The sequence below is a fragment of the Paramisgurnus dabryanus genome, chromosome 16 (assembly GCF_030506205.2).
Source record: "Paramisgurnus dabryanus chromosome 16, PD_genome_1.1, whole genome shotgun sequence".
NCBI lineage: Eukaryota > Metazoa > Chordata > Actinopteri > Cypriniformes > Cobitidae > Paramisgurnus > Paramisgurnus dabryanus.
Genome location: NC_133352.1, coordinates 19,486,216 through 19,608,111, shown reverse-complemented (window position 1 = coordinate 19,608,111; position 121,896 = coordinate 19,486,216). Strand labels below are relative to the sequence as shown.

The 121,896-nt window shown below is 37.0% G+C and overlaps 8 protein-coding genes across 22 annotated transcripts in view; 2 read left to right on the top strand and 6 right to left on the bottom strand.

Annotated features, from left to right (window-relative positions):
* Positions 1-2,184: 2,184 nt before the first annotated feature.
* Positions 2,185-9,174, bottom strand: tmtops3a (teleost multiple tissue opsin 3a). The gene is made up of 4 exons (XM_065270097.2): positions 8,805-9,174; positions 6,365-6,693; positions 3,032-3,265; positions 2,185-2,656 (listed from the first exon to the last, which is right to left on the bottom strand). The coding sequence occupies exons 1-4, from the start codon at positions 9,172-9,174 to the stop codon at positions 2,468-2,470; spliced, it is 1,122 nt and encodes a 373-aa protein (XP_065126169.2). The 3' UTR covers positions 2,185-2,467.
* Positions 9,175-10,836: 1,662 nt separating this feature from the next.
* On the bottom strand, positions 10,837-18,069 carry LOC135756109 (uncharacterized). Of its 2 annotated transcripts, XM_073812198.1 has the most exons (6): positions 17,577-18,069; positions 16,902-17,003; positions 15,814-16,782; positions 13,284-13,487; positions 12,801-13,193; positions 10,837-12,708 (listed from the first exon to the last, which is right to left on the bottom strand). In XM_073812198.1, the coding sequence occupies exons 4-6, from the start codon at positions 13,471-13,473 to the stop codon at positions 12,668-12,670; spliced, it is 624 nt and encodes a 207-aa protein (XP_073668299.1). In that variant the 5' UTR covers positions 13,474-13,487; positions 15,814-16,782; positions 16,902-17,003; positions 17,577-18,069; the 3' UTR covers positions 10,837-12,667. The 2 variants fall into 2 exon arrangements, with proteins under 2 accessions (XP_073668299.1, XP_073668300.1); XM_073812199.1 differs by lacking the exons at positions 15,814-16,782; positions 16,902-17,003; positions 17,577-18,069 and adding an exon at positions 15,203-15,802.
* Positions 16,625-29,301, bottom strand: adgrg4a (adhesion G protein-coupled receptor G4a). Its single transcript, XM_065271866.2, has 27 exons — positions 29,188-29,301; positions 28,935-29,014; positions 28,167-28,790; positions 27,904-28,001; positions 27,594-27,652; positions 27,285-27,333; positions 27,173-27,201; positions 26,925-27,073; positions 26,767-26,853; positions 26,578-26,652; positions 25,126-25,211; positions 24,978-25,042; positions 24,727-24,875; positions 24,494-24,620; positions 23,069-23,178; positions 22,752-22,956; positions 22,394-22,559; positions 21,007-21,156; positions 20,571-20,690; positions 19,927-19,972; positions 19,748-19,851; positions 19,183-19,304; positions 18,715-18,983; positions 18,499-18,595; positions 17,577-17,857; positions 16,902-17,003; positions 16,625-16,782 (listed from the first exon to the last, which is right to left on the bottom strand). The coding sequence occupies exons 2-27, from the start codon at positions 29,005-29,007 to the stop codon at positions 16,625-16,627; spliced, it is 3,600 nt and encodes a 1,199-aa protein (XP_065127938.2). The 5' UTR covers positions 29,008-29,014; positions 29,188-29,301.
* A 5,737-nt stretch (positions 29,302-35,038) lies between these two features.
* map7d3 (MAP7 domain containing 3) lies at positions 35,039-72,464 on the top strand. Of its 13 annotated transcripts, none has more exons than XM_065271849.2 (21): positions 35,039-35,103; positions 50,894-50,992; positions 51,589-51,669; positions 51,787-51,950; positions 52,617-52,725; positions 53,081-53,176; positions 53,887-53,988; positions 54,846-54,941; positions 55,247-55,342; positions 58,259-58,384; positions 60,225-60,340; positions 64,203-64,330; positions 64,498-64,748; positions 65,021-65,156; positions 65,437-65,617; positions 65,699-65,803; positions 65,914-65,967; positions 66,051-66,120; positions 66,233-66,365; positions 68,663-68,904; positions 69,216-72,464. In XM_065271849.2, the coding sequence occupies exons 1-21, from the start codon at positions 35,058-35,060 to the stop codon at positions 69,221-69,223; spliced, it is 2,439 nt and encodes an 812-aa protein (XP_065127921.2). In that variant the 5' UTR covers positions 35,039-35,057; the 3' UTR covers positions 69,224-72,464. The 13 variants fall into 13 exon arrangements, with proteins under 13 accessions (XP_065127921.2, XP_065127920.2, XP_065127922.2 ...); XM_065271848.2 differs by having other exon boundaries at positions 60,201-60,340; XM_065271850.2 differs by lacking the exon at positions 53,081-53,176 and having other exon boundaries at positions 60,201-60,340.
* A 256-nt stretch (positions 72,465-72,720) lies between these two features.
* Positions 72,721-77,626, bottom strand: fhl1a (four and a half LIM domains 1a). The gene is made up of 6 exons (XM_065271865.2): positions 77,439-77,626; positions 75,035-75,216; positions 74,779-74,956; positions 73,718-73,887; positions 73,446-73,632; positions 72,721-72,923 (listed from the first exon to the last, which is right to left on the bottom strand). The coding sequence occupies exons 1-6, from the start codon at positions 77,458-77,460 to the stop codon at positions 72,769-72,771; spliced, it is 894 nt and encodes a 297-aa protein (XP_065127937.1). The 5' UTR covers positions 77,461-77,626; the 3' UTR covers positions 72,721-72,768.
* Positions 77,627-84,160: 6,534 nt separating this feature from the next.
* On the bottom strand, positions 84,161-96,358 carry slc9a6a (solute carrier family 9 member A6a). The gene is made up of 16 exons (XM_065271847.2): positions 95,956-96,358; positions 95,048-95,247; positions 94,773-94,850; positions 94,518-94,594; positions 94,321-94,433; positions 94,108-94,213; positions 92,797-92,938; positions 91,308-91,413; positions 91,121-91,209; positions 90,862-90,975; positions 90,459-90,570; positions 90,103-90,256; positions 89,932-89,962; positions 89,755-89,837; positions 89,253-89,358; positions 84,161-88,099 (listed from the first exon to the last, which is right to left on the bottom strand). Exons 1-16 carry the CDS (start codon positions 96,230-96,232, stop codon positions 87,806-87,808), a joined length of 2,082 nt encoding a protein of 693 aa, XP_065127919.2. The 5' UTR covers positions 96,233-96,358; the 3' UTR covers positions 84,161-87,805.
* Positions 96,359-97,013: 655 nt separating this feature from the next.
* On the top strand, positions 97,014-99,956 carry mmgt1 (membrane magnesium transporter 1). The gene is made up of 4 exons (XM_065271846.2): positions 97,014-97,158; positions 98,645-98,697; positions 98,804-98,907; positions 99,060-99,956. Exons 1-4 carry the CDS (start codon positions 97,080-97,082, stop codon positions 99,214-99,216), a joined length of 393 nt encoding a protein of 130 aa, XP_065127918.1. The 5' UTR covers positions 97,014-97,079; the 3' UTR covers positions 99,217-99,956.
* Positions 99,957-102,017: 2,061 nt separating this feature from the next.
* ints6l (integrator complex subunit 6 like) overlaps positions 102,018-121,896 on the bottom strand; it is a 22,904-nt gene continuing 3,025 nt past the window's right edge. Inside the window, exons 3-18 of one of the 2 annotated variants that reach the window (XM_065271843.2) lie at positions 114,178-114,327; positions 112,951-113,040; positions 112,674-112,857; positions 112,312-112,440; positions 112,019-112,182; positions 110,987-111,139; positions 107,807-107,939; positions 107,596-107,690; positions 107,143-107,253; positions 106,653-106,868; positions 104,983-105,109; positions 104,623-104,765; positions 104,281-104,509; positions 103,738-104,103; positions 103,560-103,653; positions 102,018-103,474 (exon numbers count right to left, since the gene is read on the bottom strand). In XM_065271843.2, coding sequence (XP_065127915.2) covers positions 103,372-103,474; positions 103,560-103,653; positions 103,738-104,103; positions 104,281-104,509; positions 104,623-104,765; positions 104,983-105,109; positions 106,653-106,868; positions 107,143-107,253; positions 107,596-107,690; positions 107,807-107,939; positions 110,987-111,139; positions 112,019-112,182; positions 112,312-112,440; positions 112,674-112,857; positions 112,951-113,040; positions 114,178-114,327 — 2,487 coding nt within the window. In that variant the 3' untranslated portion in view covers positions 102,018-103,371. Of the gene's footprint in view, positions 103,475-103,559; positions 103,654-103,737; positions 104,104-104,280; positions 104,510-104,622; positions 104,766-104,982; positions 105,110-106,652; positions 106,869-107,142; positions 107,254-107,595; positions 107,691-107,806; positions 107,940-110,986; positions 111,140-112,018; positions 112,183-112,311; positions 112,441-112,673; positions 112,858-112,950; positions 113,041-113,276; positions 113,362-114,177; positions 114,328-121,896 lie in introns of those variants that run through there. The other variant, XM_065271845.2, reaches the window with a different exon arrangement.

Sequence of the window (121,896 nt, the reverse complement as noted above, 5' to 3'; positions counted from 1 at the left end):
ACTGCTTGTGACTCACAGAGGCTGAAGCTTGTGGTATATTTCTGTGTACTCTTTATGTGCGTGTGTGTGTGTGCGTGTGTGGAATCAGCTAAATGAGAATGGCAAATGTTACAGTTCACACCTTTTGGAAAATTATGCAGGATTGTAGTCAGGGGATTGTTCTTGGAACAATGATGTGAAATTTGTAAAACATACTAAAAGAAAAAAAAATGCATTAATTGATATGTTATAACAACACTAAACATAACAATATTAAAACAAAAAACTCTTATAGTCTTCTAACAAGTGAAAAACATTACAAAAAAATCCAAATATACAAATTCCCACTTCTTTCAAGAGACTTACAATATAAAATACAAATACAAACTCCAGCCTGAAATCTAAAATTGGAAGCAGCATAATTCACAACACATCATTACTCACACAGGAAATAAAATAACACAGAATGAACAAAGATTAAGAGTATATTTTTGTAAGTAAAGAAAAATGGAAACAATAACATCTTACAAGCAGTATGTGGAAAAACTTTCCAAAGTTCTGATGATGGCACTGGCATCATTGTTAAAGTCGCAATGAAATTGAAATGAAAAATTATATATATTTTTTTAATATTGTGGTATTATTAACAAATGACTTATCTGTGAGCTTCATTATTTTTTAAAAATTCGTGTGTGCTCATAATCTTTAATAAAAAATGCAAATCTCCTCCCCTCCTCAAAACGATCTCTCTTCACTTCCGGTCAAAAGTATGGCAGGTGGGCGGGGTCCGGGAGAAGATCGCAGCGATTAGCAATTAGCAACACGACCCAACTTCAAACGATCCAATCAGATCTCGATGGACAAATTCAAATCCAGCCCTGCCTTATTTCATCTCAAAAGCCGTTTCATTCGGATATACGTCACCACGGGGAAAATAAGGCAATCGCTACTTCCGTTTCATGGCGACTTTAAGTCACTGCTAATACTACTGTATGACATGTGCAGTGGCTCCTACTCTTGGCAACAAATGTTATTACAATATGGGTCTGTGTCTATTCAGCAGCTACATTACATTTGTGATGGCAAAATGAGTGGAAATGAGCAAATTTTCACAAATGAGTTATTTATATTTTGGCATTCTCAATTAAAACAAAATTTTAAAACGATGTATGAGACGGACACTGTAAAAAATTGTGTTTCATGTTCATTTAACTTTGAACAAACTGTTGCCAGTAAATAACATACATTTAAAATCTACAGTAAGTTACTGGCAGCTAGTTGCCAGTAATACCCAATAATACTGTCATTTCTACAGACATTTTTTTACAGTGGAGCTACACCTGTTTAAATTTGATAGAGTAAGCAAATTCGATTTTGAGAAAAATCTAGTTAAAGATTTTTGAGGGTTCAAAAGCAAAATCACTGCATTCTACTTTAAAATTACTGGTAAAACTAATAGATTTGGCACACACAAAGTAAAAAACAACATCTATTGGAAAAATATGTTTTTTCTCTTTTTCTTTTCTTTATTGTTTGATTTAAGATCTACTGTAATGCAAGGATCTAATATGGATATAGATATTTTTAAAACTGTAATTCTGTGTATATGTGTATTTGCGCATCTGTGTACATGCTATAGATCTGTCAGATCAGCGCCAGGAAGATCATTTTAAAGTCATCAATAAATCTTTTAACATCAATCAGGTCCCGATCTTTATTTCTCTTAATAACTTTTATTAACATCAAGTCTTGCACTCTATTTTTTTAAAATGTCAGAGGCGCATGTTTGGGCACGCATCTTTGTAAGCATTTAGGACGGTACACCTTTCAGAAAATGTAAAAATAAAGATCATTTTAGATATTTAGAGCATTGGGATCGCTAGATGAGGGCTTAATGTACTTATTTTTATGAAAAACTCAATTTCGACCAATAGGCTTTATGCCCAGCTGCACTACTTCCTGAACTTCAGCCATCTCCTTGTTCCCTGTCTGCCATTATTGGAAAAACTGATTAATCCAGGTGTGTCTGATTATTGTTGTTGTGACTACTGAGGTCAGGCACACCTGGATTAATCAGTTTGTCCAATAATGGCAGACAGGAAACAAGGAGCTGGCTGAAGTTCAGAAAGTAGTGCAGCTGGGCATAAAGCCTATTGACATTTATACTTTCTTTTGGCTGTAGCTCAAAATTATACTGTGCGCATTCCGACTCATTTTGCCAGCAAGGGTCACATATCTTCATTTTAAAATTTTCTCAACATACAATAGGCAGTTTTGTGCAACAAGTGTACTGTAAAATAGTAATTATATTTGTCTGTACAATTTTACAGATGTAAATGTTCAAAAAATGTAAACATACTACAAAAAATATTAAATTAATAAACAAGTAAATGTAATTCTGATTAATAATTGACTTTGATTTCTGCATGGAAATTTTTTTTTTGTTAATACATTGCATATTTGACAGTATGACCATTTTTAATAGAGGTCATGGAGTGTAGTGTACTACTAAGGACAAAGTGTGCTGCTCCTTCATCTGGATTCCCCTGAAGCTGTGTTTCCACAAGTGCCCATCACAGGGCTGAGGTGCATTGGGATCATCTTTACTGCTCTGATGGTGGTTTTGAATAGACGCTGCTTCTTCACACTTCAAAAATGCTACGAAACACCTGTAGAACTGTTAAAAAAATCAGCAAAAAATCATCCTACGTAATGTAAAGAACAAAAGAACATTCTGTGAAAAATATAACTTATATTGTGTAAGGCAAGGTCAAAAATTGACATAAATGTAAAATCAATCATTGTAATCAAACTCCTTATCTCATATTAGATTGAGACTTAAGCCTGGATTTCACAGACAGGGTCACATTTCAATATGATTCTTTACTAAATAAATCATTAAATCTGAAAATGTGGTCACAGTGATATTAATAGTTTTTATTATGCATGCTGAAGAGTTTCATCTCTGCTCATGTCACTGCTCCATTAAACATGTCTGCACTGAAGGTAATCAATATGTTTTTACACCCAATCCCTCTGTGTGATTCCTCACCTGATTGTTGAAAAGCACATAGATGACAGGGTTAATAACAGTGCTGCTCTTGGCCAGGACTGAGGGCACCACACTTGCTATGGGAGTGATCAGTCCCCTCCTGCCAAAGGTGGCTATCAGTGCCACTACCCCATAAGGCATCCAGCAAAACAGGTAGCAGGATACCATGGTGACTACCATAAGAAAGATGTGATTCTCACGCCGCTGTGCGGTCAAAAGGTTGATTTTAGTTACCTGTGGAAGTAAAGAACAAAACATCTGTCATATCTACTCCTCCACACTAAAAAATTATATCAGATCAACATATATATGTTACTTCAAAGGGGACATTCCAGAAGACCTCTTTAAGATATTGAATAAATCTTTGATGTCCCCAGAGTACATATGTGAAGTTTTAGCTCAAAATACCATATAGGTAATTTATTGTGGCATGTTAAAATAGCCACTTTATGGGTCTGAGCAAAAATGCACCGTTTTTGTGTGTATCCCTTTAAATCCAAATGAGCTGCTCGGGTGGGCGGAGTTTCAAGCGCTCGCGCTGTAGACAAGGCATTGCATTCTCTCACGAAAGAAGTTATTAAGATTTCTATTTTTCATGTTTTCTGGGTTGGTAGAAGCACTGGGGACCCGATTATAGCACTTAAACATGGAAAAAGTCTGATTTTCATGGAATGTCCCCTTTAACTTAACAAATTGAGTTATACAATTTTAACCTGTTTTTCTAAGTTATGTCAACTTATCGAAAGTAACTGGTTGAATTGACATGCATAATTAAGGGCCAGATTTACTAACAGCTTGCGCCAGCACAAACATCATAAAGATGCCTAGTGGATAGTTAGTGCTGTGCCTGACATTATTGCATATGCATTTCTAGGAGTTTCACTTTCAGATGCAAAATTTATGGGAGGAGAATATTTAAATGATTTATGCAATGCGATTTACTAATGTTTGCGCTTGTGACATTACTGGTATTTGCGCCATTTTGTTCTTAAAATGGCTGAATTTGTAGCTGATAGAAAAGGCATCAGAGAGCATGTGGTACAAGGCAGAGGATTTTTTTAACATGTATAAGTTTATTTGGAATGCCAGCGGAACATATTATTCAACATTTTTTGATTTGCTAGATCACCCGCACATCATCAGCTCTGCTTATTTGCGACCCTGAACTAATTGGCGCTGCCCTTAGTAGATTGCGTTGGTCATTATGGAAATCAGCTGTTGTTATTTAATTTAATGCCTTTTTAGTAAATAACCTGCAATTATTACCACTCCCATCTGCACTTTTGAAATTGTGCTCTTACGCTATTTTGCCGCGTTTAGTAAATCTGGTTTTTAAACGTCATTCAACACTTTTTTTATAGTGCATGCATAGAAGGACCCTGCTGAAAAAACCAGCATCAAACCAGCATGGGAATTATGCTGGTCTATGCTGGTTTGATGCTCACCAGCATAACAGCACCAAAACACAACATATGCTGGTCTTGCTAGTATGACCAGCTTGGGATGCTGGTGCTAATGCTGGTTTGGTGCTGGTTTAGCTGGTGCTAATGCTGGTTTGGTGCTGGTTTAGCTGGTGCTAATGCTGGTTTAGGTGGTGTTCAGCACCAAAACACAACATATGCTGGTCTTGCTGGTATGCTGGTTTTTTCAGCAGGGGAAATAGTCATTTTGATTGGCTGCAGATATTTATTATTCAACCATGTGAATAAAGAATTAACTTTAATGCTGTTTATATTGTATGTTTATACCATGACCTATAATGGTCAATGTTGGTTTATTCTAGATACTAGTTTGGTCTAGCCATGATGTTAACCAGCAACAGTTAGAATTGTCATCAGGGGTAAGGTCTATCTATCTAAAGTTTGTAACATAAAGGGGATTAGAATAAATTAACTTGCTATTTGTGCAAGCTGTCTGTGAAATCTCCATTTCGTGATTCTATTGTCTGCTATCTGTTAATATTCAAAATGTTCTTTCCATTATAAAGTATTCTGCACATCAGACACGGAGTGTGAACTTCCAATCAGCAGTGATGGCAGATGAGAGAGGATCTGACCAGACACAACATCATTTTAACGTCTTTAAAACGTGTCTCTTTCTTTCTTTCTTTCTTACTTTTTCTTTTCTTTCTTTCCTTCTTTGGAATTCAAAAGAAGATATTTTGAGAAAGGCTGAGTGGTTTTGTGTCCATACAATGGAAGTCAAATGTTGTTTGGTTAACACTGTCATACAGGTTTGAAATGAGGAAATTTTTTTGGGTGAAATACTCCTTAAAAAGCCAAATAAATAAAAACAACAAGAAATAAACATTTTATTGCTGCCAAATTATTTTACTTTCTACTATTTTCATTTTATAGTACAAGATACTGCAAATAATTTACATAAAATTATCACACAAAGTGACACATTCAAATTTGAGTGTATCTAGCAGCTAAACAAATGAATGAAAATATTTTTTACACTTAATCCCTGGTATAAAGGATTTGGTTAATTCCATATCATCCATATTCAGCTTTTATTCTTTATAATTCACCTTTAGATTTGTGACATAATGGGTTCAATTTCATGTTTCTAAAAAAATCCTGTCAGCTCCATTCGGTTATGACAGGCCCACTCAGACGTGTAATGGCAGCGGCTCTTTTCATTTGTCAGATACACAAAGCTGCTTGTAGACCGAATCTTGGAGGAAATACATTTGTTACCTAACAGCTTGTCACCAATAGTAACAGGCCCCACATTCTAAAAATACCACCAATGGTGATTCATTCACAGAAACGCTTCAGGCAGCAGCTAGTGGCTCACATCTTACAACCCACTGGAAAACTGATTACATATTCATTTACAGCGATATGTTAATGAAATTCACTTTATGCATGGATGAGTATATAAGGGACTTACTTTGATTTTGAACACTGTTTAACCGAATGCACCAAAATTTTTGTTTTTCGTTCAGCTGGACAAATCGATATCAAATACACAAAAACAGAAAGTAAACTAGAGCAGGATCTGCTGCTGTAGATAGCCATAAAAACATGGGGTGGAAATGTTAATTGGAAACTGGCTGACACATCACTGGAGATATGGAAATAAACTCTCTGGGGTTAGAGAAGGGTACTTTAATTTTAAACAACCATTCATGTTCTGTAAAGGTATTTATTAAATGTTTCATTAGCAATTCCTTTGAAGTCTGGTAAGTTGTCTGTGGTTTTCCTGTTTTGTAAAATCACGAAGAAATGAATCAGATTAACTGGTTTTAAGTAAATCACATATCCACTGTAACCTAGAACCAACCAGTAATGTATGAAAGATTTTGCAAGCTAAACTGAATCTCACCCCTTTGATAATGAGCAGGATTTTGCCATAGCAGAAGATCATGAGCATCAGAGGCAGAAGCAGACAGAAGATGAACAGGCACACCACATATGACATGCTGCTGGTTGAGCGAAGCTGCCACTGTACCGAGCATGAACTTCCGGCTCCTTCCGGACCGTAGCTGCTCCATCCGAGGAACGGTGGAACGGTCCATACCAGTGAATAGAGCCATGATCCTGCCACACAAATCCAGGCCCTGCGGAAATCAGACGAGTCTGCCTTGGAAGGACGCAGTAGGGCAGCATAGCGCTCGTATGACAGGATAGACAGAGACATCAGAGACACAATTCCTGTTTGGGATAAAAATAATAAGTATGGGAAAAGTTAGTAATAAAGGCATACTGTTGTTTACCAAAAGCTTGTCCTACTGTCCACTATTCACAGGCATGCAATTTCTTAGGCCCCTTAAGATTTCTGTGACATCTGTCAGGTGGTATGTATGTAAAAAATGCTTATGTGTCAAGCTATTCTGTCAACAGGTGCTATTCCTCTTTCACGCAGGTGAAAAATAACAATAAACCCAAATATAGGACTTTGACAATGGAGCTTAGAGTACCCAGTATAAACTGTACTGTACATGTGTTACTGTACATGAAATTCCCAAACTGTTATAGTGCTGAATGTTTCTGTCAACAACTTTTCTATTTCTGTGCCCGTCAACCTGAAACTCCTGTAAAACATCAGTGAACATTTCAGACACCCAAAATGCATAGCAGAGAAGCAGCCGTGTGTAAATGGTTGTGTTCACACTTCACAGACTCACAGGGTTCACTATAGGGCAGTTTTAAAGGGGACATTTCACAAGACTTTTTTAAGATGTCAAATAAATATGGTGTCCACGGAGTACGTATATGAAGTTTTAACTCAAAATACCATGTAGATCATTTATTATAACATGTTAAAATTGCCACTTTGTAGGTGTGAGCAAAAATGTGCTCATGTGTTTTTGGGTGTGTCCTTATAAATGCAAATGAGCTGATCTCTGCACTAAATGGTAGTGTTGTGGTTGAATAGTGCAGATTAAGTGGCTTTATTATCCCCTTCTGACATCACAAGGGAAGCCAACTTTCAATGACTTATTTTTTCCATGCTTGCAGAGAATGGTTTACCTAAACTAAATTACTGGGTGGTTCTTTTTCACATTTTCTAGGTTGATAAAAGCACGGGGGACCCAATTATAGCACTTAAACATGGAAAAAGGTGGAAGTAAAACATGACATTATACCCGTATATGTACAAGTCATTTACATCATCATCATAGCACATAGTTGATAAAAGGACACATTGTTTAGAATATTAAGAGATGTTTTAGTGATCACAGACAAAAAAAGTGCTGCACTCATGAATAGATTTAATGGTAAATATTATGTTGATAGGTTTGTGGTTTTATAACACTCCCACTAGAGTAATAAATAGTATTAAATTAGCTCTTCATTCAAATGTCAGATCACTGGGAAAAGACTGTCATTATGTTGACTTCTTAGGTAACTCCTAAATTAGCTGAAAGTAGGCTAGGTGTGAAGTTGGCTTGTGTCTATTTTGAGCATATGAAAAAGACTTCTATCTGTTCATTTAGCATGCATGTTTCGGAAATATTTTTAAGAAATGCAAATGACAACACTGCTGATGATCATTTGATTGTGGTTTGGAAAACCACAACCTCAATAATGGAAATCCATGTTGATCAAAGCTTTATTTTATAATAACTGACAAGGTCAGCCAAAAAATACTGGTTCACCACCCAACACATTGTACCAAACATGAGCTTAAAATTGTAATATGTTGTATATGTGCCAAACTTTTGTGATTTACATAACACTCAAAAAAACTGAATTTCAAGCTATTGATTTTGAATGAATATGTGGGTGTCACATGGAATAACAATATAAACACCAACATAAAAATCAATCAGTTATTTAGCATTGATACTGTAAAATAATGTTTGTTAATATTATTTTTTTTAAACAATCTCGCATGAGACAAATAACTACAAACAAGGAGTTACAGGTAGGCTAAGCAGAAAGAAAACAGAGATTATATTAAGAATAGATCAGCAAAGTGGGACTTTAGGTTATAAGCTAGCCTAAGCCTACGCATTAAGTATGAAGTTTTATTTCTTTTTCTAGGTGATATTTGAAAGCCCTGCTAGGAAACATTTTTTCTTTATCACATATATATATGCACTCTACACTAAATGAGTAACTTAGACATTTGCAGCCAAATATTTTTTTATTTTAAATAATTTTCCCATTATATATAGGCTACAACTAAATCAACTGTAGACACCAAAGTTAGTGTACGCTTGTTAGTGTACATTACAAAGAAAGTTCAGCTAATACGTGTTGTGATGAGCGTTTGAAACCTGTTACGCGCGCATCTTTACCAACTGATGCAAACTCACCAAAAAGCGAATTGGCAAATCCGTACCACTCGCATCCGTGCTGTCCTAATAGCCATTTCCCATACAGACTGGAGGCGAAACTGAAGGGAGTCCCCAGTAAACACACCAGTACATCACTCACGCTGATGTTTAGCAGTATCAGATTGATAGGCGTCCACAGTGAGCGAAATCTCGCGAAGATGAGTAAAACACAGAGATTGTTTAAGCATCCAAAGACCAGAATGAATCCCAGGCAAACGGCAATCACCGTGTGTGCGGTCCTGCTCAGGACAGGAGCTGTATCGTGGGGTGTTAACGGGTCTCCTGAACTGTCATAAGCACTTTGAGGGTCCCTGCTGCTAATGTTCAGACTCGAAATGTAGACGACCATAGCAGCGTGGTCTCAGTGCACTTGTAGGTGTAAACAATGACTTTACTGAGGTCTGGAGAGCTCTCGTCTCTCTCTCTCTCTCCCTCACTGACGCGCAGAATCCCGCCATAAAATCCTCAGCGGCCACTGACCTACGTGTGTCTGCGTGAAAGGATAACCATCTTCATCACATTTCATCTCATTGATTCACGGACTTTTAGAAAGTTATTATTAAGTAGCCTATTGCTTAAAACAGATATATACTGACTGTAATTATTTAAATCTCACATCACTCTTTAAAGGGTTGTTTCAGCCCATCCGTAACGTAAAAGTCTAGATTTAAATACAGTAAATAGCCTATAAAGTGAATACTCCCTGCTGGAAAAAGACCAACATTGTGTGGACCAGCATGCTGGTCTATGCTGTTTTTTTTTTTTTGCTGTCCCTTCTTAAAAGCTAGACCAGCTAAAACCTAAGCTGGTTGGTTGGTTAAGCTGGCGTACCTGGATTTAGATGGGTTTTGAACACTTTTTAGCTGATGGAAGACCTGCCCTACCAGCTTAAACTAGCTTGACCAGGCTGGAAGCTTGGCCACCTTGCTAAATTAGTTGGCTTACCTGCTAAAAAAAAACAATAGACACCATCACAGAAATTCTATTGGTTTTATCGAGAATTGTATTGGTTCTAATGGAATATGGCCCAAAACACACTACAGTGTATTGGTTTTGTTGGTCTCTAATGTTATGTAATGGTTCTATTGGTTCTATGTATTGGTTCTATGGAAAATGGCCCAAAACACACTACAGTGGGGTTTTAATGGTAAAAGTTAATGGTTCCTATATGTAATTTAATGGAAACAATTAGAATTTTCTGTAATGGTTTTATTGTTTTTTTCAGCAGGGTGGTCTCTCAGTGGTAGAGTATTGCATTGCCAGTGCAAAAGGTTGTGGGTTCAAACCCAGGAAACACACGTTTATAAAATATACCTTGTAATGCACTATAAGTCATTTTGGATGAAAGCGTTTGACAAATGCATAAATGTAAATGTAATGGTCAGCTGGTTTTAGCTGGTAGTGGCCAAAACCCATCTAAAACTGGCATGTAAGCAGCCAAACCAGGCTTGGAAACCAAGTTTTAACTGGTCTTTTCATTAGGGGTAGTAAGAATTAAAGCACTACAGTATCAAGGAAACGTTTACTATAGTAAACACCAGTATACTTCTGTGTTGTATCATGTGATATGGTTGAGTAAAATATGGACAAAAGTTTGGTTTAAGTTAAACTAGAAAGTGACCAAAGTTGACCCAACCATTAAAACAGCCTTGCATTTTAGAGTATGAAATATCAGCTGTTCACCATTTACAACCGTTACAAAAATCCTTTATGTAGTGTTTTTTTATTAGTATTCATAGACAGTAGTATTCCACCATATTTTATGGTGTTCATTGGCTCCCTTCCGGCAGAACCCAATACATTATCATATTGGTTTCCATTCAAATCTATAAAAAAAATGCATTAGAATATCTGTGATGGTTTCTTTTGTTTTTCCATCAGGAAATTATATGGGAATTAAAGCATTTGAGTCATAAAGGTTTCCTCTCACTTTTGTAATGTTTATAATATATACTGTGTATACTTATTAATACAGCACAAGTCCATGGGCAAAACAAATACATAACTCATGCACTTTAGTAACAGTTTATTTTTTATGTAGAAATAGATACATGGACAGTAATAATCCATACAAGTCTTCATTAATACAGAAGCTGGTCAGTGTTATCAGTTATAGCTCACAGTTGTTACTAAAAAGTGTAAAGTCTGCTGTCAGACTGTATTGTTTTAGAAATTACACATTATCCTGAGAAATGGCAACACAGAGGTGAGATAATGATGCATAATGTCAAAAATGAAATATGTCCAATTAAATATGACTCATTCGTAGGTCATCCCACTAATTGAGTTGTGCTCTGTGCATTCTCTGAGGTGTCACTGCAGACTATGAGAAGTACATATAATGTGGAAAGAGGAGAGGGAAGGTTTCACTAAAATTAGCTCTGACACAAAAGGCAAACTGAAATGCCAGAGGATTGATAAAATCTCTCTGTTGTGCACATTAACAGCGCTCGTCTTTTGATAGTGTGCTAAATTAAATGTAGTACAGGTATGGTATGCATGACTTCTGTGATCTAGAGTCAAACAGAGACACATGATACAATATGAGACACACATTTCTTTCAACAAATGGCATAAGAAGAGTTGAAATATGGTAATTAAAAAAAAAAGATCAGCCATATCAATTTATGTAGGTTGCAAACGGATTTATTTTAAATTATAATTTAGCATTATTCCTATTATTAAGCATTTTAGGCGTAACAAAACCCAAATGTTGTTTTCATCTCATTCATGACTCATTATTTCCATTGAATCATGAAGGTATTGACTACTTGAATGCTGCTCACCAGAGGCGAGTCTGTATTTGGGATTACCTTTGGCTTTGGTCATTTTAATTTGGAAATGGCCGTGTGTGGCACCAGATGGGTAATTGCTAAATGTACTGCAAGGGCATCAATAATTCACATGCAGGGGTGTGGAAATGGCTGTTCGTCCATCTGTGTTTATAAATTGAATTCATGGTGGGGAATAGAGTTTGGTAGCTAAATCATAATGTGAGATGAACACTTCCTCCAAGATACAGACTTGCTTGTGATCTTAATTTAATTTTATATAGGCTGATGATATGCAGTGCAATGTACATGTTAGCCACTAGGGCGCAGTGTTTACATTTTCAATGACTGCTATACAAAATAAGCATATACTGTATATTAAACCATCACCAGTGCTGTTAAAATTCAGTTTTAAAATTTGTTTAATAGCAGTGAATATATGATAGTACATTGGATCTATTATAATATAGCATTTTATTGGTATGTACTGTTTTCAAAGCTTGCAGTCATCTTTGGCTCCACTTTATAGATTTTAATGCTGCTCATTTCAGTCCAAGTGGATCTACACTCTCCACCATGCTGGATTGTTTCACCCCATGGCCAAATGGACAAACACAGCCACTGGGTTAAAATTAAACAAAAATAAAATATAATCATGAATACAGTCAACATATATTGCAAGTTACTTAATGTTCCAACCAGGTTGTCTGACAGGTTAAATCATGTGCCTGTGAGATATCTGTCATAAAAACTTCAAAGAACAAGAAATGCATCCAGTTGTACCAGATAAATTCTGCCTTAAAATGTTTAAATTTCATTTTCATCCCATGCAGGAAATATGTTTGCATGCATGTTCTTGTGTGCGTGTGAAACTTCTTTAACCAAAGAGCCTAAGGCAAATCTCTTGTACAATCTCCTGTTTCTGTGATACATGCAGAGCTTGTTTTTGAACAGGTTGTCCACGGACGCCTCCAGGTTAAGCATTGCATGGTCTTTCAGTCACTTTCGTTCAGTTAAACGAAAGAGAGCTACACACTTCCTCGTTCTTGGTATACAATCTTCAACATTCGATCAATACCAATAAAAATTCTTCTTTTCTATCACCTGTACACCTAAAAGGGAATGACATAATTATAGCAACAATTATGGAACAAATGTACATAAAAATCTTCAAAAAGAAGTTAAATATATACAGAGCATGTACCAGAATCAAGGCTGACGTCAGAACTCATCTGGTTAGCAAATCCAGGATATTTAGTCCATCCAGAAATCAAGTCTTGTTTGGAGGAGCCCACCACTACTGAGCCAAGTTCAGGTCGATCATTGTGAACCAAGTTTAATAGAGAATTAGTATACTGGTGTTCTGACATCATTAAACCATTGGTGGATACAGCTGAGGGGTAAACCATGGGCGGCAGAGCCAGACTCATGTCCTGTCTAGAACCTCCTGACCATAGGAGAGCGCTGTTTGGAGGGCGATTCAATGACATGTGAGGGTTTGATTGAGGATTGCTGCTTGTTCCAGGATGAAGTCGTTCTGAAAAAAGCATGGACTGGAATCCTGTTTGTGACTGTGCTCCCCATTGGCCTGAGTCATCTAAAAAAGCAAAAATTGATCAGTTTGACTGAGTGAGTGACTGTATTGTTGTTTATCAACAAGTAAAAGATTATGGGTAAAAGGAGTTACTTGTTGGAGCAGATTTTTGGTTTCGTTTGTTTTTGGAGCGTTCTTCCTTTGGTTTTGTTGCTTTGCTCAGTGCACGGGTAAAATGTTCATCCACCATGCTGCTAATGTCTCCTTGGAAGTATGTGAGAAGGAGGCTACCCGACTGCTCTTCAGTCTTCTTGGCCACATGGCTCCCAAGATCCTCTGCCATCACTGATGTAGGTACTGAGGTAATAATGTGGCATGTTTTATTTTAGCTAGCATTTATCATTTCATCCATCTTACAGCTTTTACGGATTAGTGAGTATATAGCTTTGTGTAAAATCTTTATTATAATGTGAACAAGCAATACTATGCCATCACTTTATAACCTTTTCTTATCTTTGTATATTACTGATAAGTAAACCACACTTTAAAAATTGCATGTACAAGTTAATTTAACTTATTAGCTTGTGGGGTAATTGCAATTATTTATAAAAGCAAGTTAAAATTGTTTGACTTATTATAAAACCTTATTACTATAAACTTAATAAGGGTTTCTCAGTTGGCAGATCATTGTGTCAGCAGCAGAAAAGTCACATGTTCGATACAGAGGGAACACACATGGTTGGCTCAAAAAAAGAATCTGCCAAATGTATTAATTAAAATAAATGTAAAATAATTTGATAAGTTAAAGTAACCTAAAAACATATGACTTCATTTTTACAGTGATATTATAGCCATTTGATAGTGAATGGCTTTGGTAGTGGGGAATGCAGATCTACATGTGCAAACTGGATCACTTATACTGAATTAATCCATTATTTATTAATTAAAAAACAGCTATAAAATAGTTAAATATTATAATGAATTAAAGATAATGTAATTGGAAAGTGTTGAGTATACAAATAGACAAAAAGTTACAGACTATTAATAAACTTTAAAAAATACTGGGTACACTTGCTGGGTTATTTTCAAGCAAGTGTTGGGTTAAAACAGCCCAGCATTTTGGGTTGAAACAACCCAGCTAAATTACAACACATCAGGATGGGTTCGTCCTTTTTGACTCAACGCAAGGTTGAAAATAACCTAGCATTTTTTTATTGTGCCCATAATTAAATTTCATCAGTTCTATCAAATTGATGTTTTATTAAATAGAAAATATCAAATAACAAATGTTTTGTCAGGCAAACTAATACAGTCCCCTATACAAAAGTATGTGAGCAGTAGCCACGAACATAGGTTTGTATGTTAAAGGGATAGTTCACCCAAAAATGAAAATTCAATCCTCTTTTACTCACTCTCATGTTGTTACAAACCCGTATAAATTTTGTTGTTTTGATGAACATGAAGGAAGATATTTTGAGAAATGTTTGTAATCAAACCATTTGTGGACCCCTTTTACTTCCATAGTATTTATTTTTTTCTACCATGGAAGTGAATGGGGTCCACAAACCGTTTGAGACATTCCTCAAAATATCTTCCTTCGTGTTTATCAAAACAAAGAAATTTATGTGAGTTTGTAACAACATGAGAGTGAGTAAATGATGACAGAATTTTCATTTTTGGTTGAACTATCCCTTTAATTTAACATATCAATTTAAGTTAAACAATTTCAGCTTGTTTTTATAAGTTATAGAAGCCACACTGGAAAATCATTAACACACTTTAAAACATTTGCAGCATTTTTTTTTCAAATCAACATATAATTTTATGTTACTTGACAAATTAAGTTAAACAATTTCAACTTGTTTTTATACTTTATGGCAACTTGTCACAAGTCAAAAAGTAGGTTAAATTGCTGTGTTGATAAGGCAAAGGCAGCATTTGGAGATAACACGCTACAAATTCTCTTTCCGTGGGGCTTCTTTTAAGGCAGAAATACAGTATTATTTATTTTATTTAATAAACAGTATTAAACAGTATACAGTATTATTTTATCTGCATTAATTTACACTAACAAAAGCAAATGCTTCCGATTAGAAAGAGATCTTAAGTAAAGCAATGACTTCATTTAAACACTTTACAGTGTGTATAGATCTGCATTATTGACATCTAGTGAATAAGAGTGCGAGACACACACACACAGAGAGAGAGAGAGAGAGAGAGAGAGAGAGAGAGAGAGAGAGAGAGAGAGAGAGAGAGAGAACTGTGACGCAGTGATTATTTGTTTACAGTACAGGTTATACACTCACCCAAAGCTGCACATTTTCTTTCTAATAATACTGTCGCTGGGCAAAAGTGTCTAAGTTTTAATCCAAAAATAGCATTCTGATTTAGAATAGACATAGAATAGACATTATATGCACCTGCAGCCTTAGCTAAACATTTAACTACTTCAGCAATATAATATACACAAGTACAAAATAATTAAATAGAAAATAGCTTGCATCAAATAAAAATGTAAATATAAAAAGCTTGAAGTACAAAACGTCTTATAGTGACAGCAAATTAATTCATTTATTATACATTAAGCTGCACACAGACTTCCTGATAATTATACAGGCCCTTGATAGACTCCAGTTGGTTTTAAAATTACTGCAGTAATGACCATAAACAGATTTTTACTCACAGTGCGAAAAGTTGATAAATCCACAGTACAATCAATTGATAAGGTAAAGGCAATAGCAATAGGATTCCATAGGAGATAACACACTACAACGCTATCTTTTTCTGAGGTTTCTCTTTGAAAAGAAGTTTGACTAAAAGAAACTAGTTTGCTCTTATATGTTGGGGCGTAATCTCTGCACTTTAACCAGTATGAGTAGAATGTGCCTAAACAAGTCAGACCATTCAACTGTCAACTCTTTGTCTGGATAAACCACACAGAACTAATGTTTCTTCAGGGCATATGTTGTTAAATTCATTTTTGTAGAGATTTATGGTCAGATGATTTATCAATCTTATCGATCTAATGTAATGGTCACAATTTTAATTATTAATATCAGAAAATTAATATTACATTTAAAATGTATAACCTACAATAACGCAAGCATATAAAAATTTGATCAAAACCAATTTGCAGTTTATTATTATACTATCATGAAATAAAATGATTTTCTGGTATAGAACTGGCAAGTTTCTAAAATTTCAAAAAAAAAAACAACAGTGCTATTATTAGAGCTGAAAAAAACACAGTTATAATAGTGTAAACACATCATTATCTTCCTTCTGATCTCTACAGCAAACAAATATTTCATTTATATACCTATTTTTTGTATTCTATCAAATAAGTTTTTTTGCCAAATGACCCAAAATTCACACATGTGCACAATTTATAAAAGTATAGATTTAAAATTCTTTTATTTATTGTGAGTATCTGCTGTACAGTAAATTACCGTAAACATCTTGAAAGATCAAAGAAAAATAATCTGGATTCCTGTTTAGTTTCTGTCCTGCGTCAGGCAAACGTGATCATGGTTGGACCCTGAGTGGGAGGAGTCCGAGATCTTCCTGTCACTGGATGTCTCTGACTTTGTAGATGTTGAGACTTGTAGACCTCCTTTAACTTTGGCCCCCACTGTCACAGAGCGGCTCCAATCTAGTAAAAAAGTAAAGTTGTGTTTTTTTCACTGTTTTCAACTATGTTGGAGTTGGTACACAGTTTATATGCAGTTTACTTTAAAAAACATTTGAAACTAGAACAGACTTGAGACAAACCTGAGTATTCAGTGAGTCTGAAACTTCCACAACAGAGGTGTATCCTCCACTGTTTCCTTACATTGTCTTTCATCAAACAATAAAACAGGAAGATAAAGAATCCTGAAACACATTAAATAAGTACTAAGCATTTGTCTAGAGGTCATGTATACAGTATATAATAATGATTGCAATCGAAAAGCAATATGAACATCTCAAATGCAAAACCCACAAAAAAAGTTATCTCTAAGTGCATTAAAAAAACTACACTTGTAAAATATGTCTCCAGTCACTTTTCATGTCCTTTCTGAAGAAAGGTAAAAATATTCAGTAAACCTCCTTTAACTGGGTAAAAACTCTTGCGTCTTTGTGCAGTTATAGAGGACTTTGTTAAAATCGATGTGACGTTTAATGGATTCTGCCAACAAATTGGTATTTCTGAATATTAAGCAGATTTGAAGTGAAAGTACTGTATTTGATGAACGTATTATACATGCTGAGAGGATTCGGTCAATATCATTATCTCATTTTTGACGAAGGTGGCATTTAGCAGCTTTTGCATTTGAGCTTTTCATATTATCTTTGAAAAAAATACATGTTCACATGCTTATCAGCTCAAACTAATGCTATCAGGAGTACAGTTATGTCTTTTAAACATACAGCATTAGAAAACCTTCTCTCATCACTCACTGTTACCTTGAAGACTGTTCAGGATGGAGAACAGGTAAAGAAGAGGTGTTTTGGCTGGACCCCAGGCTAAGAAAGCTGGTAACCAAGTTAGTCCCAGCAGGAACGTGAGGCTTGCCACCACCCGCAGGTCATGCAGCAGTCCTTTTCTGCTGCTTAAGGGCTTATTAACCCGCATTCTCTTGATCTGGACAAGCACCACGATGAACACAGCAATATTGCAGACCAGAATCAGTATCACGAACGAAATCACCGTCACGTAAAAAGTTATGTCCTTGTTTACCCAGCAACTGGGAGAGGATGAAAAAGTTACATGCAACAGTTAACATTCAAGATCAATTGTACTGTATATGGTGGCCTGCAGTGTTGGGGAAAGTTACTTTTAAAAGTAATGCATTACAATATTAAGTTACTCCCAAAAAAAAGTAACTTATTGCGTTACTTAGTTACTTTTCATGGAAAGTAATGCTTACGTTACTTTTTAGTTACTTTTGCGTCACTTTTTATTGGCTGAGGCTTGATCTCTTTCAGGACTTGCAGGTGTTTTCATAGCTGAAAAGTTCTGCATTCAGAAATAGCATATTTTATCACAAAAATGTCGAGCTCTGACCTGCCATCTCAGTTTCTGACTCAAACTTTTCCCAAACAGGCATGTACGCATAGAGTGCATAATGTGATTATGTTTAGTTTAATTCAGTACATAATTTATTTTAAATAGAATTAATTACACAAAAAAGTAACTTGCATCAATTTTTTTAAAAAGGTACTCAAATATTAATGTGTACATTTAAAAAGTAATGCATTAGTAATTAGTAATATTATTACGTAATGCATTAGCAATTAGTAATATTATTACGTAATGCCCGTTACTTGTAATGCGTTACCCCCAACACTGGTGGCCTGTAATAGCGTGTGTTCCTATGGGACCTACAATGGAGTGGATGTCTCAAGAGATATTTTGGAGAAACTGTTGCCATATGAATCTGCATCAATAGCAAGTACTAAACTCACAACCACCAGAGGTAAACCTGCAACCAAGTCAGAAATTAACCAGGAGCAACATTTTTACATACTAGTCTTAATTGTTATTTAATATCATACAAATATAGGTGTCACTAAATTAAAAGAATCTGCTGAGATGTCTCACCCCATCCAAGAGCACAGAATTTAAGGATGTATGATGGCACATATGAATTAAAGACCTTGACCAAGGCCAGATACATGTTGATGGCCTCGAGACCCATCCAGGTAAAGGCAGCCAGGAAAAAGTAATGTAAAACGGCAGCTACAGCAATACAGAGCCCATCGTTGTTAAAAGAGGCAAACCAGGAGTTCACCAGGAATAACATGTTTAATCCCAGCAAGGCCACGGAGAGGTTGATGAGGATCTTTGAAGGATTGTCCCGCCTCAGTTTCCTATGTTAGAAAATCACATATGGAAAGAGCAACAGTGGATGAGGAATCAAAGGCAAACTACTTCAGTTCAGCAACTATGAGTTATCCCAATTTTGTTTTTACAACATTTACAGTTAATCAGTTAGTAGTTAGCATTAGCAGTTAACATTTTTGTATTGTTGTAGGCCTATTGCAGCAGAAAGCTGTACTTTGAACTCACTCAAAGGCCACATAGGTCAGCAGGGTGACTCCAAGAAAGATGCAGGATACACCACTTCCCAGATATGAGATGACTGTTAAAATCTTTTCATCTTCTGGTTTTATTGGAGTTTTAGATATGTCCTGAAAGGCAGGGGAAGGCAGATTAAAAGAAACAATAGGCATGCATTACGCATTATATCTCTGAAAAAAAATTTCATTCAATTTACTCAATTTTTTAAGGTAAGTGGTTGCAATCAATTTATTTAAGCTACAATTAAACAAAAGTTTTTTATTTTATTTTATTTTTCTGATTTTTTGTTTGTTTGTTTGTTTAAATGTAGCTTAAATTGATTGCAACCACTTACCTTAAAAAATGTAATCAATTGAATGAATAATATTTTTTAGTGTACTTATTTAAATTGTACAATGCTGGAAACATGAAGGGTTAATTTACAGATGATATTCAAATAGTGTGTTTTCCATCATTGACTTGTACTGATACAACTAAACACTGAATGTGAGATGCTGATGTTCATGCCAGTAGATCTGGGCTATCTTTTCTTGGGTAAACAGTGCGAACTCACCAGGAGAACTCCAAAATGTGTGAGGTGATCACAGTAACAAAGTGTATGAGTGGCGTTTGACGTCTTCACTTCACATCCTGTATCATTCCATCCGCCTCTGCCGCCTATCAGACACATAAACTTTTACTGCCCAGCACATATGAACATAAAAATATGTTGTATGTGCTTGTATTACTCACTGTTCTTATTGAAATCCCAGAAGACACATTTGACAATGTTTTGATCCTGTAGCAGTAAAAGAGTAGTGTTTGTGTTGAAGCAGATTTTAATGCTATGTACTTAAAACAATTTGTTCACCCAAAAATGAAAATGCTGTCATTATTTACTCTCCCTCATGTTGCTCTAAACCAGCATGCATCAGCAAGAAGGTCCCCGGTTCGAGCCCCGGCTAGGGCCTTTACGTGTGGAGTTTGCATGTTCTCCCTGTGTCAGCGTGGGTTTAATCCGGGTACTCCGGTTTCCTCCCACAGGCCAAAAAAACATGCAAGTTAGGTGTATTGTAGATACAAAATTGCACCCCCCCAACATGTGTACGGATCAACTTGTGTGGATCAACTTGTGTATGTATTTACTGGTTCTCGCAATGAATATACCCATAGATGCTGGAAGAGCGTAAAAACTAATTAAAAAAAGAAGAAAGTAGTCTACAGGTTTAGGGAGAGTAAATGATGACAGCATTTACATTTTGGGTGAACTATCCTCTTAAATTTAAGAAGAATTTTTGGGGTTGTCATTTACAGCATCTCATTACACAAGAACTGTAGTGAAAGTTTATTTGCTTTGGTACGCTGGCATACTGTATACGACACGTGTTTCCACAGACCTCTTTCTGTTGAAGATTTTGGAAAGTGACCACCACTGGAATCTCAAGATCGCTCACTTTGGCGTTGGTGATACTTGCGGACACCACGTAAGAGTTCAGGATCACGCCGCTTTGAGTGTCCTAGATGTTTTCAGTCAGGGGTAAGTGCTTATTAAATCCACACACTCTCAGAAAAAATTTACATGAAGATAAAAAAGTTGTCGCTGGGGTGGTACCTTTTCAAAATGTACACTTTTGGACCTAAAAGCTAAATATTGGTAACTCCTACCTTAGAGGTGTATACTGGTACCTCAAAGGTACATATCTGTACCTAAATGGTAAATATTAGGACCTTTTTAGAAGGTACCGACAACTTTTGTACTTTTATTGTGTAGAGTAGCAATTAAATGCATGCAAAAGCTAAAGTTTTACTGTGGTTAATATAAATTTAATTTACCTGAAAGAGATTTTCTTTGCCATAGAAATGAAACTGGACCCGAGGTATGGCTTCATTGTTTGGGAAAAAGTTCTCAACAGTAGAAGGTAAAGATATGGATGCCACATGTATTGTGTCTGGTTCCTCTGAAAACACCTTGTTAAAAAATATCTGCAAAAAAATTGGCAGAAAATGTTACTGCAGCCGACAGAAAAAAGGGAAAACCTGACAAATTATGATTATAGGCACAGTTATGTTGAATTGTTTTTTTAAAGACCCACTAAAGTGCCTTGAAATTTATGGGAAGTTTTGGAAAGTTAAAGCAACACCAAAGAGTTTTTTTACCTAAAAATAACGTTTCCAAAAAAGTTTCAGTGGTTAATCCACTCAAAACAGGGTGAATGGCACTTTCACATTCGCTTTGCAGCCCTCTATCGGCCAAAACCGCACTAAAGAAGTTTCCAACCGTTGGGTAGTGGTCCTGTAGTTCGAGTGAAAACTACAAAAACTTGCTTTACGGCAGACCTACAATCCAATCAGAGCCAGCTATGCTGCAGTATTTACGACAGTGGCAATGAACAATTACGCGTCTAACTTGTAGGGGGAGCAAAGAGCAATAACTCTTTAGTGTTGCTTTAAATAGCCAGTCGGGTTTAGTTTACCTCCCAACCTGATGAGAACTGCGAATGATGTCATAAAATCATTGATTCTTATTGGTGGAAGTGAGAGACAGTTTATTTTGATTTACATTACATATACTTGAAATGCTTTTATTTTCTAAATGCACACATTTGTGAAGGTTTGAAGCACACTGGTTTATGGATATCCTTTAGACTAAAATATTCACACTTAAAGCCAAATCTTTTCATTTTTATTTCCTGGGGACTTCACCATTTATAAAAAAAATTAAGTTTAATAGCCATACAACACTGTAAAAAACTTGATTTTATTGTTTATTTTAACTTTTTTGAGTTGTAAGGCATTGTTATAAATTATTAAAATGTAATTTAATTAGCTTAAGTTATTTCAACTTAATTTGTATAACTTACTGTATCTCCGAATGCAGTCCATTTACTGTATAGCACCCCTCAATAGTCAAGAACGTTAACTTAAAATGTAGGTGCAACAAGGAATTTTTACAGTGCAGAGGACTAAATACATTTACATCTCAAATAGTTGTCTGGAAAGAGTATCACACCTGAGATGCGAAAAGTGCTAAAATAACCCTTGAATAACGCACACAAGGACACAGAAACCTTGTGGTGATAATAGTGTGGAAAAACACTTGGATAGGTACTGTGACATTTTAATAGCACACCTCTATTTAAAAAAAAAATCTAAGCCATTCAAAATGATTGTGGTCTCATGCCATTTTACATACTGTATACACTCTGTCTTTGTCTCTCACCTCAGGGTTGAAACCAGTCTGAAAGGAGGACACCCCAAATGTGAGGCCGGAGAACTGAGAGGTGTCTGGGTTAATCAACTGCAGAGCTAACGAAGGTGCTGTTATGTTATGATCAGCTCCGTCAAACTCCGTTCTGTCTCCCATAAGATCTGTGATATAAAGAATTCTGCCAACACAATGGACAGGACAGAGAGATAGGAAGCAGTGTGGTGAAGACACAACTGAAATCAGTGATATATAGTGGAATACAAAACTCTAAGACCACATAAATAAATAAAAAACATAATCCAGCATGTCTACCAAATCCATATTTATAATTGGATCTAGTTTGTAATGTGCAGTATTGAGGTATACTTACTCATTGGTGACTTGGGCGAGGTTAGTTGTGTATTCGCAGATATCTGAAAGTATATTAACAATGCTGCTGGACAGCTCTGTGGTCAAGGTGGCAACCTTAGTAACTGCAGACAATTTATTAAGCACAATGTTCAGCTGCTTATCACTCAGACTGTTCTGTTTATTTAGCAGATCAGCAATCAGATTCACAATATTTGCCGAATTGTCTGGGGAGAGAGGTATCAACAGAGACGAGAGAGATAAATATATTTGCTTTTGGCTGTGAAATGTAGGCTACCATATGCATTTATATGAATAAAAGTCAATATTTATACTTACTAACTGTAACTTCAATATTCTCTAAATCATCAAAACCTGATACAGTCGTCATACACATGCTCATGTCTGGTGGATCCCAAACTGCTCTATCAGTTGCCCCGTTTAATTTACTGAAAGGAATTTGGTAAATGTGAAACAGATTCTGATTCCACACTTTCAGAATAAAATGTACAAAAGGTGTCACTGAGGCGGTACGGTTTCATAAAGTACACCTTTGTACCTACAGTGTAAAAAAAATGCAGCATGAAGTTGAAACAACTTAATTATGAAAGTCAATTCAACCTACTTTTAAAGTTTCGACTTGTAGTAAGTTGAAATAACTTAGAAAAACAAGTTTAAATTGTTTAACTTAATTTGTTAAGTTAAAGTAACAAAAATAAATGTTGATATGAAATCATTTTACAGTGTAAAGAGAACATATTAGTAACTCAACGATACACTGTAAAAAAGTAAGTTGGATTAACTTTAAAAAATACTTAAATTGGTTACACCTAAAAAAATAAGTTGTTTTAACTTATATGTTTAAGTGAAAAACACTTTAGGTGAAAAATGTAAGTTGAAATTTACCTACTGAAGCAATTTTTAAAACAAACTTTTTAATTTCACAGTGTACGTTTTGGTACCAAATGTGTACATATCTGTACCTAAATGGTACATAATAGGACTTTTTCAAAGGGTACCATCCCAGTGACAGCATTTGTACCATTTTTAGACCATACTGAAACTATATTTTTTTACATAACATCACAACATATATATTACATAACATAACATAACATAACATAACATAACATAACATAACATAACATAACATAACATAACATAACATAACAGCAATTCAATAAAAAATACTCAGTTTTAGCATAACACCTCAATATAAAGATATTCTAATTTTAATAAAAAGCCATTTTTGTTTTGCCATGTTAGTGACTAAGCTGTCCATGTTAGCTGTCTAAGTCAATGAGAATTAATGTGGTAGTCCAAGCAATACTGTCAAGCTTATTATTCAATTATGGATATTGCTTTCCAGAAGTGTAAGATAAGACATATTAGTAATAATGAAAGCTGACACAGAACTGTGTACAGAATATAGACTGTGTGCTAAATGACGCACAAAAGACAGATGGGAACTGAGTATTATCAGATCAATTTTTTCAAGGCAACTAAACTGTTCCTATAGAAACAAGCAAAACCGCTTACTTAAGTATCTGTAATAAAAATCTGATAATAAAAATTAGAACTTCCATAAAACAGCTACAAGTCTAGATTATGTCCATATAACTAGATTGATAGATGGATTATTTCATGTTTCGTTCGACATAAATTCGACATTAAAACGAACAAAAGCAAAACTTTTGCAACAACAACATACTATACATAATAACATACAATGGACAATAAACAGTGCTGGTGTAACATACTTACCAAAACCTTGAAGCATCTTCATCGCCTTTCTCACAACCCATTGAATATGTGTTTTGAGCCGTCATTTCGGGCCATATGTAAATCCCATACACTGTGTGCATAGTTTCCTCAGGACAAAGACCTGGTTCTGCATCAATAAATAACAAATAGAGAACCTTAACACAGATTTCTTTACTTGTGTACTAAAATTTAACATCATGTTGAGTTTTGACATAAACTCAATAAAGCAATACCTATATGGATGATGTTGACTTCATTATTTGGAACAGTGATATTAATGGAAATGTTGGAGTATCCTTGTGTTAAAAGATTCACCATTAGCCTCTTTGTCTCTATGACATCCACTTTTCCAGATGCTTTAACCTGAAAGCTGCTGATGTACCTGAATTTTGATTTTGATACATACAACAGCAAATTAGTTTTGTCTGGACCACTCTATAATAAAACTCAAAGTAGCCTATACATTGTTGACTGGGACATTTACTTTGAAAATCCTGTTAGTACAATATTTAGTGGTTCCATTGCATGATCTCCCAGTGTTTGCTGAAGCTGAAGACAAAAGAAGCACATTTAATACAAATGAAGGCTCTGATCTGTGGTTTTAGAAATATTTACTGTTCGTATTTACTCACCCATTGCTGTAGTGTGTTTTCTGGGGATGTAATACTGCCACTCATTGTTAGGTTGAGATAAACTCTATAAAAAGTGTCTCCAAAATCTGATGAAATGTCAATGAATTAAAACTTAGATTCAAATTTCTAAAGGAAATGTGGTTGAGGTTCTTGCCTATGCAAACTCAATACTGGATTTGTTCCTAGATGCCAGGGGTCCAAATAGCCCACCTTCAAAATATTATACATATGACCACTGCAATGGGATTTTTATCCATTTGCCTGACAAGTGTTTAAAGTCTGTATAAAAAACTTAAAGGATTAGTCAATTTTCTTTAAAAAAATTCAGGAAATTTACTCACTACCATGTCATCCAAAATGATGATATCTTTTTTTTGTTCAGTGGAGAATTTTTTTTTTTGTTTATTTGTTTTTTTGAGGAAAACATTCCAGGATTTTTCTCATTTTAATGGACTTTAATGGACCCCAACACTTAACACTTAACGCAACACTCAACAGTTTTTTTCAACAGAGTTTTAAAGGACTCTAAATGATCCCAAACGAGGCATAAGGGTCGAAACTATTGTCATTTTTGACAAGAAATTTAAAAATATGCACTTTTAAACCACAACTTCTCATCTATCTTCGGTCCTGTGATGCGGCAGCGCGACCTCATGCAATATGTCATCATGCCAAGAGGTCACAGATGATGTATGTGAAACTACGCCCCAGTGTTTACAAGTGTGGAGAAAGAGGACCGTTCCGAAGTTGTTGTATGTCGAATTATACTAATTAATGTCTTTGTGTCAGTTTATTGTTTAAAATGGTCCGTAAATGCGCGTTTCACATATGTAACGTGACCTTTTTTAAATCACTACACAATTAAGTGAGGTCACGCTGGCGCGTCACAGGACCGGAGATAGACAAGAAGTTGTGGTTTAAAATTGCATATTTTTATTTTTCTTGCCAAAAATGACAATCATTTCGCTAGATAAGACCCTTATGCCTTGTTTGGGATCATTTAGAGTCCTTTGAAACTCCGTTGAAACTTCAATTTTAAACTGCATTAAAACTGTTGCGTGTTGGGGTCCATTAAAGTCCATTAAAATATAAGAAATCCTGGAATGTTTTCCTAAAAAAAAAATGATTTCTTCTCGACTGAACAAAGAAAGACATCAACATTTTGAATGACATGGTGGTGAGTAAATTAACTGTTTTTTTTTTTTTTAAGAAAATGGACTAATCCTTTAATTTGATGACATCAACAATACATTTAGCACGATATGACTTAAAGTCTTTTTAGTGTTTCTGTGCAACATTACAGAGGAAAAAGGTAAGATTCACTTAATCTAACCATCTGATGTGCTAAATCAAGATCTGCTTAATTGTCTCATTGGGCAAAAAGATATGATAAATAAGATAACCCAAAATATAGAAAGCTTATTGCATGTTTCATGCTGTTGTTTAACTCACCTATATCTATCTTTGAAATTGTAGTTGAAGACCTTGTGCTTTCCATTTCCCTTGTCTGTAATGATGTCGGAGTTACTATAGATGATTTGTCAGAAAATAAGTATTTTTACACAAGTGTACAGCTTTCCCAAACATTTAAACGATTATTTTAGCTGGGTTTTGTGTTAGAAATGAAGCTCTGACACAGACCTGATGCTGTAATGTTTGTAGTTCCTATGTTTGAATACTTAGTAGTGACAGCAGTAGTCAAATCAGGGTCATCATTGGGAAAGTGGGCTGCAATTTTCAAAAACAGACTTAGTTTTGATATACATAATACTGTTGGAAAAATCCCCACAAACACATACCTACTGAGAGGACACTTATAGATGTTGGATCGGTTTTTAGGATGATGTCTTCATATTTGTAGCTGGGTTTTAGGAGCTTCTCTATCTCAGCCTCTGTTTCACTCACGTCAGCACCAGGTGTTTTTTTCACAAACACCAGACAGTCAAACCTTAGACCACAACAGAGTTATGACAAATACACAAAATATTTTATGGGAAAAAAAAGAAATTATATGTATACTGGAGGGTTGTGAAATTTGGGATTTTACCATTGTTTCTTGTTTAATGTGCTTGCAACCTACAAAAATAATATTACTTTTACACAGCGCAATACAGCAAATTTTAAGAGACAATGTTGTGTGATTTTGTGTAATACTGCACCTTTTTTTGCATATCATTGTATTGATCTAAATCACCACCTGTTGGGGAGCTAAATTAGAAGACAGATAAGATATGAGATTAAAATACATTTCCAGAAATTAATGTTAAGGTAACAGTACAAGTTGTCTGAACCTAATATGTGTGTGCATGCTATTAAGCTATTAAGCTGCCCAATCCACTTTACACTTGAAAAAACTTTTTTTAATAAAAATGTATTATTCCTAAAATATAACACATTATACAGTGGTCACAGACATCCAGCCTTTCTTTGAAAAAACTATAAAAAACTATAAACATAATAAACCTTACCTTAACTTTGATAGGAACACAGAATGTACTGATATGTCTTTAGGAAAAATGTTTCCAAGCTGAAATATTGTAAATACAGATAATAACACAAAATTATTTATATTCTGTCACCGGTGGTCCCCTTTCAAAAATGACACATTTGTACCTAAAAAAAGTGCGTATTACTACATCACACATACATAATGGTATGCCTCACAGAGCCAGGTATATTAGGGCCTTTTAAAAGGGGACCATTACAGCTTTTGCACCTTTTTTCTTTGAATGTGTAGATCAAATGCTAACATGTAAGTTTGCAAAAATATAATCTTACCCAGGTGAGAACAATCTTCTTCATTTCATTCTCAGTGTAGTCATCATTAGTCTTCTGTTTAATAGACGTGTTCATTTTAATTTGATATTTTGACCATTCTGAAATTAGAAGTAAGATATACAGCCCATTAGAGTCCAATCACAACATCAAATGTAACATGTTTTTGCTCTGTATTTCTATTACTGTGAATATTCTTTAGTCTTGACATATTGTGTAAAAAACAGAAAGAGATAGAGAGTATTAAAGAGATGAATGTCTCTCACCACACTTTAAGCTTTGGTCTGAAATCGGTGGGCATTCCTGATAGTGCCAGTCTTTCTCTCTCCAACTCACAATATTCCCATCTACACACTTTCTTGCATCCAACTGCAGAGCACTCAACTGCTCGCCCCACATTCGGAACAGATACAGGTCCCCAAGGAAGTTTTTCCCAGTTTCGAAATCTATAACACCTCCGACATAACTATGTGACACTCCTAAAGTCAGGGTTCCATTTGTTTCAAGGAACCTTGGAAACGTCTCATTTAAATTAAATGTGTGATTAGTCCCATTTACAATCAGCTCGAAAAGCCTGGTGTGGCTTGACCAGGTCAGACACACCGTGTGCCACATGTAAAGAGGCAGGTCTTGTGCAACAATCCATTCTTTTCCAAAAAGGGAGGCTTTTAAATTGCCCCCGACCCCAGCCAAGCCAAGTTCCACATCTTGTTGCCCGGGACCTTTGTAAACAAAAGCAGTCCATTCAGAAGTACTAAGCTGTCGCCTAAGGTCAACACATACACTCAGTTCCTCAAGAGGTGGTATAATACACTGTTTACGCAGCTGCCAAAGACAAGTTCGACTCCAAAAGTTCACCCTTTTTCCCCATAGGCTTGCATTTGGTATATCTGAAAGTTAGAATACAAAATCTGTTTTACAAGCTTTATGGAATATGGCAGTGGATTCATATTTGAATCTGTGATGTGCAGAAATGTACAGACTCAAATGCAAATGCAATGAATGCAAATGGTTGATAATTTAAATTACAGTACCTGCACGAATGTAAGAAGAGACAAAAATCCACGTGTAAAGAATCAGAGGCAGGTATTTTATAATTATATGCATGATAAGTCTTGAATTAAAGAGAAATAAAAACATTAAATGTTGGGTTGTCATCACATTTCTCTCTTTTTTATTTTAGAGTAAAAGTTATTACATTTTGAAAACTAAACTGAATGAGAAAAAAACATTTAAATGACTAATTATTTTCTTATTGTAAAATATATTACTACTTAGTCTACTTACTGTTTTATGGCATGTCTCTAGAATTCAAAGATGCTTACATGTTAACAAATTAAAATATTAAACTTGCAAAACGACAAATTAAATCCAGATTTGACACTGAATTAGAATAGCCTAGCAGGCGATGTCTTGCTCTTAATATATTTAGTGCAGGACCACCTCTCACATGAGACAAAATCCACGCCCTCTCTACTGTTTGAAAGTTATTTATTAAACGTTGAAGGCAATAATACTCATAAAGGATCCACCTTCATTTCAATCCGGATTTAAACTAAAATCAGCTTAGGGAAGTTAATTCAAACTTCCCATTACATAAATCTGTGAACATTATTATTTTTACATCAAAAAGACCCAGAGACACAATAGTTGTGTTTGAGGTGAATGCATTTTTTTTACATTTATAAATTACTCATTGAAATGGAAGACGACACACCTGGTATGGTTAAAGGTTAATGGTGTGATGACATATTGCTTCAAAGACACGACTATTGCTAAATAAAAATAAAGTTTTTAAGGGTCTCTATACTGTAGGTCAGATGTGACAGTATAAAAGTGTAATAAAAAATATGCTGTATTTCTTGGAATATATTAATATTTTTATTTAAGAAAGAAGCTTTGCCTTTTTTATTAGATGAACAGCATCACATATGTTTATGTGTGCTGTGTGTCCAGCAGGATGTTGTTTTAGTTCTTACGCAAACAGTTCAGGCAATGTTCTTTCTCAAGTGTTTAGATCAGAAGCAGCTTTTCTAGATAACATTCTTCAAACAAATTTAATTACATTATGGTGGCTTTGTATGTGATGTTGGAGAAACTCTAAAGGTTAAAAGTGAGTTCAACTTGTTGACATAGTTACACATAAATTAACATAAATACAAAAACTGTGAATATTCTTTAGCACATTTCGATTTTATATTATATTACAGTCATAAAACTACATGAAAAAGTAATGAAATTATATGAAAAAATTATTTTATTTAATTGTATAGTCATACAGTGCATTCAGTAAATATTAAGTTTTCTCAATGTTGTTATGTGGCAGCTTCATGTTACAATTGCTTAAACTATTTATTCCTTCATTAATCTACAATCAATGAGTACATCATTACAACAAAATGAAAACAGAATTATAGAAATATAAAAATAATTATACAGTAATGAATTATGAAATTTACATAAGTATTCTGACCCCTCACAACAACACTTACAATTTAGCTCAGATGCCTCCCATTTTTCTTGACTCCACCTGTTGTAATTAAATTGACCGGACATGATTTGAAAAGGCACACTGCCCTCTAAAAGGCCTCACAGCTGATAATGTATATCAGAGCAAAAACCAACATGTGGTCAAAGTAACTGACTGCAGAGCTCAGAGATAGGATTGCTGCAAGGCACATACTATAAAAATTAATTAAAAGTACAAGAAGGTACAAAAGCTGTCAGTGGGACCACACCTGACTGGGCTGAACGTTCACCTTTTAACAGGACAATAAACAATGAGCCAGAACCCTTATTAAACATCTCAAGAGAGACCTGACGGAATTCGGGAGAATTTGCAAAGAAAAATGGCAAAAAAAAGACTTTCTCAGTTGTGCAAAGCTTATTGCGTCATACCTAAAAAGACTCAAGGCTGTAACTGCTGCCAAAGGTGCTTCAAGAGTAAAGGGTCTTAAAGGGGACATTTCACGAGAAATATGTTAAATAAATATTTTGTGTCTCTTAAGTTCGTATATGAAGTTCTAGCACAAAATATCATATAGATAATTTATAAAATATCAAATAGATAATTTATTATAACATGTTAAAATTACCACTTTGAGGGTGTGAGCAAAAATGTCCCGTTTTTGGGTGTGTCCTTTAAAATGCAAATGAGCTGATCTCTTAATTCTTCACTAAATGGCAGTGATGTGGTTTGATTAAGGGGCGGTATTATCCCCTTCTGACATCACTAGTGGAGCCAAATTTCAATTACCTACTTTTTTTCACATGCTTGCAAAGAATGGTTTACCAAAACTAAGTTACTGGGTTGATCTTCATCACATCTAGGTTGGTAGAAGCACAGGGGACCCAATTATAGCACTTAAGCATGGAAAAAGTCAGTCAGTCATTTTCATGATATGTCCTCTTTAATATGAAAATGTAATATTTCAGGGGGGGGGGGGGGCAGTTTTATCTAGACATTTCTAAAATTGTGTTTTCGCTATGCCTAGAGCTAGTAACATATCAGTTGTCAACTGTACTAGCAGTGTTTGTACTGTATGGTTATAATGTATGTGGACTTGTTGAACAGTCAGGGCTTTTCTTCAAAGTAACCACAAGAGGGCGCCATGTTGTATCACTTTAAACTGTATGTATTCCTAATAAACTGGCTTAAAGGGATAGTTCACCCAAAAATAAAAATTCTCTCATTATAAACTCACTCTCATGTTGTTACAAACCTGTATAAATGTCTTTGTAATGAATACAAAGAAAGATATTTTGAGAATTGTTTGTAAACAAACTGTGAATGAGCCCTATTCACTTCCATAGTAGCCTATTCTTTTATCCTACTATAAAAAAGTGTAGGGGGTTCATGATGAGATTTGTTACAAACATTAATCAAAATATCTTTCTTTGTATTCATCAAAGCAAAAAAATGTATACAGGTTTGGAACATGCAAGTGATAAAATAATGACAGAATAAAATTTTTTGGTGAACTATCCCTTTAAGTAGTGCAGTTTTCTTTCATGCGGATGTGTTTCCTTTTGAAACGGGAAGTCAGTAGCTAATATACTTTAGTTTGTGGCTCCTCCAAGAAAATGTGACCCAAGAAGTGGTTTATAGTAGACTAAGATTGGGTCATACAGGTCTTAATGGCACACTCAGGATAATAGGGAAGAATAACGGTCTATGTACTGAATGTCAAGTTATGGAAAATGTAGATCATGTTTTGTTTAATTGCAGGAAGTACACAGAATATAGACAACAATGGAAAGAGAGAGAGGCTGAAAGTGGCATAGAAAACACCCTTAAGGAAGAAGGAATGAAGAGTGATAAGATCAAATCCCTATTTATCTTTTTGAGGGAGTCAGGTTTAATTAAGAGGATCTAGGATCCCTGATTGTTTAATGTTTTTTTTTTTTTTTTTTTTTTTTGATAGTCTGATTATAGTCTGTTAAGTCCCTTTGCACACTCCTGTACAGTAGGTGGCGGTATGCACCAATGAGATGTGATTCGCCAATAAAGTAAAGAAGAAGAAGAAGAAAATGTGACCCTACTAGTAAAGCTTGTAGTGTTTTTTTTCTTACATAAAAACATTCTACATAATGTAATGATTACTCATAAGGCCATGACAAAGATTTTAAAGTGAAATTAATAAATTAAACCAAACTTTGATGCTAATTAGATTATTATAATATACTTTGTATTGCTGGTGAAGTACAGTAGGTGAAGTAAACATTTGTCTTGGTACATAAGAAACTCTATTTGTTAAAACTCATTTCCTCAAGGTAGTGGACATTGATAAGCTGTCAATTTTTATTTAATGTGGTCTTTAGAAATTAGATTTACAGTGGCATATTAAGTTACACTTACTAAACAGACAAACTTTGTTTTCACCTCAGAGTTTTTGTCATGACACAGTCTACTGTGTTTTATTGCAAAATTACTTAATTTTACTTTATGTGCATACACTGACCAATGCAGTATAACATTTAAAATATGTATGTCTCCACCCATAATCATCTTTATCAGAAAGTTAAACAACTAGGCTATAGTATAAATTATCCATTGGGGTAAATGAGTTACAAACAATATAAACACAATCCAGAGCTACTCTTTGTTCAATTAAATGACTGAATTATTGAGAAGGTTGAGAGGGCAAAATACACTATTGCAGAGCTAAAATTTTAAACATGTTTTTGTTGTAAGACAGTTTTGCAGTTTTAAACAGAAAAATCATCTTCAGATTTAATTAAACTTGAGATCATTTTAACATTTAAGCTTGGAGGAATTTACCACAAGATAAATGCTATAGTGTTCTATGTGGTTCCATGTTAAACACTTCTTCAATAAAAAACATTTTCACCATATTTTCTTAATAATGTAAAGATGACCTTAAATGACTTTATGTATGGACTTGTGTAATATTCTAAAGGTTTGTAAATATTTTGTGTAGATATAAATACAGGCTAATCTCAGAATGTATAATTGTTATCAACCACCAGCATTAGTTCAAGTCATGCAAGTCTGTTAAACCAGTTTTGTACTGATCCCTAAATTAGTCATAGCTGCTTTTGTCATATGATCCTGAGATTATACCTCTATTGTATCTCTATGGTATGTGTGAGCAAGGGATTTATAAACTGTGCTCTCTGTTCTATCCGAACCCTTGACATTCCCTCACAGCCACATCCATTATTGTACGCTTTAGTGTTAAATAACACAGGTCCCGGTGCATTATTTAGTATGTGTAACTTATACAAAGCTGAACCTGCTATAAAATATGAATGAAGAGTGTGCAAGCTTTGGCTAGAATGAGAGGAAATGGTCTGAGATGCCTAGAAAACAGTACTGTCAAGCATAATATGGTGTTTTCCTTAAAGGAGGGGTTGACCACAGTTTCACTGCTGGTCATATCAGTTTCTCATTCATACTCTCAAAGCACCAATGGCAGTGGTGAAAAAAATGTGTGTAATTCTTTACAGTCTGTACAACAGGAACCACTTCTTACATATTTTTTTTATCATGTTTCATTTTTCACAAGCCTGATTAAAGAGTTTATGTACTTCTAACTATGGACGCAGTGGAGACATTTTTAAAGGGGACATATGAGAATTTTTAAAGATGTTATATAAGTCTTTGGTGTCCCCAGAGTGCGTATGTAAAGTTTTAGCTGAAAATACCCCACAGATCATTTATTATGGTACATGGTAAATTAGTTTATTATTAACATGGTAAAAATGCCACTTTGTAGGTGCGAGCAAAAATGTGATTTCTGAGTGTGTCCCTTTAAATGTAAAAGATAAAATGCAAAGCCTAATGATGGTGGTTTGCTCTCTCTTTCTATCTGTACCAAATGGTAGTGAGGCGGTTGGATTGTGCAGATTAAGGGGCAGTATTTTTATAAGAAGATCCTCTTTTGACATCACAAGGGGAGCCAAATTTCACACTGACCTATTTTTTTTTCAGAGAGAATTGTTTACCAAAACTAAGTTACTGGGTTGTTATTTTTCACATTTTCTTGGTTGATCACTGGGGACCCAAATGTAGCAATTTAACATGGGAAAAGTAATGACCATTTTAACTAAAATCCATGATAAAAAGAAAAGCAAAAATCTAAAGTTTTGATATTATGTCTTTGGATACAATAAAGTGAACAGGTTAAACTTTATTATTAAAATATATATTAAAATTTTTATGTGTACTGTATTATTAAGATATATATTTATTTAAATGTACTACTTTATAATGCACAGTAAGACACTTTGGATAAAAGCGTCTGCCAAATGCATAAATGTTTAATGTAAGCGTAATTTGTTTTATAGTTCACATTTACAGAAACGTAAAACTGACATTTTATTTTTATCTACTTAAGCCAGTTGTTTAAAGGTAGAGATGGACAGACAGACAGAAATACGTGCATTTAATTACTTGACTTAATTTATTTTATTTATACCCAAATTTTTATCAGTACTCTTGCTATACACAATATTTTTTAAATACTTTATCCACAATAATGATTGTGTAAAATCATTCCTCATGTGTCCTGCAGTATCTGTTGTAAAACTCAAGATGTCGCTGTCAGCGTCTGTACAGTGCGGCGGATCGAGTAGTGCTCGTCCCCGCGCGCCTCTAATGTGTCAGCGCCAAACTGCAGGAAAAATCTTCAAAGATGGCGGAGGGTGCAACGTCTCTGAAAGGGTTGCGGGCGCAAATGGGTAAGAATCTACTCGTCCCCAGCCTCTTTAACCAGTTCTTGTCGGTTAAGTCAATTAAATGATGTCTGCTGATTAAAACCGCCCTGTTTGGAGTTTGTTTAGACGGTTGAGCGCGTAAATCGCTTACTTTCATTGAGGCGATGTGAGGGGGAGAGTTAGCGGGCTCTGATGGGCAGATAACGGCCAGCTAACTGCTAAACTTACTTCGGCCACTGTCAACAAGTTTGTTTGTTTTTTCTCTGGTCATGTGAAGGCCTGTGTTAACATGATGCACGGGGAGCTTCGTTTATGACTTAAAAGTTATGAAAGTTTTTTAAATGTTTTTTGGGACTTTGAGAAGATGTCGGTGATGATTAGTGATGTCGGCTTTGACAGGGACACATCATCTCTTTGAATGGCGCCCTGTCTGAGCAGAGCACATATAACTGTTACAAACGTAACGTCTTCGTTTAGTTTTATGTTGAACATTGCTTTAATATGGCGTTTGACGTATATATTTGCTCTGTCATCTTGGGTCATTCTTTATATGCACACGCGTTTAGCAAAGAAAGTCAAAATTATGACCTTTTTTATGTACAAACTGTTTAATCACATAGGCCGAAGTCCATGTTTACACTGTAACACAACGAGGTAAATGAATATTTTGACCTCATTAAAGTTCATAATTTATCTATTAACTTAATGAAGGGTTTCCTCTCAAGTTCAACTATTGTTAAAGTTCACCTTTACTGTAGCATGTTGTCGCAGAAAGCACAAAACTAATGTTTATGCAATGCATGTAATGTAGGAGCTTCTGTCTCACTTATTCTGTTAGCCATCTTGGTCAGCAAAACAGGATATTTACACGTATGCCTCTCATTATTACCCTTAGCTCAGTGTGTCATCTGTAGCTGGTCAATGTAGCAAACCCGGTGTTGAAAAGTGACTTTGTTGACTAGTTCCTCCCTATTATGACAACAAGCTTTGTTTACTTGCTTGCTTTGCATGCTTTTTTTGCTTGCTAATGAAGAATGAACTGCACTGCAGCTTTGATACATTGCATGTATGCTGGCATTTGTCTGTATCATAGCCTGTGGGTATTCTCATGAAATATTACGAAGTCCATATGGCCTTGTGTACGGAAGACAACAGTACTGTAAAACTTCTGCTTTCTGTGTGCCCCTTTAGCTTTTTATACTTCAATGCACATGAGTGTTGAATTCAATTGGTACAATTGCTGTAGTTTGTCACAATGTGGTTACAAAACGTCAAACTGGATTCATGAGTATGTAGGTTTCCTGCCAGTGGTTAACCTGGCCGAACTGCAAACGTAATACTGGGCGGAGACAAGTATTCTTAAAGTGCACATAGTTGGTTATGACTTCAATATTTGAGGTCTCATCAGATCTGAAACAAATTATTTTCCTGCTTCTTTTAAAGGCATTATTGGGGAGGGAGAACAATAATAGGCCAGTAAGTGTCATGTGATATAATAATAGTGAGTTGTTTTGTTAGCAATCCATCTGGCTGGATTTAAGCAAATATTAAACGAGTAGCACCTTTATTTACTCCTTGACTGACAGGCGTAGGGTTATACTTCTTATACAGTCAGGACCTATTTTTCTGAATGGTCTCGAGAGTGTACTTAGAGAAAGTCATTAGAGACACCAGCAGAAGAGGCAAATTTGTGAGGCAAATGACTTGTGTTTGGGTTTCAGCTCTACCCGTGCTTGGACACGGGTAACACGTACATTAATAAATCTAGGTAACTTATATTTCTTAGTGCAGGCATTTGATTAGGTTCTGCATATAGATGCTAGCGTTGCATGATATGTCCCATTGTGAGATGGTCCTATTGTCAGCCTGTGAGATCAACAATACACAATAGTATCGGGGGGTGGGGCTAGTTTACTCATTGATCTATTTGTTCATTATTTTACTCATTTATGACAAGCCTGGAATGGTGGACAAAAAAGAAGGTGATTTACTCTAAGGGCAGCTGGCAACACTGTCACAACTGCAATCTTCTTAAAGGAAAATACCACCGTTTTTCAATATTTTTCTATGTTCTTACCTCAACTTAGATGAATTAATACATACCTATCTTTTTTTCAATGTGTGCACTTTTAATCTTTGTACAGCACCTTGTGAATGTGTTAACATTTAGCCTAGCCCCATTCATTCCTATGGCTCCAAACAGGGATGAATTTAGAAGCCACCAAACACTTCAATGTTTTCCCTATTTAAAGACTGTTACATAAGTAGTTACACAAGTAAGTATGGTGGCACAAAATAAAACTTTAAGGAATAGTCTACCCTTTTGCCATATTAAACTATGATATTAACTCAACCTAGACAAATTAATACATACCTTTCTTTTTTCAATGCGTGCACTGTACAGCGCGTTGTGAATGTGTTAGCATTTAGCCTAGCCCCATTCATTCCTATGGTACCAAAAAAGTTTTATTTTGTGGCACCATACTTACTGGTACAACTCCTCATGTAATAGTCTTTAAATAGGGAAAACACAAAAGTGTTTGATGGCTTCCCTGTTTGGTACCATAGGAATTAATGGGTCTAGGCTAAATGCTAACACATTCACGATGTGTTGTACAGTGCACACATTGAAAAAGGATAGGTATGTATTAATTCATCTAAGTTGAGGTAAGAACATAATAAAATATTGAAAAACGGTGGTGTTTTTCTTTAAACCATGATGCTATTTATATGAGCATGTCATTGGTGCCCAGGTGCTCTGAAATTTCTTGTGTGCCAGGGAGCAGGAACAACTCACTTGCTGGTTTTCAACCACCTTGTTGCACCCCTAAAAACCTCTCTAGTTATCTAGTAACTGTGATGATGATAATAATAATAATTTAAAACTAGGGCTGGGATAAATGATTATTTTTTTAACGATTAATCTAGCGATTATTTTTTCGATGCATCGATTAATCTAACGATTCATTTTGTCAGTTCGATTCGACTTCGATTCGATTCGATTCTCGATTATCTCCCCATTAATTAACTAATAGCAAGTTATACATGTTGATTTACATATCTGAATGTAAAAATTTCAATATATCTTTATTGCTCTTAAAATTTCAAAATAAAAAGACTATACAAGTGCAAAATAATGCATTCTTAGACAGAGGTAGCATTCAATAAAGCATTTGCAGGGCATACTATGCAGTTAAGTAACCGTATAAAAATCTCAAGTTCAAATTACTTTATTTTACATGCATTTATGAGCAAAACCTCTTCAATGTGCCTTTTGATGGTCTGTGTAATTTTTATAACTAGATTTGTTTAATCCACATTGTTTTCGTGCTGTTCTAGTCCATTTAATAACAGATATAAACTTAAGATAGACTTAAGATAGACTTATTATAGACTTAAGAAGCACATATATTATTAAATCTCTTTCTCTTAAGTTTGTTAAGATAGATTAGGACTCATTTACTGCTGGACAGAGAGTGAATGAAAGCGCAGTCTTCTGGCAACAGTGACATATTTCATTGCTTTCTGTTAAATTGCTCAAATGACTGTTTAAAACACACTTGGCATCACATTCATGATTTTATGGTAAAATGACACTTTTTCGCGTAAATCCACGAGCATTTAAACCATAAACAAAGCACTTTCACTTTAATTGAGCGTGAGCAGCGCAGCAGAACCACGCAGAAACGATTGCAGCACTGTTGCTACAGAGCCGCCCAAGTATTTGCAGCTGGCTCCGACCTCCGTTTATATCCGTTTCGAGCCGCGAGCTCGCGCTGCTCATGCGGCGGGGTGCATGCTTGTTAACATGGGCGCTGAAAAAACCACGCGCCGCGCGGCCGCAGGCACTGCTCATCCTTGCTGTGTGAAACCGGCGTGGACTGAAGCCACTCGCGTTGCTACTACTGCGCCGCCTTTTTGGGTCTGACGAATCGACGCGCATATTTTGCGTCGACGAATTTTTTGCGTCGACGTCGTCGATTACGTCGACGCGTTGTCCCAGCCCTATTTAAAACTAATGGGCACACATGCCAACTATCGTCATGAAGGCTTGCTATCGGTCATCTGCACAACCCTAGTAGATGCACTGATATATCCGCCAATAATCTGTATAAAGATAATAGCAGTTTTTCACACTATCATATATCGACCGATAGTTTATGGCCGATATATCCTGTCAATCATAAGAGATCAGGAAAATGCAATTAATTTTAGCTCTGTTTCTAGAAAATGTAAAGAAATGAAACTTGTTTAATTTTCAATAATCATCATTATATAAATGAATATAATAAAGTTAATATAACTGCCAGTCTATTGGTATTGGCAGATATCAGTATTGATAATCGGTAGGAAAAATGTAATATCCATGCATCTCTAGGAATCAAATTTATTGGCACACTCCAGGAAGTAAACATGACCTACTGTCCACAATCATCATCATTTTGGCTCTTGATATAGCTCAGGATAACATTGCCCAGGTGTCCTCACTAATCCTGTACAAAAACTGCATAGTCAGTCTAACTACGCAAGGAGAGAGAGGGCAGAAGTAATGACAGCTGTGCCTTCTGGAGAGGCCTAAATAATTGGACAGTGCAGACACGTTCGTCCCCAGGCATCTGACCCAGAATACTTCCTGTTGTCTCAATAACAGGCTGCTACTTCAGCAAAGTGAGAAAGATGCAAACAGTGAACAGTAACAGGACCCCACTGAGGACCGACTCTCCCTGACTCCCGGCTCTTCTTAGATGTGCATAGTAGGCCATAGTGAGCGTAGTGTTGGTGTATGTATAACCACTCTTTGTGTTTTGTCGGACTGCGTGAATAAGGTTTTGTTAAATGCTTGATTTTGTCAGCTGACAGTTTGGGGAAGATATTGCAATAAATGATGCAACCTTATGTGTCTTTTTTATATCAAATTATATCTTCAGGCTGAACGAGAAACAATCAGTTGTTTACATATTTAAGATGATTGGCTTTTAATTGTGTCTGTAAAAGGGATGGATGACATTATTAAAGGTGATATGATAACTGTTAAGCAGTTTAAGTGCGTCATTTCATTTGGCACATTGCATTGTTTTAGGAAGCTCTGACCTAATGCATGTTTACAAGTATTACCACATTTCCTGAGATGCTGAAACTAGGACTGGGAGTAGGCATGGGCCGATTACCGGTTTCAAGGTATACCGAGGTTTAAAACAGTCAAGGTTTCAAAACCACTAAAATGTTCCGTGATACCGTCTCCAAGGTATGAGCTGTGTTTATACAAAATTCATTAAATCATGAAGTCATGTGATTGATTTGATGTTTACATTTAATATATATTATGAAAATATAATATATATGTTTTGAAAGCATATTATAATTTAAAGGCTTTATTGTACCTGGCATTTGAAAATAACACAATTTAGTGTTGCAATGGTAATACCGCAACACCGTGAAACCGTGGTATTTTTGCTAAAGGTTATCATACCGCCAGAATCTTATACCGGCCCATGCCTAACTGGGAGGCATATCAAGTTTTGGTAGTATATCGGTAATGTTTTCAAGCCAGACAATACCATCTTTATCAATATGACCTGATATGACCCTCCTTTTTTGCAACAGAAGTTGTACCAGAAAAGTTCACTGAGGTCAGATGTAAGCTTTCTAACCAGCTCGCATGTTGTGCAGCTGTAAATTTTCAAACAGCCTGCCTTTGAATTTTATTTTCATCATGTGCTGCTTAAATGAAGGTTTTTGTGACATCTAACATGAGGCTTTGACTTGCATGTAAACAATTATTTCACTTGTAGAAAATATTGAGGTATTTATTAGAGCTGGGACGATTAATTGTGCGATTATGCTTGTCAATTAATTACGATGATATGCCACTACATCCAAAATAGGGCTGCTGAAATGTGAATCACGATTTTTTTCACGAGACCAACATCCATAGCCAAACGCCACCAGTAAAAGAGATCGCCTCGAACTGAAAGCACGCCTCCTATTTTGGCATTCACGCTAATAGTGTTGTAAATAATGTTCAGTTTCTTGCAAAAACTGATTGATTTGCTTCACAAGACGTCAATATTTCACACGGAGTTATGGGGATAACTTTTGTATTGGATATATATGCTTTAGCTCTCGAAGTGGCGGATCGGTTGACTTGCATGACGGAGCACTGGGGTTTCTGCAAAATATCTTCTTTATTGTTCTACTGATGAAAAAACATATTATATGGTGTAAGTGTTAGTAAATAAACTTGATTTTGAAAGTATGCTACCGTTTTATTACAGTTTGTTGAACTTCGTTCATTTATTTTTGTTGTTTTTTTCAAATGGCGTACCCTTTACGTTGTAATTAATGTGCTGCTAATTTCTGATACGGGAGTGTTTGTTTATTAGAAAAATGTTAGGCTGCCTTATTAAAAGTATTGCTCTTGTGTTTTGTTTCACTAATGCTGTTCTCGCCAGACGCGTGACAGGCACGCCGCTTCCGGCTTGCGCTGTTCTGTAGGTTATCAAAAGTTTATTAATTCTAAACTTGACACATGTCCATATTGCACAAAAAAAGGCACTACACTCCCTTGGGTCCGCATCAACACATCCGCAGTATAATAAAACTGTAGACAGACAGACAAACAGACACACACACACACAGATTCCTGCCTTTATTAAAAAGAAAAATATGTTCAGCCCCTCCTTCCGAAGCTTCGAATATTTGATTTCATTTTTACTAGAGCTTCAAAGCTCAAAAAATGGTATTCGGAACAGCTCTAGTATGTAATAGGGCTGTGTATCGCCAACAATTCCCCGATACGATACGTATCTCGATACAAGGGTCCCGATACGATGCGCGTCACGATACAAGACTATTTTGATTTACATTTTTGTTCAGAATTTAGTCAAATTATTATTATTATTTGTTTATTGTACATTGAATAAGCAGTGTTGTAACAGTTGTGTTTTTGCCATTCATTTATTAGCTATTAGAAATATTTAAAATCCCAGAGTTAGTACTTAACTTTGGTTTTTTAAAGCAGTTTTACAAAGATGGCGCCTTACTCTTGTCTCTCATTATTCTACATCTATGAATATATCTATAAACATGCAGTCAGACTTAATACTATTTAATAGAAATCAGATTATTAATGTGACAGTTATAGTTGGAAGTAGCTCTGTATCTCTTCTCTAGACATACACTTTTCACATGCAAATCTTTGTCGTGTTTCTTCTCAAATGCGTCAGTACTGTTTTATAAGAGCATGGCTAATAAAGCCCTTTGCAGTAGTATAGGCTAAGATATCTGTGCTTTCATACTGAACTCAGTGACTTTAATGCGCGCGCGCGCGAGAGAGAGAGAGCGCGCGCACGAGTACGCGGCTCACTATGCAGACATGTGCGCCAGCGAGACAGACACGCAAAGTGAAAGTATACCCCGCCACCTTCCAATCTATTTACTTTGCGGGACACATGCGTCCTTTCTATATGGATCGCGGATCAACAGCAATTCGTCACATTACTTTCAAAAGTACATCCGAATCGATACGGAAGGTGCTGTATCGATGCGCGCATCGTCAGGCGTCCATGACGATGTATCGTCATATCGATATTTTGAACACAGCACTAGTATGTATACTGTTAAAAGATGGCTGTGTCTCATATCACCTTGTTATTTGTACATGGTGTGACTATACAAATCACAACACATAACAGTGTTTCCTCTAGGATTTTTTTCAGCTGTGGCGGCAGGGGGCGCCCATGATGATTATAAATGTAAAAAAAAAAAATTAATGTAGAATATAGGCTACAGTAAACTAACATGTATTTTTTTTATAATTTTCACGCTGTCATTTACTTTTCCTTATATTTATAGCATATTGCTTTTCTATGTTTGATCTAAACTGTATTTTCTTAAAAAAACGTTACACAGCTACGTACGTAGTTCGGATATTTCATTGTAGTTTTAATGTAGTGTGCATTGCAAGTTCGTCCTCGTGTTTAGCGTACAGAGCTGTTACAAAGTCATGCAGTCCTGTTTGATAATCCACACCGCTGTGATTGACAGAACAACCGACCAGTTATCCGACATCAGCAGCAATTTTATTTCACACCCGTACCATTTGACATAAAGACTGTGACCCCGAGCCGGTCACACCGCAAATCGCGCAGTTAAATATAAACCTTTACCGGTCTTCAGACAGATCTTAAACACAAATAAGCACGGGACATTTAAAAACGAGTCGAATTTTGGTCTTGGATGTTAGACCCGCATTTTACTCTTGTCTATTGAGTCCCGACCTGCATCTACAACACAAATGACACGCGAATAGCCTATTACACCCGTTAGATCAAATATTATGCGGTTTACCCGCGGGTACCCCGACCCTGCTGTTTTGTCTGAAAACAGATAAAACAGTCTCACCGTCTGCCTCAAGTTTCTATTACCAACGTTCTTCTCTTCCACGGGAATAATGTAAGTTTCCTTACAAACAGATTCGACTATTAATGTCTTGCAGTCGCATATAAGTAGTATTCAGTATTTAGCCTTTTGTTTTTAGTCAAATATCTTATCATTTAATGTGAAACTTTGTGAGTGTCGATCTAAAGCACAGACGATTGACTGACAGCTGAGCGGTCAGAAGCGCGCTGCGCTTATAGCCTATACTGAATAACTAATGGCCAGATAAGTTGATAATATGAGTACAGTGATTCCAAATGAATGTCCAAAAAACTCGTAATATGTTAAATCAAAAGTTTAATAATGTCTTTTCTCGCAGCCCTGCGCTGTGTTGGTGTAGATATGCGCCGGTGAACATCATATGCGTGATGACCTTGCAGCTTAAATTACCCTAAATTTATAGTCATAAAGATAAAAGTAAAACAACATTCGAAACTTCAAATGATGTATTTTTATTTGTGTAAACTCACAATAAGGAGAAAACCTTGTGCTTATTTATAATCATTAAAAACATGACGTGCTTTCTGCTGGTTTGGTTTTAGAGCGCGTCACAAAAAAAGAACAGAAACTCAAATATTTTTTTATTCGTTTTGTCAATTTAATAATTATTTAAGTGCAACATATTTCGTATAGGCTTATTTATTTTATTATTATTTCTCAAAACAGAAACGTAGCTTAATAATCCTCTGTTGATTTAAATCTATTTGTGCATGAAACTAAACCCATGGAGGAAATTATGATATTTTAGGAGATTTATTTATAAATGAGTGAACAACGCAAATCCAGAAAGGAATTTATTTCTAGACAGCCAGTCTCGCAGAGCGGACATTTCGGTAGCTTTTTTGCGAGCTGCCGCTGTGGGTTTTGTCTAGAAGGGATACAGCAAATGCCGAAAAGTTAAGGATTAGATTTGAAGGTAGGATTATTAGGATGAAAACAGCGGTTCTGGCTAAATTAGATACAAATACATCCTACAATCGTGTGAAATTTTGTGTTTAGAGTTGGGTTTGGTAAAAGGATTAGGATAAAACAGTGCTCATCCAACAAGATTTCGTTTGCTGTATCCCTTCTACCCACAACCGCAGGCGTGGCGGGGATGTTTTAGGAGTGGCGGGCCGCCACGGTTGAATGTATATAGCGGAAACACTGCATAAATAGGAAAATGTTCGCGTTATTTTGTCACTTATTGGGAGCAGTATGTTAACTGGAGCCATTCACTTCCAGTCTTTGTGCTAAGCTAGGGGGGGCTGTGTCAGACAGAGTTACAGCATGCACGGAGATGAGAAAGGTATGTATGGACTTATCTAACTCTGGGGGATACGGTGAATAAAATACATTTCCAAATTGTGGCCGTGTTCCTTTAATTGTCCCGGACGTATGGCCTGCGATATGTATTTGTTATGGCCCATGTTGTCAGTGAACTACGGCTTTGTGTAGTAAATGCTGCTCCATCTGAATAGTATGTGATGCCGATTTACCACTAATCAAGTTGAAAGAAAAAAAAAGCGAGGTGGTGTTTGCTGAGTCTAAATATTGATATTTTTTAACAACACCAATATGCAATTGAATCGCTGTCATTTAGAATGAAGATTGCATTTATTTATGAATCAAGATTGTGATTCTTTTTTTTTTTTGATTATTTGCGCAGCCCTAATCCAAAAGCCAGAGGGCGCTTTCATGAAGAAACTCAATATGCGCCACAGAAGAAGTACAATTTACACATGCAGCTACAGGACATGCCTATGAGCATATTTATATCGCTGTTTTTCAAATCTTTTTTTATGGTTTTTTCATGATAATAAACCGTATTTATAATAATTATGTTTCACGAGTGTTTCCTTTTCAAATGCATGTTACGACTTAAACATAGTCATTTTATATTGATAAGGACTTGATGCAAATCAAAGAGCCATAATACATAACATACATAACAAAGCTGTACATAACATTAATGGCCCTAGTATTTATCATATAACGCCACTGATTCCAAAATTACAGAGATATGAGTTTTAGTCAGTATTCTCCAACCCTAGCAGAAACATACAACAATATTTCTTTTTACATTTATTTGCATGGAACTTTATACAATACTTACTTGCTGCATCCAAAATCTCCTACTTCCATACTGTATAGTGGGTGAAAATTAGCGAGGTGAGTAGTATGTCTGAATTCATTTGTGTAAATGCAAAAGAAAAACAGTTGTTCCTTGTGCTTAAATTGCACTTGTTTAACATCCTCCAAGGTAACTGCTAACTTGTTGTTATGATATTGATAATGTATGTCACATGATCTTTGAGCACGGGCGGATGTAGTACGTCCGAAATTCATTCACCACCTATATTCAATCAGTGTTTCCCACAAACTTAAAGTTTATTTGTGGTAGCACATCCGCCAGGGGGATAGGTGAAAAATGGGTTACTAATATGTGTTCAGCCTATGATACCAGGTATTGTCTTATTTCCCCTGATAGTCAGTCCAAGTCTTGCTGCTGTGTATAGTCGATTTACATGCTACCTACCATGTATGTGCTTGTCTTTTTCATTGAAACATTAGTTTTTATTGGCCAATGAATGCATATCATGAAGACTAATTATGAGTTGCTTTTATTGTCTTTATATCATGAATGTATTTGCCTTGGTGGCAAGGTCTTGGTCTAGATAATGTCCCCATTGTGTGTGTCCATTGTGGGCCCAGTGTTCATTTGCATGGCGTGTGTCACAGAGCCCATGGTGTGAGGTTCATGAGTATGACTCAGATGATGTTTGCATATTCAGTGGGTATAATGGACTATGGCCTGAGCGCTCTTCAGATAGATCTCTGTCCTCCTCATTGGTCAGCCCGAGCCTTTTAGAAGAGACGAGAAGAGAAGCTAAATTTGTTATAGAGCTTGCCTAAAGTGTAAACACATAGCCTATTGTAATGATTTGTCTGGTGCAGGTGTGTACTGGGATGGTGCTTTCACTTCAATAGGAATTACCCAGCCCACTCTTCGACTGCTATTTTGGACCTGTCATTTGTTGAAGTAGAAAAACTCAAGCTATATAGGGTGTGCAAAACTAAATGCATTTAAAGGGGACATTTCATAAGACTTTTTTTAAGATGTAAAACAAATCTTTGGTTTCCCCAGAGTAACTATGAGAAGTTTTAGCTCAAAATACTCCACTGATGATTTATTATAGCATGTTGAAGCTGCCACTTTGTAGATGTGAGCAAAAATGTGCCGTTTTGGGGTGTGTCCTTTTTTTATGTATTTTTTTATGTCCCGGAGGAGAGAGGGGTATGGGATCGGCAAATTACCACGAGCCGGGAATCGAACTCGAACGCCATGATGGTGGTTTGTTAAAATTAAAGCTCAATTGTGCTGTCAATTATTTTCTCTCTCTCTACTACATGGCAGTGCTGTGGTTGGATAGTGCAGATAAATGGTGCGGTATTATTATAATAAGATCCTCTTTTGACATCACAAGGGGAGCCAAATTTTAATGAGCTATTTTTCACATTGCTTTGTTTACCAAAACAAAGTTACTGGATGTTCTTTATCACATTTTCTAGATTGATAGAAGCACTGGGGACCCACTTAAACATGAAAAAGGCAGATATTTATGATATGTTCCCATAAAAAAATACATCCCTGTATAAATGGGTATTTAGTGTCATGGTCCTACACTGATCAGAGTGGATGAATTTAGGGAAATAATAAGGGATGTGCACGACTATTCGAATGTTCGATCTGCAATAATTATTTGAATAAATGCTATTCAAATGTTTGTTTGTTTTTAATGCCCCACCGCTTCCTGTTGTATAGCCTACTTTATTTTTTTTTAAACAGAGCTGAACGAAACAAAGCGGTGAACATTTATATGCTGTGCTCTGTGGAAAATGAACCGGATAACTGCCAATGGCTGTTTAACGGCAAACAGTAAAGCAGTAGCTCAGTCTTTGTGAAGTGTTGTTTAATTAAGCTCGTACCTTTGCACAGTCAACAATGAAGTATTAAAGCGGCATGTTATTTGTAAAATAATGTTAAATTTCGATAGTCTTGTTCGATCCGTCTGTTGTTCTTAGCGAATAACCATAGAGCGGAGTGCGTTCTCCGCAGCCAGAATTGTTGTAGAATGAAGAACAGGCTTTCATCTGAGCAGGTAGGCTAAATTTGGTTGTCTTTCTTCACAAATGCATGAAACAGAAGTTACATTATAACTTATTGTGGTCATGATGACTGCTATTATAGTCTCTTGAAAATGTAGCAGATTTAAGGCGGCATTGATTTAAGTGCCCTGAATGTGGTGCAGTAATCATGAGCCAGTGGTGAAGGTTATGTCCTGCTATCTGATGATTGTGCTGTCTGATCTTAACCTAGCTTGAGTATCACTCAGCAACGATTGCTATGCGACTTTCACATGGAAACCACAGGAGAGAAGTGATTGAATGGTCTAAGACAGGCTCTTGCGTTTTTAAGAAAGTGTTTGAAACATGTTATGTAATCTTTATTTCATGCGTTTTTTTCTTGCGTTGCCTCTTACCAAGAGTGTTATATGGAAAGTGGGCAGTTGTATATACAAACCTTACATAAACTTTTTATATAGTTTTCTGTTAAGATATATAGATGTACTGAAACCACTTTTTCCATTACCAATCCGATTTCAATACCTTAAGTAAATCAGCCAGCCGATATCAATTAGAGATGCTCCGATCAGCATTTTTGTGGCCGATTACCGATCACCAAGATCATGATTTGCCGATCAGTGCCGATCACAGAATGGCAGTGGAATGGGAATCTTTTATCTATGATCTAGCAGAGTTTGCACAATTTGTAGAAATGAAACTAACTATAAATTAGGTAAATTATTGTTTTGATAGAGAATCAAATAAATAAGCACTACAAATATTTCTTATTGCAAAGTGAAATGTAATATGCCTTTTAAAAAGGTTTATGTCTGTTAAAATAAGTAATTAAAATAAAACACTTCACAGTCTTTACTTTATGAATTAAATATACACGCATTCGTATGAAGTACAACAGTTTTTCACTGATGAGCAGAGAGTAATTTTATTGAGAGATGAATTAGGATACTGTAGCTTTAAGACGTGGGAGAGATCGTTCTCTTCACGTGCACTGATGACCGGCTGCTGTGTATGCGTGCGGCGGGTGTCCGCAAACAAGAGCAGCTGTGAGGAAAATGGAAGTTTAAACCTTCAAAACTTTAAAACGAATGCAAGTAATAAACTTTAGGCACGAGGATGCAATTGTCCGCGATAGATATGTGTTGTATACGCTGTTTGATAGGGATGTGAAGACGCATCGCGCTGAGGACCGGAGCACGTCCTCATAGAAAATATTCATATCTCTGTAAAGGCAGAGAGAGAAATCCAAATCTGCACGTCACACATGAGCAACGGGTTACAAAATGCTTGCACTGTGTAAAATGGTCTCTAATTGCAGCCGCATCAGGAACGCTATGATGACAAAAGTAAACGGAAAGATCAGCTCATGAGATCGGCAAATTTAGCGAGTGCCGATCGCGTCATTTAATGCCGTTATCGGCCGATTACGATAGGCGCATCCCTAATATCAATCTGATACTAGTAGTGTTTTTATACACTCACACACACATACACATGTTTGCGCACTTGTACTTGTACAAATCAAGAGAATGTAAGCGTAGTTTACTTGCAGTTTAAAATTACAAGGTAAAAGTAACATTTTAAAGTCACAGGGATCCTGCTCCACAATTATGGAAGTTCATAAATGTTAAAACACAGCGAAGAGATATTTTAAGTTATCAGAAGAAAGTGCATTCCATTCCATTTTCGATCAAATGTTCAAAATCCAATTATTGTGTGTGCGAATGAAGTGTTTCATTCAGTAAACTAATCAAGTGCCAAAGGGTCCAGAAGCATATACTACAACATTCAGTTACTTAAATATTTTACATATGCAGAAAGTAGCCAGATGTATTAAGAAGTAATACATTGGAATACGGTGTAAAAAAAATTGCTGGTGCTATTAAAATAATTTGTTCTGGTCCTGCGAATCTTAAATGTCATATGGAAATTACAAGAATCCATCCCTAGGAACATAAGCTTGGTATTACTTCTAAGTTTGGGTTGGACAAAAAAGGATGAATAAAAACATTTAGGTTTTTGGCTAGCAACACAAGCCTGTCAACACTTTCGTGCTCTAGGGATTAACACAAAGTAGTGGATAAACCAAAGCTATTCAGTTGACTTCAATCTTTGTAAAAAAGGAATCTTGATAGAGCTTTCTATATTTTACTTTCTACATTTACTTTAATACAGTTTGCATATGAATGTATAATAAAGCAAGCTACTTGGCAGTTGTAGTGTTTGCGATACACATACAACTGTATTTCAATTGCCGGTTAAATTTCTAACACTTAATTTCTGATCTTGGCATTCATTGGAACAGAGCTTTTTTTCTGTTTCATAGCTTCTGGCCAATCAGCCAATAAAAAACATTTCCATTAATGCTTTATTTATTCAGTCTTTTTACAGTTTAAATACGGTTTTTTGTAGCTTATCCAGTGCTGACAAGATATGATTTTTAAGCTCTGTCAGCTGTTGAGCTCTTTATGTTAGTGATGTAAGTTTCCACCAACAGATAACCTCCACGGTTTTATTGCTGTCAGATATCCGGTGGATCTTTTTTCCTTCATAATTTTGTGCTGTGTTTGAGTTTTATGGGCATTTACACTAAAGTACAAGCAAGGGCATGGGCTTGCAATCCTACAGTGTACCACAGGATTACGAGGAGAAATTGTTAATTTTTCCCAATGGGCATCAGTGGGTATAAGCTAAAGCTACAGCTAGAGAGGTTTGTTTTCTCAGCCAAATATAGTGTTTGGCACAGTGTTGCCCTCTTATCAGCTAAAGATCTCTCAGCAGGATTTTGGTTTTCAGACATCACATGCTTCCTCAGCAAACAGCCTCTCTGATCCTCCTACATAGACACTTTGTGGAAGGAAAATCTTATACAAAGGCACATAAACTTGTTGATCACTTTTTCTCCATATCCTTCCTTTCTCCTTCCGCTACTCTCCTAAAGGATTCAGGACTGATAAAGAGCATTCAAGTTTTTTTTTTTTAATGGTAGGAGTACAACAGGATTATTATTTTGTTGCTCCTTCTCAATAATATGTCTATAATGAAATCTTGATGTGCACAGGCAATGGGTCAGCAATGCGCTGAACATACTAACATTGTGCCGGAGTTAAATCCAAAGGATTTTACAAAATCAAGCAATCCTGCATTGGGGCGTCTTTGAAATGAAACTATGCTTTATACTGGTTTTGTGCATTTTATTGTCATTGTAGTAGTTATAATTGATCCTTGTGCATTTTTGTGGCATTTCCAGCTGCGGCTGCACAGGCGCAGGCAGAGGAGCGGCGCAGCCAGGCAGGAAACAGCCCAACCCCTACAGCTCCAGACAACACGAAGAGCCAGGCCAGACCAGGTAACATATAGTCTTTCTTACCTTCTCTATTTTTTATTTTGGCAATACACATTAAAACAAAATGAAAGTGTTAGTCTATTTGGTGACGCACACCAAATAATATTTAAACTAAAAAGTTGAAAACTGAGGAAAGCCTGACTGCCAACACATTACATAGCTTAGCACATTTTGTTTAAAAGCTTTATTACTGATTTGAAAGGTTTAATAGCATGAAAATCTCATTCCTGTTTATCCTTCATTTTCTTAGATCCAAATGTAATTCTTTATCAACTCCTGTATTGTCAATTGACAAAGACATTTCTGCAGTCTTACCATTGTTTGGTTATGCGGATAGTGTATTGTCACATGACCACCTCAGGCAGTAAGGCACTTCCTTTACTGTGTCCTCACAAACATGACTCATTGTTACTATATCAGGTGTGCTGGGATCATAGCAAAATCTGTAACCTGAGCCTCATGCAATACCATGCAAGAGGATTATCAGTGTATCAGATGCTAGCGCAATCGGCCAAGAGCCTTTTTGAATCCCAGGAAGTGTTCAGATTTCACCTGATATGCTAGTGGTGTGACGCAATACTGTTTGTTTTTGTTGTCAGTCATTGATGGTGCAGCCTTGAAAATAGACGACAAACTCAGAGTGGCTAAAGAGAGAAGAGAAGAGCAGGACAAGAAACAAGGTGAAAAAGACTAAACAACAACCCACACCGTTGTATTATTATACAATAACGCATATTGTGGAAATGACCCCAAATAAATGTGCACTTGCTTACATGCACCCTATGTGACCTGTTTAGCTGCCCAAAAGTCCCAGCTTCTCGAGCGAGAGCGCAAGGCCCGGCTGCAGGTGGAGCGACAGATGGAGGAGAAACTGAAGAAGCTGGAGGAGCAGCGAAGAAAGGAGGAACAGAGGAGATCTGCTGTGGAGGAGAAGAGGAAACAGAAATTAGAGGAAGAAAAGGTAACGCTGTGATCTACCGCAGATGAATGTACATGAACCTCCCACTGCATTATTTAGATGTCAAAGAGCCTTTTCCTAAAGGACTGTATGATCCCATACACAATGAGTATAATAGTTTAAAGGCATGCTAAACAATTCAGTTGTCACATGTTTTGTGTTTATCCTAGACAGATCTTGTCTGGAAATGTTTTTTAAACATGAGAAGCATTGAGTTTATCAAAAAAGCTTACAATTGACAAAAGCTATATATATATAGCTGCTTTTCTGACTACATAAGCAGCTGTCTTTTAAGATAAAATAAAATCATTAAACTTAAAATGTTTGCATTTTAATAAAGGATTATTATAGAAAGTTTTTCTGAATGATTTTATTCTTTAACACTCTGTCCTGACTGTAAAGAGGAGCATGATGGTGCATGTAAATCACGTCAAAAGCATAAATAACACTGTTTTTTATGGGAAACAAGTGTAAAATGATTCAGGGATTTTTTTTCTTTAGTAAGACACAGCAGGTGTCGTGTGACCTGTTCAGTTTCTCCATGGAATCATGGACTGAGTTTTTTTTGTGTTTACACCCACACCTTCACCACGCTCCACTGCCATACAGCTCAGACATGATGTAAAATGCTTTATTTGTCTAACAAAGCGTTTGTGTGGTTGTTTGTAGGAGCACTATGTGGCAGTGATGAGACGTACCCTGGAACGTAGCCAGCGAGTAGAGCAGAGACAGAAGAGATGGTCCTGGGGTGGACTCTCAGATTCTGACAACAAAAACGGTATGGCTGCTTGTCCTAAAAGTACCTGTCCTGTCATCTGTATTGAAACGTTATGATTGGCCCTGAAGGTGTCAGGGTGCTCTGACATCATCCGTTCTAATACTGGTAATCTTTATTCTTCGTTCACACATAGCGCTTACCAGTAAATAACTGGTAATCTTACAACCTCTCTTACTGGTAAATTGGCAGCACTGATTTACCAGAAAGGTTCTGTTCAATGCAATTTACCAGTAAGGACTGTATGTGTGAAAGGGACTTTTGTTTTTCCTTCCTTTCCTACAATCTCTCTCTCATTGTATGGAGAGATGCAGAGTCAGTTTCAGATAGCGACCTGTTTTCCCTGCCCCTCCCACAGGACAGGCTGACAGTGGCTCCGCCTCTTCCCCGGTTGCTATAGTAATCTCCCCTGCCTCTCCAGTCTCCAAGCCGCCCAGGAGTCAGACGTCACAAGGTTTATACCGTTTGCCTGCCCACAGCGTGACTTGGCACAAACTGTCCACTTTTATATTCACCCATATGAGCACTAATCTGACTGGTGCTGTGACACAAACCTTCTGGGGCTTTACTGGCTGTTTCTTATCGACTTTCTCAGTCTTTGATAATGTAACAATTTTCCCAGCTTGCACTTAAAGTTTCCACAGGGCACAAGTATTGTAACACACACTGTTCTTTCCGAAGTGCTTACCGTGGTATGCATGTTGATTTGACTGATGGCTGACTTTCACTAGTCAATGTATTTGTTCACTTACTGTACATTTAAATGTAATGGATCTTTTTCAGTGTTTACTAACTGTGTAAAGTCTGGCTTTCTTGAATGGACTCACTACTGTTGTCTGCTGGTTAGAATAGTCAGTTATACAATGCTGATGAAATGTCATTTTTATAAATAACATTTTATAAGTTAACATTTGTTATGTATTGTTTATATTGCTGTAATCAAAGGGTTGGATGTTGGCCAGAGTTGTTCTTCATTGCAATTATATTATTTTGCTTCATAATTAATAAAAAATGTACTTCCATTTAATATTAAGCTGTTACCCTATCCTATAATATAGACAAACCAGCCTATGAATTAACCACTGCTTAGCACCAAACCCTGTCTACTCCAAATAACACTAATTCCACCCCCTGTCCCTGTGTGTGTGTTGCCCTTCCTTATAGACAAGCGCTCTTCCTCCACTATGAACCTGAAACAGACTGACTCAGTCATCAACAAGCGTCTCTCCTCATCCTCTGCCACCCTCCTTAACTCTCCCGATAAAAGTAAGTGTCCATCTTTGCCCTCTCCCGCCTTTCCTTTATCCACAATTTGTGACATCAATTAAAAGTACGGTATAGCAGACACTTACAAGGTCAGCGATTACCTCGGACACATCCACAAACTGTATTGTTGTAACTCTTTCCCTGCCATTGACGCGTTATCACGTCAATTAAGAGAAAACGCTTTCCTGCTAAAGACGAGTTTTTACGGCAATCCATATTTCCGCTATTGTGCACTAGGTGGCACTCTTACCCACCTTATAAAATTATATAGCATTTATGGATCCAAAGTACTCTGTGTATGTTTAGATCATCATTCTGACAAAAATGCAATTATCTCAGCTTTTTGTTTAAAATTTGGTATTTTTTAAGAAACCTGTCCATGTTTGAGAGGTGATAAAAAGCATAGGGTCTGTTCTTATTTAATGTTTGTATATTCAAAGAAGAACATTTTCAGAAAATTTATCTTTTGTGAAAATCATAAAAATAATACTGACACTGGCTTGCAAGTTTAAAAAAAAAAAATTGCTGGTGGGGAAAGAGTTAATGACATCCATGTCAATAATGTTCATTCCTAATGTTATTCAAATGCAAATTCAGCATTGTGTTGATTTGAATCGGCCGTCAGTGTGCAGATTATTGCACGTGTGCTGTTTTTCCCCACAGTTTCCTTTCCTGCTAACAGGAGCAGTCGGCCATGACTTGTTTCACACCGAACGCTGTTTGTGTTGGAGTAACATTCATTTCCTTCCCTGCAGTACACTGTGCTTATTTTACTTTTTGAGAGATTTTGAATCACTTTTGGGCTCGAGTAAAACTCATGTTCTGATTCAGGTGTTGAGCTCTCTTTTGTCCCTTAGGTTCAAAGCGGAGAAGTTCATCTTTAAACCGGTTGCCTAGCAATGCCCCTCAGGCCCCTAAAGAAGCGCATAAGCAGCCTCAGGTGGAAAAGACAGGTGCCCAACTCCCAACCCTTCTCAATTGCTATTCCTCTTTGATACATTCACTGAGCATCCACGTATAATATAGATTATATCATCAGTCCTTTATGCAAATATAAATTAAACAGAGAGCTTACGGAGGCTTTTCTCATTTCTGTTATAATTAAACAAACACCTAGCATAAGTACACCAAAAATCACAATTATAATGCAGAGACTACCACACCACTGAAACATAACAAATGGCACTACATAGATGCGGCCCTACTTCCAGTTTTTTATAATTTTCTTATAACGCTGCCCTGTCCACTTTGTCTGTAGGCCCAATCCTGAAGAAGCGAAGCTCCTCCCTCTCTCGAGTAGGGGCTAAAACACAGCCCACCACCAAAGCAGAGAAAACCACAGCCAACGAATCAGGTGCATATGTCCTAACTGGGACATTTCTCTCGTCTGCCGTGTTTACTAATAAGCGCAAAATGCGCACGCTTCACCGGCCCACCCTGCTCATGTTTGTTTCGTTACTAGCCAAACTCTACCAGCAGAGCATGATGTTGTGTTAATAAGAGGGGTGGGGCATGGGGGTCAACAGGATTGGTCTGTGTATAACCTGTGTTTTTCAATGTGCAGAGTCTTTCTTCCTATGTTTGTGTCTGCCTTGACATTTTACTCACACTGCATCAAATTCACACATTCAGAAATTTAACAGTCTGCCGAGATGCTGATTTAAAAAGGACAACCACTCCTTTCTGTCCATCTGTTGATGCCTACCGCTGCTTGAGCTTCTGATTCAGCTTTCCTTGTTGACTCTTCGTTCTGTTACAGAGATAACTCTCACCGACCTGCTCTCCAGAAATGAGCTCTTTATCTTAATACAATGTGTTTTTGTTTCTGTTCAACACAAGTGTTGTTTACGCTGCCAAAAGGAGCTTGGCAGCCTGGTACCATGACAATTTTCTGTCTGTGTGTGTGTTTGTTGTGACTCTTGTATTACAGACTCGAAGTGTTGCCTGGTTTAACAGTGACCTGAACTTAGCTCTTCCTTGTTTCTTGTATTCCTAACATCCATATGTATGCAGGACATCTTTAGATAGACACTATCATTTTCTTTCGGTTACACTGCTAAGTGCAGTTCTCCCTCACCAGTAATGACTCTTAATAACAGCCTTAACCCAGTTCACAAGTCAGGAAATGTGTAGTGCATCCATACAGTACCTAAGGGGAAAAGAAGATAAACAGATCATTCAGAAGAGACATTAAATATTTACTTCCTTGTTTTTCTGTTTTCCCATGTGTGTTTGTAAATGGGTTACAAACATCACAACAATAGCTTTTACCTGTCATTTTAAACTTTGTCATCTGCTGCCACAGTTTTGCAGTATGCCAACGGTATCAATCTTGGCTCAGTTTGACACAAAAAAATGCATTGTGTAAAACTGTAGTAGGCACCAGGCACTGTAGTCAAATGCTTTATGCAATCTGTTATATTTGCCATAATTTATTTGATATGAATGGTAATTTTAAAAACATTTGACTTTTGTCTGGTGGAAATTCTCAAAAAAAGCCATTAGGTGGTTTCCTGGACAGGGCTTAATCTAATCCCAGACTAAAATGCATGTTTGAGCATTCTTAAAGGGATAGTTCACCCAAAAATAAAAAATAAATGTCATTAATGACTACACCCTCATGTCGTTCCAAACTCGTTAGACCACCGTTCATCTTCGGAACACAGTTTAATTCAATTCAATTTTATTTATATAGCGCTTTTCACAATTGGTAATTGTTTCAAAGCAGCTTTACATTAATAGAAGCAGTGATAAGCACAGAAAATCGACAGATAGCATAACATAATACAGATAGCATAATCAGCTAAATTTGCTGCGACAAGAATCAACATTATAAGCAAGCGTATTACTAATATATATATATATATATATATATATATATATATATATATATATATATATATATATATATATATATATATATATGTAAACGGATAAGGAGATTAAGCGGGTTCTGCTGGTGGTCGTTGGTCAGGCATCAGCTGAGTATCACGTTGAAGGACGGCCAGTAGATCTGAGGTGTGCCGACCTTCAAATTTACCGGAACTGGGTCTGTTTGTCTCATTGTCCTCGGGGTCGAGGACAAGACAGGGAGAGAGAAACAAAATCCTATTAGTGTAGGGACCGTTCAAATGTAATGCATGCGTGATGTGGTTTAATTCAGCTTGGTTCCAGACAGGCTAACTATTGCGGCATAAGTATGTTACCCACAGTTGAGGATTTAGCAAATTTGGGGCCCAAGGCGAAGATATCTATGGTATCTATGGGTCCCCATCTGATCTTTAAAAGAAAATGAAACAAGATGTTTTATATTTAGTCCGAGAGCTTGTTTGACCCTTCATTAAAAACTAAGTACGGTATACTGTCCATGTCCAGAAAGGTATTTAAAAACATCATCAAAGTGATCCATGTGACATCAGTGGGTCAGTTAGAATGCGTTAAAGCATTGAAAATACCTTTTGGTCCATAAATATAAAAAATTACGACTTTATTCAGCATTGTCTTCTCTTCCGCGTCTGTTGTGAAGCGCATGGGTGAGACCAAAGTCACGTGACTGCAGTGACGGGGATGACGTACAAACGGCTGACGTGTTATCTGGTGCGCCCCAGCTGTTTTTTTTGTTACCTTTCTGGATGTACATGGATATTCAATGAAGGATCAGCAAGCTCTCGGACTAAATATAAAACATCTTAAACTGTGTTCCGGAGATGAGCGGAGGTCTTACGAGTTTGGAACGACATAAGGGTGAGTCATTAATGACATTATTTTCATTTTTGGGTGAACTATCCCTTTAATAAAAAAAACACCTTGTACTAACATATCCGAACATAAATCAGTGCCATTGTTTTGTCTCAAGATGCACACCAGTAAGCTTTGTTTGTAAAAACTACTTAAATGTCCTAATATAACTAAGGTCTAGCTCTGGATAATTATACCTGTCCATAAAACCACCCCTTTATGTTACTCCTTTAGTCTTAGCTCTATGTCTCCCTGTTATATTCAGCCCTATGGTCCCGTTCCCAATCACCTCCTCCCTATCTCACAATTTTTTTTTGTCTCTCCAGCATTAAGAGTCTCACCCTGATTACATCAGCTGTCCACTGTTTACGTTTGACGCACAATCACTTTTCTCTTCTGTTTTTTTGTCGATTCTTGCATTTTAAATCACATTGGTGTCATTCCCCTCCTCCTCCTTTGTTTTTTGATTTCTCAACCTCTCCATCTCTTTTCCTTTTTGTCTGCTCTGTTTCTGTATGGGCACCGTCTGTAGCTCGCCGTTCATTGGCCACCCCCATGGACAGCGGCGTCCTCAGTCGCCTGCTCACACCCACCCAGGCCTCACTAGCTAGAAGCAAGAGTGCTGCGGCCTTGTCCGCCGATGGAACCGACGCCCAAGGTAACCTTAGAAATATAAGTGGGCCACGCTCTTGCCGAAACCCTCAACGTGTGTGTAGATATGGGACGCTCTGAAGGGGTGCGTGGTTGGCGTTTGGTATCGTGATGTCGCATATACTTGCATCAAGTTGTACTCACACGGTTAAGAGCAGTCTTTTCTAGAGATGCATTGTTATTACTAAAAAATTAGGATGCAAAAAAATGCTATATATATTAAAAAATTTAAAGGTATGGGCCAAAAACAAAAACTCTTTTATCATTTACTCACCCTTATGTCATTTCTGTGAAACACGAAAGCTAGTTTGATGTTGACTTCGGTTATATTCATGCAAAACCATTTCTCAAAATATCTTCTTTTTTGTTCCACAGAAGAATTTCACACAGGTTTTAAACAACATGAGGGTGAATTACTGATGACAGATTTTGTTTTTGCATAAATCATACCTTTAAAGCCACAATATGTAAGATTTTTACCACTAGAGGTCGCTATTACACAATATGTACACCTGAACATTTGATCATATTATTTGATGCCATCAATTTTTATTTCGGTGCATCACTAGTCTTTTCTGTACTCTTCTTTTCTTATGCACACATAAACATTTGCAAGGTGTTTCACTGCTTTGCTGAGGGATCTTTTGTAATCTGATTACCAGATCGTGTTTGTGCATGAGGGAATGCATCTGCGTCTTGCTGTTTTCAGTCCTCCGCTTTCACACAAAATAGCACATAGGTCTCTACAGACCAAACCACCAGCATATAAATCACTTTATATCAAGTCCCAGTTCTTTGATAACCAGTAATACTATAAGTTTCTGGCTTTCTGTTGTTTGGAAGGGTTTAATGATCACGCAGTTGCTTACTATTGTAGATTATCAGCATTAATTAATCTGAAGGCATCTGGGCCTTTACAATTGAGAGTGGGATGAATCAGCATCTTATGGATCAATTACATTAATAGGTTTTCCATGATGATAACAGTCAGGGTTAATTATAATGGTGTAAGGATTAGCACAGAAATCCCACTGTCATAGCTGACCTATTCCTAAGGACAGCCCTCCATGCTGACCTCAGTTCACCTCCACCAACACACATTATACAGTACATCTCTTTTTTCAATGTCTATTACCATCATGTGCTGTAAATTGGCACAGTAATCATTCGCTTTTTAATGGCTTTGGTTCTAGAAGTATTTTCTCATTCATTTTTAATGACATTTAAAAAAATCAATGTTCTAAGCAATGGGAAAAATCAGTACTGAAATGAAACACAACAACAACTTATTTGTCAATCGAGAAAATAAATGGGATTTTAACTTCTGGAACCTGATTGTTGTGCTCTGTTCTATCAGTGATTTTGCTTTTGTTGATGCTGGATATGCTTTTATAACCATGTCTATCATTAACATGTTATGATTAATGTGCTCTGTGAATGGAAATGTAAGCATGAGTGAATGATTGAATGATATTGACATAAAATCCAGGATAAGGTTCTTGCTTGGTGTTGGCGAATGTTTGCTACGGTAAAGTTGTTGTTGGTGACCAGTGTGTTGTCTGACCCCTGCAATGTCTCTCTTTCTCTGTCTCACACCGACCCACCCATCAAACTCAGTCTTCCAGAGGCAATCAGTGCTTATCAACAAGATACCCCAATTCAGACCAATCTAACATGCAACAATCTTTTTTGTGCTTTTATCATCCCCATTCCCTTCTTCTCTGTTTCTTTCTATCTTTTGCTTTGCTCACCCACTCAACTGCTTGTGATCTCCCTTCCCCGCTGTCCCCTTGCTGCGCACCACTGACTGTGTCCTTTACCAGAGTCTCACCTGTGTCCTCGTTCAGCGTCTGCCAGCCCCCTGCAACCCCCGACTCACGGACCCTTGCGCAGCCGAAGCAGTGACCGGAAGAAAGGCCCATCTACATCTGCGTCTTCGGATGCTATCGGCGGTATGACAGAGGTGTGTAGTTTTATGTTGACTTTCAGTTTGAAATTGAGTGAGTTTTGTTTTTTACACCTTCTGGACTGATCCTACCACCAGAGCAATACCTAACCAGCTATAGTCTTTGTAATTTACTGTTTTCTACATAATCATACAGCATAATGTAAATACCACCCTGTGAAAATATAACTTTGATATCTTTAATATTGACTGAGTAAGGCCATGGCAAAGATTGAAATAAACGTAAAATCTATGATTGATATCAAACTTTGATGCTCCAAATTTATTTAAATTGTAAGACTTTAGCCTGGATTTCACAGACAGGGTCACCTTTATATTTGAAGTACACCTAAGTTCAAAATCTTGTGATAATTGAACTTAGGTTAAGAATGGGAACTTCCATTGCGTGTATATATGTTGAATGAAGTGCATAGTTCATAATAGGGGTGTCACGATTCTCCGAATCCTTGATTCGGTTACATTTTCGATTCTAAGGTCACGATTCGATTCTCAGTTTTTACTTCTTTTTTTTAAGCACTAAAAAATGCTATGACATTTTTAGACTAGACTTTTATAAAGTATAATATCTGACCTTGAACCCGGAGATGCCCTGCCATGTTAGTCGTGCTGCCAGTGGAAAAATATGGCACACGCACATACCTGATAAAACAAAACTTCCTGTCAGATTAACATCTTTCAGTACTTTGCACCTTAAAAATGCGCTTTTCTTATTGTCAAATGAGATTGTAAGACTATACACCAATAAGTCATGTTTAAATGCTGTTTTCATAACTCTTAAGCAACTGAAATAAGTTGTTGTGAAACTTAAACAGATCTCAGTTCAGAGAAACGACCGGTCCTGGCACAGACGCCATTCTGCTGTGCACGCGTGCATGCTCGGATTGAGTTCAGCTTACCGCGGAGGGTGCGTGATGTTTTTTTGTTTTCCATGTAAAGAGCAGCTCGCGTGGTGTCTCCTGCATCTGCCATGCTATCTTTTGACTGGCTGTAGCTAGCTAAGTTAGAGGAGGTTGACTCGCAGCACTCAACACGTGTGTTTTTTTCCTATTGGCAAGCCGACCGGACGTGACATGGGGGCGTGGCAGAATCGACGATTCCATTTTTTAATTCGAAGTTCAAGGTTGTGACTTAATTTTGACCGATTTCGATTTAAAATCGTGACACCTTTAGTTCATATTGATCTCAAACTAGGATAAGCATAACAGGATAACCTGTCTGTTATCTGTGTCTTCCTTTGTAGAAACAATATGTGTGCATTCAAACATCATTTATATAATCATCTAATATTGTTTGCTTTGCAAAACAGCTTGGATTTATCCCTGACGTTAATCAGTGAACAGTCTGATCTGAATAACATTATCTGATCCCAGCTTAAGCAATCTGTACGGGAAAGATCAGTCACTTTTTGTTAAAGCCCTAAAACCATGAGAAACGAAAGGATGGTAAAAATCCCTTATGCAAACGTGTATACTTTGCAAGCTTGTGGCTTTGTTGTTAAAGCAGGCACAGTGAAACCTCACACAATGATTCACTTTGCTGTTTTGCAGAAAGATCAAACTTTTTAGACTAAAGTAATCTGATATGAATTGCATGTTATAGTTTAATCGTGCATATAGAGGTTTAGAAGTGGGCTCTAGATGAGGTCTCTGTGTGCGTGTGTCCCAGAAGGAATCTAAAGCTCTCTTTCAGTGGAGAAATGTAAATTCAAACTGACATATTTCCTTTTGATTTTCTGGCTGTACTCTTCCTTCTCCAGTCGCTTGGGCGCTTAAGCACTCTACAGTATATCTGATCTATTTAATAAAAGATCATGTGGAGTCAGGGCTGAAACGTGGTGGACACATTTAAGTCTGTCCTACATATTTGTCCCATTGACACTCTGAGCATGTGGACAGCAGATTAAAAATAGATCATCTGATTGTTGATAGCAATACAAATGCAGCTGCAATGAGTCATAAAGACACTGTGCTCTGGTTTGGCCTAAATAAATACAGGGCTCAACACAGATAATTTTTTATACAGGCCCAAATAAAAATGTCAGTGTCACATATTTAAAAATAATAATTCAAAAGTCAAATATAATTATATACATATAGAACAGACATGTTCTTATGAAAAAAGGCTCCCAACTTTTCTGCTTTACATGTAAACTGACAGCAAACTGTGCAAAATATTGCATTGTTTCTTTTGACGTGTTTTACCCAAGTAAATGTCTGCTTCCAAGATGTTAAATAATATACATTGATGAAAATATATTTTAGTGACTGAGGGTGAAGCAGTGACAATACTTTTTACTGGCCCGAACGTCTCTTACTCTTGCCCCAGTCCTTTATGTTGAGCCCTGAAATATTGAACACTACATAGAGAGCACAAATCGGGGAATTTGTTCTTTAGATGTGTTCTTTGCAGGCATAAATGGACTACTTTCCTATTTTCTGAGCTGGTTTGTAAATAAAATTTGCAGGATTATGTGAAATAAATTTTAAAGGTCACATATTATTAAAAATCCACTTTTACAAGATGTTTGGACATTAATGTGTGTTGGCAGTGTGTAAACACAACAACCCTACAATGAAAAAATCCACCCTTTACTTCTTTTTTTAATCCCCATGAAACCAAAGCAGTCTCATTAGACATGCTTTTTGATTCTCTTGTTAATGTGACATCACAAAAACAAAGCACCGCCCATGGCCACTGACTGACTGCTTAATGTTTCCCAAAAGCTTTTCTAAACGTGTTGTTGGTACATTGTAGTGCACATTGACCGTTTAACCGTTAACCGAAGGTAAGATTTTATGACCGATTAACATTATCAGTTAAAATAAAAAAATATTTATATATATTAAAAAATAATATTTGTTAATACATGGTGCGTGTTGTCATGAGCCGACAGACATTTCGCCACTTTTCTATCTGTAATTTGTGAATGTCCTGTAAATGACACAAATTATTGCTGCCCTGACGGTCTGATAAAGTAATCATTTGTATGAGAAATCATTTGTATGCGTGTTTGGAAGCTGAACGGAGACGTGCGCATGCAAGATGACGCGGTCCGTCTCGCGCACATCCGGACAGACGTTCGCTGATGGCCTCTGACCATGACCAAAAACATCTCTCTTTTTGCACAAACGGAGAAAGACGACGCAAAAGCAAAACTTTCTGAAAAGCGTCCTGCTTTAGAAATAACCACTGTGGTAGATGAAACAGAGACAATCTGCCCTTTTTGGATATTAATCCTCTGGACCGATCGCGTGCATTTTAATAAGGTAATGTTGCGTGAATATCTTATAATGTATGAATCCTGCTGCTGTTGTTGATCTGTCGCTGCTGTTAAATGTTTTGTTTTTACTAGTTCACAGACAACCGTCAACTGTATTTTTACTCAAGGACAATTTCATATTAAAATCTTATAAGTTAACGGTTAATGTTTGGTTTAGAAGCTACGGTTGTCAATCGGGGAAATTAACTGATATGAGCATCCCTAGTACAGACATGAAATAGCGTTTTTTGCTCCCACCCAAATAGGGGCATTTTGGACATGCTATAACAAATTATCTATGGGGTATTTTGAGCAGAAATTTCACCTGAGACTTGTATTACATCTTGTAAAAATGGGTTAATGTGTCCTTTAATATTGTAAGCGGTCATGCCAGTCATACTATTATAATCTTATTGGTAGCTTAAAGCATCAGAATAGTGAATAAAAATGGTGGACTTCAGAAATGTTGAATGACATGCATTTAAATAATCTCTTTGTGGATTTTTGTGTGTACACATTTCATGTGGGCTTGGTCATTACTTCATCATTTAAATAAGGTTAGTCACACTGTTATTTTTTCCACCTGTCCTTATTTAACAGAAAGGTGAGAAGCGTTTTACATCACCAGTAGGAAAACGTCCTGCCTCGCCTTCAAGTCGTCATCGATCCCCCTCACCTGCCCCACCTGCTAACACCGTCCCAAGAGCGCCCTCACCTGGAGCAGCCAAGTAAGACCCTCAGATTTACCCTGCAGTGGTTTCGCTCTAAACTGATCTCTGGATTTGAAACTTTCACGATCTGCTACTCAAATTGCATGTCCCATTGTATATAACACAATTATGTGAAAGGCCATCTCTTTAACCTGTTCGTTTATTTATGCATTTGCCTCCTTTAGGCAGAGTCCTCGATTTCGTCCTTCTTCACCCAGTGGTGTGAAACAGCGGCCTCCGTCCCCTCAACCCTCTACCACACCCAAACCTCCACCCATTCAGAAACCTGCTCTTACACCCACCGGCCCCCCCACCCTGCGCAAGAGGGACCCCAAGCCAAAGGATATGTCTCCTATGATGCCCCTCACTCCACAGACTCCAGAAACCATCACCACCACCACACCTAGCCCAGCACCCATAGCCAAAACCAAAGAAGGTGAGTGTAGACAATTTTGATTAGCACAGTTGGTATAAAGACCTCCATTTAGATATTGTACTGACACGGACAAGTAATACTGGGGTTACAGAGTTTGTTCGTACTTCTTAACAAATTATTACTGACCAACAGCGCCCTCTGCTGGAATTACACTTGTGCTTCCATTGTTCTTCAACATATTTTATTGTTTATTGCTATAGCAGGTGCTTGTTGCACTTTAATTTGGCTCTTAAGAAAGTGTTAATTTTCCTAATGCATTTGTGCGGTTTCAGAATCTAATTCCAAAGCCATGGCAGGAACCAGCTCTGCTGCAGAGGCTTCCAAGATCCTGGCAGAAAACCGACGTCTGGCACGTGAGCAAAAAGAGAAAGAGGAACAACTCCGTATACAGAGAGAAGAGGAGGAGAGGTACATTTATTGTATTATCTTCTTCATTGATGTGTTTCAGTTCGCTTTTTACGGCCAATTAAACTTTCTGGTGAAACTGGTTTCGAATATAACAATCAAAAACCTCATGCATTATTTTCTTTATCCCATGATGAATAACAAGAGCAAACACACAGGCATTTGTGTCTAAAGATGTTCATGTGACACAGAGGACATGTGAAAGTTGGATGGTCATGCATTTGTTAAAGCTAAAGTCAAATATTTACCTCACGAGAGCTAATCACGTAAAGTATCTTGACAGGCTAAGGAAAGAGGAGGAGAAGCGACAGGCAGAGGAGGAGCGTTTGAGGCTCATAGAGGAGGAGAAGAGGCTGGCGGAGGAGCGGAAGAGAGAAGAGGAGGAGCAGGCTATTAAAGCGGAGGAGGAGAGGCAGCAAAACGAACTGGAGGAGCAGCAAAAGCAGGCCGAGCTACAGAGAGAGGTTAGTTGGAGCTGCACCAAACCCTCATAGAGCTGATGATTTGTTAGTTGAGTGATTGACATGTTGTTTGTCCAATGGCAGCGTGAGGAGGCTGAAGCAAAGGCGGCAGAGGAGGCAGAGAAGCAGCGCATAGAGAGAGCACTCATTATGCAGAAAAACCAACAGGAACGCATGGAGAGAAAAAAGGTGAATGTTGACACTGACCGTTGCATTACATTATTGTATCGCATATATATTTAAAGTAATATAAGTGTGCTGCAAGTAGGCTGAATGTTGTCTTATATCTCCATCATCAGAGAATTGAAGAAATTATGAAGAGAACCAGAAAAACAGACCAAACTGATTTTAAGGCAAGTTGTTATACAGTTTATTGAGACATTGGTACTACAGTAGATTTGCTCATGCTTTTTCTATGTATTTTTTTGTTTCTCAGAGTTTTGAAGGCATGTCTGATGAAAATGGAGATGAGGCTGAGGACCAACTAAACTGTGAAAATAATAAGGGTCAGTGTATTAAATCGGCAGCTTTGATTTAAGCCTTCAAGGATGAATTGTCAAATGCTCAGTTTTTGTATATAGGATGAAATAACTAGTTTGTGTTTTAATCAATGTTCAGAGAATCAGGCAGTCGAGTCAGAGAAGAGTGTGGAGTCGGTGGATGAGACACTTTTAAGTATGAATGGACAAACGGATGAGGAGAGTAAGGAGAACAACAATGGACCCAGCACAGATAATCCATCAATGGACAGGTACAGAAATCACCTGTTTTTAGTCAAGATTTAAACGGAATTAATTATTTCAATGATGGTGCTAAATAAATGTGTGATATGAGTTCACATTTTAGGAGCTCTTAACTGAATATTAACTTTTAACTGATAAAATGTTTATATTAAATTGTCATTAGCTTGGTTTCCATTTAAAGGTGAAGCGAATCTTTAAAAAAAAAAAGAAAATGAAAAAGTGCATTTTCATCAAGTTGTTTGAGCGAATGACGTAACCAACAGAAAACAAAACAAGGTATGCTTAGAAAGTGGAGACAGGACTGCATGTAGTCACGATGGGGCAAGTTATTCGTTTATTAGCAGTGTAGCTTGTAATTGCCAAACTAAATGCTGTGCACAGAAGAAGAAATTACACATTTTTGATGCAGGCACTAGCAGCAAGGACATTGCAACAAGATCATGAAATCATGGTGATGGAAGCATGTAAAACTATAGTTGACAGTTGTCTGTGACCCAGTAAAAATAATACATACTTTTTTTATTTAAACATGCAAACGGCAGCAACAGAACAACAACAGATCCAGGATTCATACATTATCAAATTTTCACACAACATTGCATTATCAAAGAGCACTCAAGCAGTCTAGAGGATTAATATCCAAAGTGGGAGGATTGTCTCATTTTCATAGCCTGGTTAGCCAGACCTACATCAAGATGTAAGGTCTGGCAACTCTTCACACAAACGGCTCAATGCAAGGGGCGGGATATAAGGTTGTCCCTCAAAATGCCTCTGCACGCAATAGGATAGCGCTATGATGACCAATCAGAGCAATGAAGAAGGTGACGTAGTTACCATAACCAGTCGGCAAAACTCCAAACACATCTTTCTTGCTTAAAAAGGACTTCAGTAGGGTTATTTGCTCTTCTCTCAAAGAAAAACATAAGTCTAAGTCCTCCAGAGTCGCGGCCAAAGCCGCTTCAAAAGAAAGCTGTTCACCAGCAGCAGCAGCCATTCTTTGTTTTCAAGTAGGAACCGTTGCAGCTCTGTCGTCATCATGTTAAGCCCGCCCCACAGACGCTACACACGATGTGATTGGCCTGACCAAATTTGGGTTTTTGGAGCTGTTAAGTGTATTGTGAGTGCCTAGACTAAACCCTGGCAGCAAATATATTTTGCGGCCGCTAGGGTGCGTCTAGATTTCTAGGCTTTAGTTTAGATTTTAGTGATTTTTGCAACTGATTTTGCCTCTGTAATTTCCATAAATGTTCACAGAAAATTGCAGATTCCCCCCATCTAATTATGATACCAATTGTATAATATTATTAATAGGTTCTCAAATAATTAATTAAGAAAACAGTCTGATATAATAAGAACAGAAAAAACTAAATGAAAATAAATACAACTTCAAGATACAAATACACTGTTAGTTTTTTTTTATTAACATGGACCGCTGTTACACAGTGGTTTTAAAACTGGGTCTCCGGGATGATTTAAGGAAAATGTAAAATAATTAACCACTTCAGCCAGATAAATGTTTGATATTAAATAATAAGAACATACGAATCAATCTTTATCATCAACAACGATAGAGGTGCAATCTCTGTGTGTGTAATAGTGTGTAATCTTTGCATAAATTCTTGTTCAAGTGCAAAGCCTGAAAGGAGTTTAGTCCTCACGCCCTGACAGGCGGCATGTGCACATGTTTGTTCGCTGAGATGAGATGATAGTAGACAGATGCCTTTCTTTTGGGTCCCAAGTTCCCGACAACTTAAAATAAGGACAACAAAATGCTAAATTGAAATGCATTATGACATTTGCTTCATCTGGTTTTTGGCATTTATGTGAGACAGTCGGTGCACCACACAGGTCTCACACAGACCTTTCATGAAAAAATAATGCATTATACTAGCTTACAGTTAAAAACTTTCAAATGAAAGAAGAGATAATGTAGTGATTTGTGCTCAGGAGATTGTGATTTACTGGTAATTGTGGGGTGCAGTGTGCTGGAGAGAGATCATGTGTGTGTGCATTAGTAAAATAAAGTCAGAATTGTCCTGGAGGGACTAATTTATAGTGAGATAGATTCAAAGGAAGCAAATTGTAGGTTGATTTCCCTGAAAAATGTAAGTGCTGCAAGGCTTTTAAAACTTCAATCTGTTCATTTGTGCAGCCTGACAAAGCATCATTGGTTCAATCAATGTCGAAAATTTGGATGGGATTTTGCCTAGGCTGCAGTTGGTAGATGTAGTTTTGTTGACACTAACACTGCACTGCTGCAGACAATACACACCTGCGTTTAACATTTCTGCATTATCTCCTGCAGCCCTCCTCCTAAATCCTGCCTGATAGAAGGCTCAGAGTTTGTCAATGAGGACTCTAATGTGAGCCTGGTGGATGGACTAAACGGTAAAGGTGGACCCTGGAGCTTTGAGGAGCTGATCGATCTGGGCGTTCATGCAAAAAGCAAACCTCTGATGGACGACGGTGGCCCAGAAGGACCCCGAGTAGCCTTTGAAGAAAAAACAAGCTCCTTACATCCAGCCCCGCCTATTGAAGCTCTGTCCGGTGAGGGCTTTCAAAAGTTTGGCTGATTTATTACTTCACTCTAAAAATGGCTGGGTTATTTTTGACCCATAATGGGTAAATATTGGACAGAACACGTGCTGGGTTAAAAATGATCCAATATTGGGTGTTCTTATGCAACCATGGGGTATAATAACCCAGCAGTTGGGTTAAAATAACCCAGCATTGGGTCAATTTTTACCCAGCACGTATTCTGTCCAATATTTACCCAAAATAACCCAGCCATTTTTAGAGTGTTGTATTTTTTTTATATGGATTGTTGAATTGACTTCCTGTTTCTCTCTTGCTCTCAGAGATGTGAATGGCCAGGTCAGTTTAGGGCCCGCTGGGTGTTACACTCCACGAGTCCATCGTCTGAGCACTGGGACTCATCTGGACAGTGAGGAAAAGTACACGGTGCCTCTGCACATCAGATAAAGGATGGATTTAGCAAGAAAAGTTGGAAGAAAATACAAATGAAGTGCTTCAGGGAAAAAACTGGGTTCCTTCATTGTGTTCGCGTCGTTTAATTTGCATATAATATTTGTGTCAGCATTTGTTTTTCCTTAGATACGTTTCACGTTGTCTTTTAAATGTGGCGACAACTTTAATTTATTCACATTTAAAATGGCTACTGTTGGTTTTTTTTGGAAAATACCATGTGCACGTTTTTGCAGAGTTTCATTGCAATTCTTTACACAGCATAGGCAAATTACACATTTTCTAGAATGATGCTGTGGGTTATTGAGTATGCGTAAAGCAATTTGGTCATTGAGAAAGCTCACATTTTTGGGCTGACACAGAGGTTTGAAAGTCGTACTCCTTAAAACCCCATGAGCAAAGCTCAGGAATGTGACCCAAGTTGGAATCTGTCATAAACACAGACAGGCTGCTGGTGTGGAGTTATGATGATGTACTTTTAATTTCACCTCAGGATATTTTCCTCTTAGCTTCTCTTTGCTCCAAAATAATAGCTTTGAAATAACTCCACAACTGACTTCAATGTGTGAAACCACAGCCACTATAGTGTTTAACACTATATTTTCTCTAGATGTGCAGACCGCTCGAAGCATTCCTACTGTGTGTGTCACTTGTAAATAGCAAATATTTGTCTAGATATTTCATTGAAACTGCTTACCAGACTGATTACACCTAAAATTTGAATTGAGCGTGAATATTATGCCAATACTGCCTTGGGCTTTGAGATATAAGGATATGGGAGCTCGATTGCAGATAGGCATGATAACACTTGGTTTTTATGTTGTATGTTACTGTTCTCTAGTAAGTTACTGTATTGTTGATTGTCATGTTCTGTACATAAGTATGACTAGTAACAAATATCTAATTTAAGTAAAATAACATCCGATGTCTGCATGTATCTATGCTCTATTATATTACTGTAACCTCTTGCACACTTTCTGCATGGTTCTGGTGTCTGTTCCCCAGGGGTTTGAACAAATATGTTGTTTGTTTCAACAGCTAAACTTGAATGATTTAATGTGTTCTCAAATGCCCAAAGTCCCCTCAGGGTTATACTGTGCTATTAGGTCCTTATGTATACAGTAACTGTTTTTATCATCCTTTCTCGGTATAACTTTTATATCCTAGTGCCCTCTTAGTGAAACAATTGTTTTATATAATAAAAAATAGTCCTAAATATGCATAAATACAGTCATATATTTAAAACTACATTTCTGCATATACAAGTGTTATGTAAATAATCAGTATTAGGCTGATATTGGCCATATTTGTGTGTAGGGGGAATTACTGTAGGTTTTGAAAGGCTTTCTGTTAGTGTACTGTACGGTGTGATGGTATACGTTTATCACAGAATGAAATGCTGTTACTATACTCAAAGACCAGATTAATTACAGGTTATAGCACCAGCCTGTTAGACGTGTTGCAAGAAAGACAAAAGAAAGTAGGCTGAGGGTGCAAGAAAAGTACAAAGCTGCTGTGAGGTTGACTAATGGATGGGAATGTTGGTAAACGTTTGCAGCCGGAGGATTCAAGGCAGGTTAAGTAATTGATGGATATGTGCAGGTGACCTCCGCACTAGACTAGGTGTGAGGTTTTAGCAATTTGAAGTCAGATTTTGGTAGAAAATAGGGTGTACTATATTTGAAAAAGTCTTTGAATAATCCAGTTCAAAGGTCACTGGGTTTAGAGGAAACACCAGTTCAGTTTGTGTTTACTAATTTGTCATTATCATTCCAACTATATATAAGAATTTATGTTTCTGTGTTATATTATTTTATATGCATCTGTGATTTTTACCTTATGCCGTATGATAAGGATTCTTTGACTCAGGAGCTTTAGTGGAAATTTTTGTGGGGGTTATAGAAGTGATCAGTGCTTGACGCGAGACGTAATACGTGTACGTTAAGTGCGATTTGGAAAAACTGTGATCTGTTTCGGCCTTTCGTATGTACTTCTAATACTCTTAAAACTTACAATTTTCAGTTGTGTGGCTGCTGCTGAAATGATTAAGGCATGTGTGTATGTTAGTTGTGTTTTGCTTCTTTTTTAATCCACTAGCACAGCCAGTTTACACGTTAAACCCAAATGCAGATATCATTTCCACTAACAGAGTCCTTTGTACTGTATACATAAGAAATAAAGCTGTTCTTTAATCTCCAATACAGGGATAAAATAGGACGGTGCCTTAGATGCAGAATAGGCTGTATTTTATTTTCATATATTAATACCTAACGAGTCACGTGAGCTTACCTCGGCCATGACAATCACTCTATTCGACCAGGGTCAGGAATAGGATCTGCTTTTGTTAGACCTGGGTCTTGTCTTGAATTTGCCCTGACCACAAATTATATTTGTAAATAGATCTAAGTGTACTGGGAAAATATAAAATGTTAAAATAAAGTTTTGAAAGATAAAAGGACATTTTGTGGTTTGCAGTCATTTATTACTTTGCTTAATAAGTGTGTACATGTGGATTTATTGTCAAGATTTTTTTTTTTTTCAATCTATCACACTGCTTGAATGTAGGATTTAATATTGAGTTAAAACTAACATGTTAATGTCAATAATTCAAAGAACCTAACAAGTAGTGATAAACCGATATATTGCAGTGACCGATGTATCGGCAAAGATTTGAATTTTTAATTACTGGAATTGACAGATAAATCTTTGTTAAAAAACTGTGTGTTAAAGCAACACTATCTAGTTTTTCAAACTTTAAATAATGTCTCTAAAATTATTTCAGTGATAGAACAACTCTTAACTGGACAAATTCTACTGCTGCTGCAACCTGAGCAGCCTCCTAGCTGCTACAAGCACACGCTGAAAGTCGAGGTGGAGGGTAGAGCACACAGCCCCGCCCCTCCCCCTGCCTGCAAAAGAGTGTCTGATACCAGGCACTGTTGCACTTTTCAACCACATGGGGAGCCGTAAGTCAATTTTACATGGAAACTACATAGTGTTGCTTTAAAGCGGCCAATTAGCCACATTGCTTCCTCAATACCAGTTTCAGCATCAGTCCTTAAAAAAGAAAAACATCGGTTGATCACTACAAGCAAGGTACAAATTAAAATACATATTTAACAAAGCATCATGAAGCTATTTACTAAAATATTTTTAAAAGCAATGCTAATTGTTTTTCCATTACATCAGTTTACAATTTCACCAAAGCTTTGCAAAAACTGCTAATACGTTTATGATAGTTGTACTTCATAAAGCACTCATTATCAGTTTTTTACAAAATAGTTTCCTACAGTGATTTATTCACAGCAATATCACTGGTCTTCTGTTTAGTACACTTAAAGCTCTTTAAACACTTGATGCATCTTAGCCTTTTTTCGATCTTAATTTTGATTGTTACTCTGCATTATTAACCTTTTATTTAGGCCATCACAGTTTTTTGGCGCAGTCAGTGCAGTAGATGTGCTCTCCTTTGATGACAAAGCGCTTGTTTGCCATGGACAGAGAGCATTTTTTGCAGTTAAAGCAGTATTCATGCCAGGACTTGTCTTCATAGTTCACCACGTTGGTCCCTCTCCCAAACCCTGGAACACAGTGGACATCAGATATACACTTAATTTGTTTCCCTTTTGTGCTATGTATATAAAGATTCCTTAAAGGTGTCCTTAAAGAGGTGTGATACCAATTACATTACAACTAACAAAAATCCTTTAATATAAATTAATTTAAAAAATATGAAAATTATGGAATATTAGCCCAAACCCTCCTTAACTGGAATAGATATAAGAGTAAGGCGATTGGGAATGAAGGATGAAGCATGCTGCAAAAAAAAACCTGTCACAGGACAGAGGTGAGGAATGGCTACAGTATATAGAAACTTCTTTGCGCTGATTTGTTGGGTTACATGACCATGCTCCTCTTAAACATAGTTTAAAAAACTTCATTTAAAAGTTTAAATAAATGCATCGGAGATCCACATACAGTTTGTTGCAAATATGTTTAATATGACACCATTTAATTTAGCAGAACATCCTCTACGCAAAGAATTTTCCTTTAGTTGTGTTTGAATGCCCATTTAATAATGCATGTTCATTTAAACATTTTACCTGTAATGGGATTCTGACATCCAGAGCACTTTTTGGCCACATCAGCCTTATAGCAGTTCACACAGTAGAAATCATCTTCATGGGCAGTGAAACGAGCTCCAGCCAGAGGCTTCTTGCATGTGTGGCACACAAAGCATTCAGCGTGCCAGGGCTTATCCTGATAGCTAATCCCGCCTGAGGTAATGGGCTAATTGTTTGGAAAGTTTAGACAATTAGTAAACAATTTTTGCACCTATGATATCACCAACATTTCGTTTTTTTTTACAACTGACCTCTTTACAGCGGGCACAGTTCTTGGCAAACTTCTTCTCGTGGCAGGGACCGCAGTACATATCATCACCTTTAGTCAAAAAGGTCTTGCTGCGGATGGGCTGCTTGCATTCAAAGCAGGTGAAACACTCTTCGTGCCAGATTTTATTCTTGTATTCCACATTCTTAGAACCTACAAAGAAGCACACAAGCTATAATTAACAAAACTCAAGTTTAGCCAGATATTCTCTGCTGAAAAACAACAAAAAACATACCAGATATTCTAATGGATTTAAAGGAATAGTTCACAGAAAATAAAAATTATGGATGGGCTTTAAAAAAAATCACTACTCTAGATGTGTTCGGCTGAAGGAACTTCAGGCATTACGTCTAGGATGGCATTAAGGTGAGTAAATGTTTGGGTCTGTGAACTATTCCTTTAATGACAATCGTATTTGTAAGGGTATTAACAGAATTGAATGGTCTCCTTGGGTCTATACTGGTAATGTGTTGGATCCTATTGGTGGGATGTTATCTGGTGGATGGGAACAAACAGAATCCTACTGAAGGCCCAAAAACACACATAGGAATGGTAAATAGCTGATGGTTCATTGTGGTATTTCAAATATTGTTTTAGTTTACCTAATATACCCAAATATGAACATTCTCAATTTACAATTATAACTTAAAATCTATTTGGCTTTCACGCGTCTCGTGACCAAGTTGTCATGTGTGTTCCGTCACTAGACAAAAAGAAACTAATAGGCTCGTTCGACATCAGAACTGACAGGAGGAAGACGTAAAAGTACCGCGAGAGCCAGTCGAAATTAGACATCTCCGTATAATTACTCGAATTGCTCTCGCGGTACTTTGACGTCATCGCGCGACACATGAAGAGTATTTAGATTCGCTGTTATCTATGTGACGCTGATTTGATGTTACTATCACGCGACCTGTTTGTGCTTTTGAAGGCACGAGTCATTTGTGTTCAGCTGAAAAAATGTAAATTATAAAAGAGAATTTTCATATTTGGGTGAACTTTACTTAAAAATTGACTGTCTGGTGTACTACACTCTTAACTTACTTGGCATAACCAATTTGTAGCAGGCCTGGCAGCGCGCGGAGTCCTCGCGAGCTCCGCATTTATCACACATGACCTTTCCATCATCTCTGGCAGCAAACTGCTCGTTGGCCAGCGACTTGGAGCATTTGGCGCAACGGAAGCAGCCCTCGTGCCAGTGGCGGTTCTTGTGAGTCAGCTCCTGGACAGGGGAGACAGACAAAACTGTGAGTTTTGCGAAACGTAATTACCTTTTAAAGTATTTTATTTTGATCCCCACCTTTGCATCGACGCCTATAGGTCTGCGACATTCAGCGCAGGTGTTGGCGCAGAGTTTGTCAAAGCAGCGCACGCACACGTGCTTATCATCTTTGTTGATGTATTTTTTACCCTGCAGGTTATCTTTGCAGTAAAAGCAGTCAAAGCGATCTGCCATAGTGGAGGTCGTATAGCTGCGGGGACCTGCAGGGACATAGCAAAAAATAAAGCAAAGAAAATTTACCCCAGTTATTCTTTTATAATGTAGAACATGGACAATTAAAATATATTTAAAAAAAAGTTAAATTAGAGGCTATAATAATAAGAAATGTGTAAAAAGTAACCACTGAAGAAAAATTATTCATTCTTACTTACTTATTCATACTTCTCTTTTATATACGTTTTATCTTATGTTTCTACTGTTTTTTGGGGGGAAAATAGTTTTCTGTAAAACTTATTGCCTATAGATTGTTAAAGTTTATAGATTTTTTAAGCAAACATGTTCATGCTAAAAGCCTAAAAACTTCAATTTTGACTTTACGGGGACTGTAAAGAATCACTGGAGGAGCATTAATGTAGATGCTATTTGTCAAATCACCACTAGAGGTCATAATTGAATATCACAGAGGAGAATAACAATCTCTAGATTCAGGGGTTTGATTTCTACCAGTCTTAATGGACTGATCCCCTGGCATTTCCTGTTTCGTTTATAGATGATGTTTTGACTGCATCTAAATAACATTAAATAACTGAATAGGCCATGTGGCAGGCTACTCTTAATAGATTTAAAGGGAACCTGCATAAACTGATATGCCTGTTTTATATGGTTTGGTCAGCTGGAATTTGAGTTTGGGGAATTTGTAGGTTGGACGACCAGCCGGTCAACCATCTAAATCAGATAAAAATCAGTTTGGCCGGGCAAGGTGAACAGCGAACTATATTCTGATGTGGCTGCATCCTAAAATATCATTGGGATGTAGATTTTTCTCCTAAGCCACTGTTCAGCATCTATTGCCAACACAGTCTAGCATAGCAACTACATGCCAAACAACTTAGGAAAGTCTGCATGAAAAGACAGAGGTCAAATCGCCCCCACAGATGTGGGCGCTTACGTGTCTGATAGTGCCAAAGCTGCATTTTCTGGCCGTTGACAAGCTGTATTTTTAGAAGTAGAGACTCATTCTTTCTGTCAACATCCTATTGTTAACACTCGGTTGTAAACATCTCGGTTACATTCATTAACATTCCAGTGATTTTATCATAGTAACAATTTTACAATCTTATAAGCAGTACAGATCTAAAGTACCAGGTTCTCATAGGAATCAAGCACACGAATCCTGAAAATTAATGTCAGAATAGGCAAAAACAGACTGAATAACACATTTTCCTTACCTAGTTATGTATAATGTATACTATACACTGTAAAAAGTGAAAGCTGTTCTAAAAAATTACTTTAATTGGTAACACCTAAAAACATTGTTTTATACACTTAAATTTTCTTACTTTCTACATTTTTAAGCGTTACCAATTGAATTATTTTTTTAACGTTGATCCAACTGTCAACCTGTCAAAATCTCTAATCTAGATTCATTATATGTTTTAGCATAGTTTTATTTATTTCTGTCCCCAAACTTTTAAAGTACACAGTAGCTGTTCTCTAAAGTCATCCATCTCTGTGACTGTGACCTGAGCACTACATCCATCCCTAAGCCTTTTGGGATATGGTCCATCAGCTGTTCATGGTTTGCTTGCTCTGTCAGAGGGGTTAAAAAAGGAATCAAAGAGAGCAAACATTGCCTGAAAGGTCAAAAGGAGATCAAATTGAGCCATGACCATTACAGTAATAAAACTTCACCACCAGCTTAAAAAGCAAACTAGGTCACCTATTTGATACGCACAAATCGTTCAGTGCTAAGTTTCTTGTCTGTACTGATGAAACATGATGAAAACAACAAAGCCATGCAAACACCAACAAACTCATTTTTTAATCTTATACAGCCAACTCAAAATGTCAGTGTTTGTTGGCTTTTGTTGGATCAGTGTGAATTTGCCGTAAGAGATCTAGATATGGACCTTCTCTTGCAAGCACACAGTAAACTACCACTAGCTGGGCTGACCATCCGAATTACACACATAATAAACTATTTGTCTGTGATAAATCTGAGTAGTTAGACAGTGCTTAAAAATAACAAGAGATCCTTCATAAGATCCATATAAATCCAAAAAACCATGATGTCACCATCTTCATAAACCAAATCTGGTCAAACTACACCAAAGCCCCATGGCTCCAATAAATTTAAAGATTAAAACACAACACAAAGTCAACTATCAATATTCATTAAATGTAAACAACTGACAACACCAACAAAAGAGAATCTACAGGCCAATCTAGCAGATGTTTTTATGACCACACAGCGCATATTTACCTGAGTGTCTGTAGAAAGTCATAGTTGGTTTTGGGGACTAAAGTCTTGAACGAAAGAATAAGATGGAAAGATAGATGATAGATGGATGGATGGATACAGCCAGTGAGTTACAGGGAAACTCCACTGATCTCTTTGGGGCCTTTGACATATATACAACCTCAGCTGCCCCCTAAAACCAACAGCCTGCCCCCCAGTTGCCCACCACACCCATGGCTTGTTCATCCAAACCCAGTAATCCTAGGCAAAGCATCAGCCTTTTCCTTGTTAGGCCATGCTGCAAAAGATAACTGCCTGGGAGGGATCAGAGAGAGAGATTGAATTCCTTGCTTGTGACATCAGAGTTGAGAAAAAGAAAATTAGCCTTTAATCCTGATCTGGTGTTTCAGAGAGTTTTGAAATTAGTCAGAAAAATCCACCAGTACACAATAGTCTGATGTTTGGACTCAGAAGGCTATTGTCTAAACTTTATGAGTTTACCTAGGACAACATTGTTTATCTGCGCTTACAAGACAAGTCAACTTTTTATTGACTCTGGCTTGTCTATTTAAACAATAGTCAACATATTTAATGTCATTGAGTTGACATAAATATTCAGTATTTATTAGATCAGACCAAGTGTTTCAGAGGTCTTAAAGGGCCACTAACATAAAAAACATTGTGGAGTGTCACTTGTCTTTTAAACTGAATCTGGACCTTTATCAGGAGACATCTGGGAATGTTGCCTAGGAATCTGTGAAGAGGGACACTTAGATCCTCTGTGCTATATCTTATTTACTTGGCTCAAGGATGACTGGGTCTGCCCCCCAAAAATGTTGTTACAAGCCATGCAAGTTTTAAAAACACCTCTGACGATGCAAACCTAGCTTACTTACCTAAGTTAAATCTATTCACATTAGTCAAGTAACAGCACTGTGCTACCTTAAAAGAGCATTGTTTTTAAATTTAAACTCATTTTGCTTTTGGGGGTTTTCTGGGTGTGATGCACGAAGAAAACTATGCTTCTTATGGAGTCAGCCAAGATTCCTGTAGTTTTCCCCAACAGGCAAAACCAGACTAATACAGACAATTCATTTGAAAGTTAAGCAATCCTTAAAGACAAATGTTATGTAATACGAAATAAATGATTTCCTTGAAAGGACAAAAGCAATCTAAACTCTTACACAAACATCCTCTGAAACTCTACAGCACACATTATTCACAAGAAAATATTGTATGCTGTCAGTTACACAGGCTACCTTGTTTTTAATAAACAGAAGCTACAATATTGGATTTAACCAACACATCATTTTTTCTTCCTCTACACATATATTTCTTCTTTTGAGTGTAATATTGACAGATAAATATTTTCAACAGTATGAATGTGCTTTCAGTCAATGTCACATTTCTAAATATACTATGGTGCATCAAAGGGCACTATTAACTTATTTATTTATAATCTGTGTTGGCATATATTGTATGTACAGCAAGTTTTTGTGTCTTGATTTAGTGTTGACATTTTAAAATGAGTCATTGTTTGTCTGTCCAAGTCTATGGAAACACTGTCAATTGCTTGTGCTTTTAGGGGGCTTAAAATAGCCTTGCTCCGTCAACCTGGCATCATACACTAAAACAACCCTGCTTATCTCTTATCCAAACCCTGTTAAAGAGCAGAACACGACATCTGCATCCATATGAATGGAGGTATTGCAATAATTTCATATTAATATTTTTGAAACTATTCAGAACAAGTCTGTACTGTTGCACTAATAGCTTCAACACGTTGTTGTTGTTTTTCAATAAAGTCTAAACCCATAATGAGTATACAAAACTATTTTAATACTTTACGATTTTGAGTAACTATAAACTAAAGGCAATGAATTTCAATATGATTTTAATATTCATCCATAGATTTCTGATTAATTAAAAATGAGGTAACTAAATAAAAAAAATATTTAAAGGGACACTCCACGTTTTAAAAAATAGGCTCATTTTCCCATCTGCCCTAGAGTTTAACATTTAATTTTTACCGTTTTGAAATCCATTCAGCTGATCTCTGGGTCTGGGGCTACCACTTTTAGCATAGCTTAGCATAATCCATTGAATCGGATTAGACCATTAGCATTGCGCTAACCAAAGAGTTTAGCTATTTTTCCTATTTAAGACTTGAGTCTTCTGTAGTTACATCGTGTACTAAGACCGAATTACAATTTACGATTTTCTAGGCATATATGGCTAGGAACTGTACTCTCATTCTGGCGTAATAATCAAGGACTTTGCTGCCGTACCATGGCTGCAGCGGGCCCGATGATATTACGCAATGCCCAAAAATAGTCCCCTGCTATTGAAAGTTACCAAGGGGACAATTTTCGGGCGCTGCGTAACAACATCCTGAGCGCGATGCTAATGGTCTAATCAGATTCAATGGATTATGCTAAGCTATGCTAAAAGTGGTACCGCCAGACCCAGAGATCAGCTGAATGGATTCCAAAACGGTAAAAATCAAATGTTTAACTCTAGGGGAGTTAAAAAAAAATGAGCATATTTTCAAAAAAAAGTGAAGTGTCCCTTTAACATTAAAATGTATTGAAAATCTTTTTTACTAAATAATGGATGATGTTCGTACAGGGTAAAAAAGCACTGACAAGCATAACCAGCTTTCTCTGCCATACTGATACAAGATTGTTTGCCCAGTGTACACATGATGTATTCCCTTAATGAATTCCCTGAATGAGGTTTAAAAGGAAAATGCAGGCATGGCTGGAAAGCAGCACTTTAATGGCTTGTAAAAATGAATAAACCTATTTTCCCAAACAAAGTTTATCATTCACCAGAGATCTTTATTATTAAGCCTATTAATGGTATTAACATTTAAGTAATCTCTTAAATCTATTCCATAAGGCATTAAAAGCTAGCAAAATTAAGAGTTTTCATTTAGATTTTTCATTAATGTTACCTAAAAGCCTCTATGTGTTGTACATTTATATAACATTTGTTTCAGGGCAGTGTGTGTTGCAATATTCAATCCATCTCTTTTATCGGAGTCCTATTAAAAGTCTACTGACTCATCTGATGTTTGTGCCGTATACAAAGTTAGGGACCACGACAACATGTGTGGTCACAATCTAAAGGTCAGCATACCAATCTTTCCATTTTATTGACTGAGAACATGCACATGGTGGCAAAGTGTTACACTTTAAAAAAAAATAGGTACAAAGGTTGTCACTGGGACGATACTTTTTTAATTTTTGGTACAGTGACAACTTTTGTAATCCTTGTATCTTTTTTCTGTAAGTGTTCTTGACAAAGACCATAAAATATGTTCAACGACATACAGTTTATATTAAGCCACAGTTCTTCTTAAATGCAATCTAGATTGAGATTTTATTCTCCAAACTTCTTAAATTAATCAAGTGAATCCTATAAAAAACATTCATAATGTTTGGGATTATTATTTTGTGTCAGTGGTGTGACTTAGCAACTGAACTATATCTCTGAATGCTTTTGAATAGCTCCTGATCTTATTTTTACTCGTAAATATGTAATAATATGTTTTAATAAGAAGTTGTAGCTATTGCATAGCTTCCTAATGCATACTTATGAATTACTTTTTTATTATTATTCCTTTGTTTTTAGCAATACCCTACATTTTAGCAATGTGAGCAGATTTCACAGGGCAGGAAACATGTTTGTGTCAAACACCTGGTATATGTAGTAACCTACATGTTTATTTTTGTTTAAAGATGGACAGTTGGCTCAGCCCATGATGTTACCAGGGTCTAGTCACGCCCCTGGAGGGACTATAGAGAGAGAGAGATGCAGAGGCTCAAGTGCACCTCTACTGGAAACAATGAGGTCTCCACAACACAGCAATACCTAATTAGGACCTCAAAAACGGTTTCCTTTGACAGCTGCTGGGTTATAGGGGATACGCCACCTAGTGGGTTATAAAACAGTGACTTATGTTGTCCTTATATGGCAGGATGCTTTCTCTCCTACAATGATAGTTTACCTCTGAGATCTGAGCATCAGGTTTAAGGCCATCCATGTGAATAGAGGATGTAAAATAATGTGCAGGCAGTGGATAATGCACACAGGATGTGAGTCAGATGAAACTTGGCACAACTCGCACTTGAACGACTTCACAGAGATTAGAAAGCTGTTACTCAAATTTGTTTATGGATTTATAGCAAAAACTACAATATTATGTAGTTTAATGAAAGGAAAATGCTTACTGTCATTTGATTGGATTTAAATAGGATATAACATTGGAATGCTGACTAGCTTTGAATAGCAGATTTTATTTATTTATTATTTTTTGGTACCTTGGAATTGAGATGTTATGCATTTTATCAAATTTTAAGTTTTAATCATGAACGTTTATATACATGGCTGTAAGTTTATTGATGCAACTCTTATTACTAAAAACACAAAAGGATAAAATGATGACAAATAATAATAACAACTACAATAATAATATTCACACAAAAAATACTGTACATTAGCATTTATTATAGTAAACTGTAGTAAATTAGTGTACTGTAGTATATTGTAATATTTGCTATAAATTGTTAATTCATTCTGCATTTTGTAGTATTAACTAAAGTGAAATGATAAAGTTGAGTAAATACTGTACTAATGTACATTAATATTTACTACAAGGTAATGTTACAAACAGTATAACAGGCTATCTATACCACACTATTTTTTATATGGTTAACAATAATAAAACCGATAAATTGCATCATTTTGTACTGTCATAGTTAAGTCTACCGTTGCATAATTTTAGAACAAAATAAAGTTTATCTTTAGAAGAATCTTTAGACATTGTCATAACATAACTATTACATTAAATACAATGCACTGCGTAATATATAATACAGAATTTAAAAAAAAGAAAGGCATGCATACATTTATGTATAGTGTAATCTCTACATGTACACTTACCAGTGAATGGCGATGAGAGATGATGAGTTCCTCTCCAGTGCCTCTGTGCTTATAAAGCCCAGCACACACACACACACACACACGGACACATACACAAGGAGGAGTGAAAAACATCAGGATATCATCCAAATACTTTGACTTCATATCAACAAAGACATTACACTGGAATTTACTTAGTCTGCTTCATTTATGGTGCACACTAGAAAAGCAGAAATACTTAGTAGTAAAATATAATGAAAGGGATTTTAATGCAAACTATTGTATAATCATTACAGATAAACTATTTAAAAGTTGTTAAATTGATAATATCAAAAAGTTTAAGTACTTGCATTCCATGCAAACTTAAATAGCTCAGATTTGATAAATTCTCCATTTAATACGAGAAATGTATAAGAATGCCTTTATGTCAACAGAGACAACATCGATGCTAAAGACCTTACATACATTTACACATTCCACATTACAGACACATTTCTTCTTTATGACTGGCATGTATATATGCAGCCAAGGCAATATCAACAACACTTCTGAAATATCATCACCTATAAACAACCTTCAGCCAGTCATCAGTTCTTGAGTCTTTGGAGAGCCTCCAAATGGTTGAATACATCAATGACCTGGTGAACAAATAGTATGAATGGTCTGGCAGCAGCAGGCACATGGTATGGTTATTTATGGTCCAGGGACCTGTGAAAATATCTGAGCCAATCCATTTACATTTAGAAAATAAACATATTCATTTTTAACTATTGCATTTCATTCAGACATTTAACAACCATTTCAATGGTTAATATGAATTCTTAGCTTATAGAGCAACTAGAGTTCAGCTCACTTGAAACTGTCTCTGATGAAACAACGTACAGAAAGTGCTTCAGAAGCAAATGGGCAACAAATCTGTACTTTTGTTATTTATCAAAGAAGAGTAAATCACTTGAGCACATCTCTTTAACCCAAGGTTGTTGTGCACAGTTTATTACATTGTGAAACGAAACAGAAGAATCATTTATATTATAGACAAACATTGCTGCGAACCGATGATGTAAATGTTGTTTTAAGAGCAGTAAAAATCCCTCTCCAGTGAAGATGTGCTATTGTGGACAGTTCTGACCATATAAGGGAGACGATACCTGATCCGTACATCATTCCTGACCTCTCATCATTATAGGGCAAACACTTCCAAGAAAAAAAAAGCTGTTCTGTGTCTATGCTGTATATCCACTTCAGTGATAAAGACATTAGTATGAGAAACAGGTATTTTAGCAATCATGTCAAGCATACTGAGAAATAAAAATCATCTTACAGTGTTTCTATTATCTATTATAATCCACACTTTTTAAAATACTCAGCTAATTGTTGCTAATTTGGGAAAAGGGACTTTAAATAACAAATGTAAGGTGGACAGATTCTTTATAAAAAGATAGATCATAAACGTAATCAAAATGATTTGCAGCATCCGGGTTACTGTGTGTTTTTAGTTTTAAGCAGTTTTATCTGTTAAACATTTTGATGCTTTTCACAGTCGGTCAGGGACGATTTTCCAGCTAAAGAAAGAAACTTTAAATTAGTTTACTTCAAAAAAGGTGTGTTGATACCTGTTTTTGCTTTATAATTTGTATTGTGTGTTAATTTTTTATAAAAGCAATAGTGCTGTATTGTAAATAAGTCATGATTAAGTCAGCTTTGCGTCATGCTTAACAACACCCTTCAGCCATGATGACTTATTCCCCGATAAACCACAGCCTCTTGTCCCGTATGCTTACATAAAATAAGTAATAGATGCACAACATGAGGCAAACAGGTTCAATTGAAAGCACAGGCTTTTGTTTATTGACCATTGCACGCACATAAACAGATGAGAATATTTACACAGATGTAAACAGTCAGTACCTGCAACACATTAGAATAAGAGGCTGCACATAGTGTGACTAACACACAGTTACGTACCAGTGAAAACAGCACATTTATCACCCTACTCAAGTCCATTTATCTTGGTTCTGCTACTTTGCACTAGCTGGGATAATATTTGAACTGTCATTGTTCATGTTTGACCTTTCAGTGTTTTGAAGAAACATCAGTATTGCTTCAAAACAAACAAAAAAAGTGTAACAAGCTAAAATAATCACATTCTGGAAAAATGAGCTTCACAGATTTTTTACTGTAACAATATGTTTTAAATGTACCGAAACTTCTAGTTTACCATAACGCCAGTACTTATAACTCTGTAAAGAATAGGCTATGATTCCTCACTTACTACCAATACAAACATCATCTAATAAATTCACCCCTCAAATATGTCTGAATTTCTAATTCAAAGTACAAATAACATGAGATCTCAGCAGCTGTAAAAGGATCATCCTAAGTTTATTCATTCATCTGAAACAAGAGGGTCTGAGGATAACGATGCATTGTATTAACAGGTACTTAAGGTACAGGGTTTCCAAGTCTTTTGTTTTCATGCGTAATAGGGCTGCTTTAAAGGGATAGTTCACCCAAAAATGAAAATTCTGCCATCATTTACTGGCCCCTATGTTGTTACAAACCTGTATAAATTTCTTTGTTCTGATGAACACAAAGGAAGATATTTTGAGAAATGTTTGTAACCAAACCGTTTGTGGACCCCATTCACTTCCATGGTAGGAAAAAAGAATACTATTGAAGTAAGTGGGGTCCATGAATGGTTTAGTTACAAAAATTTCTCAAAATAATTTATACAGGTTTATAACAACATGAGGGTCAGTAAATGATGACAGAATTTTCATTTTTGGGTGAACTATCCCTTTAAGCACACAGCTTTTTGTAACCATTGTCATCCATAGCAGGAAAAATATTTTGGAAGTATTGTTATAAATGATGAAGAAGATATTTTGATAAATGATGGTAAGTACACAGATGATGGTACCCATTGAATTCCATCTTATTTTTTATTCCTACTATGGAAGTCGATGGTTACAAAAACCTGTATGCATACCATCATTTTTAAAATATCTTCTTTTGTGTTCATCAAATTTTTCATTTTTGTGTGAACTATCCCTTTAACACTGTTACTAGAGACCCCAATAATGTCACAAAAAACTGATTTTACCCCAAAAATTTGTTGTTTACCAGAGAGACCCCACGAAATGCAATTGGCTACGCTGTTTTTTAAATCGGTGTTGGGTTAAATCCAGCCATTGGGTTTAAAATAACCAAAAAAATAATAATTTAACAAAACAACAACCGCATTTTGAAACATAGGTTAAATAACAACCCTGGACGCTGGATTGAAAATAACCCAGCATGTTCTATTGCGCTAGTTTTGAGTAGCAACTGGCCTGTTTTGCTTTGAAAACCTGGCAACCCTTAAGGTACAAAAGGCAAAAACAAAGAATGGAAGAGTGCAAATCTGCTATAAATCTGCTTAATTCAATTGCCTCACATCTAAATACACACACTGTCCCTGTGCATTATGTATATTATTAAGTAGAAGCAAAAACTATAATACTGTGAACTCATCATCATATCATCCTGCACAGCAGGAGATAACTGTGTAGAAAGCCATCATCATGGTCGAATAAGACTTATTTCACTTTAATGGAAAATTCTCTCAACAAGCCAGAGAATGCACAACTTTCACCATACAAACACTGTTGCTATAGAGTAAACGACATCCAGTGGCTCTCATCCAAACAGCTTTTTCTACACAGTCCACCGACAGACAAAAAGCAACAAAAGCCACAGCAACATTGATCAAATAATAATAAAATGATTCGTTTTCTGATACCGTTCCTTCATTTTTAAAGCTGGCTATAAGGGGATCTAATTTCTAAAAACTGTTCTCTGAAAAGTTTCATAAAGAATTATTAAAAACTCTTGCTATTTCTTAATGCAAGCAATTGTGAGCAACATTAGCCCGAAAAGCAATAGTATGATTTAAGATGCACCAATCCTCCTCTTGCATACTACTTTGGCTGAATAGCACTTAAATTGGGACGCAGGCTTAAATGTAAAGATCATATTGCAATGCCATTAGCGCAGAATGAATTAATGTAATGTAAATCTGTGTTTTTTAGATGTCAGCCAGTTGCAAAAAGGTCACGTTTTTTCTTTCTGTAAAGTACGAACATGAAAATTAATTCAGCCCTTTTCAAATAAGTCTAAAATCTGAATAGCTACAGTATTACTCCTATTACAACCTGTATTTAAAAACCACATCGGCGCTGCTGTGACATTTAACACTGATCTAGACACTGCCTTTTTAATTAGAAAATGTTTTAATCAGACAATATGAACGTTGGGAGGAAACAGTGGACGGTTATGATTTTCCTCATAACATTTCATGCAGAATTAGGAATATAAAAGGGTACAGGCATAAGTCCCATCAGTCTTTTTTTTAAACAGATCCTGCTATTTTAATTTGTGTATACTAGATAGCCCTATACCACAAAAAGTATGGGCACTATATAAATATTTTGTAATGCTATAATATATTACAATGTATATAATGTAAAATATAATATTATGTAATACTATAACGTTGTAGAATCTATACGTTTGTTGTTTTAAACATTCATAGTTAAACATGACATCTTGTTCTTTAAACATTTTAAACATTACAAGGTGGGATCTAGAAAAAGAAGAAACAGAAACATTTATTTCAAACTATATATAGATTGTTTTAGTAAAACAAACAACACGAATGGCTCTCTTTCTTTAAAATGCATCATTTGACAGTGCAAACTAACATATAGCAAGACGTGAAAACCTTCACAGATTCACAGTCATAGGTCACATTATAAGATCCAGACCTGTACCCGGTTACACGCGTCTCTACGACCATGAATGACACCCATCTGCAGCCAGTCCCAGACCCGCTGCTCGGACAAACAAACTACAAGGCCTCCATCTAGTGGACGGCAGATAATGTCATTTTGCTCTATGTGGAAAACTACATTCGACAGGCACTTGATTGCAACCGCAGAGCCACTGTCTCGGTTTAGACTATCACAAAGAGAGAGAGAGAAGGCAGTTAAAAGCGTTAAACCCACAGAAATGTTGCCACTGACTCTTCAGATCTCCTAAACAAGCACCCTCACATCAAGAGAAGACACAAATAAGCATGCGTGCCAGGTTACGGCAATTTGACGCCTTGCTTTACACAATACAAGTATGCTTATTCTGTTGTCATGGTAACCTTAGAGATGGTGAGGAACCAGAGCATGCTTCCGAACTCTAAGCTGTAGTAAAGACGCTGTTAGATGCTTTGTGGCCGAGCCACGAAGACAATAAATAATACATTTCTGTGATGTCATATAAAGAAGAACAGAATAAAGAGTGACGAATGAGGTAGAGACATCAAACCAGCGACTCGAGAGACAGGAAAGCTGCTGAGACTGATTGCTCCAGATGAGAGAGAGATGATAGAGAAAGAGAGATGGACAGACTCGTGCTGTCACACTTTATCCCGTTCAGCTCATAGTTTCGTGCTTGTGGCGTTGACGGTAGGAGTCCAGAGACAGTGGGGGCTCTGAATCATCCATGGGAAGGACTAATCGGGTACCTCGGATCACTAGCTCGTGATCGCCAAAGGCCAGCTCTTGATCTAGAGCATCATCGGAGTTCATACCCATTCCACCAACGGGCGCCCCGCTCGTGTGAGCCCCTGATGCATCTGTGCTCACGGTGATGTCACCGTAGGACAGAGTCATGTCACCATCATTAAGAATGAGGTCGGAGTCGTCGTCATTCAGCTGCCCCTGATTCTGAAAGAGAAAGATTTTGTAAATATGTAATCATTTATTATGATTATTTCAAATTCCCTTCCACTTAAAGGGACACTCCACTTTTTGTTTAGAGTTAAACATTTGGTTTTTACAGTTTTGGAATCCATTCAGCTGACCCTGGGTCTGGCGCTAGCACTTTTAGCATAGCTTAGCATAATCCATTGAATCAGATTAGACCATTAGCATCGCGCTAAATATTTTTAAATAGTTAAATATTTTTATTTATATTTAAAACTTGTCTCTTCTGTAGTTACATCATGTACTAAGACTGACAGAAAAATTAAAAGTTGCGATTATCTAGGCAGATATGGCTAGGAACTATACTCTAATTTTGGTGTAATAATCAAGGACTTTGCTGTCGTTACATGGCTGCAGGAGGCGCAATGATATTACGCAGTGCCCAAAAATAGTCCCCTGCCTTTGAAAGTTACTAAGGGGACTATTTCCGTCTGCTGCGTAATATCATTGTGCCTCCTGCAGCCATGTTACAGCAGCAAAGCCCTGGATATTACGCCAAAATGAGAGTATAGTTCCTAGCCATATCTGCCTAGAAAATCGCTAATTTAAATTTTCCGTCTGTCTTAGTACACGATACAGAAGAGTCAAGTTTTAAATAGGAAAAATATCAAAACTCTTTGGTCATTTTTAGCGCAATGCTAATGGTCTAATCAGATTCAATGGATTGTGCTAAGCTATGCTAAAAGTGGTACCTCCAGACCCAGAGATCGGCTGAATGGATTAAAAGAAGGTAAAAATCAAATGTTTAACTCTAGGGAAGCTGGAAAATGAGCATATTTTCAAAATAAAGTGGAGTGTCCCTTAAAGTGAAACTGGTGTCCCTTTAAAATGAGAGATATACTATATTTTAAAATCAGGACATTTCTGAGGAGTACAAGAAATGTTTTTATGTCTGTGTTGATTACATGAATCCTCCATTTCCTATCTATTCACGCCCATTGGATAATAAGATTTAAGATTGGGTAATTAAAGTCAGCTGTTAAGAGTTTGAAAGCCTCCTAGGGTGTTTATATAATTGCAGGGACTTTTGGTGTCCCAAGTCATAATTTTTTTACTTTTAATAATTTTTTAATAATTTGGTACTCATTGGATCAACATCAAAAATTTGACAAACCTCATATGCTTGTGTACTAGTGAGGCATCGCGCCAGAGGTCCACAGCAGGCAGGAAGTGTGGTGGTGAGCGGTGGTCCGCTGTGGGTCAGAATGGGCTTCAGATAACTGTAGGACAACACGGTTAAGGCCTTTCTCACAAATACTCATCAAAGCACTCATAAGACGATGTACAGACATAAGAACCTCTCAGCTTACCATTAGAAAGCATGCCTGGCTGTGCACACAACCATACATACTGGTCATACTCATATTATTTCTAAAGTATATATACTAGTCAACATTTGAAGTGGATCAAAACCTTTCATAAAAGTTTTCTTAAAATATTGGACAATATGCATTCTTGTCTTAGTACACCTTTGATAAACTTTTTTGATCCACTTCGAATGTTGACTAGTGTAGTATATGCATGAAAAAAAACAGATGGCATACTAAACATGGGATACCCAAAATGAGTGCTTCAACTTTGGTGGTCACCAATATTAAACAAATTGCAAAGGATACTTGTGATCAAAGTTGTACCAGATCCTAAACAGCCATACACTTTCCTGTTTAGTACTTCTCCTGTCCACTCCATCAGGGCCGATCTGCACACAAACACACAGGATTAAAATCATTTAATGATTGCAATACAAAGCAATGACACCGGATGTCTATCTACAAAAGAATAACAACACTTACAGAGTGGTCTTGATCTGTGTCCACTCCAACACTGTCAGAAAAAAAACAAAATGAGTATTTTACTAGAAGGAAGTGAATAGTGTTTACATACTATTCCCTCTGCGAGGAACTGCAGAAATGATGCAAACAGGAACAACTCGTTTAAAAGTTACTTTCAGAGAGCAAACTGACCGAATTTTCTGGCAGGAGAGCATTTGAGTCGTGCCCCCGCCGCAGATCCAGACGGTGAAGAAGACCACCAGCAGTGTGGTGGAGAACATCATCCGCCGTGCATACGTGGCCGTGTCCCTGATCGACAGGGCAAAGGTCATGGCACCACGAAGACCTGCGGGACGAGCAGATGGAAAATGCAATAACATTTTTGCACAGCTTTTTCTAGTATTAAAATGCGTTTGCACCATATTCAACCTTTCGTCCAGCCTTATTTTTGTTTAACCTTATTTTATTTACACCCAGTTTAGTTCTTGGTATGTTGTTCTTTACAGCTTAAAATTTGGCTGATCACAGCTGCCGCTGTACCCACAGACCTGCAAACATCATCATGTGCTGAAAGTTGGGGCTGATCTTGTGTCTGCGGCCCAAGTTGAGCAGGAAGGAGAGAGGATAGATGTTCGCAGCTCTGCCCAGAAACACAGCGACCTGGGAGGAGACGCTGTCAAGGAGTCACTGTACAAACCCAACTAACAAAGCACTTTGACATTTACATGAAAACAGTGACCATTTGTCCTTCCTAAGACTTTTCTGTTGATAAGTAACTGGTTCTGAGCCATTGACAATGAGCTGTAATATCATTAACAAACAACTTCCTAGCTGACATGAACCAAAATACTTCCTGATGCATCAACATTTTCGACCCTATGTTTGCATTTGCTAAGAACATTTTAAGTACTTTATACCTATTTCTGTTATTAGGCAGCAACTTAAGGATACGAATGCACCCACTATGAAGAGTGGGTTAAAGACGTGGTTCTGGAAGGTAAACAATGTCAAGCCCATGTAGGAAAATATGAAGTTCTCAGCCAAGAAATCCAGCAGCTCAAATAACTAAAAAAAGCACATGACATGCGTGAAAATCACAGTGCAAACGTTTAATATTTGAAAAAACTAAAAACACAAGTAGAAACATTAACCTCATTTGACATTGAAAAAGGAAAACATTAACTTTAGACAGAATTGAAAAAGATCTTACTTGTTTTGTTCTGTCCTGAGACTCAGGGGAAAGGTTGTTAAAGGTGTAGTGGGCTTGTGTCATGCCACAAAACAGAACCGCAACCACACCTGAGTGAGCAACAACATCAACAGGACGGAAACGGATAAATGTATAAAGGGATTTTGGGATGTATGTTCTAGTATAGCATGCAGGGTCTAAAGCTCACCCGTAAATCCACAGGCCTCTGCCAGCAGGAAAGTGCTCCAGGACATGAGGAAAAACAGAGCCGTCTCCAGCAGTGGTAAATCCCTTAGTTTGGTGAACTTTGTGACGTGAAGAGGAGTCAAGAAAAATCAATTCACTATAAGAACCTCCTAGGACTGCCACAATATTACACTTTCACTACACAATTATTGGAGCAAAACCACCCTGAAAACTCAAATATTATAGCAATATTTATTAAAACATCTTAAAAATAAATTAATTTAATTAACAATATTATTAGTAAAGTTCATCTGTAGTGTTATTTATTTAGTTTTCTGCCTACTGAATTACAATAAAAAGACAATGGTTGGAGTTTGTAATGATTTGACCCCTAAGGCAAAATTTTAAATGGCTGCTGAATTATTTACAATATTGTTATTTGTATCATATAAACACAATATCTGTAATAATGGGGGGGGGGTGTATCACAGTTATAGTCTATGCCAAAAACACTTGTTACTTACATTTTTAAGTTTAATTAACTTGAATTTACAATAAATTTGAACTTTCTTGATAAGTAAGGAGTTGTTATAAATGATAAAAAATTAAGTTTAATTACCTTAATAGGAAACACCACTTTTTTTGAAAATATGCTAATTTTCCAGCTCCCCTAGAGTTAAACATTTTATTTTTCCCGTTTTGGAATCCATTCAGCTGATCTCCGGGTCTGGCGCTTCCACTTTTTAGCATAGCTTAACATAATCCATTGAATCTGATTAGACCATTAGCATTGTGCTAAAAAATAACCAAAGGGTTTTGATATTTTTCCCATTTAAAACTTGACTCTTCTGTAGTTACTTCTGTGTACTAAGACCGACGGAAAATTAAAAGTTGCTATTTTCTAGGCAATATGGCTAGGACTATACTCTTATTCTGGCGTAATAATCAAGGACTTTGCTGCTGTGACATGGCTGCAGCAGGCGTAGTGATATTACGCACTGCCCGAAAATAATCCCCTGCTATTGAAAGTAACCAAATAGCGAAACACTTTGGTTATTTTTAGTGCGATGCTAATGGTCTAATGCGATTCAATGGATTGTGCTAAGCTATGCTAAAAGTGGTACAGCCAGACCCAGAGATCACCTGAATGGATTCCAAAACGGTAAAAATCAAATGTTTAACTCTAGGGGAGCTGGAAAATGTGCCTATTTTCTAAAAAGTGAAGTGTCCTTTTAAGTTATTTCAACTTTTTATTTATTTTCAACAACTCTTCACTGGCCAAGAACGTTGAAATTAATTGTATTTCAAGTTGATTTAGCTTAAAAATTGAAGTGCAACAAGGAATAATATTTTTTACTCTCATTGATAGCAAACCACATGTAATCATGCAGAGAAACAGAAAATTGTAATTAAAACATCATTTTTGAACCCATGTCTTCAGAAAGAGTCCCACAAGGTTCAGTGTGTTATACCACATTAGTGCAGTGCAACCTTAAATCCACAAAGGATATCAATGCAGTTACGACTCCAGTTGCCAATCCCAGGGCAAAAGAGCCACTGAAAACACCCAAAAAGATGCCAAAGGACTTCAGCATGGCCATGCCTTCAAAAGTGTGAGTGTTATCTCCTGTGGGCTGATATGCTACAATTGACCTGAGAAGAAAAGAATACAGATTAACACAGATTTATTCAAACATGCTATTAAAATCTACAAGTGAGGAACCCACAGAAATCTAGAGATAAAGAATAAAAAAATGCAATAAGCCAACAGCCCATGTTATTTTAACTTATTTTAATCAATATAAGTATTTAAAGAGCCACTAAAGGTGTGCTAATGTTTTGTCAACAACTGAACTCTGACACATTTGCATCAGACAAGTGTCCTTATCTGAAACAGATGTGTTTTTCATGAGGTCATGTCATATTTTTGTTTTATTACACCCATTTCCAAGATGGAGCAACGCGAGGGTGAGTAAATATGAGACAACTGCCATTTTAAGATATTCCTTCGGTTTTAATAAAAGCCCTTTACTGGACTGGATAGTATGCATTACATTTATCACAGTATAGTGAAACACAAAACAGCAAAGGAAAATTTAATTCCTCATGACATGACCCCTTTATTGTTGCAAAATGTCTTTTAAATAGGGAGATATGGGAAACAGCCGTCAATTTTTTTTAGAGCGTCACAGCATCACTTCAGACTATAAAGCAAATGGCTATCAGCAAATACCCACAGCTCTGCCCAAACCATACACTTTGCATAACAGCAACCCCCCCAAAAAATCCATATTATATCTACAGGTGGTTAAAATGTGCATGGAAAGAGATTAAGTGTATTTACTACAGGTGCAGGTGTGGAGCATAATTGTGGGTCATTTACTCTACATCTTCTGGTACAGACCAGTCAATGCACATGCTAAGGATTCATTCGACAGGCTGAAAGCTACATCTGTGGCACACCCATTGAGGGACGATCCCAATGTCTGGTTTCTGCCCTCAGAATGATAAGCCACACCTTCATGGCTGTGATGCCCCGCCCTACTTTGCCTCCCGTAATAAAGCAGCATGCTGGAGCGGATAGAAAATCCAGTAGGGGAAGAACTGGGTGTTAAATATTAATTTCTTTTTCTACACAAAGCTTATCATTGAATGTGATTAATGTTAAAACCTGACATTATATGAATGCTATTGAGTCAATTTTGCTTAGTCACCATGCATACAATATTAATATTATTAATGAAAAAGTGCAAGTAGGAAAAACCTCTGTGTGAGTGTATGTATATATAATACTGTATAAACATTGGAAGTAGATGACTTACGAGGATAACACAACAGCAACAGCATCATTGAGAACACTTTCTCCAAACAGAAGTGCGTACAGATCTGCATCCACCTGCAGCTCACTGAAAATGGCCAGCACTGTCACTATAAAACACAACATTAAGTCTTCAATATCAAATCTTAGAAATAGTTTAATAAAATCCTTATATGAACTGTTAGCCTTAAACCAGCTTCTCTGAGGTCTGTAATACCTGGATCGGTGGCTGAGACAATGGCACCAAAAAACAGGCAGTCGGTGAAGAAGAACTCACCACCCAGTTGGCCAATTTGCTTCATCAGCATCACACAGCCATACATTAACAACCTGAAAAGCAAACACGAGCACTTCAGAACGCAGGTTATCACGCTGTCACTGAAGCTAGCATTGAACAAAAGACTGTTAACTGACCCAATGATGAAACAGGACACAACAGTTCCCACAAAGGCATAAACCAGAATGGAGCCCAAGTTCCTGAAGAAATGCCTCTGAAATTAAGTTGGAGAGATAAACGAATAAAGGCCTTTGATTTGTGTATGTCTAATCATCAAGATCTGATTGGAATTGGATAAAGTGGTATGGTTTGGCCTACAACCAGTTTTTCTAATGATAAACACACAACATATGATCCACCCTAATCTTAAAAAATAAAAAAACAGCCCTTACCCGCTTTAAACTGTATCCAGCATGAAATATGATGGGAGGCAAGAGAATATTGAAGAAGACCTCTGGGTCAAAGGTCACCTGAAATACAAACAGATAAAGATATTTCATTTTTAAAAAAGATTATTTAATTTCAATATGCTTGTAACTTTTCTCACTGGGAATCCAAAAAACATTTATGGCTGCTTTGAAGTCACTTAAGTTTTGAAATAATAAGTATAGAGTTTGTATTGTAGATCAGACAGCTGCTGTATCAGTGTTAGGGTGTGACGTTTTACCTTGCGGAGCATCTCGTTGTCCTGAATGTTATTAACTTGACTGGCACCGATCTCTCCTTTTAGCGTGTACTCATAAAATTTACCACTGACATTCACAAGCAATGTGGCTGGACTGGCATTGACATTACAGCTCAGTGTAGCATTGCTCATATCACTGGGCAAATGAATGGCATAACGCAGGACAACTCCCACAAGCAAACCTATAGAGAAAGAAAATAATCACAACATAATTCACAACACATTTAAAAGGCACAACAGATTTCAGTATACGTAATATGATATTAAAAGTGTCAGGATTGTCAACCCAAGACAATAAATTATATTATAAATTTAAAATATAATATATTATGGCTTTAAGGACTTGCTTGTGAAATTTCTTGATGAGTTTAGTTTTTTTACAGTGTTCATTAATTTTCAATTGAAACATGAAGCTTTCAATTTCATATTATTATTTTATTGTAGTAGAATTAAAACAATGCATTATTGTTAGTTTAAAAAAATCTATTAGTTTCTGTATCTAAACAAGCTGACACGTTGCTATGTTACACTTTTGTGCAGAAATGCAGATTACCCATTGTTAGTACAATTTTACATATAAAAACATTCACTTTTAAAAGCTTTTGCTTTGTTATAACGATTTAAATCTGCATTAGCTTTTACAGCATAGTCTTTGATAAACAACATAATAAGAGCCTGCAGCTAGACAGCTGTACTCCACAGGCCCTGTTTTTAGTGGTATCTGTGCTCCAAACAAACCTTTGAACAGTTATGATTATGCATGCAGCAATTCAATTTAAGAGACCATAAGCAATTGTCAACTTTATTGTAGAAACGTGGTTTTAACTAGATGACTCTTATTTAAGATCATAACAGAAGCAAGTGATCATAACGCATCCATCTGATCTCACCATATATCATAGCAAGTCCAGTCTCGTGCAGAAACCTGAAGCGTCGGTGTTTGAATAACCATATTGTTAAGATTGTCAGGGTGAGGAGCAGGATGAAGATCAGCAGGTCTGCACTGTCTCGTCTGTGGCTTTCTTCTGCTTTCTTTTCTGTCACGATGTTCTCCATTGAACTGTCTTCAGCCCTGCAGAAACACAGGCAGATGGAGGTCGCTACAACAAACAGCGGCAGAATTTTCCACATTCTCATTGTGATGTTGATTTGATGTGAAGAGCCCATGTTGGCATTGCTTTAAGTTGAAAGGATCAGAGGCAGAGAAATGCACTATGCTCAGGATCGCTGGACATAGGCAGAAGCGTAAGCAGATAGGCTGCTGTAGATTGTTCCTGATTCCCGGAGACGCCCCGCCCACTGTCACACGACCAACCAAAAAACATGTTCGAGCTGTTCATATTGCGCAGCCGATGCGCATATCATCTGTCGATGTTCATTCTGCGTTGTTATTAGCAAACAACGACACATTTGTATTTATAATTAATTTATATTAAGTAGTTATATTTATATACCCCCTTTTAGGTAAATCCTCTATTGTCCCCGAATATTGAATTTAAAAGCCAATATTTGCTATTATACTAACAACTCTTACAGATAAATGTTTTTAATTTTTTGTTTCCTTTTTGGTATGTGGATATTTTTTCTCTTGTTTATTACATACGTGTTGAAATTCAAATTATCATTGCTCTATTCATTAAATAGTATTTCTCAAGTCAATAAACATTTCTTTAAACAAAAATAAATCTTTTTTAACATGCCTCCACTATCAAACCATATTGTTTTTTTTTAACTATGAATTTAAATTGATTTCAAAATCATGTAAAGATTTAAATGACTTTAACATGTCTTTTTATTTGTTTTTTTACAGTCTTAAATATCATCAGTAAATGTTCCAGTGTTTTACTTTTTTACGTGACTTGTCACTATTTAAATTATAACTATTATTTATTTTAAATTATTTTATTATTGTATGATCGGCAACCGGAAGCACGATTGTTGTGTCGGTGATGACGCAGCTCTTGTGGACAGCTTCACGCGCTTCGGCAGCTCGTTCATTAGCGCTCGAGTGAAAATGGCCTCGTCCTTCTGGAAAGGTGTTGTTGGCGTCGGTCTGTTAGCATTGGCACACGCAGCTTTTTCAGCGGCACAGCGTAAGTATTATTCGTTTAAATATGAGGTTAATGGGGAAACGTGGATTTATTCAGGAAGCTGTTGATGATATGGGTCAGTTGGTGTGTGCGGCCTCTGCAAAGCTGAGTGTGCATGACAGTTTTAGCTAGCACATTGGCTGCGACTCAAAACCTAGTTTACTACCAACCTAGACAGCATTTGTGCCCCATTATATGCGCCGATCGAACCTGCTACGGACAAAAACAGTGCTGTCTAGTTGGGTAGCACAGTGATATTTGAGACGCAGGCATTGGTCAAGAAGAATAAGTTATTTTCTACAGCTTAATCATTGTTCTTTTTCGTGACTTCTTTACAGAGTTACATAAAAGATCGTGTAGATGTGGACTAAGTTTTATAACATTTTAATTATAAAATATTTGATGTTAATCATGCGTTAATCATTAGATTGGCAACCTGTTCTCTTTAGTATGTCACTTTGTCTTATTCCGATTTTGACCAAAGACAGTTTGCTTGCTTCACAAATGTTTTTAATTGAACTGTACTTGTGATAATCGCATAAAGCGTTTGTCATCTGCAAAGTAGGGTCTGCCTGTAGATGCTCCAGGCCCCTAAAAGTAGTGGCCAATCTGTGCAATGCATGTACCCATTAAAGGTCCACTGTGTAGTTTTTAGCGGCATCTAGCAGTGAGATTGTGAATTGCAACCAACGGCTCAGTGCACAGCTCAACCCTCCCTTTTTAAATGCATGGTAAAGCTACGGTAGCCACCACAGGACAAAGATGTTGTCTGAGACAATAGGTGTTTCTCAATGTCAAGGTTACTTCCTTGGCAGGATTGGTCCTTACAAGTCACTTCCTTCAGAGGCTAGGCGAGGCTCCTCTTTAACATTCGGAGAACACGTAAATGGAACAGGCTAGCAAGTGCACATCATTACGTCAGTAAAAAGGTGTGCTTTCTGTGCTGCACGCATATGATTGTGGGTGATTTAAGAGCGCGAAGGCTTCACATTTGAATCCTTTTTCTGTATATGGGATATTTTTCGAACAAAGGACTCAGTCTTTGGTTGAAATTCCGAGGATCCTTCACATTGAGCAGTCCTTCGACAGGTGCCAATGACGTAGCATCCTCAAAATTCTGGTGAAATTCTTGACATTGAGAAACACCTAATGTAGTGACAAAACACAAAAGAACAGTTTTTATGTTTAGGTCTACTTTAGGTCTACTGTAATGAAACATAACAGTTCAGTTTAATAATATAAATGACAATAGCTGAAGGTGTGCACTCGTCTTTGAAGGTGGCAGCCTCCGAAGTCCTTGAAGAGTTTAGAATTGTGACACAGCTGACATTTTTACTTTTAGGATCTTATAGAAACATCAAATACATCCTTAAAAATGTAATTTTTTTACATGAGAATGTAATGACTTTTATTTTGTAGAGTGGATGGTATATTTTAATGCATATTTTCAAGTATTTAATTAAGAGATTGACCTTGTTTTGTCTTCCAGACCGATCATACATGAGACTGACAGAAAAAGAGAATGAACTGTTACCTATAGATGTAAGTTGCACAGAAATGCATTGCATTAGGTCACATTTAATCAGCAACAATGTTATGATTTATGTTATATTTGCCTCCATCAACTGTTCTTGTGTTATATTTTCAGATAGTGTTACAGACATTGTTATCATTTGTGGTGACATGTTATGGAATCGTTCACATCTCAGGCGAGTTTAAAGACATGGATGCTTCCTCAGAGCTTAAAAACAAGTAAGCACACGCAGACGAAATGTCCTGGCTGTATCAGTCATGCAATCTGACTAATGATGAGTTTATGCTCTGGCCTTTAGATTTGAGCATAACAAAAGATGAAGTAGTAACCCTCATCTCACCTGTTTTAACTACTTTCTTGTTTTAACCAGGACATTTGACACGTTGAGAAATCACCCGTCTTTCTATTTGTTCAATCACCGAGGCAGAGTACTGTACCGTACTCCAGACCAAGAGTCTTCCACTCCAAGCAACCAGGCTTTGCCCTCCAATCCCCTGCGTTTACGCAAACTGGAGAATTTTCACTGAGACTGGCCTTCAGAGGGCTGCGTTGCCTGTTTTTCATTCATTCATTTGTCAGCTGGACAGAGAAAATAAGCGATTTTCCTGTCTTTATGTATATGTGAATATGCTGTACAAACATGCATTTCTTTAATGTGGTTACTTTTTTGTCAATGGACTGTGCCAACTCCTTTTCCAGCTGATAAGTTTGTAAATACTTGTTATTGCTTGGGAGTCTTACGTCTGTAGGTTACATCTGTAGCCATCAAGTTGGCTCACCGAAAGGTTTTTTTGTCCTTTTGTTGCACCAAGGGCATAAATCCTATCACGTTCAATGTTGGTTTGCAAGATTTTCGACTCTAATGGTAACAGGTTTTGCCCTGTACCCTTTGGAAAGAGGTTTAAATTATGGACCATACATTATTGTTTTCAGAAATAGTACCTATGACTACTAAACATTAAGTTTGTTACATTTTGGAAGTGAATAAAACATGTCTTAATAAGGGCATGATAGATGAAGTAGTTTAATAGCAATTTTAACAATGCTGTGAAGGAATGGTACATTTTTTTAGGGGGACAATGTTTTTTTTCATGTTAAGACACAACTCATTATTTTTACCTTAATAAATTGACATTTTATTGATGAATTGTAACTGGATTTCCTCCCATTTGTGCACAGTTTTTCTACAGTCAGGAAAATTTGCAGCACAATCTCTACGTATTTGGGAATATTATTGTAGATATAATAAATGAGTCATATTTATCAACTGTCATAGACTTATTTGGGTGTGGTACGTCAACTTGGTTACCCATTGTTTTTCGTGCAGAGAATAAACAATTGGTTTAAATGATAGTAATCCATCACTAAGCTTTTATTTGTTAGAACAGATCGGTTTTGATATCCCCTTAATTCAATTTCATACTGATTTAAAAACGAATAGAGAACAAACATTCAATAAGAGAGGGTTTTGTCAGTCCACATTTAGTATAACTGCTTTAGATGTTTTTGTTGGCATTATTATGAGTTAAAGACCTACATTGGGTGTCTCATATATGTTGTTAACTGTAACTGATTTCTATAGTGCAATTGGTATTTTGTTAGTAACCACCAAAAGGCTTCAATCCCAGGGAACACAATAGTGATAAAATGTATAGCTTGAATGCACTTTGGATAAAAGCATCTGCCAAATGCAAAACAAAGGTTTGGTCAGGTGTAGCATATGGGCTGCTTTTTTTCTTTACATGTTTGCGTTATGCATGGAAGTCTTTAATTCATTTGAATACCTTTACAGAAGGATGTTTCTACCAACGTCGAAGGGATCATTGTAAGGCTGATTATAAAAGACAAGAGGCTTAAAGATTAGTACTTTGCTGTTATACAATACTACATTTTTGCCATCTGTTGAGTACTTAAGAAAAATTGCACATGTTCTGAAGCTACTGAAGCATAATAATCCACATACATGTTGAGAATGCAAGGGCTGTAGCATAACAACCAAATATAGGCTACCCCCGGTTTCACAGACAAGGCTTAGGCTATAGTCCTAGACTAAAACACATGTTGGAGGTGTCTTAACAGAAAATAACTTGATCACAACAGATCTTAAAATGTCCCAGTGCTATTGATTTGTCTTAAGATGCACACCAGTAACATCTTTTTCTAAGGCATGTTTATAAAAGATGCTTAAACATCTTCATTTAACTAAGGCCTGTCTTTAGCTAAGGCTTGTCTGTGAAACCAGGCCATATAAAACATTAGCAAAAAATATTGGATTTAAACTAAACCATTATGGGGAGGTTTTCCGGACCGAGTTTAGATTAAATCGTAACTAGGCCTTAGTTATATTAGGACATTTAAGTAGTTTTTACAAACAAACCTTACAAAAAATAATACTGGTGTGCATCTTGAGACAAAACAATAGCACTGATATATGTTAAGATATGTTAGTACAAGGTGTTTTTTATTAAGGCAGCTCAAACATGCATTTTAGTCTGGGAATAGGATAAGTCCTATCTGGGAAACCACCCCAAAATATCTGAATGTTTAATAAGGCAGACAATAATAATAATTCAAAATTGAGAACAGTGCACCTATTGACTCATCATATCAAATGCAAAATACATTATAAAAGTCAAATATCTATTATGGTTAAATAAGGATTCTTAATTATTGGGAAACATCTTTTGATTCAAGTCTTGGCTTTAAATCATATACAACTTACACCGGGATGCATCATATAGCAAAACAATATGCAACAACATTGCTGAAAAGTATTGAAGGTCACTAAAGAAACATTTCTGTTGCATTCAGGTAATGGTAATTGGTAGAGATGCACCGCTAAACAGATATTAATAGCTGATTATTCAGACTGATATCTGCAGATGCCGATAGTTTGGTGGTTATGTGAACTTTCATTAACTAAATGCTGAAGATTACATTTTCTGAATGTTATTTATTCATGTTTGACCATTAATATTGAACATTAAACTAGTGATGCTTTTTACGTTTTCTATCAGAACTTAAATTCATTGCATTTTCCTGTTGTCTTTTGATTGACAGGATATATCAGTAATTGACTATTGGCTGTTTTTAATCAGTCGATAGCCATGGTTTGTAAAAAGTGCTTTATCGACCAATACCAATTAATGACCAATAAATTGGTGCATCTTTAATTGGTAATTATTATGCATTTATATGCAAATTTCTTAATGTACAAATTGTGTAGTTACGTTTCCGGTTGTTGTGAATATAACGTCTATACTTAAACAAAAGTATAACGACTACATTTCAAATCAAATGTGTACAAAAACACAACAATGTATACAAATCATCATTTGTCATTTTTATTTTTTATACTTTTCATTAAAAAATCATAAAACTTTTCTATATAACATTAGCTTACAAAATGTTTTATACAATTCTTAAAATATTTTATGTAGGAATACCTTCCAAAAATAATCTATATTATTTATGAACATTAAAAAGTAGTATACATCTGTTTTTAAAAACAAACAAAAAATGGGGTTACTAATGTAACGTACATCTGTGAAATGAAACAGAGTCTTGTAACGTCTGCCTCGGATGGGCAGGTGCATTGCTTGCTAATACATCATGATCAGATATTGGACAGAATCAAAATGCTGCTTTTGACCAGTTGACCAAGGTTTCCCTCAATCGATGACATTTCTTAAAGGCGGGGTGCATGATCTCTGAAAGCCAATGTTGATATTTGAAATCACTTAAACAAACACGCCCCTTCCCCAATAGAATCTGGACCTTCTGTTGATAGACCGGCCCCACACATACGCAACCCAGGCAACGATGTCGTTTAGTAGATACACACCTTACTGCTGATTGGCCACAAGTGTGCGACTCCCTTTTCAAGTGTTTTTCAAAAATCATGCACTGCATCTTTAATAGTGTGAAAATTATTTTTCGTTCATGGTGGGTGTGACAATTTTCATTAGACACTATTGCTTGCAGGACACTGCATGTTGAAAAATGTATCTGGGTGACACTAATCTATGTGACATTACATATCACCACATACAGTATACAAGAACAGGCCAGTTAAGATTTCACACTGTATCCACAAATTCACAAAGACCTTCATAAAGATCTGACTGGATGACAGATATGTAACTAGAAAAACTGCATGTGTTTGGGGGGAACATTTTATATTGGCATACCAATGATTGTTATTGCTATTATAGTGTAGTTCTCCAGACGGCTTTAAAGGTCCAACTATGCTGTTGAACCCATTGGTTTGTGGGCATTTCATGCAAACACAAATCCGACAGAGATTTTCCACACTCTTTTCGATGCCAAAAACATCAGACAGACAAAATCTACAAACATTGCTTCGCATAACAGATACTGACCTCTGCCTTGGATAACCCTGTAATTTTACACAGTGTGAGAGGCTTGGCTTTTCTGGAGTGTGCTTAGTCTTTTATAGTTTAATGATGGTCTTCTTCAGGCCATCTCCTGGGAATTGACAGTGATTCACTGTCAAACCTTGAATACCTCCCTCCATTGTGAGCACCGTACCAAACTCTGGACCAAAATGTGGTCATATTTCCTACTCTTCCTCACTACAGCTCATCTTAAAGCAAACAAACCCGGGTGCTCGGCTGGCGCGGCCACGCTGCTTCTCTTGTTTCTCTCCATTGAGTGTCTCACTATCTGCTGTGGACGTTGTTGAGCTGTGCAGGCATCACCTGTCTGTCTTCGATCTCCTCCAGAGCGGTCTCAAGCTGCTGGATCAGCACACGTTTCTTAAACCTGAGTCAGGGAGAGAGCGAGCTTAAGCTTACTTTGACTAGTTAAAGTGTTCAAAGATCCTCCGTACATGAAGAGATGCTCTTACCTGGCTGCCTCTTTGATGGCATGATGAATGAAGTACCTCTGAACTGATGCTGGTCCTTTGACCTCCTCCAGTAATCTGAATATTGCCTCATAATCTGAACAAAAAAATAAGCAATTTAGATGCACACCCCCTTTAAATTAGTACCTAGAAATTAATGTTTTGTAATTATAATACTCACTGCGACCAGGCTTGCGGACCTCTTTCATGACTCGAGTACGCAGCTCAGCATTACTGCCCTCCAGGGGAATCATAAGGATCGTGCCCTGTGTCGGAGTGTCACATTCGTTGCCCTCCATCGCCTCCTCTAGGCTTGGAGGACTCAGGTCCTCACAGTTCGGTAAGTGATCAGGGGGTCTCTCATCCACACAGTTCTCCAAGCCCATTCTCTCCTCACCAACATCTGGTGACTCCTCCTCTTCCCTCTCCTCTGGAGGTACAAGACCTTCAACGCCATCCACTCCTTCTGGCCACCCGTCTCCGGCCTCCCCGACCGGCACTTGCTCTCCGTTACTTTCTGTGCTCACTACACTGTTCCCCTCTGTTCCTGTATGGGAAAACACATGAGGATATATTAATGGACTGAATGCAAAATCCCAAAATGTTTGGGAGTCTTTCTGGGTGATTTATTTGAATAATCAACTCAAGAGGCTCATTCAGACTACAAGCACACAGTCTGGGTCAAATATGATTAAACCTTGGCTCATTTTGATTCAACGCTCACCTTTATGGAGTGGAATTGGCTTGACGATTCCTTGCTGGCCCTGGGTCCCTGTAGGGCCCTTGCCCAGTACATGATTTGTTATTATGGGAGGTGTTTGAGGCCGGCGCAGCAGAGGGGACATGCTCCTTCGCCTCTTTAGGGCCGCCCCCGAGTTCGGATCGCCCGTGTTCCCTCGCTTCTTATTCTGTGGACCTGCTACAAACTCATCTGCTTCGTCGATCATCATTCCCTGTTGTTAAACAACAAAGTAGCATACAAGTGAGTCATGTCTAACAGATGTAGGCTTACCACAGTAAAACCAAGTGTCGTACAGTGAAAACAATGTTTAACAAACACAAGTACCTTCTTGTCCTGTTTGAACGGGTTGCCAAACGTGTGCAGTCGTTTGGGCTGATCCGTATCAATCTCACGCAGAGGCGATGGCATCATCTTCAGATATTCTTGATAGTTTCCCATCTGCGCCACTGGAATACTGTGTAAGGAATCTATGGAATACGGCAACAGTGGAATAATGCAGTAATGCATTGACATATTACAGTCAAAGATTTTTGATAAAATGTTAATAAAATAAGTCTTGTTGTCCTTTTATTAATTAAAGAAATAGTTTTTCTTGTGACTTATGCCATATGGTTGTTAACCTATATGATGTTTTTATAAATATAGGACATTTTAAAAATACATTTGTGCCTTTGCTTAAATTACCATCATCTTGGCCTCTAATTAGCTTTTGCGTTGTCTTCAAAAGGTTGGACCGCATTCGGGTCACTTGATCAAGAAGATTCCGTCGTGAAATATCATACGCATTCCGAAAGGCCTGAGGCTTTAAATCCTGGAAAATAAGGATTATTAGGTCATATTATTACATTTTTTAACTATTAAAGAAAACATTACATAAGACTTTTTTAAGATGTCAAATAAATCTTTGGTGTGGGTATGTATGTGAAGTTTTAGCTCCAAATACAATATAGATCATTTATTTCAGCATGTTAAAATTGCCACTTTGAAGGTGTGAGCAAAATGTTTTGGGGTGTTTCCTTTCAAATGTAAATGAGGTGATCTCTGCACTAAATGGCAGTGTCGTGGTTGGATAGTGCAGATTAAGAGGCGGTATAATCCCCTTCTGACATCACAAGGGGAGCCAAATTTCAATGAGCTATTTTTTCACACGCTTGCAGAGAATGGTTTATCAAAACTAAGTTACTGGGTTTTGCTGTTTCACATTTTTTAGATTGATAGAAGCACTGGGGACCCAATTATAGCACTTAAAGGACAAGTTCGGTATTTTACACTTAAAGCCTTGTTTTCAGATTGTTTTTGATGAAATACAACGGTTTTGACTTTTCGGGTGTTTCTTGTATCACCTCCCACCTCTACAATGGGTTTAATGGTGCACAGGAACAATCCTTCCTAAAATGCATGAAACTTTCGTTTACAAAGACGTGAAACTCACTGAGTGGTCAGGGGTGTTCACTGATATTCTCACACAAAAATCGCTGCAAAAGATGCTTTCCAACAGGTGTTTTAGCATTCGTTGTAAACTTGTGGACCTATTTTTCAGAATGCCTCACACCCGTACATTCTTCCGCTTAGAGCTTGAATAATAGACACTCAAGCCCAGGTGGTGGCGCTAATCCGCCATTGCCAATTACAAGAATACAAACAACGTTCCCGGTGGAAGAGTAATACCGTACCTCACAGCACATCTAATACAAGTCAATGGAGTTGGAAAAAACTACGATAAAAACTTTTGGAACGCATATTTTGCATCGATTTTTGTGTGAGCATATCAGTGAACACCCCTGACCACTCGGTGAGTTTCACGTCTTTGTAAATGAAAGTTTAATGCATTTTAGGAAGGATTGTTCCAGTGCACCTATATAGCCATTGTAGAGGTGGGAGGTGATACAAGAAACACCCGAAAATTCTCGGGCCAGCATCATATGTCCAAATTTCAGTCAAAACCGTTCTATTTTATCATAAACAATCTGAAAACAGGGCTTTAAGTGTAAAATACCGAACTTGTCCTTTAAACGTGGAAAAAGTCAGATTTTCATGTCTAATGTACTGGGCTTGAAATGAAAGAAATTCACTGGGGATTCTAGTTTGGAGGGGGGAACAGTAGATGACTACTTAGATGGGTTTAAAATAACATATTACAATTGTTTGTTTCCTCCTAAGTGTTTTAAGTCACATGATATATCGGTCATACAGTGCCACTGTGACGTGTCACTTGTCCCTCTCAAAATTTACTTCCAGGACTCTTAATATAACGTGTGGCTTATTATTGTAACATTATCATGCAACAGAAAGTGAGGAAAACAATAAAGTGATTCATCTTAGGGAGGCAATAATATGAGATTTATAATGTGTACCTTGTTGAGCAGTGCAATCTGGAAACCAGCAAACTCTTTGAAATTCATTTCGATGAGTCGGAGGGGAACCTCGCCCGTGATGCCCTGCAGGAGCTGCTTAAAATCCCGGCGGTGTGCCAGAGACAGGGCACTTGAGTGGTTCTTCACCTTGATGCCAGTTTCAGGTGGAGGCTTTTTTCCGACAGACACAATTAAACGGTCGGATTCGATCTTTGCCTGCAAAGGTAAATAAAAACCTGGTTTAAAATCCTGAATCACTCCTTTACAGAACAGATGGGAGATATATTACTCCTAATTGTTTCAAGTAAATGCATTTGCACTCAATTTTTTTTTTTTTGCTTGCTTTATTAAAATGAGCTTGAAACATTTCATCATGCATCCTTGCACCCAATCTATTTAAAATTGTCAAACAGCAGTTTACATTTGCCTTGGGACTACATGGACGTAGTTAATTTTCATGCACTGAATTGTGACGAGGAGCTTAACTCACCTGTTGACTGAGCTTTTTAAGGTAGGAAATGACACTGTAGCTTAGGCCACAGTCCATGTTGTCAGAGATGAGATTCGGGGCTCCCATCATCCTCAGCGCCTTCTTGAGAGGCTGCAATCAGACAAAGACAAAAAGAGATGATAATGAGGACGCACTCAGCATAAATCGGCACATACGTGACGCAGTCTGTGATTTCTGTTTTCTACATAAATGTAAATAACATTCTGTAAAAATTTCATCTTGATATCTTTAATAACAATTAAGATCATATCAAGGATTGAAATCAATGAGTGATCATTCTTTGATGCTCAAAGTCTCATAATTAGATTGATATCAAATTATAAAACAAATGTAACTCATAAAAGGTCAGATTACAAGTGACCCTTGATTTATCTAATATCCAGAATGATACATCGCCCCATTTGTGAAAGTGGGTAAGCAAGAACATCTCACCAAGAGAAAGTAAGGTGGCATGGACTTCAGATACATTTCAAAAGCCTGTCGCCACTTGAGGTTTGGCTTAAGCTTGTGCACTTTAAACAAATCATCTGTAAGGGGAAAACGAGATGATAAGTATGCACTGCATTATAGTGTAGCTCTGAAATGCATTCATTAGAGAAAATCATATTTTTGCAGTATTTTAAAAACTTAAGTTAGAACTTACCGAGGAGCGGCAAAAGAACAGGAAAGTTGTAAGGCATGACGAAAAGGTTGACACAGGTGAGCGTAGTGCTGGCTTTCAGGTAACCGAATGGATGGGCAAGTTCACTGTGTTTACCGCTGCAGTTCACAAACACCTGGGTGACAGGGGAGAGAAGTTAAATACTGTTTACCATCTCCTGAGATCATTCATCTCATAATACACTGTTTCTCAGAGACAAAACTCATTCGGTATGGAAGAGGGTTCCTTAGAGACCGGTGTGCTATAATTGTCTCTAAATTGGCCTATAAATGTACAAGTTGTTTATTATTGATCTACCATTTATCTGCATTATATATTCCCCAGCGAGTAACCATGTTGCTTTGTAACTGTGACAAAACGTTTATGTGTTTGTAAAGATTATGATCTTGAAAGAAAAACATTTTGCTAAAGGTTACTAATTCAGGTATTTATAGTTTATATGGAAATACATATGAAGTGTTCAGATGCAAAAGCAGCTAAAAATGATATAATGTTATTGACCGAATGCTCTCGCCACGTATTATACATTCATCAAATACGCTTTAATTCATCCCAGCCTCAAGCCATTCAGAAATACAGTTTTTTTGGCAGAATCCTTTTATTAGTACAAGTTCATGGGAAAATTTACTAATAATAATTTACTCACCCCCATGTCATCCAAGATGTTTATGTCTTTCTTTCTTCAGTCAAAAAGGAATTCGGTTTTTGAGGAAAACATTCCAGAATTTTTCTTTATATAATTGACCCCAATGGTTTGAAGTTCCAAAGTGTAGTTTCATTGCAGCTTCAAAGGGCTCTAAACGATCCCATCCGAGGCAAAAAGGTCTTATCTGGCAAAACGATGGTAATTTTTGCCAAAAAAGTATTTTTATAAATATTTCATTTTTTTTTAAATATACTTAAAGGGATACTTCACCGATTTAGCATTCAGCTTTGTATCTGTAGAAAACCGGCAGTATTACTGAATGACCATGTTTCCCTCCATCATTTCCCCCTGAGAGGAGAGATATCTGCATTTTGGTTCTGCAAAAAAGTCCTCCGATGATGCAAAAATCGTCATATTACATCATCGGAGGACTTTTTTGCAGAACCAAAATGCAGATATCTCTCCTCTCAGGGGGAAATGAGGGAGGGAAACATGGTCATTCAGTAATACTGCCGGGTTTCTACAGATACAAAGCTGAATGCTAAATCGGTGAAGTATCTCTTTAAGTTCTTGTCTTGCACTAGCCTTGTGATGCGCGTGCGACTTTACATATCAATTTGTTTATTTAAATAATTTGTTACATTTATATAGCACTTTTTGCAGCACTCAAAGTGCTTTACATATGAAAAGGGGAATCTTTTCAACCACTACCAATGTGAGGCAAACACCTGGATGATGTGACGGCAGCCATATTGTGCCAGGACGCCCACTACACACCAGCTTATTAGTGGAGAGAAGACAGAGTAATATCACCAATCAGTATATGAGGGGATGATTAGTAGGCCAATAGGCAAGTTTGGCCAGGATGCTGGGACACACCCCCACTCTTTTATTGAAAGACATCCTGGGATTTTTAATGTCCACAATGAGCCAGGACCTCGGTTTTAACGTCTCATCCAAAGGACGGTGCTTTATGACATTATAGTATCCCCATCACTATACTGGGGTGTTAGGACCCACACAGACCACAGGGTGAACACCCCTTGCTGGTCTCACTAACGCCTCTACCAGCAGCAACCTGGTTTTCCAAGAAGGTCTCCCAATCATGTACTGACCAGGCTCAACCCTACTTGGGCTATGGGGCTGATATGGCTGCTGGATATTATGAAATCACGTCCAGTGCTTACAAGTGTGGAGAAGGACGAGCATTCAGAAGATGTTTTATGTGGAATGATACTAATTAATGTCTTTGTGCCAGTTTATTGTTTAAAATGGTCCATGCCCCTACTGAAAAATCTAGCTAAGACCAGCATAAGATGGTGAGCTGGTTTTAGCTGGTCTCCATCTTGGTTTTAGCTGGTTTTGCTGATGTAGGAAGCTGGTTTTGCTGGTGTAGCAAGCTGTTCTAGCTATGTTTTGGTCACGTTTTAAGCTGGTCTAGCTGGACTTAGCTGGTCAGGCTGGAAGACCAGCTGGCCGACCATCATGACCAGCTTTCTCAGGCTGGGAGGACCAGCGCAAACCACCTTAAACCAGCTAAAACCAGCTACCAGCTTATGGTGGTCTTAGCTGGATTTTTCAGTAGGACAGTACTTGTGCGTTTGCATACCTCATGCGTGACCTTTCGACGTGATTATGTAATACGTAAGTGCAGACGCGCAACCCAGGGCTAGTGCAAGATAAGAAGTTGTGGTTAAAAAGTACTTTTTTGGAGAAAATGATGATCGTATTGTTAGATAACACCCTTATTCCTCAGTTGGGATCGATGAGCCCTTTGAAGCTACATTGAAACTGCAATTTGTACCTTCAAACCATTGGGGTCAATTGAAGTCCACTATATAGAGAAAAATCATGTTTTTCTCCAAAAACTTATTTTCTTTTTGACTGAAGAAAGAAAGACATAAACATCTTGGATGACATGGGGCTGAGTAAATTATCAGAAATTTTTCTTATGAAAGTGAACTCATCCTTTAAACGCCACAGCGATTTTTCAGCAACTAAGTGCACTAAGGGATCCTAGTGTGCACTTAGTGCACAGAAGACCAATTTGAGTTGTTTACCGGGTAAAAGGGGGTTTACCGAATATTGAATGTATCAGGATACTGACCGAATTTTTGAGCCTTTTACCTTAATTCAGAAAGGACAGTGAAGAGACTTTTTTAAAAGTGCACTTTTGCAGCGAAAGACCTTCAAGTTGTTTAATACCAACGAAATGACCAAAGTGACATTTGTGAAGCCATTTCAATTACTAACTAATAAAATAAGAGCCTGGTAAAAAATGCTAATTTAAAAGAAAACATGTCAGATGCACTTAGAAGGTTTTGCATTTGAACTCCTACATTCCAGTTAATAGGAAAAGCTAAACGCCCACTGTTTCTTTCTCCTCTTTTCGTAGCAGCACCGTGACATATTTCACTGTGCTGTAACCATCATGCAGTCTGACAGCTGTAGATGGTTTGCAAGCTAAATACAGATCAGATATAACAGATTATAGGTTGTGTGAAAAACTCTCCCACCTGCCAGCACATGTGAGGAGATTTCCTCTCTAGGATGTATTGTGTGAGCGGCGAAGGCTCCAGCTCGTATTTGTCAAAAGGCAATTTGTCGATAACCATCGGCTCACAGTCGACACAGGAAAACCTCACCACAGGATGGGCAGAACGAGGTGGCTAAAGAGAGAAAAGATGTGTCATTACACAGAAATCCTCTACAATGGGGTTTTTAAAGGGATATATATCAGTTAGATTACAGTTTATCCTGTGATCACAGAGCGACTGGATGATGACCCATGTGTTTCTGGCACATGACAAGACAAGCTGTTCATTCCCACGACAGATATGAGTGAATACTAAATACACCAAAGAAACAGTGTTGGTAACATATGAGATGTGAAAATTATTTAACAGTTACGTAAAGGCGTATGTGTGCTCTTAACCATATCTGTGCCCACTGTGCCACCGATTGGCAATATTGACATGATACCCGAGATGTCAAGAAGGAAATGAAAAGGGAAAATGACCGTACGTTAAGAGGCAAGCGATAAGCGCTAAAGCTCTGTTAAGACTGCATCAGCTCTATTCTGGTGCCAATCGCTCTCGCAGTGCCCACAAGCTGAGCCGAGCTGTGGCACTTTGGCACAGCACCAACTGCTGTCTCTACAGTGCACTTGTTCAAGAAAGAATAGACAGCGACGGGGTGGGAAACCTCAGGACAGTGAGGCTTTTTCTCATGTTACCACCTCTTTATCTCCTTTCAGCCCCCTCATCTTCATCCCCATTCATTAGCAATGCTGGAGCATGAAAGTGATCCTTTAGTTTTCAGAGGTCATTACCTTTGGCTGATGAATTGCTTCATCTACTCTCTGCTGATACTTATACACATATCCAAACTCTTTGCAACCTGGTACTTTTCAATTTTTTAATGCACAGAAATATAAGTTCAATGACATTTAAGTTGAAATTGGTTGTGCAGTCAAACAAAACCAACCGTGTCGGTGGCATAAAACCTGGCTCATGATGAGTCTACTTTGAATGATTATTATAATTTACCAAATTGGGAGAGTTCTGGTCCGGCCAGAAGGATTCTGGGATTGGCCAGTGACCCACAGGTACCCCCGTCTTGGGGTTGGGTCGGACATAAATGAGCTTGTGGCAGCTGTGCCAGGGTTGTGGACTGAAGGTGGTCAGAGGACGGGCTGGATCAACCAAACCATCTGCATGAAGACAATGTTAAGTCATTTGTTAAAATCCTAGTGTATTTATTACATTCGATATATGAACAAAGCTTGCATTTATTCACATTATCATCATAATATCTATATGCACCATATTCTTGCACCCACCTTCACCTATTGCAGGTGGATCTGGACCGCTTTTCTCAAAGTGTATTACAACTCCACTTAAAACCTTCTGGACGAGAGACTCAAGACACTGGTTTAGCATCCGTTGTGTCCTTACACAGTAAGAACGGCCTTGTAGAGAGAGAAAAAGATACAGCTGAAAAATTATAAACATTAAAAATTTAGCTAGTCACCATTATATTTTGTGTTTTAGATGCTGTCCCAACCAGGTTCTTAACTTCATGCTTAGTCAGAAAATAGCAATTATTCATGTTTTAAAAATTGTCTAAAGTGAAATATTCTTTCTGGTTCAAACTTTATAATTGACGGACGCTTAAGATTATTGAAGTGAGCTCTGTATATACCTCCAGTGACCTCACACATCTGAGTGATAGCAGACTCGTCAGTGGGCACACTGCCCAGCTGCTCACTGTCGGGCACAGCCAGACCCGGCATACGAAGCACCAGGGCGAATAGTCGCTGGTCCCAGCGAAACGGCTCCTTAGTCAACTCACTGCCCGGCAATGGAGAATTCAGTGGCAGGTGTAGCTGATGGAGGAGGAGAAGGGGATTAGACCACACACACTTCCTAAAGACTCTTCACTCAAAACTGAGGAACATTCATTGGCATGTGTCTCTCACCTCCTCAGCGACCCCAGAGCTGTGCGTCAGTTTGTTTCCATCTGTAATCGTAATAATGACTGATGGCTCCAAAAAGAAAGGGTTGCGACCCTAAAACAGAGGAACACTGTTTCAGAAACCACCAACTACTATAATCTCTAATATACAGCGGGGTGCAAATATCTGATAAAAATGATTTTGCCCTATTCTGCTGAAAATATGTTACAGGTATTGAATATACAAAAAATAATAATTGGACACATGTTGATTTATCACCTACACACACAGTGCGCATGTAATAAAGGAACAGTTCACTCAAATATGAAAAATCTCTTTTAATTTACTCACCCCCACGCCACCCCGGATGTCTATGGCCTCCTTTCTTTAGTTGTAGCACGTCAGTAATGTCGAATCTCATTGGTTCTTGCATGTCTTGTGAAAAAACATATGACATATGACAAGTCGTCATATCATGCAAGAACCAATGAGATTCAACGTTATCAACGTGCAAATCTGTATGTCACCATATACATCTACTGTAGGATGGCATGAGGGCCAGTAAGAGAATTTTCATATTTGGATGTATGACACAAGACGCATCTCTCTATCTGTTCTGCAGGGGTCAGCACTGAGTTACTCACCCTGACTTTCACTCAATATTAACACACTGCCTAACCTAAGGGTTATTATCCCACACTCCCTGTCTGCTATTTTAGGTAATCCAGCCTGTTCTTATAGACTTTACAGACAGAATCTGTATATAAACTTAACCATTATGAATTACAAATAAATAAAAAATTTGGATTTTGTATACAGTGATCTAAATAATAATACATGAAGATGACATTGGTCTTTTGTTATGAAGCACTGTTACTGTTGTTGAAAACATCTCCACTACAAAGCTTTACAAAATGGATGATGTTTCTTGAAGCATGGGCAGCATCAGGCTTTGGACTACAAATATTTTCCCATATGTTAGCTGGGTCACTCTCATTGCCATCTGGCAGATTTTAGATGAGCTGTGATATGGTTATTTTTAAGCAATAGCCTTTATCCAGATACTTTTCCGTATAGAAAACTTGCACAGAATGTAATTGCATGGATTTATGTGCTATTAATGCATGGCTAGACGTGGATTATCCCTTACTTAAACATATTTGCTATGTAAATGTGCAAGTATACTGAAAGTTGAATACAGAAAAACTGTTGTTAATATATAGGTAATTTATTGAGTAATGTCATTATTACCTGGCCATAGTTGTCGATGCCAGAGACTAATCTGTTGAGATTAAGCAGGTCGAAGGCAGCACGGAGAGCGTGACCCAGTGTAGACAATCCAGACGCTTGCAGGTTCTTCAGCTCACTCATGAATGTTGCATGATTCTCTTTCCAACCCGCCTACCATATACATCAAAACACACACAAACACACAGATGATGTGAAAAATACCTATATGCAATAATGGAAATATTAATGTAAGTCACTCAAATACAATCAAATACTATATACATAAAAATGTATAGCCAAACATCAAGTATAGATGTGGCACTTATTTTAAAGAAGGATATAGCCCTTATGAAAATTAACCATGGTTTTATTGTGGTAAAAATGCATGATTTAACTATGGGTTTTATTTGGTCGTAAGTTTTTTTTTAGTAAAACCATGGTTAAAACCATTTTCTTAATTTTCTTAATCTTAGTTTTATGTGAAACACACATAACTATTTACACAAGATAAAGTTTAAGGATCTGAAATTGAAAAAGCAGTACACATAAATTTACAGTAAAATTGGACATTTCACAAGACGTTTTAAAAGGGGGGGGGATCAATGGTATTTCAGGCATTCTGACTTATTAACACAGTTTAAGAGTTGATTTCCTCATGCTAAACATAGGCGAAGTGTCAAAAAAAGCAGTTGGACGTGTTACTGAGTATTTCTGTTCCGAATGCACTTTACCAGGGTTCGTACAAGATTCTGATTTTTTTTAAATATGGGTTCAGCTGACGTATCATGTGTAAGCCATACATATCATTTCTTTTTATGGGCACTTTCCCGGAAAAGCATGCCCACACGTCAAACAACAGGAGAGCAAAAACTGAGGATGCTAGAAGTCACAGGCATCACTTCACGCAACAGCTTTGTTTCATATCAAGACTTAACAATGGCAGAAAAGAAAAAGTGTGTTTTTGGATGTAAAGAGAAGTAAGCCAGCATTATGGCAACAATGGATATAGTTTGTTTATCCAGGGTAGCAATAGAGTTATAGACATTGAAAAGTCCTGCATGTAACTGCATATAATGTAAATATGTAGTGAATCATAAGTTAAACAGTGTTGTATAAAGAGTTGCTTGGCTCGTGACTCGCTCCTCCTGCACCTCGCAACTCCTCCTTCTGAATTTTTTCATACCTTATCGGAAAGAATTGCTAGACCTGATCTGTCTTTTATAAATCGAAGAAAACTAAAGACTCTTCGGAGATATAAATTATATAATATACTCTATAGGTACTCCAGATTAACATCAGATATGCAGAAACAGCGTGTGTTATGGGAGCTTTAAGATGTAAAATAAATATTTGGAGTAAGTATGTAAAGTTTTAGCTAAAAAATAGCATATAGATAATTTATTATAGCACTTTAATATTGACACTTTGTAGGTGTGAGCAAAAATGTGCCATTATTGGGTGTGTCCTTCTTAATGCTAATGAGCTGATGAAATGCAAACACTGATCGCAAAATTTCTCTCTCTACACTAAATATCAGTGCCGTGGTTGGATAGTGCAGATTAAGAGGTGGTATTATTATAATAAGATCCCCTTCTGACATCACAAGGGGAGTCAAATCTCACAGACCTATTTTTTCACATGCTTGCAGAGAATGGTTTACTAATACTAAGTTACTGGGTTGTTAATCTAGGTTGATAGAAGCACTGGGGAACCAACAACAGCACTAAAACATGGAAAAAGTCAGATTTTCATGGTATGAAAAAAGAGACACTTGTATTTTGACACGTTTTATTTATCAAACTCATTGAAATTTGACTATTTTCCAACTTGTCCTATTCAAACACACCTGAATCCACTCATCAGGTCATTAAAAGATGAGAAATAATGGGATCAGATGTAGGAACAGGGTTCGAAAGTGCTGCTATATATATAACATGCTGAATTACACATGTAGTTACTTAGGACACCTGTGTGAACTTGAAAGGAACTGACATTCACAAAACTGACCTTGGACCAGTTGGTCCAACTTAAAATGTAAATTTTTTAGCGCTGGGCAAAGATTAATTGCATACTATTTAAAAGAGTTTTTTTGCATAACATATGAGTGTGCGCTGTGTGTAATTATTATGTATATATAAACACACACACATGTGTGTATTTATAAAACATGTGTATATATATTTATTTATATTTTTATATATTCTATATTATATCTAAACAAAAAATGGATATAGAAATACAAATATTCTGTTATGTATGTGTGTGTGTTTAAATATGCATAAAAATAATTACACACAGTACACACACATATATTAAAATACAAAATTCACTTTGTATACAATTAATCGTGATTAATCTAAATGGCTTTAGTATCCAAATGTTTTATGTCCACATACTGCATGTACCATTAAAACATGATCAAATTTTACACACATATACTATTACACAACAAATCCTTGTGGCTTTCTATTCTAGTGCCTGTCAGTCAGTCACATTATATCTAGCAAGATCAAGTGGCCTAGTATTACAACATAATAACCAACAGTTATTAACTAACCTACAGATTAAGCTTAGGGGCATGAGATAAACTCAACTACACTACCTTCAAAATGAGTGAGAGAGAAAGAAAGAACAAGCAAAGTGAAAAACACAGAAAAGAGCCAGAGACCACAGGACAAGCTTTGCAGTAGGTCTGGTAGACGGGTAATGGGTTTGAGCACCAGAGAACATGCATACTGATTGATTGTATAGCTTGTAATGCACCGTAAGTCGCATTAGTTAAATGTCTGTTTTTTGTGTCAGTTTGTACTTGGATGTGTGCATGTGCATGTAGGCAGGCTCATAAAGAGCTGCACAGATCCGCTTCATACAGCTTGACTTGTACTATCTTTAAAAGACATTATGTGGTTAGTGTGCATCTGCCCCTGACCCACATTGCTACTCGCTGCAAAATAATGCAGCTATTACTGTACTGCTTACTGAAAGTGAACAAAACAATAGTTCAGATGGCAAGATAAGAACAGAGGTTAATAGTTCACTAAAACTAATGTTAAAAATTATTCTGGCTTTATGTATTATTTACTGAACAATTGTGCGAATAAATGAACTTTACATCATCGTGCATACGTTGCAAATCCACACTAAGCAATTTTCAATCTTTGACATTGACTTTACTCAGTCAATATTAAAGATATCAAGGTTATATTTTCACAGCATGTTCTTTACATTATGCAAGATGACTATGGGCTCTATTTTAACGATCTGAAACGCAAGTGCGAAGCGCAACGCGCAAGTGAGTTTGTGGGCGGATCTTGGGCGCTGTTGCTATTTTCCCGGCGTGAGAAATAACTCTTGCGCCGGGCGCAAATCAATAAGAGGTTGGTCTGAAGTAGGTTCATTATTCATAGGTGTGGTTTGGGCGTAACGTCAAATAAACCAATCAGAACGCTATCCAACATTCCCTTTAAACGCAAGGGCGCAAGTTCCATGGCGGGTTGCTATTATTATGACGGATTTACCAGGCGTACGCCAGGAGCGGTTTACAGCTGAGGAGACCCACGTCAAAGACAGAGAAGTTGTTTTGTATGGGGATAGGAGAAACCCGACCAAATCAGCGTAGGTTAAACAGGCGTGAGAGGAAATATCCACAATTGTCTCATCAGCTGGCATCCCCATCGTTGCGCCAGCATAAATCGGGCACGCCGTGTAACGGGAGGTGGATCTGCCTCAGGACTTGACGCCAGCAGAGGACATCGCTGCGTCCACCTTCACCGCTGAAAGGGTTTGGGGGCTTTGAAATCGGACCCAAGAAACGCAAGCAAGGTCCAACCCCAAAGTACTCTTACAAATCAAGTTCATATACATTAAGGTTTCTTATGAAAACATTTTAACTATTATTTACATAAAATAAACGTAATACAGCCACACAACAAAGTTATGAAAATATTTTAATCGTTATTTGCATGAGAATAAATAAAAACTATCACCACAATGCTCACCACTATGATTCCCCTTATCTCGTGTATTAATATTTTTAAGTGTAACAATTTATGATTTGCAAAAATAACTGTTGCATCTGTGTAGATTAGATAAGCAAAGTGTGTGCGCGTTGTGCACGCTATACATTATGGTCAAGCATGCGCCCTTAAAATAGCATAATGAACCACGCGCAACGCGCCACTGACTTTAGACTAGTTTTTTTTGGTTAGTAGCGCAATTGTTTTTTGAAACTGCAAAATAGCATAAGAGATGGTTTGCGCCGCAACACGCCTCCTTTTTGCGCTGAACCGCCCAGGGAGCGCAAGTTCATTCCCTAGTTTGCTGACGTGCATCTGTGGAGGGAAAAACCCCGCTGTGCGCCGGCGCAAAATACGAATGATACATGCGTCACTGACAAAGTCAATTGCGCTGGGTGCAAGATAGGGCCCATTATGTGTATAGTCATATCCCCAGCTGCACTACTTCCTAAACTTCAGCCAGCTCCTTTTTTTCCTGTCTGCCATTATTGGACAACCTGATTAATCCAGGTGTGTCTGATTATTGTTGTTGTGACTACTGAGGTCAGGCACACCTGGATTAATCAGTTTGTCCAATAATGGCAGACAGGAAACAAGGAGCTGGCTGAAGTTCAGGAAGTAGTGCAGCTGGGCATAAAGCCTATTAAAGGTCCACTGTGTAGATTTTTAGCGGCCTCTAGTGGTGCATCGAAACGCATAGAGAACCTACGGCAGCCACCACAGGACAAACATGTCATCTTCTGAAAAAAGGTAGTGACAAAACGCGCTCTGTAGAGAAGTTTGTCCATTTAGGGCTACCGTAAAAACATGACAACATGGTGCAAAATGGCGACTACCATGTAGGGATACCCGCGTTGTATATAGTTAAAAACGGCTCATTTTAAGGTAATAAAAACAATACAGTTTATTACGTAAGGTCTTTTTACATCACTAATAGTTTAGTAATGTATATTATATTGCATTTCTGTCAGAGAGATAATTCTTAAAGTTACACAATGCACCTTTAACGTGAAGCTATAGTATTTATAACTAGGTGTATATATATATATATATGAATCAATAGAAGTCTATTGAATGTCCTAGTTTAGACGGCTAACTATAAAGTGTATGTGTGTAAATGTAAGTGTGAATTGGGGGGCACTGTGCAGAACAAATAGGCACAGATTTGTCAGTAGGGGACATGAGAGTTCATGTCTCTATCCATGTATGGGGAAACCTGTCAAGCAGGAGATCTTCTAACTGGCACTCAATAATTCAAGCAACCGAGTAATTCAGTTTTTTCTCATCCGTCTTTCTTTCCCTGCGCATTAACAATTTATTGGCTCTGAAGAAGTGTGACTGCAATCAGACCCTCCTTTAATCACACACTAACCCGGAGAGGCAGAAGAAGATGGTAGGGGATATGGATACACGGACTTAAAAGCAGAGATAAAGCATAATACCTCAATTGTAGCTTTAAGAGAGGATATGTAAAATCAAACCCTTCTTTAGAGAAAGAAATACAATGAAATTCCTAATAATGAGCGGAAAGGAAAACATTCCCAAAATGTCCCGTTTTGCAAGTATAGCCAATATGTATGACCCATATATGTCCTCCAAACATTACCAATGTTAGATAAACAGAAAGCTGCTGATTATTTAAAGGGAGCAAATGATCTATCTCGTCTTTGTCTCAGAATTAGCATGCCATAAAACACGGCCCCGTCTCGCCTCTACAAACGCAGGACAGGTGGTGGGAACAAATGAGTGCTTTACATAAACTGACAGATAAGGACTTGTTCCCTGTTAAGCTCCTGATCTGAAGAAGCAGCAGCCATACAAATCCAGCTCTTGTGATCAGGGAATCATCACAACAGAAAAGCATGTGATGACCCAGAGTGGATTCATACGACTAACACACACAGGTTAAATACTCTCAGGAGCGTCTGCCCTTATGGCCTGAGTATTATTCCTGGATCAGGTTGCCTTGTTTTGGGTATTAATCTCGACTGCTGCCTAAAGGTTGAGCTGATCATAGATAAAATTGCTCTTGGTTACACAAAACCACTGGGCCGGCTTGCAGGGTGATCATTGTAGTCTTGTGTGATGATAAAGACCAGTTACTCAAATGGTATGAGTGCTGTTAAACAGACAAAGCACTGATCAGGACAGGTCCAAACGGATCTCCATTAACATTGAGTTCTTCATCTAAATATTTGTAAAGATCATGAGGGTTTGATTCCAAGGAACACACTTTAGTGATTCCAATGAACCCTGAATGCACTGGAAGTCTCTTTGGATAAAAGCATCTGCCAAATGCATAAATAATACAAATGGAGCGTTAAGAAGTTAACTAAAATCACAGCACAACAAGGCAGACAATATATATGCAGTTATATGACCTCTGCATGTGAAAAGGGTTTGATGTGGACTTACACTAAAGAAATATCGGTCCTGCCTATCTGTCACGAGAAGAAACAAAAGCCACTCCCCCTTAACAAGATTCAGAAGAAGATAAGTCATGTGGCAGTCTACAGGATAAACATGCCTGAGATAAGGCTACTGTTCACAAACCAGATGCAATATGCAATATGTACTATAACTGTGGCCCTGGAAGGTATTTGAACTCCAAAAATGAATGAGTTTCGTTGCATTAGATAAGGATCAAGCCATGTGGCAACTGCAAACAAAAGATGTTAGGCTTTAGGTTCATTTTAACTTGCAGCATAAAGTCAATTCCCATAAAGTTCACATAAAGTGCCCTAGCAATTTACATGAACTATTGATCTGCTCCACTTAACTTGACAACCAAGTATGATAGTGTAATTTCTAAACAAAACCTGTGTGTAATGGTTTACAAATCTATCAAACTTCTTTAAAAAAAATTAAGCTGAAGTGTTTGGATATATGTGACCCTGGATCACAATACCAGTTATAAGTACCATGGGTATATTTGTAGCAATATAACTTTTAAAATAATTATTAGGATATTTAGTAAAGAGTTTGTCTCTACAGTTAATAATAAAGTTATTTTTTTATTTCCTATCGTAAATATATCAAAACTTTATTTATCATCATTAATATGTGATGCTAAGGACTTCATTTGGACAACTTTAAAGGCAATTTTCTTAATATTTAGATTTTTTGAACCCTCAGATTCCAGATTTTCAAATAGTTGTCTCTCTGCCAAATATTCTCCTATCCGAACATTACGTAAATGGAAAGCTTATTCATTCAGGTTTTAGATGACACATAAAGTTTCGAAAAATTTACCTTTTATGACTGCTTTTGTGGTCCAGCGTCACATATAATATACACGATTCTGCAAAAGCCCTGTCACCACCAGCTTTATTGTTTTAGCAAAGTTGTAATGACTATCCATTTACTTTTCATTTTCTTTATTTAGACACAAACAAAACTTATATAAAATATTTACACAAATGTAAAAAAATGGCTTCTTCTGGCAAAAGTCAGTATTTAGTGTGACCTTGCTAAATTGGCACTAAGCACAACTTGAACTCTGAAGTCCTTAAAGGAGTAGTCCACTTTAAAGATGGGGCCCATTGACTTACCATAGTATTTTTTTTCCTACTATAAAAAAAGTCAATGGACCCCATCTTTAAAGTGGACTACTCCTTTAAATCATTAGATTAAAAATTAGAATTTTGTATTATTTAGCAAGAGATCTGCTATTTTTTAAGTATAAGAAAGGATTACAGTAAATTTTAATTTTGTTCTGTTTTTT

What these genes read in the sequence shown, in the direction of transcription:
- tmtops3a (XM_065270097.2), bottom strand. Translation starts at nt 9,174, where the DNA reads ATGGTCGTCTACATTTCGAGTCTGAACATTAGCAGCAGGGACCCTCAA. An exon ending in TCCTGCTCATTATCAAAGGG is followed by an intron (nt 3,266 to 6,364) that starts GTGAGATTCAGT and finishes TTACTTCCACAG; the next exon opens with GTAACTAAAATCAACCTTTT. An exon ending in ATGTGCTTTTCAACAATCAG is followed by an intron (nt 2,657 to 3,031) that starts GTGAGGAATCAC and finishes TTTTTTTAACAG; the next exon opens with TTCTACAGGTGTTTCGTAGC.
- LOC135756109 (XM_073812198.1), bottom strand. Translation starts at nt 13,473, where the DNA reads ATGGCAGAGGATCTTGGGAGCCATGTGGCCAAGAAGACTGAAGAGCAG. An exon ending in CCAAAAATCTGCTCCAACAA is followed by an intron (nt 13,194 to 13,283) that starts GTAACTCCTTTT and finishes TTGCTTTTTTAG; the next exon opens with ATGACTCAGGCCAATGGGGA. An exon ending in TGACGTCAGCCTTGATTCTG is followed by an intron (nt 12,709 to 12,800) that starts GTACATGCTCTG and finishes ATTCCCTTTTAG; the next exon opens with GTGTACAGGTGATAGAAAAG.
- adgrg4a (XM_065271866.2), bottom strand. Translation starts at nt 29,007, where the DNA reads ATGCATATAATTATAAAATACCTGCCTCTGATTCTTTACACGTGGATT. An exon ending in GTGTTCCTATCAAAGTTAAG is followed by an intron (nt 27,334 to 27,593) that starts GTAAGGTTTATT and finishes CTTCTAATTTAG; the next exon opens with CTCCCCAACAGGTGGTGATT. An exon ending in AGTCAACATCATCCATATAG is followed by an intron (nt 24,621 to 24,726) that starts GTATTGCTTTAT and finishes TTATTGATGCAG; the next exon opens with AACCAGGTCTTTGTCCTGAG.
- map7d3 (XM_065271848.2), top strand. Translation starts at nt 35,058, where the DNA reads ATGGCGGAGGGTGCAACGTCTCTGAAAGGGTTGCGGGCGCAAATGG. An exon ending in AGAAATTAGAGGAAGAAAAG is followed by an intron (nt 51,951 to 52,616) that starts GTAACGCTGTGA and finishes GGTTGTTTGTAG; the next exon opens with GAGCACTATGTGGCAGTGAT. An exon ending in AGATTCTGACAACAAAAACG is followed by an intron (nt 52,726 to 53,080) that starts GTATGGCTGCTT and finishes CCCCTCCCACAG; the next exon opens with GACAGGCTGACAGTGGCTCC.
- fhl1a (XM_065271865.2), bottom strand. Translation starts at nt 77,460, where the DNA reads ATGACTTTCTACAGACACTCAG. An exon ending in CTACAAATTGGTTATGCCAA is followed by an intron (nt 73,888 to 74,778) that starts GTAAGTTAAGAG and finishes GCTTCTTTGTAG; the next exon opens with GTTCTAAGAATGTGGAATAC. An exon ending in ACTGTGCCCGCTGTAAAGAG is followed by an intron (nt 73,633 to 73,717) that starts GTCAGTTGTAAA and finishes CCAAACAATTAG; the next exon opens with CCCATTACCTCAGGCGGGAT.
- slc9a6a (XM_065271847.2), bottom strand. Translation starts at nt 96,232, where the DNA reads ATGGGCTCTTCACATCAAATCAACATCACAATGAGAATGTGGAAAATT. An exon ending in CTCAGGACAGAACAAAACAA is followed by an intron (nt 90,976 to 91,120) that starts GTAAGATCTTTT and finishes TGCTTTTTTTAG; the next exon opens with TTATTTGAGCTGCTGGATTT. An exon ending in CTCTCCTGCCAGAAAATTCG is followed by an intron (nt 89,963 to 90,102) that starts GTCAGTTTGCTC and finishes TTTTTCTGACAG; the next exon opens with TGTTGGAGTGGACACAGATC.
- mmgt1 (XM_065271846.2), top strand. Translation starts at nt 97,080, where the DNA reads ATGGCCTCGTCCTTCTGGAAAGGTGTTGTTGGCGTCGGTCTGTTAGCA. An exon ending in AGCTTTTTCAGCGGCACAGC is followed by an intron (nt 97,159 to 98,644) that starts GTAAGTATTATT and finishes TTTGTCTTCCAG; the next exon opens with ACCGATCATACATGAGACTG. An exon ending in TCCTCAGAGCTTAAAAACAA is followed by an intron (nt 98,908 to 99,059) that starts GTAAGCACACGC and finishes TGTTTTAACCAG; the next exon opens with GACATTTGACACGTTGAGAA.